This window comes from Cynocephalus volans, chromosome 14 (genome assembly GCF_027409185.1).
Source record: "Cynocephalus volans isolate mCynVol1 chromosome 14, mCynVol1.pri, whole genome shotgun sequence".
NCBI lineage: Eukaryota > Metazoa > Chordata > Mammalia > Dermoptera > Cynocephalidae > Cynocephalus > Cynocephalus volans.
This window is the reverse complement of record NC_084473.1, coordinates 65222128-65363947: the sequence shown is the minus strand read 5'-3', so window position 1 is coordinate 65363947 and position 141820 is coordinate 65222128. Positions and strand designations below refer to the sequence as shown.

At 36.7% G+C, this 141820-nt stretch overlaps 2 protein-coding genes and 1 pseudogene across 4 annotated transcripts; 1 reads left to right on the top strand and 2 right to left on the bottom strand.

Annotated features, from left to right (window-relative positions):
* Positions 1 to 11198: 11198 nt before the first annotated feature.
* LOC134362546 (transmembrane and coiled-coil domains protein 1-like) lies at positions 11199 to 17187 on the bottom strand (annotated as a pseudogene).
* Positions 17188 to 55129: 37942 nt separating this feature from the next.
* On the bottom strand, positions 55130 to 124576 carry APLF (aprataxin and PNKP like factor). 2 transcript variants are annotated; one of them, XM_063078856.1, is made up of 10 exons: positions 124263 to 124576; positions 119713 to 119784; positions 106350 to 106522; positions 102557 to 102704; positions 102112 to 102244; positions 95682 to 95866; positions 90571 to 90923; positions 85627 to 85752; positions 61275 to 61321; positions 55130 to 55657 (listed from the first exon to the last, which is right to left on the bottom strand). In XM_063078856.1, exons 1-10 carry the CDS (start codon positions 124356 to 124358, stop codon positions 55452 to 55454), a joined length of 1539 nt encoding a protein of 512 aa, XP_062934926.1. In that variant the 5' UTR covers positions 124359 to 124576; the 3' UTR covers positions 55130 to 55451. The 2 variants fall into 2 exon arrangements, with proteins under 2 accessions (XP_062934926.1, XP_062934927.1); XM_063078857.1 differs by lacking the exons at positions 95682 to 95866; positions 102112 to 102244.
* A 207-nt stretch (positions 124577 to 124783) lies between these two features.
* FBXO48 (F-box protein 48) lies at positions 124784 to 127772 on the top strand. 2 transcript variants are annotated; one of them, XM_063079021.1, is made up of 4 exons: positions 124784 to 124860; positions 126157 to 126305; positions 126708 to 127049; positions 127535 to 127772. In XM_063079021.1, the coding sequence occupies exons 3-4, from the start codon at positions 126744 to 126746 to the stop codon at positions 127694 to 127696; spliced, it is 468 nt and encodes a 155-aa protein (XP_062935091.1). In that variant the 5' UTR covers positions 124784 to 124860; positions 126157 to 126305; positions 126708 to 126743; the 3' UTR covers positions 127697 to 127772. The 2 variants fall into 2 exon arrangements, with proteins under 2 accessions (XP_062935091.1, XP_062935090.1); XM_063079020.1 differs by having other exon boundaries at positions 124837 to 124860; positions 126153 to 126305.
* The last annotated feature ends 14048 nt before the right edge of the window (positions 127773 to 141820 follow it).

The window sequence follows — 141820 nt, the reverse complement described above, 5'->3', positions numbered from 1 at the left end:
AATGTAGAATTAGCATATGATTTGGCAATTCCACTCCAGGGTGTATCACCCAAAATAATTGAAAGCAGGGACTCAGACACGTGCACACCACTGTTCATCACAGCATGTTCACAATAGCCAAAAGGCAGAAACAACCCAAATGCCCATCAGCTGATGAACGGATAAACAAAATGAATGGATAAACGTGTGGTATATACATGCCATAGTATATATCCAGTCTTAAAGGGAAATGAGGTATAACAAGTGTTGGCAAGGATGTGGAGAAATTAAAATCCTTGTGCACTCTTGGTGGGAATGTAAAATGGTGCAGCCACTGTGGAAATCAGTGTGGGGTTTCCTCAAAAAATTAAAAAATAGAATTACCATATGATCTAGCGTTTCCACTTCTGGGCATATACTTAAAAGAATTGAAAGTAGGATCTCAAAGAGAGGTGTGTATATCCATGTTCACAGCAGCATTGAAGAAACTCAAGTGTTCATTGATGGATGAATGAATAACCTCCCCCACCACACACACACACACACACACACACACACACACACACACACACACACACACACACACACACACACACACACACACACACACACACACACACTGGAATATTATTCAGTCCTAAAAAGGAAGGAAAGCCAGTCACAAAAAGACAAATACTCTATGATCCCACTCATACGAGGTAGCTAGAATAGTCAAATTCGTAGAGACAGAAAGTAGAATGATGGCTGCCAGGGGATGGGGAAGGGAAAATGGGGACTTACTGTTTAATGGGCAGAGTTTCAGTTTTCAAAATGAAAAGAATTCTGGAGATGGGTGATAGTGATGGGTGCAAAACAACATGAATGTACTTAATATCACTGAACCGTACATTTTAAAATGGTTAAGATTGTAAATATTATGTTACATGTATTTTTACCACAATTAAAAAATGGGGGAAAAGGAATGAAGTACTGAAGTATGCTGCAACATAGATGAATCTTGAAAACATCAGGCTAAGTCTGAAATAAGCTGGTCACAAAAAGACAAGTATTGTATGATTCCACAAACATGAGGTACCTAGAAGAGGCAAATTCTTAGAATCAGAAAGTAGAATGGTGGTTACCAGGGGCTAGGATGAGAGGAGATGGGGGGTTATTGTTTAATGGGTTGAGAGTTTCTGTTTGGGATGATGAGAAAGTCCTGGAAATGAATAGTGGTGACAGCTGCAAAAGATTGTGAGTGCACTTAATGCCACTGAATTATACACTTAAAAATGGTTAAAGCATTAAACTCCATGTTATATATATTTTTACCTATTTATCTCTCCTATAAAATAGCTCAGACCTTAGCAAGACCTTCCTCTGAGGCTTATCCAATATTGGCCTCCAATTGACCACGATGGAAAGGGGACTGGACCTTTAGTGCACTTTGCTACTATCAAGCTGTGTGACTTCAGGCAAGTCACATAACCTCTCTGGAGCTCCCTTTCTTCATTTACAAAATGAGTGAGCTGAGCTTGAACTAGGAATTCATTGCCAGGATCCAACACTTCATGCAGTATCTTCCCCTGGCCCATATCCCTCTCCTGTCATTTGCGCAAAACTATTGTTACTTGCAAAAATGTCACAGCACTTTCACATCTCTGAGTCTCATGTCCCCAGGGACGTGGAACAAGATAGTGATGAAGATCATGGAATATGGAGTCAGCTGCCTCCTTTCTACCTAGCTCTGCACACATGAGCTGTGCGACCGTGGGCAGTATGGTAACCAAAGGCTAGCTTTCCTCCATTTGTAAATTAGGGATGACAATAGCTCCCACTTTCATAAAGTTGTTGTGAGGATTAAATAAAGTAAGGCAGGTAAAGTGCTTGACACAATGCCTGGTACTTAGCAGGCACCTGAGAAATGCCAGCTATTGCTATCACACTGATTCTTTTCTCTTGCTCCCATGAGATTCTACCCAATCTTTGAGACCTTGCTTGCACGTCACTTCTTCCAAGAAGCAGTCCTTAACTCCCCCAGTGATTCTCATGTCTTCCTTACCACTTCACACCTCTCTTTAAATGCACCTTTGTGTACCAATTTGCTTTCCATCTTGTACTATACTCTGAGGAAGGGCTATGTCTCACTCATTTTTGCATCCCATTCTGCACTGTTTTTTAAACTTGCTTGATGATAAGAATTATCTGGGGTGCTAGTTGAATATACTGATTCCTGGGCTTCACCCCAAATGAAGGAAAAGGGCCTAGAAATCTGTATATTTAAGCAGCACCCAAGGTGATTCTTACTGTCAAATGAATTTGAGATTCTAGGGACCTAGAACAGAGTCTGGCACAAGATAGACAAATGTTGATTTTTCATTCCACATAGTATATGTCTTCCTGACTCTATTTATCTCTACTCAAAAATCAAAAACAAAACTTGAAGTACATTATTATCTATTGCTGCATAACAAATAACTCCAAAACTCAGCAACTTAAATCAAACATGTATTATCTCATAGAGCTTCTGACAGTCAAGAATCTGGGAGTGGCTGAGCTGGGTGATTCCAGGCTCAAGGTCTGTCATGAGATTGGAGTCAAGCTGTCAGCCTGGGCTGCAGTCTCATCTGAAGAATCATCTGAGGGAGGATGAACCTGTAAGCTCATTCATGTGGTTGTTATCAGGCCTCAACTTTTCACTGGCTGTTACTGGAGATTCAGATCTTCATCCTGTGGGCCTCACTATAAGCTACCTGAATGACCTCACAACTGATTGTCCCCACTTCTGCTATATGCTGTTGGTCACAAAACAAATCTTGGAACAATGTGAAAAAGGAGTCACACGTGTGTAAATACCAAGAAGTGCAGATGGCTGGGTTTAACTTAGATGCCATCTTGGAGGTTGGATACCATGCAGAACATATGATTTTCCTTTTTCCCTTCAAAGACCCAGGAGGAAATGCTAATTGAGGCTAACAATGAGGTTAGCCACAATGAAGGCGTTTTTGACCTACAGAGTAGGGAGGTGGTGAATAACTTCTGGAAATGGAGTCAAGACAGCATAATTGGTGTTATTTGTTGGCCAAGGCCCCCCTTGGGGGAAATGGAGTAGAGGCAGTCTGGCAGGCTCTATCACTGCAGGCCCTGTGGGGACTCCTTTGAAGGGCTTGGGGACCTGCATGTCAGTTTCTGCTCCCCCTCCCATCCCTCCATCTGAGAGGCAGACATTCACCTGAGAGGAGTCCATCCAACTGGAATATAATAGTCCACCTCCCTGAGAGAGTTAAACCAGGCCTACCTTGTCTTAAGGCAAAACCTGGAACTCAAAACTTTAAAAAAAAAATTAAAGAAAGAAAAGGAAAGGAATTTTTTTAAATCTGGAACTCTATTGATTTTTTTTTTTTTTTTCAAACTTACAGTCCCAGGAATGTCAACAGCCTGGAAATATTGCCTGTGATTAGAATCCGCTGCCACAAGGGGCAGAGGTGCCTCACCTCATCCTGCCTGCAAACAGATCTGGAATATCTGACAGAATTTGCCATCCCAGGCAGTCCTTGCCAAACAAAATGGAAAGAACCTATTTGGGAAGCACTTTCTTTGGAAATGTCCACCCACTCTAAATAATATCCTTGGGCTAATGTGGATTTTTGTTCTTTCCTGTTGCACTTGGAGGAATCATTCCAAAGGCACTTTGAATTCTCATTTCTTCATTATTCTATACTATGTCCCTCAGTTTTTAACATCTTAGGGCTTTTCTTCAGCCATGCAACTCCTGTGATATTCTAATTAATGCCTCATAGAAACCCAGCTCAAGGAGGTCATTCAGTGAGCACTCGTGTGGAGAAATGAGCTAACAGATGCTCAAAAAAGAAAGCTACTTGCTTAATGGACCAGCACCAGTCAGTTTCAGAGTTCATATTTGAATTCAAGTCCCCTGACTTTTAGCCCAGGCCTCTATCCAGCTACGCTCACAATGTGAATCTACCTGTTCTCAATTTGCCCCTCTTTCCATGATCTTTGGCGCCAGGGTCCAGCCACAATTTCTTCTGTCTGGCAAATTTGCTAAATCAGCTTATTATCTGCTTTCATCAGATTTGTTCTCTCAGCACACACTCTCATCCAGTACTATGAAAAAAAAAAAAAATCAAGGATTCCTAGAGGATGCCAGAGTTGGCTCAGAACTCATCCTGGCTCCTTTTCCAATTGCCTCTCCAGCGTTCGAGCCAGCGATGCTTGAGTAGCTTTCCAAAGCCCACTCAGCAGGTCGTTTGGACTGCTCTCTGCCTTCCTCTCCTCCTCCACAATCCCGCTGGAGCAGACATGAAGGAAGATTCCCATAGATACGGACACAGAGTCCTGATGGAAGCCCCGAAACTTCCAAATGTTAACTCTTTCATTAATTTCACTGGTTTGATACTGTCCCAAATAAATTCTTACTGCGAATATTTTGGAAGTTGGCAAAACTATTCGTATGTTCATCCAGAAGAATTGTTTGAAAAAGAGGAGCAATAAGAGGAAATCTGTAGTATTAATATCAAAATATTATGAAGGTTCAGGAAGACAATGAGAAGATAATCAGTTTGAGCATAACGTGTGCCCACTGTTGAGATCTGAAGAGGCCTGGTTATGAAGTCTGATAACTCAGTGGCACCACCATTGTGGAATATTTTACATGGGAACAAAGGAGAGAGATGAAAGGCAGGGACAGAGCCCCTGCACAGGATCTGCCTCAGATTCTGGTCTTTCTGACTGAGCCCATGGAGACAGGGCTATTGGCAGTGGGCCTCTGGGAGAAAGGAGAATACAGGTAGCGCTGCCCAGGAGCTCCTGGTGCTGAGAAGTGAAGAAAAGACTTCCCTCCTCATTAGAGAAACAGGGCCTGGGGTTTTTCAGCCAAGGCCACATGAAATGCATAGTGCCCCAGCACCTTGTGGTCATAGCTTCTGAAGCCCTGAGATAGTTCTTTTCCACTGACTTATTGCAATCTTAGGAGAAATAGCCCAGGCAGGCACCCAAAAGTCTTTATAGGAGGATGTATTGAGAGGTTGGACAGGATGGGAATACTGTGAGAGGATTATTCAAAAACCTGAGTATATACACCCCCCTCCCCAGATGCCCCCCTCCCCCAGACTTCCAGAGATAAGGGGCGGGGATTTTCTGCATTATGCAAATGAAGACAGGAATCACTTAAGTCCTTCTGTGGTTCCATTGTACCCACAGGCTAGCGGATCCTGGTGGAACTGGACTTACCTGAGAATGCATTACAAAGGAAGCAGTCTATATCACCTATATCACAGAATACAATACTTAGACATAGCTATTTGTGGATTCATATCCATTGTCTTACTAATAATATTTCCTACTAATATTTTTTGATATGGATAGTCCACATTTACAGTTTCTCCTAAGGAAAAAAAATAAAGAAAAAAAGTCATACACTATGAAGAATAATAAAATGTTAGAAAAACTCCAAATCATTCAAAATTAGGTTAAATATTATATTAGTTTTCTAGGGCTGCCATGACAAAGTAGCACAAACTGGGTGCCTTAACCAAAAAAATTCATTCTGTTATAGTTCTAGAGGTTAAAGTCCAAAATCAAGGTATCAGCAGAGGCATGCTCCATCTGAGACTGTGGGTAGAATCCTTCCCTGTTTTTCTCTTCCTAGCTTCTGCTGGTGGCCACCAATCTGTGACGTTCCTTGCTTTCCAGCTACATCACTCCAGTCTCTGCCTCTGTCATCACATGGTGTTTTCCCTGTGTGTCTCCATCTTCATATGATGTCGGGTCTTAAAAACTAATGCCGCCTTAAGTGACATTACAAGTGGCGCCATTATGGGCCCACAAGGGCATATTAACGTGGCAGCCTAAGGTGGCGCTGGGAGGAAGTAGGGTGGGAGTGTTTGCGGGAACCTTGCCTTAGCCCTTATTGGCCAAATACACGCTTCTGCGCTTGTGAACACTGCGTGATTGCAATAGCTAGTCATTGAGACAGGATGCATGCTCTCGTAACCTTTAAGCTGATTGGAGGATGTAAAAAACCTCCCTTCCCCATTTGCCTTTAAAAGCAAGTGCTTGTGTGATAATAAACAGAACTGCTCGACAGAACCGCTGCTGCATCTGAGTGTCCTTTAATGGGCTGGTTGGGGCCGGCGGCTGTGCTCACCTCTCTTCATGGCTCTCTTCCCCCGTCTCCTTCCAATGGGGAACGGAGGGAAAGAGGAATCCGGGCAATTCGCTCGCCCACCAGAAGGAAGACAAAGGGAGAGACTGATAGTGAGGCAAAGGCTGTTCAGGTCGGCTGGCGGCGGACCCGACAATATGGTGTTTTCCTCTTACAAGGACACCAGTAATATTGGATCAAGATCCACTCTAATGACCTCATCTTCACCTGGTTATATCTGCAAAGAGCCTACTTCCAAATAAAATTACATTCGCAGGTACCAGGGTTTAACATTTCAACATATCTTTTTGATGGGACACAATTTAACCCTTAACAAGTACATTATTATACATATATATGTAATGGGACTCTACTGAGCTAGCAAAAATGGGGCTGTGAACTGAATCTATGCTGTTAGAAGTCATGGTAGAAGAAGAGCAGTTACTCTTGGGGGAGAAGAGTGACTGGAAAGAGCCATTTGGGAGGCTTTTGGGATGCTAGTAACATTCCGTTTCTTCATCTGGTAACTGGTGTCATGGGTGTGTTCAGTTGGTATAAATTCATCCAGCTTATGAAATGTACACTTTTCTGAATGTACAATATATTTCAACAAAAAGTTAATTAGGACAAAGTGCTATAAAAGTATATTGATTGGTGTGGAAAGATAGTCATGATATATTACTGAATGAAAAAATGCCAGGTTACAAAGCCATATTGCAATATAATTCCATTTGGAGGGGAAATATATATATGTGTATACGTCCACAGAAGAAAACGTCTGGAGGTACAAAGCAAACTGCTAACACTCAGTATGGAAAGAAAATGCAAGGGTTTTTCCCATTTCTATTGTGTGCATTTTCTGATTTTTAAAATGAACCTATATTATTTATATAATGCTTTAAATTTTATAAATGAAAATAGGATGAAATAATCAATAACAATGAATAAGAGACTAGATTATTAAGAAAATCATTCACTTAGAGCTGTATCTCACACCGTATTCCAAAAAACAATATGGAAGGATTAAAGAGTTAAATTCAAAAAGTTGAAACACTGAAAGAAAATACTGATAAAAATTTATCTGATTTCAGAGTGGCAAAGGCTTTACTAAGCAAAAAGAAAGAAAAAAAAAAAAGAAAGAAAGAAAGAAATAGATGATGTCCCAAAGGAGAAGACCAATAGATTTTTCTGCATTAAAATTTAAACATTTGAAGGTCAGAAAAACGTCAGAAACAAAACTAAAAGATAAATGTCAAAAAAGAAAAATATTTATGAGCAATATAGCAAACAAAAGGTCAAGATCCTCAATATATGAATATATGAATTACTGTTACATTTTAGCAAGGAAAAGTCTAGTGCCTCAAAAGAATAATGGGCAAAATACGCAAATAGGCAATTGACAAAAAAGAAATGCAAATAACAGTAAAAATGTATTTTAAAATGTACTACTGGCTTGTCCTTGCCAGTAATCAAAGAAATACCATCTAAAAACAATGAAATATCATTTTGCCTATTAAATTAGCCAAGAACATAAACTGTAAAAATGGAAATTGCATTAGTAACTTAAGAATTCAAATAAACACTTTAATTTTGGAAGTATCTTGGGCTTTCACAGATCTTCAGTCTTTACTACGTTCTTTCCAGAGTTGCTTTGTAATAAATATAGATTGATTCAGTTGATTCCACACAACCATTTTCCCCTCTTCTGATTTTAGGTCTGCCTGCCATTTGTTTGAGCTACTGCCAGAACAGCCAGAGGCACAGGGCCAGGAAGATGACATCATTTGAAGTAAAGTCAAGTGTCAGTGTTCTGTGCTGACCGACGGCTCCCTGTGCTTGTAAAGAGAAATGCACAGGAGAAGGTTGAACTCACATTACACCTAGGGAGTTTTAGTTTAAAATGTGTAATTAATCTTTTGGATGGTTTATTGAGCAAGGTACAAAACTGTCTTATATTTGGACCATTTTCAAGTTGCCTGTGTGCATGTGTTGGGGGGGGCAGGGGGCAGGAGTGATATACATGGCAAAGACCTATATACATTGGCCAAATATATACATTTTGGCTAAAGATATACATTGGCCAAAAGCCAGGCTGTAGTGATACAGTTGATCTAATTAAACCATTTTCAATGTTAACTAACCAGTAATTAAAGAGCACTGGGAAAATGAAAGGACTGGGAATACTGAGACAAAAGGACTAAGCCTTTCTATAAAGAAGATAAAGTAAAATGGAAGCCACCACTTAGTAAGAAGGGTTTGAGAAGAGTTAAAGTTGTTAAGACAGAAATGCCACTTTGTACAAGATCATCTTGTCTTTGACTCCTTGGCCTCCTCATATTACCAAATCAAGAGGGGGTCCATTGTCTGCCATACCAAATGACTAAACTGTCTCTCATGACAAAGTCTGCAGTGATAGAGAACAGCATTTATGTGAGTGGCCAGTCAAAGAAGATCAAGGCAGCGAAAGGAACTTAAAGACCTCGAACTCCCAGCTAGCTTAAAACCACAAGCACTTATAGAGCAAAATTGTGAGTGGGGATCCCAGGACTTATGTGAGAATCTGACTGGTTTGGGGCAAAGTCAGCATAATTATCCCTGGCAGCTTGAATGATACCTTTCTGGCTCCTTCAACTCTGGGTGTCCATACTTCAAAGCAGGTTTATAGTTGATGGTGAACTGCAAAACAGCTCAACATTGGAGTCACAGATATTGACTCTCTTATGTTATTGTTAACCAAATATTATTGCTATTCCTAGGAATCCAGCAGTCCTGCTTGGCCAAGCAATTTTTCTTTTGCTGTTTCCCACTTCCCCCAGCAGAGGCCTGTTCTGGCTGGGGTCAGGGGAACAGCTAGGGGAAATCAGGGGTCTGTGTCCTGGTTTCATTCACCACCTTTTTCCCTGTTTATCACATCACCTTATTTATGCTCAGGTGTGTCTACAGCTCCTGCTCACCTGCCCATGCTCTCTCTCCCTCTCTCTCTCTTTCTGTCCCCATGTTACATACAGCATAGTACAGTGTGTCTTAAAATAACCTTATACAGAATTCATTAATATGATATTAGCATACGTCAAAGTATATTTTAACAAATACAGAGGACAGAATATAAAGTCACAAATGTTCAAAATACCCACCTCAGTGCCAGAGCATTAGTTTAACATTCCACTGGTGTGCATGGTTTGTTAGAGCATTCTCTACATATATGTATCAAAGAAACCAGGTAGAAGACAAGCCATGCCTTGGAAGGATTCCAAATTCAGATTATTTTCCCTGGGGAGACTGTCTGCTGGAACCCATGAGGACAAGACAGTGGTTATTCTTTATCTCAGTCATACCTAGACTACAAATGGGTAGGCCTTGGGTATGTAGGAGGAAAGATCTTGGGGTATGCAGCAGGCAGAGGCTGTGTGGAACATCTGGTGGTAGAAGAGAACTACCCTGAACTTAAAGAGGCAAGATGGTTGCATGGCCAGATGTTCCTTCTCTTTCCTGACTGCTGATGGTAGAGGCAGTGAGAGAAGGCGTGGCAGTGTGTTGGAGCTCCACGTTCTAGGCAGCAGCCTCAGCTCCACCTCCAGCCAGGAAAGCAACCAGAACTTGTTCTTTGCATACAATATAAGGGAGAGATGCATTCTGGTATGAGACAAAGACAGAGAAGAGAGGCTTCTGGTGAGTCTCTGTGTTTCATGGCTTAAGCAATGAATGACAGCCACAGAGCTCAGCTATACATCCTGGAGGAACCAAGTCATGCAGCAGATGTAGAGTCTTCCAACTTCAATGGGGTACATCTGAGTTATGACTCCATTAGCTACACAAGAACAAACAGAACAGGGCTTAGGATGCAAAAGTGTCTTGGAGGATCCTGGACTTATTCCAGGAAGGTACTGTAAAAACAAAAGGAAAATTCCCTTAAGGGGCTGACGTGTAGGCTCAGTGGCATTTACTCTAAGTAGTAACAGAAATGTGACCTCATTTTGTACTCCAATGAAGTAACAAATCAGGGAAAGGGGAGATTTTATACATATATATTTACATATAAATTTAATACATATATAGGAGTGTATATATACACATGCATGTATTCATTCACTTATCAATGTGATATCCTTTCTATGCCATTACATATATAATAGATTAACATCATCCTTTTTAGTTGCTGAATTGTGTTCCATTGTATGGATATACATTGTGTATCATGTATATCATTGTATACCATGATTTCTTGATATAGTACCCTACTGATAGATATTATGCTACTTTCAGTTTTTCACTATGATAAACTGTGCCTCCACATCTCACCTTCTCTAATTCTAGCTATTACTAGTTGTTTTACAAGGGATGTTTTCAATTTATTATGGCGATAAAGCTGTGAACCTCAGGACTGACCCTCTGTAGGAAAATTTTACAAACCATGAGTGGGAGAGGTATTTGGGGTGCAAACTGACACTTCCTGGAACCACAGATATTGAAAAATTAGTCAACTTCCTGCTAGTATGAACCACCCTGCACTATCCTTCGGTCTACTCAGGCTTCCCTGAAACTTCTCACCATGCCAGACTGCTGGGAGAGTCTGTGCGAGGCACATGCCACAAGGATCCAGTCAAGAAGGCATCCAGCCAAGAAGGCATGTGGGGACTGAAGCTCAGCTCACATGTCTCATGCCAAGCTGATAGCCTTTCTGTGGCCTGAGTCTACCCAGTGGAAGGGGCACCATTTTCTAGTTTGCCCAAAGCCATGCAAAGCACTAGCAGTGGCCCAGATTCTGTCCACTGGATCAATTCCTGGGCCTTCAAATCTGCTTTACCAATTCAGCATGCTAGTTGATGGTTATTTGCACCCAGTTATACATTCCACCATTCTACCTTCAGTTGGGTGAGGAGGATTCAGCACTAGGCTGGAAGCCTACAGTACTGGGTTCACATTTCTACCCTGCTTTGAAACTTTTTATTTTGTATCCATTTGACCCTTCACCAACTTCATAGATAACTTAATTTATCTGTGTGATGGTGTACAACTTGTTTACCTTCTCTGGAATTCAGTTTTGTCATAACCTCTAATGTGCCTTCCAGTTCTAAAATTACATGATTCTTTGTGACATAAGGTTAGAGATGTCCTCTGCACTGCAAAATTTGTTCCAAATCAGTGAGGTGATTCTGGACTTTGAGACCATAGCTCCCACCACTGAATGAGTGGCCTAGGAGAAGTCAGAAAATCCACCTTTGATGCCATTGCACACATTCCCACTGAAGCCAGTCACCTTTGCTCCCACATCCTTTACACCCTGGTGCATGTCACTGAAGATGTCCTTTGGTTGTCACAGGATCTCATTCTGTTCCACCTCCCCAAACTTCTGGTGGTAGTGTTCCTTAAAAGAAAAACTTAAGGCAATTAAATTTAACACAGTTTAACTGAGCAAAGAAAAGAAAAAGGAAAAACAGTTTACGAATTGGGCAGTCCCTAGAATTAGAACAGATTCAGAGTGACTCCACTGCTGCCGTGTGTTCAGTTAAGATTTATAGACAGAAAAAGGGGTGATGTACAGAAAACAGAAGTGAGGTACAGAAACAGCTGTATTGGTTACAGCTTGTCATTTGCCTTAAACAGTTGGCTGACTGAGTGATTGAAGTATGGCTGCTGTGATTGGCTAAGATTCAGCTACTGTTTCAGAAGCACACTTCTAAGTTAGGTTTTCAATTTGTTTATGTAGTAAGTTAGGTTGCAATTGGTAGTAAGAGCTCTGGTATGAGTATGTGAGTACGAAGGCTTTCTCAGGCCAAATTTTAGTTTGATTTAACATGTTCAAGTTCTTCTGTAGCTGAAAGATGGTTTGGATAAATTTCTGGTTCTTCTTTGAAAAGGCCTGTTTGATGTGGGCAGCCTCCTGCTTGCCTGCACTGGTGGCAAGCTTTGAGTATTTGTCAACATCATCATCTGGGCTGTTTATACAGTCTCAATCTGGTCTGTGTCTTGATCTTCTGCTGCAAGGGAGCAGTAGCTTTGTGCACTGAGCATCTGGTGGTCCACACACAGAGTCCATGTGGATGCTACCATCAGTGTTAGTGGTATGGAAAAGCAAAATATTTCAGCCCCAAAATATATTTCTTCAACATATTTTAAAATAGCTAATTCAGAAAGACTAGAAAAACAGGATTGGCTAGAAGGCTGTTTGTGTGTGTGTGTGTGTGTGTGTGTGTGTGTGTGTGTGTGTGTGTGTGTGTGTGTGTGTGTGTAAAGAAATTTGCATCTGCAAATGTGAATAGCCAGGCTTCTTTTGCTTTGGCTACCATCTTCCTTTTTGAGGGAATCTGTGGGAGTACCTGAAGTATTTGCATCTGCACATAAGGTGTCTCTACTTAACTTTTAACTTCTGACCTCCTTCTTTCACCTGTGACAACACCTCCCCCCAGAGCTTCAGAAAAACCTGGTCTCAGGTCATTGTTCTGGGGCTTGGACCTCCCCCACCTTCTTTCTCATGAACACTGGTATATAAGCTTCTGTAGCCCCACCGTAAATTGGGACATTACTCTCTTGTGATTTCCCCGTGCTTTGCCCCCTTCCTGGCATGTTAGATAATAAAATCTCTTATGTCTTTTCTTCATATTGATCTAAATTTGTCAGTGATTTTTATTAATGAAACTTCAGGGGTGAAGAGGAAGTAGCCACGGCACTAGAGGTCTGAACAAGTGTGCTGAGCTGGTAGGAGCATCACATAGATAAAGACCTAGGCTGGCTTGATTGCATGACAGCTACCTTCTCCTGGCCAGATTTCCTACTGATCTGGAGACTTCCCTTTGGGGCCTCTGGCTTGCTCCACTTACTATAAAAACTTGTCTCTCTTTCTTCATCTTGCGTGGCACTCAGATTTCCTGCAGGGCTCAATTCAGAGCTATGGGGTGGGTGGGGATACCATCTATCTCAGCACATATGTTCTGGCTTTCCAGATCCATTTCAGGTTCTGGATCAGCTTGAGTTTGCTGCACATTGTACAGAGACACCATCGACCTTACTGCACTGTTGCTGGAAGAGATACATCAAGCCTTGGCCAATCACATTAAAGTACTCCAGAGCGTTGTGGGTCATTCCAGACAGTGTATGTTCTGATTCTATCTGCTTTCTGGCTTCTGCATTTGCATTGTCTACTTTGAAAACTTAGCATTCTTGTGACAATATTTTGCCCTTATCTCTCCTCTCCTCATTAATGAAGGGTTGCAACCAAATATTCTTCCCTAACACAGGACACTGTACTGCTAGTCCAGCCCCTCTATCCCACACGCAACACACCCTCTTCTTCTTTACAACATGGTGTGTATTATCTCTCTCTGTTGCTTATAACAGAAATACCTGAAACTGGGTAATTTGTAAAAAAAAAAAAAAAAAAAAAAAAAATTATTACTTACAGTTTAGGAGGCTGGGAAGTCCAAAGTCCAGGGAATACATCTGGTGAGGCCCTTTTTGGTGGTGACTTCAGCAATGCAGGTATCACACTGAGAAAAAGGCAGAAGCAAGAGAGAAACTAACCTCTTCATGTGCTTGGCTTTTAAAGCCCTCAAAACTACATCCATGAACACCATTAAATCATCAACTTATTAATCCATGGGACTCACAATCTAATTACCTCTTCAAAGCCCCACCTTTCAATTACAATAATATTATTTTTCCCACCCTCTTAACACTGTCACAGAGGGGGTTAAGTTTCTAATACATGGGGTTTGGGGGACAGGATTCCAATCCTCAGCATTCTGTCCATGGTACCCAAAGTTTATGTTCTTCTTGCAGGTAAATACATTCATTTCTTCCCCAAAGTTTTAACTCATTTCAGCTCAAAAGTCCAAAATCCATCTGTGAAATCAAAATAAATTAAATGCTTCCAAGGTACAATGGTGGGACAAGCATAGGGTACATATTCCCATTCAAAATGGGAGAAATAGGCAAAAAGAATGGGGTAACAGAAAGTCCAAAACACAGCAGAGCAGGCATTAAATGTTAAAGTTGGTGAATCATGTACCTTGACTCTATGTTCAATGTCTTCTGCATACTGGTGCAGGGGTTGGGCCCTCAAGTCCTGGGAAAGCCCGGCTTCTATAGATTTCCTGGTCTCTGGCCATACTTTAACTCTCCCAGGCTGGTGTTCCACACTGGTATCTCCACAATTCTGGGTTCTCCATGGTGGTCCTGCCCTCACAGCTCCACTAGATGTAGCACTGGTGGGGGTTTTCTTTTGCAACTCTGACCCCACATTTCTGCTCAGCATTGCTCTAGTGAAAGCTGCCTACAGTGACTCCATCCTTGTGACAGATATCTTCCTAGGTTCCCAGGTTTTTCCATACATCTTTTGAAATTGGAGTGGAGGCTCCCTAGCCTCCAACGCTCTGGTATTCTATGAGAGTACAAACTTAACATCACATGGACACTGCCAAGGCTTTCAGCTTGTATCTTACAAAGCTGTGGGTCCAGTCACACCCGGAGCCAACTTAGCCATAGCTGGAACAACCAAACCAGCCAGGGTACTGGTGCAGGGAACATCATCCTGAGGTAGTCCTTGGCAGTGAGCCCATGGAGGGCATTTTGGGCCTGTTCCCTGGAAGCATTCTATCTCTCTAGGCCTCTGGGCCTATGATCGAAAAGACAGATATCTGAAGTGCCTTCAAGGTCTTTTTTCCTTCTCTTGACAATCCCTTTCTTCTGTACTAATCTTAGCAAATGGTAGCTGGTCTACACCATTGGTTTCCTCTCTTTCACTCTGTACCTGGCCAGGCTGAAAGTTTTCCAATTTTTTGCCCTCTTCTTTCTTTTGAATTATAAACTCTGGCTTTACATCATGCCTCTTATGCCATAGCACAGCATAAGCTGTTGCAAGTAGCCATGCAGCTTCCTGAATGCTTTGCTGACTAGAAATTTCTTCTGAAAAATACCCTGGTTCAGCACCTTTAAGTTTCACATTCCATAAAGCTTTTAGGCATGCACAGAATGCAGCCAGATTCCTTACCAGTTCATAACAAGGGTGATCATTGCCCCAGTTTCCCATAAACTTCTCATTTCCATCTGAGATATTCTCAGTATGGCCTTTACTCTGTGTATTTCTATCAGCATTCTGGTCACCATAATTTAAACAGTCTCTAAAACATTCTAAACTCTCCTCACCAGCATCTAGGCTTTTCCTACCCTGTTTCTCCAAATACTTCCAGCCTCTGGCCAGTACCCAATTCCAAAGCCACTTCCACATTTTCAAGTATTTGTTATAAGCAACACCTCACTTCTCTGATACCAATTTTCTGTATTATTTCATTTCTGTTGCTTATAACAAAATACATGAAACTCGATAATGTTTAAATAAATAGAATTAATTTCTTACAGTTTCAGAGGCTGGGAAGTCCAAAGTCCAGGGAACACATCTGGTGAGGGACTTTTCTTGGTGGTAACTCTACAGTGACTCAGGGTAACCCACGGTGAAATGGCAGAAGCAGAGAGAGGCTAACCTCTTCATGTGCTATCTTTTTAAATCCCTCACAAACATGACCATGACCCCCATTAAACCATCAATTTATTTATCCATTTCCTAGGGCATGATCCTCACAATCTAATAACCTTTCAATTACCATAATAGGATTTCCCACCCTTTTAACACTGTCACAGTGGGGGTTAAATTTCTAATACATGGACTTGGGGGGAAACAATTCAATCCTCAGCACTGTGTATCTTTGATGCTCACTGTCACCACGAAACCTGTCATCTTAACTTAGTGAAACAATAAGTACTTTTATGCTAATGTCTTAACTGTGTGATTGTGTGACTAGACTGTACTTGGATTCTGAAACAGGAAACAATAAGCCACACACACTAATTGTAAAATTCTTTGGATCTGTTTTTGATTCTGTGCTACTGATGTGGTAAAGTAGCAGAAAATGAACTGGAAATAGATCAGGCTCTGGTTCTGCCACTAACTATTTATGTGGCATTGAAAATTGTACTTTTCCTTTCTGGGTCTCAATTTACCCTCATTCAAAAAAGTATCATTTGTGTACCTTCCATGTGCCAGGTGCTGGGTTAATCACAGGTAAAGAAGATGTGGTCTAGATCCTGTTAGCAGAAAAGACAAATAAAAAGAGAGAAAAGCAATAAAGAAAAGGACAGAAAGGAAAGAAGGAAGGAAGGGAAGAAAAGAAAGAAAAGATAGATAAGAAATCGAAGGAAGAAAGGATAGAAGAAGCAATTAAATTATATAATCACTAATTTAAGTATAACATGAATGTTTTCACACTTATTCTTTAGCCATTGAACCATTTGTTCAAGGCAAATCTAACATGGCAGTGCTGACCTGAAAAGCTCTGCATGGCCTGACCTGTTAATCTCTATCACTCTCTCCCACGGCACTCTCCCTTAATCATTCCATTTCTGCCACTGTGGTCACCTTTTTCCTTTTGCATCATGCTAACCTCATTCCCAGCTCAGGGTCTTGGTGTGTGCTGCTCCTTCTGCTTGGAACATTTCCCCACATCCTTAGATGGCCCAACTCTCATTTCATTCATATCTTTGTTCAAATGTCACCTCAAAGAGTATATCTCTGCTAATCCTTTCTAAAATAATTCTGTGTCCCCAGTGCCCTTCTACCTTATTCTGCTTTATTTTCTTTCTTATCATGTCTTGCTATGAAAACAAATGAATCACAATTAATGTGATGATATGACAAAGGAGCTGGGGCACACAGAAGACAGAGTAACTGCCTGTAGGACACCTTGAATTTCTCCTCCATAGAAGATATATTTAGATCCATGGGCAGCCACACTGCCTGGCAGAAGGCAAGAGCATGCAAGGGGTCCTAAGCAGGAGCTGTGGGAAGCTCCCATGACATAGCAGAAGGCAGGAGCACTCACAGTGTCCTAGGCAGGAGCCGTGGGCAGTGCCCCCCACCTGGCAGAAGACAGGAGCATGCTGAAAACACCACTTCCATGTGTGGTTGGCGGCCAACCACAGCCACTGCCATAGCCATGGCTTCCACAAATGTGGCTCACCACGACAATAGCAACCATAGCCACTGTGCAGATGATCCGCCAGCCACTTGACTGCATTGACACAAGGAGAGACACCAGTGGAGACTGGAAAAAGAAGTTTCTTTCCTCAAAACTCACTCCAGAGTAATAGAGAAAGCAACTGCTCTAGGAGATGACCAGACATGAACACAGAGATACTGGAAATATATAAAAAAAAGAAAGAAAATATGACACCACCAAAAGAATACAGTAATTCTTAGATAACAGACCCTAGAGAGCAGGAAAACCATTAAAATGACTGAGAAGGAATTCCAAACAATAATCTTAAGGAAACTCAATGAGATATGAGAAGACTCAGACAACATAATGAAATGAGAAAAAAATTCCAGCATATGAAAGAGGAAATTTACAAAGAGATTAATACCTTAAAAAAGAATGTAACAGACTTGTGGAACTAAAAGATTCATTCAGTGAAATATAAAACACAACTTGAGAGCTTAAGCAGCAGGCTAGAACAAATAGAAAAAGAAGAATTTATGATCTCAAAAATGGTCTTTTCAAAATAACACAGGCAGACCAAAAAAAAAAAAAAAAGGGAAAAGAACTTTAAAAGATGAAGAAAATCTAAGAGAGCTAGAAGACACCCTTAAGTAAACATTCAAATCATGGATATTCCAGAAAGGGAGAAGGAAGGAAAAGGCATTGAAAACATGTTCAATGAAATAATAACAGAAAATTTCCCAGGTATAGGGAGAGACATGGACCTTTGGATCCAGGAGGCTTGAAGAACCCCTACTATATACAACCCAAAAAGATCCTCTGCAAGACACATTATAGCCAAACTGGCAAAGCTCAAAGACAAAGAAAGAACCATAAAAGCAGCAAGATAAAAGCAGCAAGTCACCCATAAGCAAGCCCCTATCAGACTAACAGTAGGCTTCTCAACAGAGATTCTACATGCCCAATGAAAATAGGAAGATATATTCAAAATACTAAAAGAAAAAAAAAAATGCTAGCCAAGAATACCATTCCCAGGAAGGTTATCCTTTAGAAATGAGGGAGAAATAGTATATTTTCCAACAAACAAAAACTCCAGGAGTTCACCACCACATGACTAGCTCTGCAAGAAATCCTCAAGGGAGTCCTGCATCTGTAATCCAAAAAACAATAATCACTACCATGAATACACAAGAAAAAAACAAAACCCACTGGAAGAACAAAAATGCAAATGAGAAAGAGAAACTAAATCTTTCCACTCAAAAAGTCAACAAACATCAAAGATAAACAATAAAAGGGGAAGGAAAAACAAAAGGTATTTAAAACATTCAAACAAAAATTGATAAAATGCCAGGAGTAAGACAATACTTTTCAGTAACAAACCTAAATGTAAATAGATTAAACTCCCCACTCAGAAGACACAGATGGATCGGATTAAAAAGCTAGACCCAACTATATGCTGTCATCAAGAGACTCACCTCACCTGTAAAGACATACACAAACTAATAGGGAAGGGAAGGAAAAACATATACCACCCAAATGGAAACCAAAAACAAGTAGGAATAGTTATTCTTATATAGGATAAAATATACTTTAAACCAAAAACCAAAAAAGAGACAAAGTAGGCCACTATGTAATGGTAAAGGAATCTATTCAGCCAGAGGACACAACAATCATACATATATATGCACCCATCACTGCAGCACCCATATATATAAAACAAAAACTATTAGACCTAAAGAAAGAGTTAGACCTCAATACAATAATAGTAGGGGTCTTGAACACCCTTCTGTTGGCACTGGACAGATCATCTAGGCAATAAGTCAACAGAGAAACAAGGATTTAAACCATATTTTAAACAATTGGACCTGTCAGATATGTACAGAACATTTCATCCAACAATTACAGAATATGCATTCTCATCAGCATATGGAACATTGCCCAGGATAGACCAAGTGTTAGGTCACAAATCAAGTCTCAACAGATTTTTAAAAATTGAAATCATTTCAAGTATCTTCTCAGACCACAATGGATTAAAACTAGAAATCAGTAACAAGCAAAACTCAGGAAATTATATGAATACATGGAAATTAAACAATATGCTCCTGAATGACCTGTGGGTCAAAGAAGAAAGTAAACAAGAAACCAAAAAATTTCTTGAAACTAACAAAAATAAAGACACATTAAACCCAAACCTGTGGGATACTGCAAAAGCAGTCCCAGGAGGGAAGTTTATTGTAATAAATGCTTACATCAAAGAATGGGAAGCGACTGCTTAGTATATGTACTGTATGTTTGTGTCCCCCCAAATTCATAGGATCAAATGCTAACCCCTAACGTGACGATATTTGCTAGGGCAGTGGGCGCAGTATTTGAGAGGTAATTAGATGTAGATGAGGGCATGAGGGTGGGTCCTTGTCTCAATATCTAGTACTACTATAATAAATTACCATAGATTGGGTGGCTTAAACAGCAGAAATTTATTTCTCACAATTCCAGAGGTTGGAAAGTCCAAGATAAAGGTACCAGCAGGTTTGGTGACTGGTGAGGACTGTCTCCTGGTTTGCGGACTGCTCTCTTCCTGCAGTATCCTCACATGGTGGAGAGACAGATCATCTCTCTCATTTCTCCTCTTATGCAAGCACTAATATTATTCATGAGGGCTCCACTCTCATGACCTATTTACCTCCTAAAGGCCCCACCTCCAAATACCACTATATTGGCAATTAGCACTTCAACATATGAATTTTAGGGGGACACAAACATTCAGTTCATAATAAGCCCTCATGATGGGATTAGTGTCTGTATAAGAGAAGAGACTGGAGTTTGCACTCTCCTTGGCCTGTGAGGAAATGGCAATGATGGGGTTAAGGACACACCACCTCAAGATATGACTGTAGAAGACCAGAATATACCACTCTTGCCATACGGATTGTTTTGAGCTAGTTATTTTGAGAAACTGCAGATGCAAGGGAAGTTCTAAAAAGTTATCCTTTTGAAAGAGAGATTTACAGCTATAAAGCAAATCTCTATTTGTAAGAGTATCTCCCTCTCTGCATCAGGAAGAGGATGACTAAACCACTTAATCAGTGGAGAAGGCATCAACTTAAATCTCAGAAACAAAACTTACCTTTGTTTTATGGCACTTTCCCTGGACATCTTATCTTAGCCAGGCCTTTCCCCACACCTTTCTTTCTTTGTTTCAGAGAATGATGGTATTTAAGCCTGAAGTCTAAGATAATTCTTTGAGATCTACTCTGGAGATGTATTTATCTACCTGGGTCCTCTCCCAAGTATACAAGAGGTATGCATGTTATTACACTTCTGTTTGTTTTTGTCCTGTTAATTTGTCCTTTTTTCAGAGAGTCCCAGCTAAGAACTCATGAAAGATGAAGGAGGAAATCATTTTCTCTCCCTTACAGAGAGAAGGCAGCCACACTAGAGCCAGGAAGATGGCCTTGAGCAAGCATCCAATTACACTAGCACCCTGATCATGGACTTCCCAACCTCCAGAGCTGTGAGAAATAAGTTTCTGTTGTTTAAGCCACCCAGTCTCTATGGTATTTTGCTATAGCAGTCCAAGATGACTAAGGAACTGGTTAAGGGTATAGTGGATTCTTTTGGGATGATGAAAATGTTTGGGAACTTGGAATAGTTGGTGTTTGCACAACATTGTGAAAGTACTAAATGCCTCTGAATTGCTTACTTTGAAATGGCCAATTTTATATTATATGAATTATATCTCAATACAAAAATTGCAAAATAAAAAACAGATTAAACAGGAGTCATCACAGTTTTATAGAATCTCACATAACTTGAAAAATGGGTTTGTTTAAAATTAAAACTGAGCTTACACATGAGCAAATGAAAGTCTAAGGATACCTTTACTAATCTCTTCCAGTACAGACTATTTATTATGTTTTTGCTGCTATTTTTAGAAACTAATTATTTCCCAACACTATACCCATCATTTTCATGGGTCTTTAATATTTCTGCTTCTTCTATGAAAATGAAGACTTTCCATTTTTAGCTATATTTGAATTCCCATTAACTACTAATTACCTCAGAGAAGATAGGAAATGGTTGTACTAGGGCCCTTTGGCCATGGACCAAATTCCAGTTAATTCAATTCTAAGTGTTTTTTAAGTACCTTTCTCCCCGGCTAAAGAAGAAATTAACAATGTGTTAAACAATTTTTTTTATCCCCTTTGTTGCAGCTTACTTCTATGAAAGTGAACATTTATTTTTTTTATTTTTTATTTTTTTTCGTTTTTTCGTGACCGGCACTCAGCCAGTGAGTGCACTGGTCATCCTTATATAGGATCCGAACCCGCGGCGGGAGCGTCGCCGCGCTCCCAGCGCAGCACTCTACCCAGTGCGCCACGGGCTCGGCCCTGAAAGTGAACATTTAGATTCTACCACATATGCCACACCCTGTCCAGAACCTGGGATAAGGGTTTTGGTTACCAGGACATGGCTAGATTGACCAGCATTTCCATGGGGCACAAAGTCTTGCTCAGTGGAACATTTGTGGAAAGGGGCGAGACCTAGTTCAAAAGTCAGGAATGTGAGTAATCAGCAGACAGAGTTTCAGAAAGAAAAGCTAGTGGATTTGAGAAAAACAATCCCTAACAACATTATTTATTGAGTGCTACACCCCCAGCCCCACAGGCTTTTCAGATCTTAAAATCAGACAATATTGAACAGTTCTCATCAAGCCAGGAGCATTCACAGTCAAAATTTACCTGTGAACTGCGGCTCTGCCTGAGGAGTACAAGTGATTTCTGTTTAGGAAGGGACTTACTCCCAAGGAGCAGAGTCCAGCAGTCTTCTCTTTCTCCATGACCCAGTTACTCTCTGGGTCCAGATACCATTCCCTGCCAAGGAAGGGAGCAAATGTCCATTGATTACCTACTATGTGCCAACACTGTACATTATCCATTTAATCCTCACAACCTTATGAGGTAGGTCCTATCATTAGTTCCATTTTACACAAACACACACAAAAAACTAATGTCCCACTGTCACACAAATAGTAGACGGCAGAGCCAGAATGCAAGCTCATTTCTAGAACTTGGAAGTTATTACCTTTCCATTGTGGAGAGGTAAATGAAGCAGGGATTTGGAGAAGAGGATAGGATTGGTACTGAACATGGCCTCTTGCTTCTCAGGTTTGTTTAGGAGGACTGAGAGGCTCTCTGAGGCTTTATTTTGTTACCCCTATAAATGTGGTTTTAAGTAAGAGTTGTGCATCAAAATCACCTGAGGAACATTTTTGTTATACACATGCCTGGGATTCACCCCCTGAAAGTTCGCGTTAGCAAGAGAATAAAATGTGTTAATTTTTTAAAACTATGTTTTTCTTTAACTTTCTTTTCTTTAATTCCTAGAAAAAACACTAAATAAAAATAGTGAGACGATTAATTAAGACCAAGAGAAATGTATTGAATAAAAGAAGATAAACCTTAATTAATTTAGGGCTTAGTCATTGTCTCCTAAAGATGTTAGGAAATCTCAGTAGAATAGCATTTTGGGTTTTTTGTTTGTTTGTTTGTAATCTCTTGAATCAGGAAAGGTTGTCTGGGTCTCCATCAACAGCTGTATTCAAAGAGCTGCTCTTTTTCGTGTCCTCAATTCAATTCAGTCATTCTTTTGAATGCCTGCCATTTGAAAGGCTGCATTTTTTAAAAAGTCACATCAAGAAGAAAAGGTTAAATTTAACAAAAAATTTAACAAAAACCTATTGATTACTTGATATATGTAAAATCCCATGCTAGGCAGTGCAGGTCTTGAAAGGAGGAAAAGAGAGACAGAGATGGGGAGGACGTTTCAGGAAAAGGGAATAGTTTATATAATGCTACCCCAAAACAAATTAATTGTTCAGAAAACTTCTTCTGGTTTTGATGATTACAAATGTGATCAATCACTTATTCAATGTATATACAAGTATGTGTCTTGTAACGAACACACAAGGTTCTTTCAAGCTTAGGGCCTGTGGGTAGACTGCATTATTTGTCAGTAATTCTTTGTTCAAACATATCTACGGGTGGAGTAATCTTCCCTAACTTCACTAGCCCCATCCCTCCTGAGCAGACTTTGGGTTTGGAAATATGACTTGCTTTGGCCAATGGAAAGTGAGTGAACATACACTAGGTGACCACTTGCATCGTTTGGCTCGAACATCTGAGCTCCTGACTCCACTTGAGAACAACATTTCTCAGGAATGGCTGCTCCTTCAGTCTTGGTCCCAAAACAAGAAGACACAGAGTGCAGACCTGGGTCTTTCCTATACGCTGGAGCCAAATCCAAATAGCCCAGTGGCTTAGGTAGAGTCCCAGCCACAGACCCATGAGTGAAAAATAAAGGTTTGTGGTTTAAGCTACTGAGTTTTGGGGTTGCTAGTAATACACCACTATTGCTGCAAAAACTAATGAATACAGCCTGTAATGGTTTACAAAGATTGGAATCATGAAATCCTGGAGTGTTTAGAGAATCTAGCTCAGTGCTTGTATTAATTTGGCATGGTTGTTGTAATTGTTCCACAAACCGAGTGGCATAAACATCAGAAATTCATTGTCTCATAGTTCTGGAGGCCAGAAGCCCAAGACCAAGGTGCCTTCAGAGATAGCTTCTTCTTATGGCTAGGAGGAAGAATCTGTTCTGTGCTCTCCGCTGGCTTCTGGAGGTTTCCTGACAATTCTTTGGTGTTCTTTGGCTTTTAGGAGCATCACCCTGATCTCTACCTTCATCTTTACATGATGTTCTACCTGTGTGCATCTGTCTCCACATTTATCCATTTTATAAAGTCACCAGTCATTTTGGATTAGGGGACCACCCTACTCCAATATGACCTGATCTTAACTAGTTATATCTGCATTGACGATTTTCAAATAAGGTCACATTCTGAGATACTGGAGATTAGGACTTTAACATGTGCATTCCGGAGTGAGGTGGGGAGATGCAATTCTATCTGTAACAGTGCTTTTTACGCTTTTGCTTCTCAAACCAGGGGAAAACTAGAGACCAAACATCACTATGGCTTACCTTTCCCATCTGGGGCTACTGACTCATATTGCAATATTCCTCACTTAGAGAGGTAAAAAAAGAGAAATTATAATTTTCCTCAACCCTCATAAGTTTGTAGCTGGAAGAGACTCCTGCCATAAAAGATAGATTAACAAGAGAAAAACAAGCAAGTTTATCAACACGTACAGTGCACATCATGCTAAAGAAAAGAAACTCAAGGCAGTGGCTTATATAATGTCTTCAATGAAGAGCAATAAATTTTAGACAAGTGACAGGACAAAGAGGAAAGCAGTCCCAGGCTTCCAAGAGGTGGGAAAATGTGAGACAGAAAATTTATGGGGAAACTGGTAGAGTAAAATCTCCTTAGATGCCTGGGGCACTGTCCCTGAACTGATGAAAGTTGTAAAGGAGAATTTACATCCTGTCTTTAGGTGGGAAAGAGGGGGAGGATAGAAAGACGTTTTGTCTTTGTGGATCTCTGTCCTGATTTGAGGCAAACAGAGAGAGGGTAGAGTGCTCCCCTATGTCTACTTTTTAATTAAATCAAAAAACATTCACATCAAAGAGGTATATTTTGAGGTGACCCATTTTGGTTTCCTTCAGAGGTATGGGTTATTCAAGGCATGGTACTGGTTTGAGCATTAGGTCTACAAAGCCTGTAAGTTCTGGAACCAGGATGGAATCCAAGTATCCCGATTTTAGAGCATTTTTCGTGTTTTATTCTGCCTTTTTAGGGCTCAGTGATTCAGGCAGGCAGTCAGAGAAAGCAGAATAAAGTAATTAACCTGTTAGTGCTAGAGAAATAAAAAACAACTTAAGAATCCTGCACATTGAAACCATCCACAAAGCTTATCCACTAGTAGCAAGGCAAAGTTTCAAAGGCATAAAATCTCTGAAGGAAATGAACAGAGCAGTGGTAGAGGGTAACTTTCGCAGTCAAAAAAGGGATATAAATATGGTTACCAAGAAGATTTCTTTAAATGTGAAAGTCAATGTTATAAACTTGATGAAACAAGTCATTTTATGGAAATTACAAAAATTGACTCAAAAAGAGAGGGAAAAAAATCACAGTTAACACAGAGAAACGAAAAAGCAGTTTAAAGTATCCTCCTATAAAAAATACCAAACCCAGATTCATGCAAAACGTCTGTTGAACCATTGAGGAACAGATGATGGAAATCTTCCCAAATGTTTACCCATCACCCTTATGAACAAAACTTGAAAACTCTTAAATCCACTGTATTGGCAAAATTTAATACAGCAGGAGAATCATCACCAAGATATGCTCCAGGAATATAAGCACAGATCAACGTCAGGAATCTATTCACGTAACTCATAACATTAATAGCTCAGTGGTGAGGAAGCATAATTACTAAATGCTAAAAAAATTAATACATTTAAAACCATTTTTTTGTTTTTAAAATTTTTTATAAGCTATAAATAGAAATAGACCTACTTAACTAGAAACCTATTATAATATAGAAAGCATATTCAGTAATCAATAAAACTTCATGCCACTTATTCTAAATGTTAACATATTAGCAAATAATATTTATCTCCCCTGGACCAACTTTGTGATACTTTTATAGGTCTTTAATATTTTATTCCCTTGGAAAAAATGTTATGGTGCCTTCCAAAATACTTTCCTGGATAAATATCATGTGTGTTAGCAATGTCCTTTTTAAATGATTTTTTTGAGGTTGTCTAAGTAATTACACAAGTGCCACTTTTACCTTTTCTGTTTATTTTTTTTTTTTAACTTGCTGACCATAAGACAATTTCTGAAGGTTGCACTTAGGTTGTGCTATTATTGTTTTAAAACGACCCTATGATTTTGATGTGTAAAGAATTGAATTATAATTTGTTTGCTTTATATGTTCCTCTATACAATTCTTTAGATAAAGGACAAAAGTTTTACTTGTAAAATTTTAAGCCTTTGATTTTTTTTCTATAATGATAGTAAGCCTCGTATTTCATGGTGAAACTTTAGAAGAAATTCCATTAAAGTCAGGAACACGGTAAGGAAACTGGGTGTCACTTCTGCTATTCAACACTGTCCTGGGAGTTCTAGACAATCTAATGCACCAAGAAAAAGAAGTGAAGTGCAAATATTGGAAAGGAATAAACAAATCTGCCATTGTTTGCAGATGATGTCATTGTCTAACTAGAAAGTCTCTCAGAATATATTGAAGAATAGATGAAAACTAGACAGTTTATTAAATTGTCTCAATAAAAGATCAGCATAGGAAAATAAAGTTGTTTTCTTATAAATGGCAATAACCAATTAGAAAATGTATTTCATTCACAAAGGAAAAAATAATAATAAAGTACTGAAAAATAAAAGTAACAAGAAATGTGTAAGACAAATTAAGAAAGCTATAATATTAGAAAACATAAATGAAGAACTGAATAGATGGAGGGGCTATGTTCCTGGATGAGATTGAATTTTGTAAATATATTATCACTTCCCAAATCAGATTAGAAATTTAATGCATTCCCATTAAAAATATAAATACAATTCCTTATTGAATTTGACAAACTGATGCTAAAGTTCATCTGCAAGAATAGGTGTGACAATTTTAGAAAAGAACAAGGATGATGGTGGTAGGCAGCTTCGAAGGTGGCCTTGATGATCTCTGACTCTTAGTATTCATGCCCTTGTGTTGTCCCTTCCTTTTGAGCATAGGCTGGTTCTAGTGCCCCACTTATAATGAATAGGTATGACAAAAGTGATATGTCACTTCTGACATTAAGTTACAAAAAGGACTGTGGCTCCATCTTGGGCATTCTCTCTCACTGTCTTGCTCTCTCATTTGATCTAGAGCCAGTGAGCTGCTCTATGGAAAGGCTCATGTGACAAGGACTGGAAGCCTGCCACCAGCCACAAGAGTTAGCTTGGGAGTGGATTCTCCTCCAGTTGAGCCTTAGATGACCACAGCCCCATATGACACCTCAACTTCAGTCTTGTGAGAGATACTAAGCCAGAGACCATCAGCTAAGCAATGCCCAGATTTCTGACACATAGAAACTGAGAGATAATAAATGTTGCTAGGTTTGGGTAATTTTTATGCAGAAATAATAATTAATTCACCTCTAATCATTCAATTTCTTTAACCAACATCCTCCCCACCAACCTCATTCAGCTTCCATTGCTTCCCAAGAAATTGAAACAGAGAGAACAGATGAGTCATGGGGCTCTGCAATTTCAAGATCTGATGAGAATGGAGCTCCTCGGGGCTCCAGTTTTACTCTCACATAGCCATGTTGAGAAGTTCTGTGTGGAAAAGCAGATGCATTCACTCAAGGCCTGGCCAGAAGCATAACTTACTCTCACAGGCAATTACTAGCTTCCTGTTTTTGCCAATCACGCGGGTATGGCCTTCAACCTTGCAGGCTCAGCAACCTGATTTTTTAGCCAAACAAGGGCTGATCCTGATCCATCTCTTAGGGTTAAACTCATGTTAGTCAAGAAAATGACTTGGAGAATAAATTAACATTTGCATTTACAAATTTAAAAAGAGAGCTCTAACACTCACGGGGTCTTGAACACACAGATCCCTGTGACTCGTGTTCTCTCTGTGCAAGTTTCTGGTGCAGCAATGGGAACTGAATAAGGTTGGGGGGGATTTGAAAGAATGAATGTTTATAGACATATTAAATATTGATTGCTGCATAAAAATTATCCAAACTTAGTAGCTCAAAACAACAACTTTGAAACTTTGAAGAGCTTCAGAACCTAAAATGTTCACTGCAGATCCTGGCAGTTCTCAACCAAATAGGAGCTCTTCCTATCATCCATCATCTGTGTTCTCACCAATGCTTGGGTATAAGAGAGGGCAGCACGGAGTCTTAAAACACGAACCTTAGAATCAGACAAATCAAGGTCCAATGCCTATGCTGCTAATTATTAGCTGTACTTTCAACTTCCACTCCAAGAAGGAGAGCAGCACTTTGCTTCTGTAATAAGTGCTTGAAAAAGTAAGTGGATGCATATTAGAGGTATTTGAAATCACCTAGTGAAATCAAAGGATTAGAAACAAAAATGCACCTTAACAAGGCTTGATGGCAAAAACATTTTAGAATCTAGGGTTACAAACTCAAATGTCTGCATGAAAGGCAGTGTAAATAGGTAAAGCTGTAATAGGCACATAAAACTAGACTCCTTCAGGTCTTCTAGTGAGGATAGAAGTCTTCAGTGTTGAAGTGTATGTTGACGACTTGGTAAACCAATCAGTTGTGTCATGGTCCATGCTGTGGCCTGTGAGATGCTCTAAGCATCTTAGGGAAATTGATGATAACTGTCCACTATGGAGGTCATAGTGATATCACTGATCACATGAAAACAAGAAAGTACAAATCTGCTGGAAAAGCAACAGTGCATTTACTACATGAGCAAGAAGTTGTTTTAAGAAAGCTGTGCCAAATTTGCCATGTCCAACAGTAGAAGGTGCCTTTACTTATTACTCCATGACTATGACATATGACTTTTCATTTAGATCAATTGACCATTCTTCTAAGTGAATTAAACTCTGCTTTAATTCAGCATTTTTTGGTGTGTGCAAACAAATGAAGCAATAGCTATTAATTGTACTGGCTTCATTTATAAAAAAAATTTTTTTTTTATGTAAACATTTTATATTGGTGTTATCAAGTGATTCAAACTGAAAGTCAGCTGAAGTGATTCCAATAAATGTTTGATTTTTTTTTCAACATTCAGTATCACAGTAAAACTTTTGGTAAAAATGACATTCATATTAAATTAAGAAACTTATAATTGGTAAAGGGACATGAAAATCAACTATATTGTATATTGATAAATTTAAATAAATAAATAAATAATAAATTAAGAAACTCACAAGCAGAAACATACCTAGAATTAGTTTGGTTGCAAACAGCTTCATAATTATACTCAAACTTTCAATATTCTAAAAACCAAATAGAATTTGCAGTTGTCAACATTTATAAATATTATATATGTGTATATATATATACACACAAAGAATAACATAAGTACAAAATTTAAAAATTAGTATCATTAAAAACAAAAAATTACCCTTCAGCTTGGCAGCAGATGCTTTATCTCTTTGCTCTCTCTTATCAATGAGATTTTAGAAATTTTTGTGCCTTTGAAGAACTACTTTGTAAAACAATGTGTCTTACAATTGCATTAAAATTTTTAATAGTTCCTCTAAATTTTGGTTGCATTTCTAAGTATAAACATTAAAACCTTCAGTTAAAGTATTCAATGACTATAACACAGAAACAACTTAAATTTTGAAGTTTTTAGAAAATTACAATTTTTGAAAACAAAGCTTGTAACTAAATATTGAAATTTATCCTTATAGAAGCTAGAGGAACTAAAAAGTTAAATGAGGGAGGTTTATCTTTGATAGTGCTTTGGAATATCTCTACTTGTGAGAAGAGTTGCTTTTTCTTATTTAAATTGTAGTTTAAAAAAAAACACGTAACATAAAATTTACCATCTTAACTGTTGTTAGTTGTACAGCTCAGTAATGTTAAGTATAATATTGTTTTGCAACTAACCTCCAGATCTTTTTCCATCTTGCAAAACTGAAACTCCATACCCATTAAATTTCTCCCACTTTCCCCCCTCTCCCCAGCCTCTGGAAACCATCATTCTACTTTCTGTCTCTGTGAATTTGACTACTTTAGCTACCCCAGGTAGAAACATAAAGTATATGTCTTTTTGTAACCAGCTTATTTCACACAACACAATGTCAGAATTTTCTTTTGTTTTAAAGCTGAATGATCCTCCATTGAATATATATACCACATTGTTTATCTATGAATCTGTTGGTGGACATTTGGGTTGCTTCCACTTTTTGGCTATCGTGAATAATGCTGCTATGAACATGGGTGTACATTAACACTTTAATATCCCATTTTCTTTTTATTTATTTATTATTTATTATTTATTTATTTTTATTTTTCTTCTCAATATACATTGTAGTTGATTTTCATAACCTTTTACCCATTCCTCTCCACCCCCTCCCTACCCCCCCAACATCATGTCTGTTCACTTGACTTAAATAGTTCAATCCAAATTCATTCTTCTGCATGTGGATATCCAGTTTTCCCAGTACCATTTGTTGAAAAAAAACTGTCCTTTCCCCATTGAATTGTCTTGATACCATACTTGAAAATTATTTGACCATACATATGAGGATTTATTTCTGGGCTCTCTAGTCTGTTCCATTGGTCTCTATGTCTATTTCTGCTAACCCCACACTGTTTAGATTACTGTAACTTTGTAATAAATTTTGAAATCAAGGAGTGTGAAACCTGCAACTTTGCTCCTTTTTCAAGATTATTTTGGCTATTTGGGATCCCTTTAGATTGTATATGAATTTTAGGGTGGATTTTTCTATTTCTGCAAAAAAATGCCATTGGGACTTTGATAGAGATTGATTTAAATCTGTAGATCTCTTTGGATAGTATAGACATCTTAACATATTAAATCTTAAGATGCATGAACACAAATGTCTTTCCATTTATTTTTGTCCTCTTTAATTTCTTTCAGCATTGTTCATAGTTTTCAGTGCATATGTCTTTTGCTTCCTTGTTAAAGTTAATTCCTAAGTATTTTAAGTATTTTATTTCTTTTGTTGCTTTTATAAATGAAATTATTTTTTTAATTTCCTTTTCAGACTGTTCATTGTTCATGTATAGAAATGCAGTGGAAGTGCTGGCTCCTGGGCTGTGCTCATTGCACGTTGGTAAGCACTGCCTCATGGCCCCAGGATAGGTCTGCCTACTGACAATCCCCAGCAATGTAGAACATACCTGCTCCCCACTCCTTTGCCATGGCTGGATGTTACCAAACTCAAGATGATTTTTGTGTACTGATTTTGTATCCTGCAACTGTACTGAATTCATTCATTCGTTTTAATAGTTTGTGTGTGTGTGGCATCTTTAGAGTTTTCTAAATATAAGACAAAGTTGCCTGCAAACAGAGACAATTTTACATCTCCCTTTCCAATTTTGATGCCTTTTCTTTCTTTCTTTTCTTTTCTTTTTTTTTTTTTTTTGCCTTGTTACTCCAGCTGGGACATACAATACTGTGTTGAATAGAAGTGGTGAGAATAGGCACCCTTGTCCCATTCCTAATCTTTGAGGAAAAGCTTCTGGTCTTTCACAATTGAGTATGATGTTAGCTGTGTGGTTTTTAATATGGCCTTTATTATGCTGAGGTGATTTCCTTCTGTTCCTAGTTTGTTGAGCATTTTGTTCATGAAGGGGTGCTGAATTTTGTCAAATACCTTTTCTTCATTAATCTTTATCAGGGATATTGGGCTGTAGTTTTCTTTTCTTGTAGTGTCTTTGTCTGGCTGTGGTATCAGGATGAGTTTGGAAGTATCCCCTCCTCTTCAATTTATATGAAAAGTTTGAGAAGGATTGATGTTAATTTGTCTTTAAATGTGTGATAAAATTCACCATTGAAGCCTCCTGGTCCTGGGCTTTTCTTAGTGTGTGTGGGGGGGGGGGGGGTGAAGTTGATTACTGACTCAGTCCTTTCCTAATTATAGGTCTGTTCAGAATTTTTATTTCTTCATTATTCAATTTTGGTAGATTTTGTGTTTCTAGAAATTTATCCATTTCATGTAGGTTATCAAATTTGTTGGTGTACAGTTGTTTATAGTATTATCTTATAATCCTAATTTCTGTAAAATTGATTGTAATGTTCCCGATTTCATTTCTCATTTTAGTTGAGTCTTCCCTCTTTTGTTCTCAGTTTAACAAGCTAAAGCTTTCTGAATTTTGTTGATTTATTCAGAGAACCAACTCTTGCTTTGTTGATTCTTCTATTGTTTTTCTATTCTCTATTTTGCTTATCTTGCTCTAATTTTTATTACTTTCTTTCTTTTGCTAGTTTATTTTCTTCCTTTTCTAGTTCCATAGGTGTAAATTTAGGTTGTTGATTTAAGATCTTTCTTCCTTTTTAATGTAAACATTAGTAGCGATAAATTTCCCTCTTGCCACTGTGTCTGCTTCGTGCCATAACTTTTGGTATGTTGTGTTTCGTTTTCATTTGTCTTAACATATTTTCCATTTCCCTTGTGATTTCCTTCACACCATGGTTGTTTAAGATTGTGTTGTTTAATTTCCACATATTTGTGATTTTTTTCATTTTCCTTCCACTATTAATTTCTAGTTCCATTCCATTGTGATTGGAGAAGATATTTTGTATGATTTCAATCATTTAAATTTTGTTAAGACTTGTTTTGTGGCCTAACATATGGTCTGTCATGGAGTATGTATTACATATACCTAAGAAAAGCATACATTTTACACTTGTTGCATGGATATTCTGTATATGTCTTTTAGTTCCAACTGGTCTATAGTGTTGCTCACATCCTCTATTTGCTTATTGATCTTCTATCAGGTTATTCTATCCATTATTGAAAGTGAGATGTTGAAGTCTCTTACTGTTATTGTAGAGCTGTCTATTTCTTTCTTCAATTCTGCCCATGTTAGCTTTATATACTTAGGAGTTCTGAAGTTTGATGCAAATACATTTATATCTATTGTATCTTCTTGGTGAATCAGTCTTTTTGTCATCATATAATGTCCTTTTTCTCTTTAATAGTCTCTGATTTAACATTTATTTTTTCTGATATCAGTATAGCTGTTTCTGCTCTTTTTAGGTTACTATTTGTATGGAATATCTTTTTCTATCCACTCACTTTTAATCTATGCATGTGCTTAGATCTAAAGTGAGTCTCTTGGATATAGTAGGATCCTGCTTTTTTATACATTCAGCCAATCTATGGCTTTTGATTGGGGAGTTTAGCCCACTTACATTTAGTGTAACTATGGATAAGGAAGGACTTACCATTGACATTTTGTTAATTGTTTTATGTATGTTGTATAGCTTTTTGGTCCCTCAGAGAAGAATCTTTTGGTGGAGCTCCTATTTATAATTAGATAACTTTATATCTTGTACTGGAATGGAATAAAGTTGAGTAGGCCTGTGGTTTTTATATCATCTGAGAATCTTGCTAAAAGTCTACAAAGACTCACAGGACAGCATACATTTTTTGAGTCTGTTGTGTAAAAATATTTGTTAAAGAAAGATACTTTGAATCAAGATAAAAAATAGTACTTCTGAAAACATTTGGGTTGATATATTGTTCCATTTCAATTCAGAACAAACCATATTTGGGTATAGCCTCCATTTATCAGAATTTGCTCTAAGCTTACTTTTTATCTTAGCATCTAGAACAAGAATATTTTCTCCATTAAAAATATTATGTTCTCCAAAGAAGAGACAAATAAAGGCATCAACAATTTCAATTTGATTAACCATAATGGGAACTTTGAAGAAGACTTCAGATAATTTGTATGAAAAAAATTAAAAATAAGACCATATTGATAAAATATATTCTTTAGTAAAATACTAGTGTCACAGAATAAAAGACAGATATGGCTGAGAACCTGATTAAAATATAAGAACATGTACCAAGAATAAATATTATATTATTTTTTAATATTTAAAAAATTTATAAAGAAATTTTTAATTTTGATGAATTGTACATACATATGTATTTAAGTTTTCTAAAAGACAATTTTTGAAAAATAGTTTAAAAAACTATTGCAGTTCTGCTAATAAAATAAAACAAATTTATTGGTTAATAAATAAATACTTTAAAAAATTATTTAATTCTGAAAAACATTAGTGTTCTCTTTCATTTTTAGAAGTGTTCTAGTGTGGCACTAAATTATGTGGTCATCCTAGCTATATATAACATATCTGGACATCCTGAACCCACAAACATAGGCTTCTAAAGTAATTAGGCTGTATTTACTTGCCCTTAGACTCAGAAATTTGTAATCCTTTGTTTATAGGTGAGCCGGCCTCTTAAAGCCAGCTGAGTTATTGGGGGTTGCATCCTCCACTGACATGAGAGGACTGGAGAAATTCCAAGGTATCAACCAGGCAAAGAAATAACCACAGCATGTTCTGAAATAACCAAACTGATCCTGATAAGGACGGGAGATTTCCTCCCAAGAAACTGGTTCTCTTTGAAGGATTTGAGAAAAGTATGCTGAGATTTAAAAGAAGATGGCAATCTTCAAAGCACACATAGTAGGAGAAAAAAAGGTCATAAAGAGGACTTTGGATACATGAGAAAATAACAGCAGCAATTACATGTGTACAGTGTCTACCATGGCAAGTGCTTGGCACATTACGTCCACCTTTTTGCCTCATCCTTTTAACACTTCTACAAGGTGGGATGTAGGTATATTAATCTCCCTTTTACAGATGAAACCTACTGCTCACCTAAGTCTGGGAGCTCTTTGCTGCTGCACCACCCTGTCTCTGCCGGTACAGAGTGGTGGAGAGCACGTAAGGAAACAAAGAAGGAAAGAGCATAAAGACGAAGAAAGGCAAGAAAATCATGGCTACAACTTTTAGAAAACTATTTGCGCACATAAGCCAGCATGAACGAAGACCTTAACAGGATATGAAAAATCTAGATGTTCACAATAAATAGGTTTTGGAGGCACTTGAAAACAGTGGTCTGCTAGAGCCCTCATTAATTCTACCAGAGACAAATATGCCCTCTTTTGGGTGACGTATGTGGAGAGCCATTGCTGGGGATTAATTATGATACGGCATCAACTACCAGTCATCCTCTAGAAGCCCACTTTGAAGTGGAATGTAGAAATAACACAGGTAATCAGATCCATGGCTTGCTGGAAATGATACAAACACATTATTCTCCTCCAAATTAAAGCACTCTGTTCATGTCCAGAACTTGAAAATTCATTTCTCAGTAAAGGTCAGGAAAAAGCAAAACTGCTTGAATTTAATTACTAAGCCAGCTGTCAGTCACTGACACAGGCAGGAAGGCATTTCAAGGCAGGAAATCAGCTTCAATTAGCATGACAGGGTCCTTGCATCTTTATCAGGAGCTCCTCTTTCAGAAACACTTTATTTATCACTGAAAGAATGATGCTTAATTGGCATCTATTTTATTCCCTTGTTGTGCCTTGTTCTTTTTCTTTTTTTTTACTTTTCAGTCTTTTTTTAAATTTTTCAATTTTTTAGTTTTATTATTATTATTATTTTTAAAATTTGTATTGAATCAAAATTAATTATGCATATTTTGGGGGTTCAACATTGAGATATGTTGATCAAATCAATATTACTAGTATATATATTGTTACAAATTGTAATTATTCTTTATGCCCCTTGTCCAATCCCAACCCATCCCCTTTTCCCTCCCCCTCCCCCTCTAATTACCCTAGATTTTTTCTCTCCCTCTGAAAGAATAATGGTTACTCTGTTCATCTGCTGCCTAAATGATCTGTCCAATGCTGAGAGGTGTGTTCAGGTCCCCCAATACAATCATAGAGCAGATGCCTCTTCTGTCACTCTGAAATGGGCTCTGTGGGGAGAGACATCCTCTTCCTTTCTTTATCTCTGCTGGTGACTCTCCTTGTGTCAATGCACTCCATTGGCTGGTGGACCATCTGCATGGTGGTTGTGGCATCTAGCCGCCTTTGCGGCAGCCATGAAAAATCGTGGTGGCTGTGGTGGGCCACCCACATGGAGGGGATGATTTTGGCATGCTCCTTGGTGCTGGCAGTATGCCTGGTTGTGGAGAGTGTCCGATCCCCGGCTCCATACCCCAAGTCCCCAGGCGGGCCCCCAGGCACTGGTGTGGTGAGCCTGGTTGTGGGAAGGGGATCTGGTCCCCTTCTCCATACCCCAGGTCCCCGGGTGGGCCACAAGGCACTGGCAAGGTGTGCCTGATTGTGGGAGGGGGGTCTGGTTCCCTCCTCCATACCCCGGGTCCCCAGGTGGGCCCTGAGGCACAGGCACAGTGTGTACCTTGTTCTTTTAAATAGCAAATCTAGCAAACAAGACCTTAGTTCACTATGATGGATTACAGTAGGGCTGATAATTGTATTAATCTGTCATTAATTGTTCGCATTCAAAAGTAGTGCCGTGAAGCAAGATCAAAGTATGAGATAAAATTAGACCTTCTGGCACTTCATTTTGTTTATAAGTTTAAACATGAGAGGGGCTTGTCCAAGCAAGAAAACTACTTCTATCCCTAAACCCACTAGTACCAACTTCAAAAGGTAAAAGGGACTAGTGGGGATCAGTCAAGGTTGGTAGATTGGAAGGGAGTACTTGATCCGTTAATACAGAGTGAACGAGGAAGAGGCCTTCTCAGAACAACCACTGCTACTAGTTTGTCCTCTGTAACTTTGGCAAATTCACTTAACCTCTCTAATCTTTAATTTGTCAAGTGTGAAATGGGAATAGGATACTCAAAAAGGGAGTTACTAGTGATGGTCTGAAAGTGGTGGTGGTTATGGGTGATTTTTATGTTGTTCTTTCTGCCTGTCTGTTTTCTCTGTTTTTTCTGAAATGAAATTTTAAGCATATTATAAAACTTAAATATTTGATGTTTTACATCAAAGTTGCCTTATAGCTGAGTTACACGCTGGCTACTGATGCATGCTCTTCTGTGTGGTTGGACTGTACTTTACACGTGTGGTCATCCACGGGAGGTAATCCATCGCTGGCTCAAACTCTAGCCGATGTTCTTCTACAATCCACGTTGCTTCTCAATAAGTTTTAAAGTTTCTTCCAGCAGTAAAATTAAATGACAATAATACCTTTACTATTTTCATCCAATACATATTCTCCACTCATCACAATGAAACAGAAATACTTTCTGAGGTTAATGTCTGAGGTTAATGAGCTATATAGAAAAGTTCAGGAATATTAACTAATCTGCCATTGATTTGACAAACTACTTTATTTAAAGGGCATGATTAATAATCACATTTTCAATAGCTTTTAATTTTTTTTTTGAGATGATGATGGCCAGAGAGAAGAAATGACTTTTTTGAATTAGATTGAATTAGATAAAAATTATATAACTTTAAAAATGGAAACAGATTCAAATGCATTTCTAACATCAAAGGTCTTATTTTTAAGGTAGTACCTGTCTCATATACATATCAGCATATATAATAACACTTTCATTAATATGCATACAAGTTCTTCATTATTCCCATTTGAAGTGTTTTTAAAACTTTTAATAATTTGAGTGCTATTAATGATCCTGATAGAAATGTTTATAATGTTTCCTGTGTTAGGGATTTACCTTTCTCTCAGCTGATATGGACTTGGATTTTGTTGGCTATAGCATAACTCAGTTTCTCTTCCAGAATATTCATTTTCTCAAAGTTAAAGATATAAATTTAATTCACTGGAACAGACATTTTCAGAGAATCAGCTATTCATACAGCCCTGGACTACGTATAGTGTGAGAAAAACAGAACACAGCCCCTGCCCTCAAGAAAACTAGACCCTCAGTGACACTTTAGTATGACCACTGTTTCCCTGCTGGAACAGGGCCCTCAGCCCCAAAGAGCGTCAAATGCCCCTGGTAATACTGACTCTTCCCCTCCTTCAGGCCACCACAGGCTCAGCTGCCCATGGACCAAGTTGGAGGCTGCAGTTAGAGCTTGAGTGTCCTCTATCAGGATTTATTCCATCATGCCATCACCCCTGTCTGCCTCAGTCACCACCAGAATCCAAGAGACCAGGTCATTCATTCCTCACTGGTATCTTCTTATACCTGTATGTTCCATACATACATAAGTCTGACTCAGTTCCTCACTCCTTCCCAACCCTGAATTCTTGCCCTTTGTAACTCACAGCCTGTCACCTGCAAAACTCCTTAAATTGTCACCTCTTCTCTGAGGATTCTATGGTCTGGCCCTACATGATCTGGGTCCTGCCTACCTCTACTAAAAGGAACCAACTCCTCCTACCCCTGCCTGTCTCCTATCCCCCACTCTCCACCTTAAGCACCCTGGTTTTCCTGTTGTTTCTGGAACTCCGCAAGCTCCTTCCTGCCCATGTCACCTCTGTCTAGTATCCTCTTCCCCTGGATCTTCACACAGCCACCACCTTGCTCCACACAGGCCTCTACTCACATATCACTCCACAGGGAGTTCTTCCCTGTCTGCTGACATAAAATAGCCACCACCACTCACACCCACCATAAGCCCCCACCCTGCCACTCTACGTCTCTTTTCCCTGATTTATTTTTATCGTGCATATTACACTATCATAGTGTCTATTTTGTTGGCTTAGTTCCTGTTATCCCACTAGACTATAAGCTCCATTTGGAAAAGAATTTTGTCTTATTCATCTCTGCATCTTTGATGTCAAGAACAAGGTCTGACAAAGTTCTAGCTACTCAACATGTTGAATGAATGAGTGCGTGAATGTTCCAGAATTTTCAGAATGCCTCAGAAAAAAATCCATGGTTATATAAGTTTCAGAAGCAGTAGAAACTATAAACTCAATTTTAAAGATTCACAGTACAAATTGCTTATGCAAAGCCATGACATGTCTCAAAGTGAGAAACCCATTGATCCAGCATTTTACAATTTTGTTTCATCACTATACCTCTTGTGGATCCTCACCTATGCATATCTTATAGAATCAGGATTCCATTTGGGAAAGGCTGTTGTTGGCTTTGGAAATCTGTTGAGGATATATTAGGAGGGGAATGACATCCTCCGACCTCTGGCAATCCCTTGTCCCTTCCCTTCCCCACCCTGCAATGTCCTAATTTCTTTCCTAGGTCAGGAACGGAACCGTGCTCTCAGTAGTCTGGAAGCATTTGGAATCTGAGACTCACTTAAAAGAAGAGAAAGTCTAACTCCTGGTGGCCACTTGGGAGATTTTGTTACCCAAAGAGCCATGTAAGGCTGGCAACGTGACACCTAAGTTTGTGTCACACACGTGACAGGAACCTCCAGTACAGTAGTATCCAATCTTGCCCCAATTCCAGCCTCCTCGCAACACCAAACTGTCCTCCTCGTTGCAAGATGTGAGGGTCTGGTACATTGTTAGGAGAGGAAGGGTAAATCCACCTGCCTCCTCAGCTTGCTACAACTTTTCACCATTTTCTCTTGTGTCCTGGGAGTTAGGTTTAAAGGCTGAATTAGATTCAGTTAAGCCTTTTAGGCAAGGGTGGAGCCTGCTCCTTCTGGGTGTGAGCCCTTGTCGAGGTTATCTGTGATCTGACCCCACTGGGACCAGGCTGTACTAGGTCCCATTACCCCCATCTAGTCTCAGGTGTGACCTGAGCTCAGAAGCCAAGGCTGGTGGCCTCATCTGTTCATTGCCTCTTACATGTAAATTGAAGTTCACAGCATTTTCTGTCCCCTTGGTGTGCTGTAGGCATGAGATATGGATACTTTTTTATTTTCTCTGTGCCAATGAAAATTGGGCTTTTCCTGAATAAGATACATTGTTATTATAAAATGTGTGGGCCCTGTGAATTTTGCCACTGACTGTTTCCTTCTTGTTTGGGAACACTGAGAGCTGGATTTGTTCCTGTGTAGAAACGTGAACTACCTTATACTGTGGCTCCTTGTAAATTAGCTTCGTCCCTGGCTGCAGATTCCTATTCTGCTTTTGTGTTCTATTCTTTATCTATTTTTCATCTTGTGTATTTCTGTAAGCTGCCTTGAGTTCTCAGTGGAATGAGGCAGGATGTAAATACACAGAAGTCTGTGAAGAGCAGCAGGGTGTGTGCAGGCAAAGGAAGTTGCTGGCAGGTGTTTATATATTGGCCTATCTTGCAAAGTTTAGTCAATAAAGTTGAAGGTTGTGAAGCACTGCACCGTACAGGGTGATGAAATGCCATTTTCAATAGCACTTAAATAGTTAATCGCCTTGCATTTCCCTGTACTGTAGCCATTTGTTGTAGAGCACAGGAATACTTTGGATTTTTGAAATTAGAGTGAAAGGGAGACATTATGTAAACCACATTTTCTGTTAGAGGCTAAGGTTTTGAGCTTGTATTCCGGGCATTAGCCCCGTGCTGCCTCAACCCATCCGATTTCCAGTCCTTAATTCACTCTTCCTGAGAGGAAGGGTAGAGTTCCACGAGAAATGAGATCTTTCTCTAAACTTGTTTAAAGTTGGGGGCAGGGGAAAATAGGAAATAGAAAATGAGTTTCAGACACTTACAATTAGCTATTTAAGGGAAATACATCTAAAGCAAAGAGGAGCTAATGGTGTCTTTTCTAGCCTATACAGATCTGAGCTGCTCCCGAATTCAGATCCAGGTATTATCAGACTGCGGCGTGTGAAGGAAGATGGGATGACAAGACCTGGCACCTGCTCACAGAGACAATGACCTTGTCTCCTCTGTTCATTTATCTCCACTGTGTGAAAACTTCATTTCTCCCTGCCATTGAACTATTTACTCCAAAACAGCCCACCCTTGGTGTTCTGAGTCTGGGCTCCTTGCCCAAGAGGTTAGTTCATGCATTTGTGTATGTGGCATGGTTGAAAAACAGAAATTGCCAGACACCAGAACGACAACTACCCACTTTCCCGTAAACATGAGTTTAGATCTCAGTTTAGAACAATCCAAGGAACGTGATGTTGTGGAGCAAATTCACTCACTAGAAGGGAAGCTCCAGAAGGCCAGGATTTCTGTCACCTCAGTGCCTCAAACACAGATTGGCATTAGTGGGAGCTCAGTAAATCTTTGCTGAATGAATGAATGAATACGAGGAGTTGCATAAGCCATCACAATTTTATGGCCTGAGTATATAATGGTCACAAATCACAAAAGCACAGAGCACTTCCTGTGCAGAAAATGAGTTAGCAAATTTAACAGCCTCAGGCTGAGCTGTCCCCTACTGTCCAGAGCTCCCAGACCCCAGCTCTTTGCTTTCCTTCCTTCACAGCACTGGGAGCCATTCAGTGACTCAGGAGATGATGTCAGAGCAGGAGAGGTCCTGGTCCTTCCAGCTGGTACGAAGATATAAGGCTGTAAGCATTCAGTTTCCACCCTCACCCCCCTGACCAGGACAGATGTTGAATTATCCCCCTCTCTGCTTCCACCTCCTGCCCTGATGTTGTGCTCGTGGTTTCTCTTCTGCAAAGTTACCGCTGTCTTGTCTTCAACTCTCTTCCTCCTGGATGCAGATGGTGTGGGAGGTGAGGGGCAGGAAGAAAGCCCTGTTCCCAGGAAGGTCACTACTCTGGGGTCCCTAGCTTCTCTGCCTCACTTGTCCCACTCATGCCTGCAGGAACTGTCAAGAACAACCTTGAGGAAAGGCTGAGGTGCTCCACACCCTGCCAGGTGGTGTGACCTGGGTGGCCATTGCTCTGCTTCCCAGCTTTGGAGTTAAGTTATTTCTTTACCTACAGTGTGTTTTTAACTTCATTTCCAACTGCTGTAGTTTAAGCTATACTTAAATCTCTAATAATATATGTTGGTGCAGCACTTCGCACAGTGGGGTCTGCAGATCTGAAGAACTCTTTCCCTTGAAGTCCCTATATGTATTTGAGTTCAGGAAGCATTGACGCAGCACTTGTACAACAGAATAATCTCTGAGACTCATTATTGGGCAAAATGCCAGAACTTCACGTTACAACATTATGTCAGAGGTTTTATAAGATAAACATTAACTTTTCAACATTTCTGCCTCAATCTGCTTCCTTAATTACTGACTTTTGAAGAAAGAACAGGAAAAGAAAGATCGTAACAATTAATGACTAAAATTTTCTTAATTAAATGACATCTGTTGTGTTGATTATATAGCTTAATCAAAATTTAAATTTTAGCATAATAATGTTTTTTTCCTTTTTGTTTTATGTACTGACATCAATTCTGGCTAGGTTAGGAAAATTAAAAAAGACCCTGGGGTAGTTCAATCAAAGGAACGGTTGACCAGCCAAGGAACTGAGACAGCTCCGAAGTCTCAGCAGTGGACGTTTGGGGACCTGCTCTCTAGAGTGCGGCAGTGTAAATGCCCCAGCTCTGACTCTTTGTCTCTGTCCTCATCCAGTACAGATTCCCAGGGAAAAGCACCTGATTGGCTTGGCTGGGTCAAAGCTCACCCTGGACCAGTTGCTGAGGCCAGAGAGGGAGGGTTGTACAGCTGGCCGTGGCCCCTGGCGGACCTCTCCTGCGCATCGCACTGCTCTCAAGGAGGGTGAACCATCAAGTGAGGCAGCTCCCAGGGTCTCCACCAAGGAAACTTCAGAGTTCTTCTAGATGAACCGAGCTCAGGTGGCTATCATTGGCATGATGATGTGTGGAGTGAAAATGCATGGAATTTCATTTACCTACATTGTCATTCCGATAGGGTTGATATCTCTAGTTTGTCAAAACAAAATTTCTTAGATGAAGTGCTGACAATTTTTATTGGTTTAGGGTGACTGTAGACAGAGTGCCAGTTTGAAAAAAAAATAGTTTGGGGAGAACAAACACATATCCTTTGTTAGGAAATGTTAACATAAATATCCAGACTGCTAATTCTAGACAGTTGTTTGTCTCATAGATCAGTAAACTTTTAAGTCATAAAAGGGCCATCTCTTTATTGGGTGGCATTGTTAATTAACACCATCTTGAGATGTCAGCCATTAATCAGAAATAACAAGTGCTGTATTGAAGAAGATTACAGACAGATTGATCTGTGGCCCTTCATCAGACCTATGAAGCAACATGATTTTATCTCCTGTCAATTATCACTTTCCAATCAACACTGTCAAAGGAAAGTAAATTTCTCCAGTATGTAAGCAAGGGTGCTGGGCACACAGTTTGCTTAATCTCAGTTTTAGAACAAAAATGTTCTCTTTCAAAACAAAAGGGATGAACTCCCATGATACACTTTCTTAGGCTAGCATTAGCACATTAGGGAATATTCTATAGTTTCCACTTAAGCACTGGGGTGGGGGTAGCGGGTGTTTGGAATCATAATTAGCTCATTTTCTTTAACCGCTTGGCTTTTCACCTTTCTGTGCTATGATATTAAGGGAAATGGAGGAGTTCCGCTGGCTAAGTCCAGGTTCTTGGTGTCTAGAACAAAGAATTGGATGAGACGCCAGACGTGAAGAAACAAAGGACAGTTCTATTTCGCAAAGCGAGTTAGCAAAGCAAGAATACACTCCGGAAAGGATGGAGTGGGCTCGTGCAGGAGAGTGGCCCGAGAGCACCGACAGTTACATTCCTAGGGACTTCAGTCTTCTTCGCTGGATTCCTGTCGTTTGGTCACTGGTTGAGCCCTGAGTGTAGTCTCTGTTGATTGGCGCTCTAGCTGGTGGGAGCTCATTGGTCCGACGAACGGTGCCCGACGTGGGGGCGGAGCTCCCTGTCTGGAATTGTCTTTATCGCCTGTGGCCACTTGTGCGCATATGCACGACTGCCTCCCTCCCGTTTTCCCACTTGCAAATAACCAGGTTACCTCTTCCCGCACTTGTCTTTTTCTAACTTCCTGCTACAGTAATACATAGAAGAGAAACAATCCTGGTGTTCACCTGCTGACCCGCTGATGCTGGCATCGTGGAGTCCACACGTTTCTCAACGTCTAGGAAAACACGGATCATTCAATGTTATGGTGGATGCTGAACGTCACAGAATGTCAGGAGATACCCCAAAAAGGTGAGAACATTCCTTCAGGGATAAAGGATCCTATTTTACCTTATAATAATCCTCCTCCTCCAGCTTCCACAAACTCCCCACACAACATTGTCTTACAGGATTATGCTGGCAAGTGCCTGGAATTTGGAGGATACTGGGGAAGTTCAGCCATCAGATTTGGACTAGGGCTTTCATTGCTTAACACCCATAGCATGGGGGTATGCCTGAATCTGTAAAGATGCCCAAGATTCTACCAGTTAACTGGTTTTTGTTTTAATTTATGTCTTGGCAAAACCCCAGCGGCCATGGGCTTAGGAGAACTAGTCTTGGTCACCAGAATAGTTTTCATGGACAGAAATGTTATTGAATAGTCTCAGAAATAACACAAGGATAGTTTACCAGGTCTCTGAGGGCTTTGTCTTGAGACTGCATGCTGTCTCTTTCACTGTCAGCCTCGGTTGTTATCCCCAGCAATATTTTGGGGGGGATGCAAGTGGTACCTGAATACATTCTTGTTATGAGATCAGGCAATACATTAACATGTAGATTGAATTTGACAGCCCACCTATACTCCCCTCCTGCCCCCTCACACATTCCTATTTTGAAAGGTAAGTACTAAAGCAGTTATCAGTGTACTTTCCTGGTCATTTTTCTATTCGTACGCAAATACATATACACAGATACTTTTTGCATAAATAGAATCATACTGGGCTCATTCCTCGATGATTTCCTTTTTTAAAAACAGCATTTCTTGGAGATCCTTCCATATCAGTACATAAGTCAACCTCATCCTTCTTAATGATGGCATAATATTCCATACTATGGATGCCACATAATTTAATTAACCACTTCTCTATCTATAGATCTTTAGGTTGTTTCCTTTTATGTTGTTTTTCTTTCTTCTCTTATTACAGATAGAGCTGGACTTCCTGGAATATCCATCTTTATACTGGACGCAAATGTTTCTGCAGGACAGTTTCCTAAACTAAAAATAGCTGAGTCAAAGGACATGCACTTCAAATATTGAGAGCTATAGCTAAATGGCCTTCCAGATACACCTGGCCAATTAACATGTCCTTATTATCACTGGAAATTATGAATAATTTAGATTTGAAAACTCGATGGCTAAGAACTATTTCATCACTTTAATTTGTACCTATGGTTACTAGAGAAGCAGAACATGTTTTTACACATACATTGGCAAACTGTTTATCTTCTATGAATTGTTCATCTCTTGCCCATTTTTCTTTTACATTGTAGGAGCTTTGTATATGTATACATTAAAAGTGCTGCAAACATCTTCTCCCAGTCTGTTGCTTTATTAAAACAAAATTTTTAAAATTTGTATGAGCAAATATGTCAATTTTTTTCTTTATAGATTCTGAGGTCTGGGTTTAATTAAAAGAACTTTCCTCAACATTAGGTTAGGGAATATTATACATTTTCTCTCAGTATTTTAATTTTCCCCATGTTTATTTTTTAATCCACCTAAATTTTATTTTTCATAATCTAAGGCAAGATTATAATTTCATTATTTTTCAAATTGTCCCAATTGGTTTAAAATTGCACTTTTAAGAAATTAAATTCATACATACACCTGGATCTGTTTCTGGAGTCTCTATTCTGTTTTATTCATCTATTTGTCTTTTCCTGCACCAATACCACTTAAAAAAAAAAAAAGAAACTTATATAGCTCTATTGTCTTCATATAGACATTTTGACAGAGTAGGCAAGTCTCCCTACTGTTCTTGTTACAAAATTTTTTGACTTGCCTAGTGCATTTTTCTTTAAAATAAACATTAGAATCAGATTGTAACACTCTATAAATAATTCATTTGAAATTTTGAGTGAGATGTCACTAAATTTATAGATTAATTTAGGGAGAATTTGTATCTTTCAACATTGCATTTTTCTGTTTAGGAATACAGTGTGCATCTCCATTTATGTCAGACCCTCGTGTCCTTTAAAGTTGTAGTGTTTTACTTATATAACCCTTAGCACAAGTGTATCAGGTTTACTACTAGGAATTTTGGGTTTTGTGGATCTTCTAAATAAGATCTTCATTTATTACATTTTCTGAATATTTAGAAATGCTGATGTACAGGGAAGCTGTTAATTTTTGGTGGTCTTGTATTTAGCCAATTTTTTTTAAAAACCTTGTTTTAATAATTTTTCAGTTGATATTCTGTCTCCTAAGTAACCAGATATATTGGATATAGTACCAGGTTTTTGTCCTATCCAATACATAAAACTATTTTTTTTTAAATTTCTATTACCCAAGGAAGGACACCCAGAAGAACATGAAATAGAAGAGGTGAGAGTGGACATCCTTGTCTTGTTTCAGACTTCACTGGAAACGCTTCTAATGTTTTTCTATGAATTCAGATGTTTGCTTGGATTTCTAATAAATAATTTCCTCAAGTCAAAGCAGTTTCATTCAACTCTTAGCTTAGTACAAGCTTTCTTTTTATTAGTTTGTTTTTTGAAGGGAACACAGTTGAATTATCAATACCTTTTTTGGCCTCGTGAAATCATGATAAGTTATTCATCTTTAATTTGTTGTGGTGGTGAATTGCCTTAATAGATTTACTGATACTGAACTACTTTTGCACTCTCAGTGGCAATCCTTCTAGGTCAGTATACGTCAATGTATTGCTGAGGCAACTGAGTAATAATTTAGGGCTTTTATATCTGTGTTTATACCGAGATTAGTTTGTAAGTTTTTCAATGCTGTCTTCAGCTGATTTGAAGAATTGGAGGGTTTTCCCCCACTTGATAATAGTTCTTATAACACAGGAATTATTTGTTGAATAAAGGTGTGATAAAATTCCAGTATCTAGTGCTGTACTAGAAGTAGACATTTGAATACTTTCCATTTCTTCTGTTGCTATTGATCTATTCAGATTTTAAAATATCTTTTAAAGTGAATTTTGATAAGTTGTGTTTTTCTAGAAAGTCATACATTTATCTAGATTTACAAATTTATTGACATGAAGTTGTACATACCCCTTTACAAAACTGTAACATATCCATAATTCATAGTTCTAACCCTTTTCATTTCTAATATTTGTCTTTTTTTTTGTTTTGTTTTTGGCTAAGAGTTGTCTATTTTATTGATTCCTTCAAAGACTCTATTTTTTGTCTTATTAATCAAGTCTATGCTTTTTTTAGTCTTTCATCTCGAGATTTTACCTTATTAATTCTGACCTACTTTCCTTGGGCTTATTTTGATGCTTTTGTCTAGCTTTTTTGAGTAAAACACTTAGTTCATTTATTTTTAATATTTTTCCTAATACGTACTTTAAGACTAAATATTCTCCTTCAAGTTCATCTTATTTGCTATGTAACGCAATACTTTCATTGTTGTTTATTTCTGAAGTTTACACTTTCAACCAGATTTCATTTTTTCAGAAGAATGGTTTTAACCTATTAAGATAGATTAAAGGATAAATTAAAAGAAGGATAGATTAAAATTTCACATTAGATTTATTTTTTCTATCCTTTGGTTGTTCATTTCTAATTTCATTACACAATAGGAGGTCTTCATTGTGGGCTCCACAGATACAATGCCACCCATGGCATGAGTTCCCTGACAGAGTAAATGTAGTTAGCACCCATGGAAGCTGCTGAGCCCACACTAATGAAGTTTAAAATCTCAAGAATAATGCATGATGCTAGTGGAAGTACCGTACTTAAATTTTTGGATTTCAAAAAGTATTGGCTAATTCTATTCATGGCTTTCCATCTTTTATGCTTTATGTAAAACGAAAGTCTCACAGATGAATCCCAAACTTTGGTATGATTAGTTTTCTTTTGAGATGCCTCAGAATATGCTTGATTTTTATTGTCGAGGTTGGACTGAACTGCTCATTAGAGATACATGAAAGTGGGCTTACACTACCTGCTTTCCAGAAGCTCTCTTTCAACAGCATCTCATCCTTCATACCAGAAAGTACAGCGTGTATGTTTGTTTGTCTTGATATTAACATGGGTGCCCTATCTAAGAGATTCTGACTCAGTAGGTCTGTGATAAAGCCCAGCATCTATCTTTTAGAGAACTTACACAGGGGATTCTGATGCACAGCTAAGTTGAGAATCACTGTTTTAATAAATTTAGTTAAATTCAGAACTGTTAAGGGAAGTACAAATATCCATTTCTTAACATTCTAAATCTCCTTTTCCACAGATTTCTTCTTTTTGTCTATAAGACATGCTGTGTTCTCACTATAAAAACAATACAAAACACACCTCTAACACTTTCATGTCTAAACTTCTTCAGAGTGATTGCAATCAATATATTAATTTTCTCTCCACTTCTTCCTGAAAACCCTGCAGTCTTGCTTCTGCCCATGCTATCTACTTTTTGTCATGATCACTAGTATCCAGATAGTCATTTATCCATTCAGCAAACATGTATTGAGCACCAGTTATGTTCTAGGCACTGCTCTTGATACTGGGGATTTAGCAGTGAAAGAACTGGGCAAAAATCTCTGTCCTGATGAGGCTTACATTCTAATGAAGTGAGAAAGAAAAATAAACATAAATTACACGGTATATAAAGAAACAAGTGTTATGGAAAAAACAGAGCTAGTTAGGGGATCAGGACTGTGTATGTGGGGACAGGGTGGAGGGAGCTGAAATGTTAAATATGGTGGCCAAGGTGGGTCTGAGACATTAGGACAAACCCTTGAAGGAGATGAGTGTCTGGTCCACGTGAGTATCTGGGGAAAGAGCATTCTATGCAGAATGAATAGCCAGGGCACAGGCCTGAAGACAGGAATATGCATGAGGAACAATAGGAGGCTGATATGGCTGGATCAGAGCAAGTGAAGAGTAGTAGGAGACGAGGAAGGGGAGATAATAGGGGAGCTGTTCATGTAGGTCCTGGAAAGGACATGACAAAGACTCTGGTTTTAGTCTGAGTGATGTCAAAGTCAAGGGTTCAGATCGCCATACTGGCCAGTAGCCAAAAAATAAAAAAATAAAAAGTTACTACAGAATAGTCACAAGTCTAAGTACTGAGATTTGATTTGTGACAATGTTGACTACATCCTCCTTTCTAATACTCACTCTACTTTTAGTTTCTGTAACACAATAAGTGCCTGACATTCCTCTTCTACCTCTAGTTCCTTTAAAGAATCTTATCTCCCTACCCTTTAAATGGTAACACCCAAGATCTTGTCCTCAACTCTCTTTTCCCTGTATGTCACTTGCTCCTTGAGTGATTGTGGTAGATATTACTAGTGTTCACTCTATCTGGTTCTCATCTTTTCTCAGCATCCATAAGGCCATGTGACTAATTCTGGCCAATGGGCTGTGAGCAGGAGTGACAAAAGTGACGTCACTTCAGCCTGAAGCCTCTACTTTCTTCATGCCACTTGCCATCATGATTAAGAAGGTCTCATGTTCCAGGTAGTGCAACTGTAAGAAGGTAGATCCTCTAGAACGCTGAAATGCCAAGTTGCTACATGGAAGACTGTGTCCCGGACAGTCACCCAACACAGAAAATCTTGGCTTGAGAAAAATTTTCTTGTGTTACAGCACTGAGATTTGGGGGTTATCCTAGCATAACTAGCCTAACTGAATGGTACAGTCACCTAATTGAGAGGTTCTCAAAATTTTGTCTTAGGACTCTTTTTGCTCTTGAAAATTACTGAGAACCCCAAAGAGCTTTGTTTATGAGGATCTTATCCAGATATTTACTTTCTTGGAAATTATAATTGAGAAATTTAAAAATTATTTATGCATTAATTCACTAAAAAATAACAATAAACCCATTTCACATTAACACGAATACTTCACTTTGAGAAATAATTATATTTTTAAAAAATTTAGTGAGATGAGTGTCATAGTTTTACATTTTTACAAATCTCTTTAATGTATGGCTTAATAGAAGACAAATGGATGCGTATATATGCTCTCACATGTTTTTTTGCTTGAAGTACATGGAGAAAACCAAGCCTTACACAGATATGTAGTTAGGAAAGAAAAGAGTATTTTAATAGGCTTTTCAGATAACTGTGAATATTCTTGTTGATATGTCACCAAAATTAGACAAATGGCAGTTTCTGAAAGGTTAGTTGCAATATGGTATCTGAATCCATATTAATGAACTTTACAGACTCTGTTCCATTAATATCCATTGGCTATCTCACACTTTGAATGAATCTTTTACCCATGCCTGATTTTGTAACATCATACACTGAACATATGAAAAATACTGGTTCACCGAGGTTTGAAAACTTTCCAAATATTGCCACAGTTTATTATATCATATCACATTTAATATCATAACAGTTTTTAGAGTTTTGGGAAGCTATCAAGTTCAGTGACAGATACAGGTGGTCTGAAGTTGTAATTTTTGCTTGAAAGCTTAAATTGCAGCATCACAACACATGTTGTTGGTTGTTTTCCTTGAAAACACAGGCTCACTTAGTTCCTATGTGAGGAAATGTCTGCCAAATACTCCACTTTGAATAACCATAGTATGTCTGCCAGTCATTCTTCCAAGTAAAAATTTTGTTCCATTAAAAAGTCTGCTAGTTCAGTCTGCAACTCAATCACACAAAGGCTTTTCTCAAGACTGAGACTGTACTTCAATATGCAGCAAGAAGGGGTATTTAAATTACACTCTGGTATTCCCTTCTCTGACTAGTCCCATTCTACCCATTATATTATTTGAGTGCTTGCCTCATTGCCTTTGTAAAATCTTTGACTGTAGACACCATGTCTTTTCCTTCCTTGTATCCTTCGTGGTATTCAGTAGTCACATTACTGAATAAATAAATATCTTATCATCCCAAATAGATTTAAGTGTATTGAAAACAGGGACTCTATGTTATTTTTTTTTTAATTTTAATTTATCAACATACAATGTAGTTGATTTCTGTGTCCCTTTACCAATTCCTCCTTTTCCTTTTTCCCTCTCCCCCCTCCCCTCCCCCATCAACATCATATCTGTTCACTTGTCTTAACAAGTTCAAGGAATTCTCGTGATTGTTGTGTCTTCTTCCCCCCCAACCCCCCATTTATTTGTTTGTATATTTATTTATTTTTATTAGTTCCCACAAGTAAGTGAGAACATGTGGTATTTCTCTTTCTGTGCCTGGCTTATTTCACTTAATATAATTTTCTCTAAGTCCATCCATGTTGCTGCAAATGGTAGTATTTCATTTTTTTTTTTTTCATAGCATAGTAGTATTCCATTGTGTAGACATACCACATTTTCCTTATCCACTCATCTAATGATGGGCATTTAGGCAGGTTTCAACTCTTGGCTATTGTAAATAGTTCTGCAATAAACAGAGGAGTATAGGTATCCCTTTGATATGATGATTTCCATTTGTGTAGGTATATACCCAGCAGTAGAATAGCTAGATGGTAGATCTATTTGTAATTGTTTGAGAAACCTCCATACCATTTTCCATAAAGGATGCATCATTTTGCAGTCCCACCAACAGTGTGGGAGGGTTCCTTTTTCTCCACATCCTCACCAGCATTTATCATTCTCAGTTTTTTGGATATTAGCCATCCTTACTGAGTGAGATGGTATCTCAAAGTGATTTTGATTTGCATTCCCTGAATACTGAGTGATGTTGAGCATTTTTTCATGTGTCTGTTGGCCACTCGTATATCTTTCTTTGAGAAATGCCTATTCAGCTCCTTTGCCCATTTTCTAGTTGGGTTACTTGTTATTTTGCTGTTAAGTTGTTTGAGTTCCTTGTATATTCTGGTTATTAATCCTTTGTCAGATGTATATTTTGCAAATATTTTCTCCCACTCTGTTGGTTGCCTTTTTGCTCTGTTAATTGTTTCTTTTGCTGTGCAGAAGCTTTTTAGTTTGATATAATCTCACTTGTTTATTTTTCCTTTGGTTGCCTGTGCTTTGGAGGTCATATTCGTAAAGTCTGTACCCAATCCTACTTCCTGGAGTGTTTCCTCTGTTTTTTTAAACAGGTTTTATTATTTCAGGAAGTATATTTAATGCTTTAATCCATTTTGAGTTGATTTTGGTATATGGTGAGAGGTACAGGTCCAGTTTCATTCTCTTACATATGAATGTCCAATTTTCTGAGCACCATTTACTGAAGAGGCAGTCTCTTCCCCAGTGTTAGTCTTGGTGCCTTTGTCAAAGATCAGATGGCTGCAGGTGCATGGGTTTATTTCTGGATTCTCTTAAACTGTGTCTCCGTTTGCAGATGATATGATCCTATATACAGAACAGCCTAAAGACTCTACAAAAAAAACTCTCAGAGTTGATAAATGACTTTAGCAAAGTTGCAGGATACAAAATCAACATGCAAAAATCAGTAGCATTTCTATACTCCAACAATGAACTAGCAGAAAAAGAAATCAAGAATCCTAGGCCATTTACAACAGTCACCAAAAAAATAAAATACCTAGGAATAAAGCTAACCAAGGATGTGAAAAATCTTTACAATGAGAACTACAAACCATTTTTGAGAGAAATTAAAGAGGACAGAAGATGGAAAGATATCCCATGCTCTTGGATTGGAAGAATTAATACTGTGAAAATGTCCATACTATCTAAAGTGATCTACAGATTCAACACAATCTCCATCAAAATTCCAATGACATTTTTCTCAGAAATGGAAAAAACAATCCTAACATTCATATGGAATAACAAAAGACCACAAATAGCCAAAGCAATCCTGACCAAAAAAAATAGAGGCGTAACACTACCTGACTTTAAACTGTACTACAAAGCTATAGTAACTAAAACAGCATGGTACTGGCATAAAAACAGACACACGGATGTGTTATTCTTCTTTGAATTGCTAGCACCTGAAACAGGGTCTTGAGAATGACAGAGCTCAAGTGTGATTGTTTATGACAATAAAGTTTATTATTTACATTTTATTAGAATGGCCAATGGTAATCTCAGCAATAATTATTCTTTACCACTTTTCTTTCAATATATATTGTAGAGGTGCAGTGTTGTAGGTTAGGTTTGCAGATTAGCAAAAAGAGACCACACACACACATGCACCCCCATAACCCTATTACAGACTCCTAGCTAACAAAGAGAACTTAATGGGAATGAGGTAGTTTCACAAAGCAGGGCTGGATACAACATGTTGGCAAGTGGTTTCCCCCTCCATGGATGACACTGAACTCAGCACAGATTAGTTGCGTGAAAGTCCATTTATTCTCAGCTTCACATCACCATTCTGGGAGAATGATGCTCACAATCCATTTTCTTTCATTCCAATGAATGTTTACAATTGCTAGGATCTTCTGGTTCTAGAAACAATTTCAGTACCAACAGGTCCATCCTCAGCCTGGAGGAAAAAGCAGAGTCAGTGCCCACGTAGACTGAAAAAATTATGTCTCCAGCTTCCCAGGATCCCAGAAAACCCACCTCTTCTCAAGAGGACAACCAAAAATATTTGATATTAGAATTAAGCACATAGGTGAGAAATGTATATATGATAATTTTTACTACGACAAAGAAAGCTGGGTATAGTTTAAATTCTATGAACACTATGATAGGGAGAATTGGCTCTTATCAACTGTTTAAGACAGCAATTAATTAAAGAATTAAGTTTTTGTTAATATTGCTCTTGAGACCACTGACATCCTAAAGTCATCAGTTTTCCTCCTATTTTGCAAATCGATTTAAACACAGTCCAATTACAAGTGATAATTTCTCATTACACTATAGTCAGTTAAGCTGTATACTTATACATTAGTTATACTTCACGATGATTATCAAAGTCACACCAACTATCCTCAAAAAGCAACTACCATGATCTATCAGATTACTCTTCTATTGAGAATATTTTTTGATATTAAATGCTTTTTTCTAAAAGACTTGTTATCCTTTGCATTTCTTAAATAACAGCTTTGAGATACACAATTCACACATCATAATACTCACCCTTTGAAAGTGTACAATTGGTTTTTAGTATATTTACATAGCTGTGCAACCATCATCATTACCTAATTTTAGAACTTTTTATCACTCCAGAAGAAACCCTCTAGCTATTAGCAGTCACACCCCATCCCCTTTCCCCAAGTCCCTGGCAACCAATAATTTACTTTCTGTCTCTATGGATTTTCCTATTTGAGACATTTCACATAAATAAGTTCATAAAATATATGGCCTTTTGTGTCTGGTTTCTTTTACTTAGCATAATGTTTTCAAGTTTCATCTATGTTACAGCATGTATCAGTACTTCATCCCTTTTTATAGCCAAATAATAATTCTTTGCACAGATATACAACATTTTGTTTATTTGTTCATCAGCTGATGGACATGTGGATGTTTCCACTTTTTGGTATTAAGAATAATGCTTCTATGAACATTGTGTACAGTTTTTATGTGGACATGTTTTCAGTTCCTCTGGGTTTATACCTAGGAGTGGATTAAAGGGTGCTTTAAGGACTAAGTCAGTGTGGGGATGAGAATAAGTTCAAAGATTTTTTTTCACAGGTTTGTCAAGCCCCCAAGATCAAAGGGACATTAGAAGGCGAAAATGAGTTCTCAAATAACGATAGATACAAAATGAGAATACGAGGTAATGTTCTAGAGAAATATTTATCTTGTCCTTGCTTCTGTTTAAGTAAATTTTAATATTGTGCAATTACTTAGAGAAATATTTTAAAACACTAAGAAAACAATATTATAAATGTCATGCTTTTAAGATATAAATTTTTAGATTACCTTAAAACAAAAAATATTAGTGCTTAACAAGGATACTTTTGGTTTAGTGATGTATGGTTTCAATAATATATCTCCTGCTGTGTGTAAACATACCCAACTGTTCTTAAAGATTCTAAACTATATTTTAGAAATTCTAAGTCACCTAAAGTGAAGAGTATTACAAGGCCTAAAGTTGTTTAAAAACAGAAATATGTATACTTCATAAAAATAGAGAATAGGAGTTTCTTCTTGATGCAAGAGGACAGAATCTTGAACACTGGCAAACAACTTGTTACTTTTACCTAAGGTCAAAAGAAATAATGTCATTTGAGAAAATTCTGGTTAAAAACCATTTTTATATTCTTTTGTCTGTGGTGTTCTTTTGAGTGGGGTGGGGACAGCTGGTCAGTTCAGGGATCATTTCTATATTCTTAATGCAAAGACAGTGTGTTAAGAGTTAAATTAATGAGGCAGGACTTTAGTTTGAAAAAAACTGTCAAATTCTTTGAATTTTTCTACCTTTAAACTCAGAAATACAGTAAAATACAGATGTGAGAAACAAAGTAACATTCCCTGTATGGTGAATATTTCTCTTCTACAACCTAGTTGAATCCATTTTCCATATCCATTTGGTACTAATTTCCCCAGGTTTTAAAGGATAACAGTAGTAGGTAAAATTGCAAAGCTCACATCTAGGGTACTAGAAAAATAATAGCCATTATTGGTGGCTGCAATTTTTTAAAGCCTGGTTCTGCTTGAAGAATTACTTCAATAGCAATGAAAGAGGCATGCTTTCCCACCCATCATATTATCTGCCTAATTATACTTGCATGTTACTCTATAAAGACAGACTCTTTGGAAAAACAACAAAAGACCACAGTTTTATGCAACCTATGGGTTTTATCTTTTTATTACCAATTCACAAAGTACATGAAAAATATCAATTATTACTCTTCAACTTCTCTGTCTGCTTCCTATTTGCAGATGCTTTCAATAGGAAAGAAAAGGCAAGACAACAAATTAAATTTCATCTACTACACTGAAGGCTGACATTTCAATATCTCATTTGCAAAGAGTCAATAGTAAAAATCATAACTCTCAAAAGAAGGAAAACAATGATTGCTTAAGGATCTCCTTAGTTCCTGAATCTTTTCCCCATAATGAAAAAGTATATGTGAGTCATACATTATTGTAGAAAAGAGTTACTTTTTTCTTTTCATAAACTTTTTTGCTTCTTTTACAAGCTCTTCCACATCTTCCTTCTCTTGGTCTTCCTTTCCTGGTTCCCAGTCAGAATCTTCATCGGTTGGTTCATATTCTTCTTCCTCATCATCTAGAAAGCTGTCACTCAGGTCATACTCATTGGGTTGCCCAACATTATCATTATCTTCATCTAAAACACTTCTGACTGAAAAACAGAAGATTGGTACATAGCACATCAACTGCCACTCAACTTGGGATTAGAGACATCTAACTGTAAAATGTCCTTCTGCATCAAGAAGAATTAATTTTATTAATACAAAGCTTACCACTACAAGTTTCTAGAAAGGGCACTAAAATGACCATTTCATATTTATTATTCTAACTTTTCCTATCATGAAACTTCTGAGATTAAAATGGCATGACTCCCCTCTAATACAGAAACTTACTATTCTGTCCTCTCACACAGCTATATTTTTCTTTTCAGCAGTTATCACCAAATGACATCATATAATTGTTTACTTGTGCACTGTCCACCTTTGTAAAACTCTACAAGTGCAGGGCTTTGTTTCTATTGTATCTTCAGCTCCTGCAACAGTGCTTAACATGTAGAAGGCACTTTATAAATATGTATGTTGAATATATCAAAGGATGAATAAGTGAACCATTTACAAATAAACTATTGAACATCTTTAGTTTTACAGAAACCCTTCTTATTTTAGCGTACACTTTTCTTTACTAGCCTGTCAGTATAATGAGTGACATAACAAACTTTTACTTAAATTCCATCTTGCTAAATGAAGGGACTTTAAGTCCCAATGAACCCTGGAAATCTTTACCAACTTATTGAGCAGGCTTACTGTGGCAGTAAAGCCATGTTAATCAGGAGAATCTCATTTGTTTCCTCAAAATTTATATCTATCATCATTTACATTTACACATTTATGTTCTTTTAATAGGTAGTCCAGAATCTAACAAAATCATACATAATAGAACTTGATATAGCCGGTAGCCAAATTTTGTCTACTTTATTTCACACTAACAGGTACTTTAACTGTGCTGTACGTGAAAGCACTTGAAGAGCCAAAGTCATGACATGGGCGCAAAGTGAGCTCTAGAACTCAGCTCTATGTCTTTTGTTAGTGGTGTCACATAGACATTTCTTAACAGGGTTTTAAATGCTGACGTGATTATTACTGTGGAACCAATTAATGGATTCTCTTGTAGAAAATTCAATTAACAACTTTAAATATTATTCAACACAAATGCCACCTCGATGGGAGTTTCTTTTATTTTTTTAATTGCTAGTAGACTCTGAAATTTTTAGAGAAATGTCAGTTTCTGCCTTTCAGTGTAACTGGGCCATGGAGGTAATAAAACTTTTCTTACTTGGAAAATGCTCTGAATCAGTGAACTTGTTGATCTAACTCGTTATATGATTTTCCAAATCATGAAAACAATCTCAGGAAGCAGGGCTCTGAGATAAGCATGACTAGTGTCTAACCTAGGAATAAAATGTCTGTCTTTACCATAAAAATTAATATGTTTTCATTCAAAAGGGATATGAAGAACACTGAAAGCAAGGGGGGGAAACCTATGCATATATTCGCTAACTGGGCAAGCTGAAGCATATAGCATGGTATCTGGGTACCTCCATTTAAAGCGATGAAACTGCTAATGCTCCCATACAACTCGCTATAGCACTGTTTGCTATATAAAAATTTCAAAGAAAGCTGATCATACAAGGAAATTTTTTAGTTAGAGAACTGGGCAACTCACTCATTAAGAGTCACATCATAGAAGATTCCAAACCTTGACTCCAGTATTGTACAGAGAATACAACTGTTAATGAGAAGTTTATTGAAGCACAAAAATAATAACAAGGAGACATAGCAGTAGTTGTTTAATTTTTAAAATTAATAGCAAAATATAACTTTTTGTAGTTTTATTTCTTATAGTTGTGATTTCCAAAGAATGTCCATAGAATTAAACAGCATAACTTAATTTTTGAAAAATTAAAAGCCTATTGAATTTTTTTGTACTACAACTAGTTTATTTGAAATATAGTTGTTGAGTGTACCGAAGAAATTAGAAGTGAGCTTTTTTCTTTCAAATCACGGTGAGCTTGGAAGACATAAGTTTTTTTGTTTATCTTCACCTAGAATGTTTTAGGTTTCTTACTGCTAGTTACTGCTGTTCTTATTCGATTGTCCATCTTCTCATCCAGCAAAAAGTCTCTTAAAGACAGCATGGTTTAAGAGAAAGAAGACAAGACCAACAGGTAGAAGTCCAAATATTTGTGTCATAAACAAACCCATGACAATGAAAAAGTCACTTAACCTAATACAACTTATTTTTTATATATGAATCAAAGTGATTAAATCACCTCAAAGATCCTTTTTAACTCCGAAATTCTAATTTTAAGGCCAGAGTAGGAATATTCAAGCTTTTCTCTACAAATCAGTAAAGTAGTATTGAATGTGAAGAGACTGACAGTTTGACTATTTGAAGAAATAATAACTATATAAATAATAAAAAATATTTTTAATATTTTTAACTAGAGAAATAAGCTGTCACTTATTTATAAGAACTAATGGGTAATACTGAACTACCATGATGATAAAAAACAACTTTTAGAAAAAGTAAACTCCTAGACATATTTAAACAACATGTTATTAACAATAAGGTATTACGATGTGGTACTTTCTGATTTTTCTATTTAAGTGGAAGAATTCGTAATATAAGAATGACAATTCCAAAGTTTTTTATCTAATATTTCCTTTACAATTTAAGTTTTCACTATCAGTTCACTACAAAACAGTATGTTGGAAGAAATGCTGATTTTTGCATGAAGAAAAGATCTTTTCAAATTGTTGATTTATCCCAATAGTTTCATGGTATTAGAATCTAAGATGACAGATGCTTCACTGCAGATTAACAGTTTAACACCGATTATTACAGGCTTTATTTTTCTTATTTTCCTGTAAATCTTAGGACTAATTAGGATGTTAAATTTCATTAAGTAAAAAAATTTTGGCCCAATATCCCTAAAGATAAAAATTTACTACATACTATGAAAAAAACCTTTTTTAATAATGCTTCATTTTACTAGTAAAGGCTAATTTTTTTAAATGCACCAATCTACTTGCAGGCAATCATTTAGTTTTGGAAAAGCAGTTTATAGATTTCTGATGTACTCTATTATTCATGAAATTTATTTCTTTTTAAAATACCATTGCACTAGGCTTTTTCATATTCCATACTTTCTCAGCTTTCCCCACACTAATCAGCAGATTATAGAATCCCAAAGTCCTACTAATCCTCCTTAAAAGTTTTCTTTCTAGATCTTTTGGTTTCAACTTCAGGGGGAAAATCATATATAAGCACATGTATATAAAATTGTTGAAATACATATTAAAGTAGCTATCAATAGAACATTCTAAATTTTCAGCCATGAATGGTACTGCCTAGAATAATACATAACACATATTAACAGAGGCCAGAAAGAATGATTCCAATAATGAAATGATAAAACATTGATGATAGTTCCTTTTAGATGCTGTCAGCAACAGGTAAGGTAGCTAAGAAAGTATAAACAACATTTTCCTGGTATTAATTACTCTTAGCATTCAGTATCTTGTGCCAAAACTGCAGCACTCTAAAAAAGTGTGGAAAGTGAGTAAAATTTTAAACCAATTAGACATGTAAGAAGCTTAACAGATGACAGCAAACCCACAAAAAATAAAACGCACTATATAAATTATTCCATGCACAGAAGAACCATACAGATGGAAGTGTTTTAGGGGCGTTACAAATCAGAAATTAAATAGTTTAAGAGTTTAATGTAGTTATTTTAACTTTGGCACTATATGAAATTTTATTGTCTCATTATATAGTTATGATTCCCCTACCTCAAATTCAACATGTTTAAATTAAAACAAAAACGAAAAAACTACCTAGTTCTTCCTCCTAATCTCTATTATGTGTAAATGGCACCTTCAGTCTCCTGATACATCTGTCCTATGATCCTGAGTCATCCCTACTTCCTTATCTCATCCCAGCTTCCATATCACAGCCGATCAGTTGGTAAATCCTCTTGATTCTTCTTTCAACATCCCTCTTGTATTCAGTCCTACCTTTCCACTCTCATGGTGGCCACCCTAGTTCTGGCCCTTTACTCAACTACCTAACTAATCTCCAGAAGGCCTCCTCTGCTTTAATTGAGACCTCAACATTTAATATTTGAAATGCTCCAGACCTTCAATTTACAGATTTTATAGGGCAAAGAGATGTTCTGACTATATCCCCACATAATTCTTGAAAGTACATTAGAAACATAAGGCTAAATTGTTGCTTTCAAATATCTACACATACTGAAAAACAATCCTTCCAATAAAATAAAGTTTTGCTTAAAATAAATTGCCTTAAAAATATGTTCTTCATCCAGAAAATAACTTCAATGATAATTTCAAGAAAGGTTTTATAGAAAATTCAGATATTTTTAACTACACTATAGGATGCATATTGATTGTTTTTAGATAAATAGTGAAATGAAATGCTCTTTCATGGGACAATGCTACAATTTTTCAATAACATATAGTTTAAAAAAAATGTTATTACAGTATTGCTGGAAAAAAAGCTATTTTAACCACCATAAATGCTACATCATTAGACACAGTTCCAGTATAGAAAGTTTAACATAAGACATATAACCTCCATACTGTGTTAGCACAGATAAATGAAGTATTTTTATGTTTGGAGTACTAAAGCACTGAATTATATTTCAATAAGAAATGTAAAATGGAATTCTCTTATAGTGAAATTAAATATTTTCATGACTTGAAACAAGTCGTTTGTATGTATGCACATGCAAATCTAAGTGAGCGTAGCCTTGATAGTATGCATTTTATTCTCTTATTCTGTGGACAGGAATATTGGTTACTGAATTGGTCTCTGCATTATAGAAATGATACAAAGAAGCCAGCATTTGTTAAAGAGGAAACATTAGAGTTTGAAAGCAGAGAAGACAGAGGTAAAACAGACTGATGTAAATAGGACAGATGGACATTTGGAGGTTGCCTTTCTGGTGTCTATCCCTCCTCCTTCTCCCTTCCCCAAGGCTTTAGTTTCTACTGGGGATTCCTGTGGTTCTGAAGAAGGTGACTCTACCCCTGGTTTTGGGGTGGTACAAACTAATTATTGGCTATCGTGATCAGTTCAAGGGTAAGAATGTGATCTGAGCCAGTAAAAGGAGTGAATTTCAAGATTTTTCCTAGTAATCATGAGAGTCAGAGTTGTTCATTCTCTTTCTCTCTCCTTAGATGTAAACATGGGTGCTTACTGTCTCAGCTGAATAAGGATGTATATAGTCCCTCCTTGGGAAAGCAGCCAGGCTTAGAATGATAACGACCCCTCTAAAGACAGAATGATGGGAGGAAATTGGGTCCTTGGGGACATTATTAACATTATCCATGAGCCAAAGCAATAAATCTTACCTAAATCCAGCCCTATCTCTAAACTTTTTAGTTACAGAAGTTAGTAAGTTCTCATTATCATTTAGGCCGGGTACTTGCAAACAAAAAAGTCCTAAGAGATAAAAGGATGAACATATATTGCTGGATAATGATTGGGAAATACATTTGCTATATAAAAGATTCACAGTTTTGTTTTGTTTTTAACCTAAGAAAAATCATTAAAATTAGCAATTCAACAAATTTACAGAAGCAGAGATTTTTAAAATTTCATAATAACTGGAAACTATGTAGGTTTAATATGAGAATCATTCAGAAGTTTTGTTTTGAGTTTCCTGAAGTAAAATTACTTACTTGGAAGCGTGTTATGTCTATATTCTATCTTATGCTGAGGATTCTTCCTAAAAAAGAAAAAAAAGCAAAAATAAGATCTAGTTTTCCACTTACTAAAAATTAATAAGACTATTAAAACTGAATTAGAACACTAACCTAATTAGGTTACAAATAAAATTAGGCCTCAACAGGCCTCTATTAAAAAGCATTTGTAATATTTATTGAATGCCTACTCCACGCCAGCACATTTCTAGATGCAAAGAGAGAGCAGTGAACAAGACTTCTTACCTCAAGAACTTACACTCTAGAAACAGGATGAGACAAAATACAACAAACCATATTTCTAAAATACAATATATTGCATTTCTTAGATGTCATATACATCACATACACAAAAATATAGTGTATAAAATATGACACAAATATCAAGTGTGTATGTGCGTATAGTGTCCAGAAAGATACTTCTAAGACTCTTCTTGAATCCAAACCAAAAAAGCATTTAAGTAATTTCTCTCCAAAGAAGACAAATCATTTGTTATGAAAAACAAGAAAAGTCAATTTCATTGAGAAACTTATAACATTCTGAAGTCAAACAGAAACTACTGTTTAAAGATCTATTTTTGATTACATATACTTATAATGCCTTCTATTATTTTATTAATTAAACAAAATTTTAAGAATCTTACACATCCAAGACATTCTCCAGATAATGCGAAACTGTCCTAGAAACAAAAGTCCAAAGCAACAGGTTGAGGATGATCCACTTGACTGGCACCCCTCACGCAGGGGACTGACAAAGGAGGTCTGGGATACACTGACAACAGTATGTACTGACGTGCACAACTTCCTACGTCTTTGTCAGAAGTAATTATTTTACATGATAAAGGTCCATTTCCTCATTTGTTCAGCAAGTATTGGCTGAATGTTTCACTATACTGTGGCCCTAAGCAGGCAATAGAAAAATATTTAGTAAAACACGCATTCTTGGCCAGGAGGGGAGAGAGGTGGAGGGAGAAGTGTTGTACTAATGGGTACAAAACTATGCTGTCTACCCTAGCTAAGTCACTGTGCAGTATATGCATGTATTGAAACAACACAGTGGACCCCACAAATATGCACAAGTAAATATTAAATTTTTTTTTTAAAGTTAATAGCATATTTTTCAACATAAAAAAAGGTAAACATTCTTGTCCTTAAGGAGACAGAGTCTGGGGGCAGGGGCAAGACAGACATTAAATAAGCATCTTCCTCACTGAAAAATAAGAAAATGGTTCTGTGAAGACAGGTAATACTCCTTGTGATATCTTTTAGGAAACAGGAAATAAGTCAAGCCTTAGACCATCTCTTTCTCAGACTAAAAAACCTTTTTTCCTAATTTTTTTTCTTTTCAATTGAGCAAATAAGGTAATTTTTAAAAAATTATATAATACAGGTTATATATAAACTTAATTTTTCTACAATTTCTCCCATTCAACTTTATAATTCCATGTCTATTCCAAAGTCTCAGGGAGTAATCACTAGCTTCACACCTAGTCTATGAATCACAGAATGTTAAATACTAGGAATGATTTCAGAGTGGCCAGTCCCTCTCCTCCAGGCAGCAGATGAGCAATGAGAGCCTAAGGAGGTGAAGTTCTTGCCCAGGATCTGTGTTTTCCAGACCATATTAAGACAATGGTCCAGGCAAATTTATGGACAAGATTAAAAAAATATTTCTGCAATAACCAGGTGATTAAATGTTCCATTTATAAATTCCTTTATACTACTAGTGTGAAAAATGTATCCAACTATTCTTTCTTATCATTTAAAACAGTGTAAACTTTGTGTTTAAAATATTTCATAATAAAAATTATACTTTAAAAAATACTGTATTTTTCTATCCTGAACCTTTGACCCTATTGTGATATTGGTGAACAAATTAAAATACATAATTTCTAATCATTCAGAACTATTTGCTTTATAAATATTTGTCTTCTTGTTTCCAGAATTGCTTAATATTTTGCTTTTGCTCCAGATATAGTCGTGCACTGCATAACAATGTTTCAGTCAGTGATGGACCACATATATGACAATGGTCCCATAAGATTATAGGTATGTGGTAGGCTTCTATGACATTTACACAATGACAAAATCACCTAATAAGGCATTTCTCAGAAAGTATCCCCATCATTAAACAACACAGGACTGTGTTAATTTTCTTTATCTTCATCATAATTTACTGGGCAATAGGAGTTATTAATACATAACTTTAAATAAGTTCACAAAACCTAGAAAAATAGAGTGTTATTGCTTGAGAGCTGTGGCAATCATGGAATGTATTCTCCAGGATAGGTTTTAGCTAGTGCTACTTGCAAGAGTTTTGACTGAAAAGCCTAGAATCTTTATAATGCTATCCAATAGAACTTTCCGTGATGAGGGAAATTTTTTCTGTCTAATACACTAGATAGAAATACAGTCTAATACAGCAGCCACTATCTGCATGTGGCTACTGAGCACTTCAAATGTGGGTAATAAAGTTGAGGAACCGAATTTTAAATTTTAATTTTAGTTAATTTACATTTAAATGTAAATAGCCACATGTGACTACTGGCTATCATATTGAACACAGTTTTTATTCAAAAACCAAGAAAAGGGAGCTCCTCCCTCCCCAGCCAAGATTAATTTAAAATTAATTTTAAAAACCCCAAACCAAACCAAAACACCCTTTTCCTTGACTGAGCCTCAAAAGAAGTAAAATTTCTATAGGTAAAAATGCTATTATTGAAAGTAAGAGGGCAATGAATGACTAAAATCAGAAAGACCCAACTAGAATTCTGGCTCAGCCACCCCCTTACATGCAGTCTAACCTTCAGTTTCCCCATTTGTAAAAGAGGATGATAACAGAACTTACATTCAAATGATGCTGTTGTGAGGATTCATGAGATTACACACAATAAGTCCTTAGTCTAAGGGCTTGGTAGATGCCAAGTAATTAATGCTAGTTATTGATTCATTCATTATTAATTCAAGAAATAGTCACAGAGTACTTATTTCATGCCAGGCCATGTATCAGGTGACAGTGACATTCCTTATTGCTAATATCTCTTCTTTTTTTGGTAACTTTTCCTACAATGTAAGCATTAAACACAGTGCAAGAGCGCAACTGCACAGTTAATTAAACTCATAACTCGACGGTTTTGAGAAGCGGAAAAAAGATTCTACACAAGATTGTGTGTTTGGGGCAATTAACTCAAATTTAACCTTTTGATGGAAAAGAAACTTCAAACTTAAGAAAAATAAACTGGACACCTAAGATGTGACTAAAAGAGCTGCAAATGAACAAAGCTGTGGTGATGATTTGTGAGAGAATCTTTCCTTACTGAACATGCTGGCACAGGTCACTGGCTTATTAAATTCAGTATTTATTAAAGTACAACTAGTGCATGAGGGAAAAGGCACAGAAAAACAGGGGACATTAATACCAAAGGCATTCTTCATCTTTAATCTAGAAAAAGATTTCTGGTCATTTGAGGCTTTTTTTTTTTTTTTGGTAACATTATTTTGAAAAAATTTCAAACCTACTAAACAGCAGGCAAGAATAGTACACTGAAATCCCACATAACTTCATTGAGATTCTTCAAGAGTTAATGTTCTACACGGATGCCTTATTATCTATCTATTGTCATTTGAGATTTTAAAGCTTTTCCTCCTTCCCTTTAATATATTTTTGGCTCAGGTATCAAGCAGTCCTAGTTTTCCCTCTTTGCCCTTAACAGTTGAGCAAGATTATTGTACAGTCTTAATTGTTTGCTACTGGAGCGTCCCTGAAAAACTCTCAAGTAATTAAACATCGGGATTTAAAGACAAGTACAGAAATGGGACCGAGGGAGTTAACAGAGACTCAAGTACAGTTTATACACCAAACACCAGTTAAATGACTGCTGATATCAGTTGTCAGGCTAGAAAGATTAAAAGGGAAAGTAACTTTTTAAAAAGAGAAAGTGCAGATGTGGGATCAGAAAATGGGGGTGAGGTACTGGTTCAACCTTAAAATTTCAGAAGATGGTTTCCCTATTCTCTATTATGTTGGAATACATCCTCAGTTGCACTCACATACCTCATCTACACACGTCAATGTGCTGAAATTGCTTTGCACTCACACTATAAAGTTAATAATCAAAATACTCATTGAATCTTTTCACATAAACCCAAGACTAAAATACGTTAGAATTTCCTGCCATTAACAATTCATATTACTTCCCCAGGAAACAACAAAAACCTGAAACTCATATTAATCAGACTCCATTACAATCAGGTTCCTGAGATACAGACTGCTTACCACTGTAAGACACTTAACTCTAGTCAATCAATCACTTGGGTCAACTAGAAACACTGAGTCCTTCACAAATGCTTAAGAGATAGATGCCACCATGTCTTGGACCTGTTCTCATCTGGCTTTTCAAACTTTAGCACTATGTTGTAGAAGGGACTCAGGTTTTGGGATCAGAAGAGATGAGACTGAATTCAAACCACACCATTTATTGGTTGTGTGACTTGCAAGTCCTTTCAACCAAGTCTCTTTCCTCATCTGAAATGCAGGGATAACATGGCTACTTCACATAGGGTTGTTCCAAGGGTTAGATGAAGTAATGTAAATAAACACCTGTAAGCTATTAAGCATTTTACAGATATCAGCTATTTTGATAGACATAAACATTAATTTCACTTTCAGATATCCGACAATGGCTAGAAATCCTATATGCCAGTAAAATTAATTACCAATTAATACTAAATGGCTGAATTCTTCCTTCAATAACAAATATAACTCTAGTTTAATGTTTCCCCAGTCACATTTCACACATTTATAAAATATTTTCTAACATTTGGCTATGCATATTTCATTTTCAAAAATCAGTTATTTCATAACAAGGCAAAATGTCTTTTTCATATATCCTTGGGTCAAGGCTAAGTGGCAACTCTGTACAGCTCTTTGGGGGCATATGATCATTTAAAATAGCTGTCAGGGCCACATTCCACCCAGATCCTTTTCCTAACAATGAATGAAATGACTTAATCAGAGTTCATTCATAAAAGATTTACATCAGCCTTTTTCAAAAATGGCATTTTCTGTGACTCAGCAGGTCTCAAAATCCTTTCTGGGTTTTTTTGTTTTTGTTTTTTTTTCATTGTTAATTGTTAACAGTAATCTCTCAGTTCTAAACATAGAGCTATATACCCATAACTACATCAGGTTTTGGACTGTTATATTTTAAAATACACATTTCCAAAAACATTATTCTGATTTTGTATTACAGGTGCAGGAATAATCAAAAAATTAGGTAACAGTACATTTAAATCCTATAAGAAACATAGTGTTTTATACATTTTTCCATTATGACAAACACATAAATCCTTGTAATTACAATGAACCAGTAGAAAATTTGTCCCTTTCTAATATTTCTTGATGATAATTCTACTAACAATGTTTGAATAGAAATGAATAAAACAGATCCTTTTGCCATCCACTTCATTCATACTGTCTTATCAATAAATATTCACTCAATACCTACTATGCAGCAAACACTATTCCAGGTTCACAATCAGTAGTGAACAGACAGTCTCTGCTTTCATGGGGTTTATATGCTGGTGGGTAAAACAGACAAATATATACATTTATTTATAATTTCACAAAGTGATTACTATAAAAGAAAATATAGCAAAGGATATAGAGAGTGACTGAGCACGGAGATGCGGAGTAGGTATTTAGGTAGAGACATCAGAGGAGGCATTTCTGAGGAAGTGAATCACATACGGATCTGAAGGAAGAGCACTCCAGGAAGAGGAAACAGCAAATGTCTTTACAATTGCTAAGGCCCTGAGGTGGAAACAAGCTAGGGTATTTGAGAAGACATACAAAGATTGGTATAGCTCAAGGGGGATGAGTAAGAAGGAAAATAGTAGTAAGGAGGTTTTGAGTAAGGAAACATGACATGACTTATTTTTAAAGAATTACTCTGGTTGCTACGTGGAGAATGAACTATAGTAGGGCAAGAGAGAAAACGGAGATTTCAGGAGGCTACTGTAGTACTCCAAGCAAGAGATAATGGTGGTTATGATTAAGGTGGTAGAGAGAGAGGATTAAGAAGTGGTAAGGGGTTCCTAACGATATTTTTTAAACATTTACTTGTAAATATTTGTGGGGTAAAGTGTATTGTTTCAATACAGGCAGACACTGTACAATGATTCACTTAGGGTAGAAAACAGTTTTATTAAGAAGGGATCAGGTTCCTAATATGTTTTAAAGGTTGAAATGGCAGAAACTGCTGATGGATTGAATGAATGATGTGAAGGAAAGAGAAGAATCAAAGGCATCTCTTGGTTGTGGGTCTGAACACTATGTGAATGACAGTCATTTACAGAGGTGGGGAACATTTGAGAAAGGGTTTTTTTCTTGATAAAAATCAAAAGTTCTATTTCAGATGTGCTAAGATTGAACTACCCATTATACAACCAGTGGAGGCATTTAAACATATGAGTCGGGAGCCACTAAATCGAACTAGCTCACCTAGGAGGTAAGAACAGAAGAGAAAAAGGAAGAGATGCAAGAACTGAGCCCTGTGGCTCTATAATATTTACCAGCAGGGAAGAAGAAGAGGAGACAGCAAAGAAGGCTAAGAGTAGCCAAAATACAACTGAGCTGACTTTATGAATATAAACATATTGCCAGCAGCTCTAGGTTTCTCCACAATCGAGTGGAGATCCCCAGAGCACAAGCAATCCAATTTCTATATTTTCAATGTTTTCATAAGGAACTAAAACCCAGGAAAAACAAATGACTTACAAAAAGTTATGGTACAGAATTGGCATAACCATAACTAGAACCTAAGTCTGCTAACTTTAAAACACATTATCTCTCTATCATAAAGAACTACCTAAAACTTAACTATACAATGACTTCAAGAACAGAACAGCAATTTTTGTTTTTGTTTACTTCCAAAGATTTGGTAACAATACAGATGCTCCTTGATTCAGGATGGATTACATCCCAATAAACCTATCTTAAGGTTGAAAATATCATATATAGAAAATGAATTTAATACACCTAACCTACCAAACATCATGGCTTAACATAGCATGGCTTAACGTAGCCTACCTTATACATGATCAGATCTAATTTAGCCTACACTTGGGTAAAATCATCTAACACAAAGCCTATTTTATAATAAAGTATTGAGTATCTCATGTATTGAATACTGTACTGAAAGTGAAAAACAGAATGGTTGTATGAGTTCTTGAAGTACGGTGTCTACTGAATGAGTAAGCTTTCACACCATGGTAAGGTTGAAAAATCCTAAGTTGAACCAGTCTAAGTCAGGGACCGTCTGTCTCAAGATTTTAAATGAATCTAAAGAACTGTTTTACATCAGCTTCCGATTAGTGACTAGTACATGTTAGATGCTCAATATTCACTCAATGAATAAATGGTCATACTATATTTTTGTTTTATCAAAACAAAATAATTTATTCTGCACTTTTGAAATTCAACACTTAGTTTAAAACCTGAAGCAAAAACACAAATTCCATATTATCAAATATCTAGGGCTCATAATTTAGGGGAAGGAGAGTGTACAAATTTGGTCTTTATTAAATAACAAAAGAGTAAACGAGCATAAAATAATAGAAAGTACTCACTTTGGTAACTGAAAATCTTTACAATTTACGGTGTATGCCAAAAGTACTCTGAAAATTCTTATATATGTGTAATTAACACTAAATATAACAAAGAAAAAATAAATTCATTACTATGAAAATAAATGCACACTCAAATAAATGAAAAGAAAAGCAAGACCATAGAAGACATTCCAGTATACCTTGTCAAGGCTACATGAATATAACTTATGTTATCACTGCAATTTCTAAATGAAGTTTTAAAAAAATTACAGCAAAGCTTTATGTAAAACTGTGAACCAAGTAATTAGTACTTAGTCTAAGATATTTTCTTCCGAGATCCTATTCTTACAAAGAACTGTTGCACGGTAAATGACAATAGGTTATGTCCTCTGTATGCAGAACCTATAAAAATGGATTAAACTTCGATTATTCTTAACCAAAAATAATGTGACTGATAGCCTCACATGACTGATTCTGGAACCCTCAACTACTTAACAACTAGTTGCCTTATGAAGACATTTATTTTTGCCTCAAATAATATGATCTGGATTTACACTATACACAAATGTTCTTATTTTTTATTAAATGGCTTCCAAAAATCATTATCTTATAGTTGGAAGTGTATGTCTGCATATATGATCAATAACTTGGAACAGTTTTCAAAAATAAAGGAAGAAATAGCAAAAATTTTATATCATAGTTATAAACCTATATTAATAAATAACACAAAATAATGAATTTACTATCAAATATATGTTTTGAAAAAATAAATTATGTTTGTGGCAAAACATTGTGTTCTTTCACATTATACAGGCCATGGTGCAGATTTAATATTACACTAGGAGCACTTACCGGTGATAAATTATACACCTCCTTATGTCATCCCTCCAGAAGACATTATAATTAAAAAAAAAAAAAAAAGTAGGGCACTAGCTCTTGAAAAGCATCAAGGCACTAACATTTTCATCTGTAAATACATGCCTGCCTAAGGTTTTATAAATCCAAGGCAATGTACATGAATTTGACTTTAAATTCTTACACTAAGTTGGGTGAAAATGGAGTCCATTCATTTCAGTGTATATATATTCTAAGTTTAGAGCTTAATTTAACGAGTAAAAAAGAGGAATAATGCACACTGCATACAATCCTATTACTTACCAAAGCAAGTAAATGAGTCAGAGGCAGGGACAGCGATCACTGGGTTATGCTAGATATTAAGTATCTAATGTTCTAATACAGACAAGTGCCTTAAACTAATCAAATCCATTAAGTTGAGTGACTCCTCTGACAAACGCAGTGTACGGCACAAAAAGAATAAATTAGCTAAATGGGTAAGATAATTAAAATGACAATACCAATATGTTCTTTCAACTTACAACTTTTTCAAGTTGAATTTAATTTTGTTAGATTAAAAAAGTATAACAAACCAGAGAAAATAACAATGCCTATAGTCTTCAAAAAAAATTAAAATTTAATAATTAGGCATCCTTTTGTAAACACTGACCTTCTATATTAGATGAGCTGTGGAAATCTTTATTTTTACTACAGTATGCAATTACATATGTGATGAATACCTATTTTTCCATGTTTTAAACATGGGGCAGAATTTGTGAAAATGAAATATACCCATATGTGTACAGTTTTGTGTTTACATATTTGTTCTACAGTGATAAAACGTTGATCCTATGAATACTTGGAAATGTAATACAATAACACATCAATTTGCTGACATGCTGACATGCAGTACAAGTTTAGGTAGCTGACATGTAGTACAAGATTAAGATCATTTAAAATGGTATACACATCTGAGATCTCCAAGATATATCAAAAAGAGAAACTGACTTGCACTCATTCAAGAGATTAAAAGATTGGGAAGCAAAAAAAGAAAAAAAAAATCAACCTAGCATTTCACTTGAGAGAATAATTTTTTTTTTCTTCAGAACTATTCTCACTATTTTGCAAAGGCAAATTTTTAAGGATAAAAAAGCAAAACCACATTGTAGCTCAAAAATTTCATCTCCCTTCCATATGTGTCATCTATCACAGCAAACAGGCTTATTATAACTCTACTTTTGGAATATATATATTTCCACTTTTCTAAATATAATTATTGGTTTCTGATCTTGGTGGCTTATTTTATGATCTGTGAAACTTCAATATATTTCTTCTGTGGCTACAGGAAAAATCTAGCATGCATAAACATGAAAACTCGCTTTTAGGCAAATTAAATTATAACATTTTATCGTTTTGATACACTAGGCTTCCTTTCTAGCACTAAACAGTGTATGACTTTTAAAAATAATACATTGTCATGAATAAAGATTATTAAAGTGTAAATTGATCATAACATTGGTTTAGTTTCAACAATGATACAGAATAAATCTATTAAGTATACTTTATAACAATGATAATGTGACAAGAGAGTGCATATAAATATATATCATGCTTACTATTATCTTGTTGACCTGGAAAATTCGTGATTTCTTCAAAGTACCTTAAGGATTTGTCTTTCATCCTTATTTTTTTTGATTGACACATTGTAATTGTACATATTTATGGAGTTCAATTTGATGTTTCAATATATATGTTGTGTAATGAACAAATCAAGGCACTTAACATATCCATCACCTCATCCATTTATCATTTTTGTGGTTGAGAACATTCCAAATCCTCTCTTCTAGCTATTTTGTAATATATAATACCTTACCATCTTCATCCTCTCTTCAACAGAATACCAGAACTTTTTCCTCCTATCTAATTGTAACTTTGTACCTGTTGACCAACCTTCTCCTTTCCCCAGTCTCTGGTAACTACTGTTCTACTCTATGCTTCTATGATAGCATTCGTTTCTCTCTTTCTCCCTTTTTCCTTCCTGCCTTCCTTTCTTCCCTCCTTCCGTCCCTCCCTCCTTCTCACTCTCTCCACCTCTCTCTCTCTACCACATAAGAGTGGGATCACACAGAATTTGTTGGGATTTCTTTTTAATTTTTAATTTTATTTATTTTAATTTTATTTTGTCAATATACAATGTGGGTGATTATTGTTGCCCATTCCCGAAACCCCCCTCCCTCCTCCCTCTCCCCCCTCCCAACCAACAATGTCCTTTCTGTTTGCTTGTCGTTATCAACTTCAAGGAATTGTAGTTGTTATGTCTTCTTCCCCCCTCCCCCTCGGTGTTTGTGTGTGTGTGTGTGTGTGTGAATTTATTTATTTATTTTTAGCTCCCACCAATAAGTGAGAACGTGGTATTTCTCTTTCTGTGCCTGACTTGTTTCACTTAATATAATTCTCTCAAGGTCCATCCATGTCGATGCAAATGGCAGTATTTCATTCATTTTTATAGCTGAGTAGAATTCCATTGTGTAGATATACCACATTTTCTATATCCACTCATCCGATGATGGACATTTGGGCTGGTTCCAACTCTTGGCTATTGTAAAGAGTGCTGCGATGAACATTGGGGAACAGGTATACCTTCGACTTGATGATTTCCATTCCTCTGGGTATATTCCCAGCAGTAGGATAGCTGGGTCATATAGCAGATCTATCTGCAATTGTTTGAGGAACCTCCATACCATTTTCCATAGAGGCTGCACCATTTTGCAGTCCCACCAACAGTGTATGAGAGTTCCTTTTTCTCCGCAACCTCGCCAGCATTTATCGTTCAGAGTCTTTTGGATTTTAGCCATCCTAACTGGGGTGAGATGGTATCTCAGTGTAGTTTTGATTTGCATTTCCCGGATGCTGAGTGATGTTGAGCATTTTTTCATATGTCTGTTGGCCATTTGTATATCTTCCTTAGAGAAATGCCTACTAAGCTCTTTTGCCCATTTTTTAATTGGGTTGCTTGTTTTTTTCTTGTAAAGTTGTTTGAGTTCCTTGTATATTCTGGATATTAATCCTTTGTCAGATGTGTATTTTGCAAATATTTTCTCCCACTCTGTTGGTTGTCTTTTAACTCTGTTAATTGTTTCTTTTGCTGTGCAGAAGCTCTTTGGTTTGATATAATCCCATTTATTTATTTTTCCTTTGGTTGCCCATCCGTGCTTTTGGGGTCATATTCATGAAGTCTGTGTACAGTCCTACTTCCTGAAGTGTCTCTCCTATGTTTTCTATAAGAAGTTTTATTGTTTCAGGGTGTATATTTAATTCTTTAATCCATTTTGAGTTGACGTTAGTATATGGTGAAAGGTATGAGTCTAGTTTCATACTCCTGCATATGGATATCCAGTTATCCCAGCACCATTTGCTGAAGAGGCAATCTCTTTCCCAGTGTACAGACTTGGTGCCTTTGTCAAAGATCAGATGGCTGTAGGTGTGTGGGTTGATTTCGGGATTCTCTATTCTATTCCATTGATCAGTGTATCTGTTTTTATGCCAGTACCATACTGTTTCGGTTATTATAGCTTTGTAGTATAAAGTCAGGTAGTGTTATGCCTCCAGCTTTCTTTTTTTTGCTCAGCGTTGCTTTGGCTATGCGTGGTCTTTTGTTATTCCATATAAATGTCGGGATAGTTCTTTCCATTTCTGAGAAAAATGTCATTGGAATTTTGATGGGGATTGCATTAAATTTGTATAACACTTTGGGTAGTATGGACATTTATGCCAAGTCCAATTGGTCTAGAGTATTGTTTAGATCTTGTGTTTCTCTGCTGATTCTTTGCCTAGATGATCTGTCCAATATTGACAGTGGGGTGTTCAGGTCCCCTGCTCTTATAGTATTAGTGTCTATTTCCTTCTTTAGGTCTAATAGAGTTTGTTTTATAAATCTGGCTGCTCCAACATTGGGTGCATACATATTTATGATTGTTATGTCTTCTTGATGGATCAGTCCTTTTATCATTATGTAGTGTCCCTCATTGTCTCTTTTTATGGTTTTTAGTTTAAAGTCTACTTTGTCAGATATAAGAATAGCTACTCCAGCTCGTTTTTCTTTTCTGTTTGCAAGGTAAATCTTTTTCCATCCTTTCACTCTTAGTCTATGTGAGTCTTTATGTGTGAGGTGGGTCTCTTGTAGGCAGCATATAGTTGGGTCCTCCTTTTTAATCCAGTCAGCCAGTCTGTGTCTTTTGATTGGGGAATTTAAGCCTTTTACATTAAGAGTTGTTATTGAAAAGTGTTGATTTATTCCTAGCATTTTATTTACTGTTGTTTGGTTGTCTTAGGTGTCTTTTGTTCCTTGCTTTCTGATTTACTGTTTGTTTTCTGTGTTTGTTGGTTCCTTAGGTTATAGAGAGCATTTTTGTTTGTTTCGTCTTCATGAATGCCATTTTTATTATACTAGTGGGTTTTGATTTTTCTTGGGTTTTTATGGCAGTGGTAGTTATTTTTCAGGAACCAAACCCAGTACTCCCTTGAGGATTTCTTGTAAGGGTGGTCGTGTGGTAGTGAACTCCCGCAGTTTTTGTTGGTCTGAGAAATATACTATTTGCCCTTCATTTCAGAAGGATAGCCTTGCAGGGTAGAGTATTCTTGGCTGACAATCTCTGTCTTTTAGTATTTTGAATATATCATCCCATTCCTTTCTGGCTTTTAGGGTTTGTGATGAAAAGTCTGATATTAGTCTGATTGGGGCTCCCCTATAGGTGATTTGACGCTTCTCTCTTGCAGCTTTTAAGATTCTCTCTTTGTCTTTGAGTTTTGCCAATTTGACTATAACATGTCTTGGAGAAGACCTATTTTGGTTGAACACATTTGGAGATCGTTGAGCTTCATGGATCTGAAGATCTGTGATTTTTCCTATACCTGGGAAGTTTTCTGCCACTATTTTGTTGAATATATTTTCAATGCAATCTCCGTTTTCCTCCCCTTCTGGAATACCCATGACTCGGATATTTGAGAGCTTAAGGTTGTCTGATATCTCTCTCAGATTTTCTTCAATGTCTTTGATTCTTTTTTCTTTTTTTTTTGTCTGCTTGTGTTATTTCAAACAGCCCATCTTCAAGTCAGAGGTTCTCTCTTCAACTTCCACAGGCCTGCTGGTTAAACTCTCTGTTGTTTTTTATTTCACTGAATAAGTTCTTCCGTTCGGCAAGTTCTGGTACATCTTTTTTTCAGGGCATTGATTTCCTTGTACATTTCCTCTTTCAGGTCCTGTATACTTTTCCTCAGTTCATCATGATGTCTAGCTGAGTTTTCTTTTATCTCATTCAGTTTCCTTAGAATTATCACTTGAAATTCTTTGTCAGTCATTTCAAGGGCTTCTTGTTCTATAAGAACTAGAGCTTGAGGTTTATTATCTTTTGGTGGTGTACTTTCTTGATTTTTCGTATTTCTGGTATCTTTTCTTTGATGTTTATTCATTGTGGCAGGGGGTTTCACAGTCCACAGATGAGATGAAATAAGCAGAGTATCTTCTGTTCCACTGGGCAGTCTGATGAACACAGCAGTCAGACCGGCTCTCTTAGGGCGAGTTGGTGGGAGCAGCTGGCTGGTAAATGTCCTTCAGTCAGGTCAGGTCTCGAGGAGGAGTTGGGTGGGAGGGTGTGCAAATGCAGCCCTTGGGGTCCTGGGGCTTTGGCTTGAGGAAATATTGTTGGGGTGCCTGGGTCTGGAGGGCTCTGATGTTCGGGTGAGGAGGGGCTGCCGCTGCCACTGCCACCGCCACTCCGGTGCCGGGCCCAGTTCCTGCTGCAGCCGCTGATCCCTTCATGGCAATATTCTCATGGGCCGGCGGTGGGGGGTCTTTGTCCCCCTCATCAGGGGAAGTGGCACCCTTCTCGGGAGCGGGGCTCAGGCGATGCCGGCGGATTTTCTTCACTCAACCAGCAGAGTATCCAACATGGCGCTGCAGCCGCCTTCCTTGTTTATATGATAGAGCTTATACTCTGGCCCTGGAAGTTTTAGATAGCCAGTGTCTGTAGTTTTTGTTGGGATTTTTTAACTCCAAAACATTATTTTGTCATCTGACTAAAAAAGACAACCATCATTAATACTATAGAAAGCCATGACTAACAGTGATGGAGTCAGGCAAGACCACGGAGATATTCTGAACTGAAGGACAAGGAAGACATGGTTTTGATCTCACTAGCTTTGGGGTTTTAGTCAACTCACTTAATCTTTTTTAGTTTCAATTTCCTTATTTTTAAAACAGTAGGCACAGCAAGTAATCATATCTAACATTCGCCAAAAATCTCTCTGAACTGTAAGAAAAATTAACAAGGGAAAAATAGTCTTAAGTTTTTATCTGCAACCAGAATCAATCAGGGCACAAAGCAGCTCAATAGTTGAAAACAATGTATATATACTTCTATATACATATACAAGGGTACTTCAAAAAAGTTCATGGAAAAATAGAATTAAAAGATAATATAAATCTTTCCATGAACTTTTTGAAGTACTCTCATATTTAGATATAGATATAGAAGTTTTTATTAGCACGTGTAGGCTACTGGCCTTGGAATAATTTCTCTTTACTCCCTGCTTTGATCTATTTTAAAGAGATTAATGACACAGAGACAGCAATTTTTGACATCATTATTCTTTGCAAGGCTTTGCGTTTGATTTTTATTCTTCTTAAGAACAGGCATATTTGGATGGAGCCAGAAGAAGCTGAACCCAGTCGCAACTAGGCAAGCTGCCATCACTGCCCAGCAGCCCAACTGGGATCCTGAGGTATGGAGCCAGGGGAAGCCAAACCCAGCCATGATTAGGCAAGCTGCTGCCACTACTCCAGGGCCCAGCCAGAATCCTGAGGCATGGAGCCAGGAAAAGCCAAACCCAGCCACAACTAAGCATGCTGCCACTACTGCCCTGGGACCTAGCCAGGTCCTGAGGCATGGAGCCGTAGGAAGTCATACTCAGCCACAACCAGGTAAAGAGCACATCAAAAACACCATTTCCAGGTGGGTAGTCCACCATATCCACTGCAATTGCTATGGTTACCGCAAAAGTGTCTAGTCTCTATAGCAGCAGTCACAGCCACCATGCAGATGGAATGCCAGATTCTCAACTGCATTGGCAGGAGAGGCACCGGAGACCAAAAAAAAAAAAAGAGGTCCTCTCTCTCCGCAAAGCACACTCCAGAGTAACAGAAGAAGCATCTGCTTTATGATAATAGGGAAGGACTTGATCACACCTGTCTTAGTATTGGACAGGTCATCTAGGCAACAAATAAACAGAGGAACAGTTAATCTACCATATGGAGAGAATAAATCTATGGTTATTAGAGGGGGAGGGGGAAGGGGAGAGATTGAATAAGGGGCTTAAAGAATGAGTATGATTTGTAATAGTGAATATGCTAAGAAAAAAGAAAGGAAAAAAAGAAGACTTGATGTTCAGCCTTAGGATATTGAAGATTGTAAAAGAAGCCAGCACTACAGTTTTTTTGTGTGATTTGTTCTTGTGAAGCTATGTGCTGTAGAGGTGAAATCTGGGTCTCTCATAAATAAAAAGGTAACTTAAAAAAAAATCAACAGAGCAATAAAAAAAATGCACTAAGAAATATTTATGTAACACAGTTAAAGGCAGTAAAGTAAGAGGGGAACAAAAAAAGACAGGAGACAAATAAGAAACAGTAACAAGATAGAAGATGTAGAAACAACCATATGGGGGCTGGCCAGTTAGCTCAGCTGGTTAAGAGCACAGTGTTACAACACCAAGGTCAAGGGTACAGATCCCTGTACAGACCAGCTGCCAAAAACAAAAATTAGGAACAACCATATGAATAATTTTATGTGAGTAATTAATATAAATGGAAAAACATTTCAGTCAAAAGGTAGAGATTGTCAGACTGGATAAAAAGGTGAGACCCAACTATATGCTGTCTACAAGAGACACACCTTAGATTCAAAGACACAAATAGGTTGAGAGTAAAAAATTGGAATCCATGCAAACAGTAACTAATAAGAGAGCTGGAGTGGCTATATTGCTATCAGACAAAATTGACTTTAAGACAAGAAATATATAGCAATATAGGGAGACTACAGTTAACAACAAAGTACTCTGTATCTTTGAATAGCTAGTCAAGATGATGGTAAATGTTTCCAACATGAAGAGGTGACAAATGTTTGAGGTGATGGATGTACTAAGCACCCTGATGTGGTCATTCCACACAGTATGACTGTACCCAAATATAATACTTTACTCCATAATATGTTCAATTAACATGGATCAATTAAAAATAAAAAGAAGAAAAAAGAAATAGAGGTTAGTGGTTATCAGAGGCAGGGAAAGGGAGCGGGGAGAGGAGCTGGGGAAAGGTTGGTAGACTGGTGCAGTTACAAAGTTATAGTTAGATAAGAAGAATAAGTTCTAGTGCTCTAGGGTGACAGTAGCTGATAATATTGTACTGTATATTTCAAGATAGCCAGAAAAGAGGATTTTGAATATTATAACCACAAAGAAATGCCAAGTGTTTATGTGATAGATATGTTAGCTATTCCATCTGGATCATTATACAATATACGCATGTATTGTAACAACAAACTACCCCATAAACATGTACAATGAAAAAATAAAACTATTAAAAAAAAATAAAAGCATATTTGAATTTTCCTTCTGGGAAAGATGGAGGATATCATGGTAAACCACTACTCTTGTTTTAACAACTAGAAAAAACCTGATAAATTGTAAAAATTACTTGTATGACAGAAGTGAGAAAGCAACGAGAATTTTAGATTATCTAAAATCCCAGAGATGAAAAAGCCTTTCTTACAAGAACTGACAATTGCTGGCTATTTTCTTCCCTAAAGGCATTTGCCAATTCTTGGTGTGAGTTAAGGGTAAGATTGAACCAAGCAGAGGAACTCTATTTAAAGAAAGAGAAACTAGTAGAGCTTTTCGTGCTCTCACAGGGTTTCAAGACAGTTTAGAAACTAGAGAAGAACCAAACACAAAGATTTTTCCCAAGAAATATTTGCTATGTTCCTGGGAGACGTGAGAGGCTGCATGTCTGGGTCTGAAATTTCAAAAAGGTAGCAAGAAATCTCCCATTCATGTAGTGTTTCAAGACAAAGACCAACTAGAGGAGAAGGATCTGCACAAACTCATAACTAGTCTCCCATCAAGAAATGTGCCATAGCTGCCATTGCCACAATAGCTGCAGCCATCCATACTGCATTGACAGGGAGGGTCACAAGTGGAGCCACCAGAGAGAGGTGAGTGAGTACAGCTCCATGACTCTGTGGCCCAACACAGTGGGAATTACACTGCCACCGCAGTCCTACACCTGGGGTTGGGAACTACTTGCACAGCCCACACAACTGCCTTGACCCAGGGAGGGACATGTGTGGAAGTGTTGGTGAGGGCAGAAACCCAGTATAGCCAAATACAGTATGGATGAAAATTCTCAACCACCACCAACCTATCCTCCAGCCGGGAGAAACAAGGACCCAAAAGGAACCCCTGCCTAGAGGAAAAAGGAAAGAGAAATCCTGCACAGGATCACCCATTCTAACTGAGAAGCTTCAGTATACCCTAGCACACTTTTCAGAGTCATGAGACACTAGTCAGGGAGCCAACAGTCTGCTCAGGGTCACCCACCTCAGCCAAGGTGTGACAGGGCACCTAGGTGCTTCTCCCAAGAACTTGAGATCTCACTGATGTCCTTGAAAACCCAACACAGTGTCACTCACTTCAGCAAAGAACCACTAAGTGCCACAGTGCCTAGGCCAGGGAGGCACTCACATGCAACTGCCACATTGAATACAGGTGAAGTAACCACAAGAAGACCACACTACAGCACCTACCCCAAATCAAAACCAAAACACCCTACCCATGGTTAATATAAAACACACCTATAGGATGGAGTCTCTCCTCAAAAGCCACTCCACAGTAATGGAAGAAGCAACTGCTCTACCAGATGACCAGACATCAACTTAGGCATACTAAAAATACAAACAAAACAAAACAAAAAAACCCCCAAGAAAATATGATATCACCAAAGGAATACAATAATTCTCAAGTACCAGACCCAAAACAGCAGGAAACCCTTGAAATGACTGAAAAGGAATTCTGAGCAATAATCTGAAGGAAACAATGAGATACATGAAAACTCAGAAAACACAGTTAAATGAGACAAACCACCAGGAAATTTACAACGGGACAGATATCTTAAAAAAAAAAAAAAGTACCAGAACTCCTGGAACTGAAGGATGCTTTCAACAAAATAAAAAACACAACTGAAAATTTAACCAGCAAGCTAGAGCAAAAAAAAGAAAGAATTTCTAATCTTGAAGACTGTCTTTTCAAAATAACCCAGGGGGACAAAAAAAAAAAGAGCTAAATCTACGAGAGTTATCAGACAACCTTAAGCACACAAACATCTGAATCATGGGTGTTCTGGAAAGGGAGGAGAAAGGAAAAGGTATTAATAACCTACTCAATGAAATAATAGCAGAAAACTTCCCAGGTATTGGGAGAGAGATGGACTTTCAGATCCAAGAGGCTCAAAGATCCCCAAACAGATTTAATCCAATGGGGTCCTTTCTGAGACATATTATAGTCAAACTGGCAAAACTCAAAGATCAGTAATGTTAAAATCAGTAAAAGAAAAGTATCAAGTCACCTATAATGGAGTCTCCATCAGACTAAAAGCAGATTTCTCAGCAGAAACCATACAGGACAGAAGAGAATACAATGATATAGTCAAATACTAAAAGAAAATAACTGCCAGCCAAGAATATTATACCCAGCAAAGTTATCCTTTAAAAATGAAGGAGAAATAGTATATTTCCCAGACAAAGAAAAACTGTGGGAGGTTACCACCACATGACCAGCCCTACAAGAAATCTTCAAGGGAGTTCTGCATCTGGATATAACCGAGAAAGAGAAAGAAACTGTATCTTACCACCTCAGAAAAACAATGAACGCTGAAGACAAACAATAAAAGAGAAAGAAAGAAACAAAAGATATTTGGAACACCCAAACAAAAACCAATAAAATGTCAGAAGTAAGACAATACCTTTTAATAACAGCCCTAAATTTAAATGGATAGAATTAACCACTCAAAAGACATAGACTGGCTAACTGGATTTTACAAAAGAGACACAACTATATGCTGCCTAAAAGAAACTCACCTCATTTATAAAGACTCACACAGACTAATAGTGAATGGATGGACAGACAAAAGAAAAAAAGGATTAAAAGAACAAATCAGTGCAGAAGGGACATGTGGGGCATGGTCGAAGGTTCAAGATATGTTTAGTTGAAGTACAAGGACAGAAAAGAGAATGCAGCAGAAACAATATCTGATGATATAATAGCCAAGCAATCTCTTCAAACTAATGAAAGACATCAACTTGTAAAAAAGCTCAGTGAACCCCAAATAAGATGAATACAAAGGAAAACATAACTAGGTACATGTCAGTTAAACTGTTGAAAACTTAAAAGATAAAAATCTTAAAAATAGCCTAGGAAAAGGAACATTAATTTCAAAAGAGTAACAGCAGCCTCACTCACAGCCCAAAAAGTGGCTCAACAGCTCCACCCTTGGCAGACCCACTCCAGAACTGCTGAACTGCCAAGGCAAGCACAACTCTAAACCAGCCCCGAGAAATGGCACAATGAACTGGCTGCTGGCCAACCCACAGCCAGCTAGCTGAGCCAAAGTGTGTCCATGCCCCTGACTGAAACAGCCCAGCTGTCATGACCCTAGTAGACCCACCCGAGTGTTTGAGTCATTGCACACATACATGTTCAAGTGAGAAGCAGTTTGGCCAATGTGCCCCTAGCAGACCCACCCCCAGTCAGAGTGACCCTGCCACTGGCAAACTAGTTCCAGAATGCCTGACACACTACACACCCATACACCCAGCCTGAAAACCAATCCAGCAATGCTATCTCCAGTCAGGGAGTTCTTTTTGCTCAGGATTGCTCTGGCTATTCAGTCTTTCATTGTTCCATATAAACTTTTGTTTTTTCTATTATTGTGAAGTATGTCATTGGTAGTTTGACAGAGACTGCATTGAATCTGTAGATCACTTTGGGTAGTATGGTCATTTTGACAATATTGATTCTTCTAACCCATGAACATGGGATGTCTTTCCATTTTCTGTGAGTCTTTAATTTCTTTAATCTGTGTTGTTTTATATTTTTCATTGTAGAGGTCTTTCACCTCGGTTAAATTTCTTCGTAGGTATTTTTTGTTGTTGTTGCTATTGCAAATCTGATTGCTTTCTTTTCTGCTAGTTCATTGTTGGTATATAGACATGCTACTAATTTTTGTATGTTGATTTCATATCCTGGAACTATAATGAATTTATTTATCAGGTCTAGGAGTTTTTTGGTAGTCTTTAGGTTTCTCTGTATATAAAATCATGTCATCTTCAAAAAGGAATAATTTGACTTCCTCCTTTTCAGTTTGGATGCCCTTTATTTCTTTCTCTTGCCTAATTGCTATGGCTAGTGCTTCCAGTACTACTATGCTGAATAAAATTGGTGAGAGTGGGCATCCTTGTTTTGTTCCAGTTCTTAGAGGAAAAGCTAAAGAGAATCACAAAAGCCTGGTTCCATCTTAGGGACTTGGGCACCATGCTAGGCTTCACTGGGGAGACAAAGGTGAATTTCTGCAGATGGACAGCCAATTATTCCAGTAAAATTAGTTGGAAAAATTCACCTTTCTCAATGCCTGCAATGACCCTTCTCATAAGTATGTCACCTGTATATGTAAAGGTATGAACAGATCTGTTTCTGGGCTCTATTACATTCTGGTCTTGCTACTTTATCTTTTAGCCACACTATACTGCTTACATTACTATAAAGTATAACAAGTTCTGCTACCTGTTCTTCATTATTTAAGACTGTCGTGGCTATTTTTGATCCTTCGCAAATGCATATAAATATTTGAATCACATTATTCATTTCTATACAAAAACTACTATAATTTTGAATTAATTTTCATACAAACCAACTTGGGGAAAAATGGCATTTCAACAATGTAGAATCTTTCAATCATGAACATTTTTGTCTTTATGATTTCTTAGGTATATTTTAAGATATTTTCTTATCAAAATTTTATAGTTTTCTACATAGAGATTTTCACACCTTTTATTATATTTATTTCTAGGAATTTGATACTTTTTGATGTTCTTATAAATATCTTTAAAGAAATTATTTTCTAACTGGCTGGTGTTGAATATAGAAATACAATTGATTTTGTATATTGATTTTTGTATCCAACAACCTTGCCAAGTACTTATTAATATTTATGATTCATCAGTAGTCTATTCTGTTATTTCCTACATATACAATAAACCATCTGTGAACACAAAGTTTTATTTCTTCCTGTCCAATCCTTATCTATTTTCCTCTTTTTGTCTTACTACAAATGCCTTGAATCCCCAGTACAATGAACAGAAGTACTAATAACAGTCATTCTTGTCGCATTTCTAATTTCAGAAAGGAAATTTTTAAAGTTTTACTTCTAGATATGATATTTGCTATAAGTTTTTTTGTAGATATCCTTTATGATTTTAAGCAAATTCCCCAGGCTGGCCGGTTAGCTCAGTTGGTTAGATGACGGTGTTATAAATTAAGTTCTCTGCTTGGGGTACAGAGTTATATTTCAATACACATATAAAATGTGTGATGGTCAAATCTGGGTAATTAGCATATTCACCATTGTAAAATTTTATCATTGCTTTGTGATGAAAACATTCGATCTCCTCTCTTCTAGGCATTTGAGAACATACACTAAGTTACTGTTAATTATAGATGTCTAGCACTACTGTATAACACTAAAACTTATTTTTCCTATCTAGCTATAATTTTGTGCCCATTAACCAACCTCTCCCAATCCCCCATCCCTTCCTCCCCTTTTCAGACTCTAGTAATCACCATTCTACTCTCTACTTCTAAAAGTCCAAGTAATTTTATTTTTAGCTCCAACATATGAGTGAGAACATGTGTTACTTATCTTTCTGTGCCTAATTTCACTTAACATAATGTCTTCCAGGCTCACCCGTCATTGCAAATGACAGTATTTCATCCTTTTTCATGGCTGAGTAGAATTTCATTGTGTATATATATCACATTTTCTTTATCTATTCGTGTGTCAATGGACACCTAGGTTGATTCCATATCTTGGCTATTACAAATAGTGCTGCAATAAACATGGTGGTGCAGATATCTCTTCAGTATGCCAGTTGCCTTTCCTTTGGATAAATACCTAGCAGTGGGATTGCTGAATCACATGGTAGTTCTATTTGTCATTTTCATTTACTCCTATTTTGTAATGAATTTTTATTATAAATAAATACTGGTTTTGTCATTTCTTTTTTTCAATCATCTATTGGGATGACTATATGGCCTTTCTACTTACTCTGATGACATGGTAAATTACATTTTCTTTTTTAATATTAAACAAAATGTACATTCCTTAGATACACCCCATTTGGTCAAATAATATTTTCCTTTTTATGTATTGCTTGATTCACTTAGTTCTTTTTTCTTTGGGATACTTACAACTAAGTTCAAAAGTAAGCTTGTCCTGTAATTTTTCATTCTTGTATTATTCTTGCTGGGTTTTGGTATCAAGGTTATGCTGGCTTCATAAAATGTGTTGGGAAATACATCCTCTTTTACTTTCTCTGGAATAGTCTGTGTAAAAATTGAGTGTTTCTTCTTTAAATACTTGTTGGAATTTGCCATTAAAGCCAAAAGGATCTATAATTTCTTCAGTGAAAGGCTTTTAATTATGTATTGTTACAGAATTATTGCATTTTCTATTTTATCTTGTATCTATTTCTTAAAGTTGTACTTTTCTAGGAGTTTGTTCCTTTCTTCTAAATTTTCAAGTTTGATAGTAAAGTTTTCTTATTATTTGCAAGATGTACTGCTGGAATGGAACACTCACTTCTCAAATGATATGGTTTAAGTAAGCCTTTTGATTTTTCTTTCCAGTCTCAGAAGCTATATTGCCTTCTCACTGAAAACCTCAATCAGAAATATAAAAAATTCAAAGAAGCCACTAGGTCAGTAATCTGTTTTCAAAATTATCTAAGAAAGATGGTCATCTGGAATTATAGCTATCTAAGGCAGGAATCACTACTTCTTTCTTTGGTAGTTTTGTTCATTTCAAGTTCATTCATTCATCAAACAAGTTGCAAGATACAAGGAAAAAAGTCATTGTTGTTAAGATACTTGCTTCCTGGAGGGGGAGACTTCCGGTAAACAAACATAACTTCATAAGTTCTACTCTGTGCATGACACAGACGAGGACAAGGTGCTATGGAAGCAGACAGTAGGGGGGGTTTTACTCTTCTTTTAAGACTGAATTTTATGTGTTGGCAAGAATGGTAGAATAGTAAGAGTTTAGGAAGCAGAAGAAGGCAGAGATAAGATCTCAAATAGACTTACAGGTCACACCTAGGAGTCTGAATAGAGTGCATGTTGGGGTAGCACAACAGCATTTAAATGACCTGATTTGCATTTTAAAAAGTTAGAAATGAGAGCTGGACAGTTAGCTCACTTGGTTAGAGCATGGTGCTGATAACACCAAGTTCAAGGGTTCAGATCCCCTTACCCACTGGCTGCCAAAAAAAAAAAAAAATTAGAAATGAGGAAAAATTTCAGGCATTTATAAGATTACTAACTTCAACAAAATCTAGAATTGTCTGAAAAAAATCATAACCTGACCAATTAACCAAATGAAAACCTGTAATCTTCAGAAGTTTAAAAACTAAGAGTTAAAGGCTTGAGATGAGAAGCTGTCGGCATTTTCTCCTGGATAAATAATAGAGATTAGAGAGAAAGGGAGTACAGCCAAACATTTTGTTTTACATACCTGTAACAAGATGCTCCATAGGGACATTCAGGCCGGTCATCAGTCTCATCTTGATCCATGACTTGCACACCTCCATAATCACTATCACCAGGGTGGCTGAAGTGTTGAAAATGGACAGGATTCTTCCTGTGAGGGTGAAAAATATACTCTCAGAAAAAATAATTAACAGAGTATTCTAGTTTTTAGTGAATATAACAGGAAACCAAGCAACACACATCTGATTATTTCAGAAAATGAACCAGCAAGCTATGTTGCTGACATAAAGTTGATGACGTCTAGATAGTACAGGACTTTCATGGTAACATAAATTTCTGGTGTCAGTGTGATAGGTCATGAATACAAATGGACAATTTGTAAACATTTTTTTATATAGGAAACATGTATATAATAAGTATATAATATAAATATCATAAGCGTATATAACTTTTTTTTTTTTTTGGTCCTTTTCTTTTTGTGACCGGTAAGGGGATCGCAACCCTTGGCTAGGCGTCGCCCACACCGCACTCAGCCAGTGAGCCATCAGCCACCCCTATTTAGGATCCGAACCCGCGACAGAAGCACTGCTGCGCTCCCAGCGCCGCACTCTCCCGAGTGAGCCACGGGGTCGGCCCAGCATATATAACTTTTAAAGACACTTCCCACTCTTCTTTTTTAATCTTTCTGGGGATTATTAACACTATCAGTTTTTTCAAAGAAGCAACTTTTGGCTCTCTATTTTTCTATTTTATGCCTTTTTTTATTTTCATAACTTTCTTCTCTACCTTTATTATTTTCTTCTTTCTCTCTTTGGGTTTAATTTGCTGTTCCTTTTCTAATTCCATACATAAGGTGGAAGCTTAGATCACTATCAGTCTTTCTTCTTTTCTCACATATGCATTTAAAGCTATAAATTCTCCTCTAAGCCAGCTTTGGGTGCATTACACAAATTTTGATATGTCACATTTTCAGCATAATTTAGTTAACATATTTTCTAATGTCATTGTGGTTTCTTTTCATTCATGGGTTATTTAGAAGCAAACCGCATCATGTCCAAACATTTGGGGATTTCCTTGGTCTACTTTGACTATTGATTTTCAGCTTAATTACACAGTGCTCAGAAATAGTTTCATTTTTGCATGATTTCAATTCTTTAAAATTATTTGAGATTTCTTTTTAATGGCCTGAGGTAAGGTTTATTTTGAGAAATGTTCCAAAGACACTTTAAAAGAACACTTTTATCAGTTGTTCAGTACAGTGTACTAAATACCAGAATTAAGTCAAATTTATTTGTTTTTTTCCAAATCTTCTCTAGCCTTACTAGTTTTTTACCTAATTGGCCTATGACTTTATAGAAAGGATATATTAAAATCTCCTGTTATAATTGTAGAGTTACTTCTCTTTTTAATTCTTGCTTTGTATGTTTTCAGGCTGCACTGTTAGGTGCATACAAATTTAGAACTTTCATATCAATGACTGTTTTATCATAATGAATTGCCCTTCTTTATCTCTAGTAATGCTTCTTGCCTTAAATTCTACTTTGATAATAACATGAGCACCTAAGATCTTCTTTGGTTACAGTTTTTATTGTTTACTTTTCTCCATCTTTAAAATTTCAACCTTTATATGTCCTTATATTTAAGGTGTTAGTCTTATAAGCAGATTGAGGATTTTTTTTCTTTTCATTGTGACAATATTTATCTATTAACTGGGAGTATTTGATCTCTTTAAATATAATGTAACCATTGATACATCTGGGTTTAACTCTTACTATACTGATTTTTTTCCAATTATCCAACATGTTCTGTTTCTTTTTCTTCCTTCCTTGCCTTTTTTAAAAATCATATTTTAAAAGTTATCCCATTTACATTAGCTTGTTAATTATATAATTACTCTTTTGATGGTTACCCAGGGATTAGAAAATGCTTCTTTAACTTATTAGAATTGGATGCAAAGTAGTACTCTTACAGTTTCCCAGATATTCAAGGCTTTAAACACTTTTACTTGCTTTAATCAGCAATTACTTTTGGGCCATTTTCATATATTTTAATTTCATATATATTTTGTGCACCATAAAAACTATTATTGCTTTATATAGTCAATATTCATTTATATTTATACTCATATCTTCTCTCCTGGACCTCTGTGCTTCCAGACCCTCCTGCTTGGCAAATGCTGAACTCCTTTTTTCTTGTCCAACCAACATGAGACTGCTCAAAATTCTGCTTGACCTCTTAGCCCTCAGCCTGAAACACTAAATATTTGGCAAAAGTTACAAGGGGAAATGAAGCCTAAAAGTATTGCTACATTTGATGTTTTCAAATGTTAGTGTTCAGCTTTCCTAGTTGTTCTCAGTGGGAAGATTGGTCTTCAACAAGATATTTTACCTTTACTAGAGAAAAAAACTCTGTTATATACTATTAATTCTTAAATAATTTATATAACCTTATATAGATAAGAGCTACAAGTTATGACTAAGGTATACATTCATATATGCTAATAAGAGATAATTCAAGTTATGCCTTTTAAGAAATAGTTTACTAATGGAACAGTTGCTATAAATCAGAAAATCTATATGATCCCAAAAGAGAAAAATCTGCAAAAAGACTTTTTTGTGAGTAATAGTTCTCACAAAGTTAAATGCTATTTTTTTGTTATTTTGTTTAACAAAGGATTGAAATGAGATGCAACTGCTTTAGAAATGTTGAATATAAAGTGCCTGTGGATGTTAAGTGGTAAATATCTGGAACTAAAATTGAATTCAAGAGTCAATAGCATGACTCAAGGGATTGAAGAAGACTATCCTTGAGGAATAATATTCTACTAAGACAGAACATATAAATATATAATTAGAAGTCAAATATTAGGTAATAAATATTAAGTCTAATATCAAATACCAGAAACAGTATGAAGTTAAATAAAAAGTTGCATAGAATAGGGGATGAGCAATTTAAAGGAGAATAGGCATCTCAGAATAGGACTCAGAAAGGAGTTGAACGTGACTAAAGTTCTTAAGCAAGGCAGGAACAAGACAAAGAGAACAATAAGTTCAAAGGGCATAAAAGAACATAGCTGACCCACAGAATTACAGGAGTTCAGTGCTTTCTGGACTGTGCTAAGAAACCTGTACTTTAGCCACTGACAGATTCTGTACAGGAGAGTAATGCTGTCAGATTTTTTCTTCTTCTTTTTCATCATTGTTTTATTTTCTTAGCCAGATCACTTGGCAACAACGAGAAATGTAAGTTTCAAGGAAAGTATGGAGATTTAGGAGATTATTCACTTTTCCCAGAGAGAGACAATGGTATGAACTCAAGTAGTAGCACTGAAGCTGGAGAAAAGCTATATTTAAGTGAGTTTTAAGATGTACATATATACCATGAACTCAATATATATTATTTTCTCTTTGTTACAAATATAAACCTTATTTTCAAGGTTTCAGTGTTAAATATTTCTCAGACATTAATTATGTATATCAAAATTAGTGAAAAGTTAAAATAACTATAAGCTAAGACTTACTAAAAGGAACATGTATCATTATCAAATATGAATGAATTCATTATAACCTTGATAAAGTATTCAATCACCTTTTACAAAGACAAATGACAGTGTTGAATACTGTTATGGACTGAATTGTGTACCTTCTCCCACCACTCCCCATAATTCATATGTTGAAGCCCTAATCCCCAATGTGACTGTATTTGGAGAAAGGGCCTTTACAGAAATAATTAAGGTTAAATGAAGTCATAAGGGTAGGACCCTAATCCAAAATGACTGGTGTTCTTATAAGACGAGGAACAGATCCAGGGAGATATGCATACTGAGAAAAGGCCATGTGAGGACACAGCAAGAAAGCAGCCATCTGCAAGCCAAGATGGGAGGTCTCAGGAGAAACCAAACTTGCCCACACCTTTATCTTGGACTTCTAGCCTTCAAAACTGTGAGAAAACAAATTTCTATGGTATAAACCACCCAGTCTGTGGCATTTTGTTATAACAGCCCCAGCAAACTAATACCAATACCAAACAGGATTTTTCAAAATCTAAAGTAATAGAATATTTATATACTTCTGTAAGTATTTACATTATGTTCCATATGTGGAATTAAGGCCATTGCAAATAGACAAAATTGTATATAAATGCATAAATAAGAACTGCTGAAATTGAAAAATATAGTTACTCTACTGCTAAAATGACAATGCACTTTAAAGAGAAATAATACAAATGTGAAAGTAATAGAATACTATTGCATAGAAAACAACAAATTCTACTGGAATGCATTGGTAAGATTTGTTTTGACAAGTTGGAATGGCAAAGAAATACTTCTGACATAGTGCTGTGTAATTATAAACATGCTACTTTAAACATTATAGATGAAACTATAGCCTAAAACTAAAGGATTATAATTTGATTTCACAAAATATAAAATCAGAAAATACAGTACAATATAATTAAATGAAGGAGCAACCAAACTACCCAGGAAATATATATTCTGTTGTTTCAGATGGTACTATGGTGTTTCAAAGCACCATTAGAAAAATATAAAGGAAAATGCACAAGTATAATAAGATGCCTAAACATGACCTAAAATTATCTTAATAGTTATACTGTACACAATGACTATTTATGAAGCCACCTCTCTGATATCTAACAAGACATGAAATAAGCAGGTATTTAGGTCTGCGTGATTCAGCTTTCAAGTCTGGTTTCCCCAGTATTCGAATCTTTGCATTAGTCAGAATATCTACATATAAAACATTTAATTCTCCATTGTATCTTAAAAGCCTCTACCAGGATTTGCTAAAATGCATACCGAGAAAGTGCAAACCAGTGGACACATGATAAAGCTCCTAACCTTTAGGTCCACCAATAGGTTTTATTAGGTTTTTAATACACTAACAGCATACATCTACATAGCTGCATGCCGTTGAGATAATGGAATTTCATGCTACCCGTAATTTCATTTTACCTGTAGCAGTTTGTCCCATACATGCAGGATGACCTCTTGACCTTGTTTTCTTCAGTACCTTGTGGAACTGAATCAAGTGCCTTTGCATGCAGTGTTTCAGGATTAGAGAAATCACAGGTAGACTCAGGATGAGATCCTTGAAACTCACTGCATAATGACTTGCCTTGGGCACTTGAACAACTTTCAGAACAGCTCACTGTCTCATCTTTATTTGGTGTTCCTTTAGTGACAATTTTATGTTCAGAAACCTCACCAAGTTCCTCAACTGGGATTTTATTTTTCAATGTATTAGTCTTCATATTATTCATTTCTATGTTACTTAATTTGATTGCAGAAAATGATTGTGACATTTCCTATAAAATAAATCAGAAAAAGTCAGAAATAAATCAAATTTTTAAAAGAAACATAAATTTAAGCATAAAAATGTGAAACTACAAGATCCATGAAATACATAAATTTTAAAAACTTTGAGTCACATTTTAAAGTTAGTAAAAATACCACTATTTTCTATGTCTCTACTTTAATAACTTTAAAACAATTTGCAGTTATTAGAAAATAAATTTACAGTTGTATCAATCCTTTACAATAATGTCAAACATTCAGTGAAAAATAACCATAAAATTACAAATGAAACATAAGACATTTGCTTTCATCTGAATTGCAGAGCCCTTTTAATTCTTCTCACTAGCACAAAGAGTAAGCCTAGTATCGTCCCATTAAAAATGGCCTCTTAATTATTTACAATTTTTGTGGAGTACAAACATTGATCAGATAAACCCCAGTTCTCCTGGTAACCATTTCTAAGACGTAGTAATAACATACCAGACACACATGAATGTTTACTTCCATTTTATAACTAAGAACTCATGTGTGCTGGCTGCCATCTGGAAAAATCTCATTTTGATATTACTTAATATCCAACAGCTCAAATTTCTTAGGAAGATATTATTAGCATGATTTCTTTTAAACTAATTACTTAAGTGCTTTGATTTTTTTCCCCTTTTTTAAGAAGCACAGCATATAACTTTAAAATGCTATCCTGGGCCGAGCCCGTGGCGCACTTGGTAGAGTGCTGCGCTGGGAGCGCGGCGACGCTCCCACCGCGGGTTCGGATCCTGTATAGGAATGACCAGTGCACTCACTGGCTGAGTGCCGGTCACGAAAAAAAAAAAAAAAAAAACCGACAAAAAAAATAAATAAATAAAATGCTATCCTGACTGATGATCTTGCAAAACAAACCTAAGTCTTATCATGGTTCTAATACAGTAACAGATAACCTCTGGGAAAAGCAATCATTTGGCTAGCTCTTGTAGTTGACCCTCAGCTGGTAGTATTCATTTCACATCCCTCCAAAACATACATTCTTTGCTTCCAAACTGCTCCACTATACCCCAGTCTCATCCCCCTTCACTACAGGGCCAACTGCCACATGCCAGTGAGTGAAACTCCGGTGTGGGAATGGGGCAATCCTGACCCACCTCTGCACTTGGTGGTCTCCCACTGGGTCATCTCTCCCCAGTTTTTTCTTTTTTTCCCCCTGTTCAGGTAGCAATGGGGTAGGTCAGCAAATCTAGTGGCTAAGCAGATGTCCAATAAAATGCCACTCTCTTGTTCCTGTTGGCATTTCCAAACTCCACAAGTAAGAGCACTACTCTTCTCTTGATTTTAAAAAGGGAGGAAATAACTGCTCCCCACAAACATTGCACATCCCTAGACCTTAAAACTTTCTGGCCTCTCAGCTCTCTTTGTATCAGGCCTAGAAATGGGATGGTAAACACTTATCCTACCTTTCAATAAGCCCCACAGGGAAATGGCTCATTCTCAGTGCTGGGGGCTCCTTTCAAACATGGTATACTTATACTTAGCACTAAGTCCCCAGCTTTGGGTCTCAGCAGCAGTTTTGGGACAACAGAGAAAAATACCACTCAACATCCTGTCACATTTACTATAGAAAGGGAACACAATGAGGGAATTGTCTAAATAAATCAGAATACATTCTTACTATGAGACTATGCAGATGTTGAAATAATGACAGACCTATCTTTAACTTAACAAGAATATCTGTACTGTGATGCCTTTTAGCTTTTTAAAAAAATTTTTAAATTCCTTAAATATCTATATAAGTATTTACTTGTGAAAATCAAAATGAAAAGTTTTGGAAGAATACAAACCAAAATATTAGTAAGGCAATGGACTGAAGGATGAGGCAAATCAGGGTTTTCACTCTTTACTCCACAGGCTTCTGAGTAGTATATTTTTTGACATAGGCATGTACTATTTTGTCATTTCAAAAATGAAAAACAAAGAAAATGAAGTATATGAAATGAAATGTGTAGCATCATATTTCAATTCCTTCTACTTCCATAAAATATAAAGGATTTGTTTTATTTAAAAAGTTTTTAAATCCTCACAAGGAGTATGTTTTACATGTTAATTTACTCTGAAAGCGAAAGAAATGTTAAAGTCACAGATATCAATACTATGGATCTCAAATATATTTTAAGAGGCACAAAAGCTAGAATTCATAATGCTCTTTATGGAACTCCATAAAATATTGATATACAGTAGACCCATGGCATTCAAAAATTTAACATTCATGGTTTCAATTATTTATAAATGATCCCCAAAACCCATTACATGCAATAATTTGTAACTTTGCTGAGACATAAATTTGTACTGTACCAATTTCAAAGCTCATGAGCTAGACCAAGTCACCGAACTGGCAAGATGGAAGGTGCTCTGTACTTGGACGAAGTAGGGGAAAAACAGTGAACTCCATATTTCCTAAGCTTCCCACATTGCTTATTTCTTAGATGAGATGAAAATGTCAAGGATTGGGTGTGGAAGGCTAGAGATTCATGATAGAGAGGCCAGATCCCCTACAATGTAAAAATACACATCAGAGACCTTAGGAAAAGTGAAACAGAGCTGGTAGAAAGTACCCTTGGTGCTTGAACGTGGCTCTCTTACAGCAGCATTAATTCATTCATGAGGGTGCCCTCAGAACCTAGACACCTCCTATGAGGACTCATCTCCCAATATTGTTGTACTTGGAATTCAGTTTCAAGGTGAACTTTTGGAGTAAAATTTTGTTAATGGCTTAATATGACAATGATTTATTGTTTCTTATTATTGGAGAGGACAAAAACATTCAAACCATGGAACCATCCTTTTCATTGAAGTTAATCAATTCAAGCACCCTCATTTTCACTCCCAAATTAGACAATTATAAAACTGGCAAGGAGTGTAGAAAAACACAGAAGAACTGATGAAGAATGTGGACTACTTCAGAGTTACAAAACTCTTATACACAGTCTAATATTTATGATAGAAAAATCCACTGTACCCAAAATGAAAAGACCTATGTTTGACGCCCTGGGCCTCAGTGTCTTCTGAGGTGTTGAATGATGGTACCTCAGTAGCACTCTACTTCAAGGGCACATTAAAATTGAGAGAGCTTATTTAAGATACTATTGATGCACAGACCAAATGAATCAGAATCTCAGGCAATCTCTTGCCACTAGATTACACAGGTGGGCCAAGCCTCCTGTTTTCTCTCACATTTAGCTTTCTCTTTCACCTGCTCTGCTTTGCAGCCATCTCTGCAGGACTAGCTGCTCGCCAGTGTTAATGCTGAAACCAGGCAGGGATATAGGGTGGGGTCTGGAAAGGCCCTGCTTGGGTCTTCAGTCTAAATCATGTTCTCTGGCACAGTTTAACCAAACAGCTCTGCATAAAGACTTATGAAACCTGAAGCCTTGTTTTTCCTGTGCTAGGAGTGGTAAATCTTCAGAAGCCCTAAGAGAAGCAAGGGCAATTGACCAAATAGAGCTCAGGCATTCCTGGGACTTGGCTGTAGTACTCCCTTGATATCATGAAACCCTCACAAATACTCTGAATATCTTGGATCTGTTTGCCATTTCTTTCTACAATCTTACAGTTTTTCTTGTGATTATCAAAGTTTATGGGTTGGGATAAACAGAGTAAAACATGTATACTACAGATTTCCTTTTGAAACAAATAATTTCTCTTCTTGAAAAAAAGGGAAAATCAATAGATATGTTCAGGGTTTACAGAGTAGAGCACATAAAAGCCGAAAGTTTATATAAAACAAGTTTTATTTTAATAAGTTTTTATGGCCAATATATGTGAGCAAAAAAACATTTTGTTTTCATTTATTGAACTCGACTCTGTAAGTAAATAAAGGAGTTGAGTCTATAGTGACTTGACCCACTTCTCTAGCTGGAAGAGAGGCTCCAGTGAGAAGCTGATTCCTCTCTCTGGGAGAGGAGGGAAGCATGAGGGGAGTACATAAAAGGACTGACCTCTGGGATAGCTGCTGGCATTTCACTCATTCCAGTGCAAGCTCTTCTAAGACCAATCCTATTTCTTTAGCTTTCCCTGAGACTAAAAAGACAGGGACCCAGAGAGTTCAGCCACTGGTCTTACAAGGATCATGAGAACTGTCATCTTAAGCCACCTCTCTCCAGAAAGGAAGAATGTCTGAACTTTCTACCCTGGGGCCATTTCTTTCTCTCTCTTTTTAAATGCATACAATAAATAGGCCTCATTTTCTTCTTTAAGTACCGAGTATTAAAGAACACATAATTCCAGCAAACCATATAGCGAACTACAAAAACTGAAAGAAGAAAGAGCAGGTCTATAAATGCTGTAAGTTAGCCCAGAAGTGATCCTGCAACAGACTATTAAAAACTACCCCATCATTTGTTTTTTTCTTCATACTTAGCAAGAAAAAGGTGATTACATGCAGTCTGTGAATGACCAATGGCATAGAAGAAGCCAGGTGTTCAGAAGGAAGGTGCCGAAGTATGACCAGTAAAGTGGTCTCCACTTTTTTTTTCCAGTCTGACAACTTCTATATTTAATGACTTTGTTTCCTACAATGCAAATACTGTATTAAAGATTAGTTTCAAAAAAATAAAGATTAATTTCAGTAAGCCAAAAAAAAAGGGCTAGTTTTTATCTTTACAACCTCAATAATGAAAAGCAGTTTTTCTTTCTCTTTGTTGTATACAGCATATAATTAATTCCTATATAGGATACTGGACAAAGAAAAGAAACAATCGAATAATGAATTTTTAAAAAATCACCTTGGATGAAATGACAGGCTCTTTCTGATCAGTGTTTTTGCACTTTTTTTCTGTATCTTGTTCTGCTGATATAGTTTCTGAACTTCCTGATAAAATTAATCGCTTTCTTCCTTGCTGTGTTATGTTTGCATGGGTTTTATGTTTGCAGATTCCTTCTGTTCCACTGCCCCGGATTACATTATTATCTTAAACACACAGAAACGCACACACATAAAGAAAAAGAAGAAAATTATCGTCTATATCTTCAAATGTCAATAATCCATACCAAACAAAGAAAAGGAAAAAAGGGCAAGTAAAATTAAAGTTCCATTTATAGTAATGTCAACTTGAAAAACACTTATTTGCAAATCTCAAAAACTACTAAGCAGCACAATGGCCAAGAGCTCCAGCCTTGGAGTATGCCAGGCCAACATGCCAATGTGGGCTCCATCCCTTAAGTGTTTCACCTCACCTCTGTGAACTTTGGAAAATGGGAATTATAATAACTCATGGAGTTATTAGGAGAAGTAATGAGGTAAGATATGTAAACTATCTAGCAGAATACCTGATACAGAAGATAAATAAGAAGATGATAGAAAATACAAAGGTTCAAAAACTATTAGAATTAATTAGATGATTTACCAAGGTTGCTAGAAACAAAGTGAATAGAATAACTAGCGCTTTTTGTACTACAGTCCAATTAAAACAATGTCAACTCAATATTTATAATGTGCATCAAGATGTTGTAATGCAAATATTCACAGTACAAAATTAAGCGCAAATCAGATGGTGTGGGACTACTTCAATCTTCATCAGCATGTACCACTTCTTATGACTCCAAGTTGGAAGGCTAGAAGATGGGGGAAGAAGATTTCTACAGAGTAGTATGATACCCATGAAGATATAATCTATGAAGAGTGTTTGCTGTAAGATTTATGACTAGTCCTGAGGCCTGGAAGGCTGAGGGAACAAAGATAACTCCAGATCAAGAGAGAGGAGGCTCTGAAAGCCTTTGTCTAAATATATTCATTTCCCAATCACTAAGGGACATGGAAAATACTTTAGCCCAAACCTGAAAAACTCATGATAACATCCAAGGGCTAGTACCTGGAGCATAGAAAATAAAATAAACTAGAACTATATTGTCTAGAAAACAGAAGGGATGGTCTGATCACTACAAAAATTCACATACATATAAGGATTATACCAAGAGTTAAAACGAGAAAAGATCCAGAAGAGAATGGAAGAGCATATAAAAAAAAAATGAACAAACGAAAACAAGACATATAGGAAGTAAATGTAGGTGGCTGTGCAGTAATATGGGCTTTGAAGTCAGACAGAGCTACATCCCAATTACAGTTCTGGCATTTATTACATGATCTTAGGTAAGTCATTTAATGTCAGTTAACACTATCTGGCCTGTTCCTAATAATTAAAATAGAGGTTCCAAAATATTAAGTTGGTTTCAAATAACGTAAGTGAATATCAATTACCACAGTATAGTTTTTTTTTTTTTTTTTTGACCGGTAAGGGGATCGCAACCCTTGACTTGGTGTTGCCTGCACCACGCTCAGCCAGTGAGTGCACCGGCCATCCCTATATAGGATCCGAACCCGCGGCCTCCACGCTACCAGTGCTGCACTCTCCCGAGTGAGCCACGGGACCGGCCCCCACAGTACAGTTCTAAAGCTGCAAAAGACATAGGAAAGTTACTCATATCTAAATGAGCCTAAAATGCATCCTGGAAATTGATTTTTAAAAATCTCTAGCATTGGTTTATTGACCTCAGTCATTTATTACTTAAAACAAACAAAACAATTTTTAAAAATACTACACAGAAGAAAATGTCTAATTATCTTAACTTTTAATTAGCAGGATTCAAGTACTAAACTGTCCTATACTTGTAAATGTTTCTGTCTTTGAAGGAATTAAGAAACCTAACCTTGCTCTTATAAGTACTTCCAAAGTCTAAGTTTATAAGATGAAGATATGCCTGAATCCAAAGACTTTTCTGTCTTATTTTCAAGTTTTAGCATTTTCAGTACATTGTGTACTATGTAATATTCCTGTCCAGACCAATGTCAAATAATTCTCATTTGCATTTTCAAGGAACAGTGCCTAAAAATGTGCTTCATATTTTATGTGGAACATTTACTGAGTGAAAGTTAATAGTTGGTTATAATTTGAAGCAAAATATATTTTGGACTATCACAAGCAATCTAACTGTGGTAGCACAGAAGCAATTACAGTACAAAACAACTCTGAAAAAAAAAAACTTATTTGTGGTAAGGCAGTTCACATTAGTCCAACTTTTGGTCAAGTAAATTTATTCTTTCTATTATCAGAGAAATTGTTCTACTGAGGGAAAGTGCTTGCCACTAAGCATTACCATCCCCCATTTCCGTCTGTATTGAGGATTACCATACTTAATGAGAAATGTACTGAAATGACTGCACGGGTGGGGGATGGCATTGAAAACCACTGTACTAGAACAAAACCCTTACCAGGAAACTCTAAGGCTTAGATTTGAAAATACTCCAGATTAAACCACATCCCCCTCAACGCAAAATATATAACCTACTTTTCCCACGAGAAGACTAATCCTACCATAATTCAAACTAGCATTAAACAAGGTATATTCCGTAAATAACGTAATTGATCAAAAACTTTAGTAGACTTCTATGGCCCCTATATAGAATATGATAAGCAATAAGAATAGTAACATTCTAACTAGAATATGTATTCACTTGTGCTGTTAATTTATAAAAGATAACATTCAAGGTAAAATGGCAGAATAGCCTAACTGAACACTAATTATCCCAAATAAAACCATTATAAATTCAGGATAAAATATTAAAAAAATAACTATTTGAAGGCACTGGAGAGTGCCAAAAAGGCAGAGCTGAGGAAGGGTCTAATCTTGAAAAATTAATTACAACCTATGAGGTATGTGAATTTGTGGCTTTTTTCCTGAGGGCATTCTCCAATTCACAGGAGGCAGAACGCTGCACGCTTACTGGTCAAAATAGGCAAAAGACAGAGCTTGAGGCTAGGAGAACAGACAGAAAGTTAGGGATAAAATCCTTGAAGGAAGGGAGCCTTAGAAGGAGCAAGAACCAAAACCTACATATAAAATCAACCAAATCCTTGAGTGACTGCTAAGCTACACGTGCATGGGGGAAACCCCAGGAACCCAGAAAAAAAGCAGCAGGTGAAAACCGAAAGAACTAAGTAGAGACTAAGCTGCTGTCTGCAACAGAGGAAACCATACTAACTGCTGCCTATTAGGAAAAACAGTATTTCTTCAGAGGAATATAACAAAATCAAGAGTCTCTTCAATATATCATTCATAACATCCCATATCCAATAGAAAGTCACTGGACACGGAATACACAGGAAAATGTGACCCATGTTAAAAAGAAACAACAAGCAGTCAATAGAATCTAAGCCAGAGATGACTGAAAAGTTACATACAAACACAGACTTTAATGAAGCTTTTATAAACATAATCAAGAATTTAAAGAAAAAAATATATATAATGATTGAATAAATGGGGAATACCATTAAAGGAACAGAATCTATAAAAAAAAAAGAGGAATCCTAGAACTGTAAAGTACAATAACTGAAATAAAGAATTTGCTGTATAGACTTAACAGCATTCACATATCCTCAGAATCCATATATCAAAGCCCTAATCCCCAATGTGATGAGGGTATTTGGAGGTGGGGCCTTTGGGAGGTAATTAGGTCATAAGGGTGGAGCATTCTTGAATGAGATCAGTGGCCTTAAGAGCAGATGATGGAACCAGAGCTCGCTCTTTCTCTGCTATGTGAGACACAGAAAGAATGCTGCTGTCTACAAATCAGGAAAAGGCCCCTTACCAGAATACAACCATGCTGGCACCCTGATCTTGGACTTTTAGCCTCAAGAACTGTGAGAAAATAAATGTCTGTTATTTAAGCCACCTAGGCTATGGTATTCTGTTATAGCATCCTGAACTAAGACAAATTTTCAGAAAATATATGAAAGAGTAATACTTCCCATTTTAACAGACCAGCATAACCCTTATATCAAAACCTGACAAAGACACTACAAGAAAAGCATAGATCAACAACACCCAGAACACAGATGAAAAATCATTAACAGATAAAAAAAGAGAGAGAGAGAGAGATAATACATCATAGTCAAATGAGTTTATTCAGGAAGGCAAGGTTGATTTAATATTTAAAAATTAATAGACATAACTCATCATATGAACCAAATAAAGATGAAAAACCATATAATGATCTTATTAGATGTATAAAAAGCATTTAAGAACATTCAACAACTATCAAGATAAAAACTCAGAGAAAATCAGAAATAGAAGGGAACTTTTTCAGTCTGGAAAAGGGAATTTATGAAAAACCAACAAGTAATTTCAAACTTAATGGAGAAAGGCTACTTTTCCCTGAATATCAGAACTAAGGCAAGAATGTCCACTCTCACCAATCCTTTTCAACATTTTACTGGATTCCCTAGACAAGGCAATTAAAAGGGGGAAAAATAAATAAATAAATAAATAAATAAAAGGCATATGCATTGGAAAGAAAAAAGTAAAACTGTCTCTATTCAGACAATATTGTCTACACAGAAAATTCCAAAGTATTTACAAAAAAGCTACCAAAACTAATACGTGAGTTTAACAGTCATAAAATACATCAATATCCAGAAATGAATAGTATTTCTATATACTAGAAATGAGCAATCAGATATTGAAATTTTAAAAATACCACTTACAATTAGCATCAAAATATGAAATACTTCAAGTAAATTTAGCAAAAAATGTGTACAACTTGTAACTGAAAACTACAGCATCAATGAGAAAAATTGAAGACCTAAATAAATGCAAGAGTTGTACACTTTAAAAGGGTATGTAAAACATATATCAATAATTCAGACTTTGAAAAAATACACAGTAAGGTACCACTGCACACCATGGGAACAGCTAAAATCAAGAAAGACTGCAACACCACATGTTGGTGAAAATGTGGATATACCTCATATATTTCTAGGGCCTACATAAATGGTACAACCACTTTGGAAAAAGATTTGGAAGTATCTTAGAAAGTTAACAAACACCTACTCATTGATCCCTCATTCACAAGAAATGAAAGCATATGACTACAAATGCACTTGTGTAAGAATAGTCATTGCAGCTTTTTTCACAATAGGCAAAAACTGGAAACAACCCAAGTGACCATCAACAAGGGAATGAATAAAAAACCTGATATATTCCAACAACAGAATACTATTCAGCAACAAAAAGAAATAAACTACTGATATGTACAAAAACACAAATGAATCTCAGACATTCTGTGAGAAAAAGAAGCCAGAAAGAGCATTTACTGTAATAAGTAATAAATAAATAAGGACGGCAGGATATTGTTAATTGTTAGAGCTGTTTAATGGGTACACGGGAGTTCATTATATGTACTGTTCCTTTTAGTTTATTTTTGAAATTTTTCACAAATAAAATAAAAAAGAGAATGTTTAAACTTGGGAAGGTTTCTTATTTCCTTATTTAGTCAGTTTTTATAGTATTGTGTAGAAAAACCTTTAAAAAGCACTTTGATACCACAGTTCTATTTGTTCCACTTGTATCTAACACTACCTCTAGACCTATTACTAATACTTTTTAAACTACTATACAGCAGAACTGAAAAGATTTTAAAACTATTTACATGGTATTTGACCAACTTTTACAAATGCATATGTATGTTAGAGATGCCCATCATTTCCTTCCTAACCAGACCCTCTTAGTAAACATGGACCTAGGGGGACCTAACTCAAAGTGGGCCAAATAGATTCTCTTATCTGGAATTTGGAATTGAGAGACACAGTAGCTAAGTAACTGTTAGACAGCAAAGGCTGAAAGAGAGGAGAATTTGGGCCAAATTTTAGGCTAGCCAAACCCACATGCAAAATCACAGGTGGACAGAAACTACCAGCCTTTGCAGCAAAAAGAGAGAAACAAAGAAGAGAGGTCATGTGTCCAGAGAAAGGAAGAGAAGTACTGCCTAATCATCCATCTCCCAGGAGACCTGATTATATTTCTTATAATTGTATGTGTATAACCTCACAAGTTAATTAAACTAGCCTGAGTAAGTTACTATGACTTCCCCCCCGCAAAAAAATGCTGCCTAAATAAGACAATTAGTAAACATTTTAAAAATCTTAAAATAATGGGAACACTCAGCAGAAGACATAAATCACTGTGATATGTACCATGAGAGTGAGCTGCACCAGGACAGAGGTCCCATCTCCACTGAGTCCCCCAGCACATAACATTGTGCATCTGGTACTTTTTTATTTAATTGAGTTAATTTTAAATGTTCTTATTGTTCTGGTCTTTTATCCTTACACATGACAGGAACGAGTTTTTTGAAAATCTATATCAAGAACAAAAACCTACCTCCACTGATTACTGATGCTGAAAGGTTTTGATCACTTAAATTTTCTGCTAACATCCAAGCTGGAAGGATTCTTTTCCTCTGGGCAAGGTTTGCCTGCTGTGTACTAAAGTCTCTACCTTCACCTAGGAAAGACTAAAAAGGCATCTACATATTAATTACTAAAACTAATCACGCATCCTTAATGAACTTGTGAAGTTATTCACTTTGCAGAAAACCACCATTAAAATACCCATCTGCAATTGTGGACCGAGTCAAATTTCTTAAACAAAGAAATTCATTCTCTATTAGTTGAACTGTTGGACTAGTTTGATATCCTCTAGACCTTAACAGCAAAAGCACATCAATGCTAGCAATATTGTCATAATATGCCTACTTGTTGTCTTTTCTCCCCTCAAAATAATTTGAAGGACATGTTATAAATGGATGAAATCTCAAATTTCTCACCACACTATTTGTGGTAGTAGTCTGGATCTTGGTTATTTCTGTGCTTCTTTCCAGCTGTGAGGCACCAGTTGTCTCATCAGGTAAATTAATCACAGGGGATTTTGGTGTTTCATTCAATATATTATCTTCATCAAACATTTGACTGTTTCTATGAAATAAAACAGAAATTTGGTTTTTAATAATTTAAATTTAAAACACTTCTGCTGCCAACCATGTCACTGCAAACATGATTCTTCTGGGTATGTCTGACTGGTGTGTTCTGCTCCTTTTCTTAGACGTAGTAAAAACAATAAAAGCAGATTACAGTGTACTAGAATAAAATACATAGACTAGAATATGTTCTTCATCTTCTGCCTACTGTACTGCTAGTTAGGCTCTCAGATAAAAAAAAATAAATAAAGTCCTGAGTTCAAGTTTACACACAGCTACTACCAGAGATCTGGCCAGTAGAACCACTATGAAATCTCCCCAAACTTGTAGTATGATTAGAAGCTAAATGTTCTGGCATGGGAGCATTCATGGACACATGTGCAACACACTGACAGAAGCAACTACCTTATGCTCTCAGCAAAGTGCAGTAAGATCATCCAAAGTTGTTGGGTCATTATTAATTATGTATGCATAGAAATGATCCAACAAATTTATTCTTTTAATTTAAAAATGTGCACAAAATACTACTTAGAAATAAAAAGGAACAAATTGCTGGTATGTGCAACGAAGATCAATCTCTCAGGCATTCTGCTACGTGAAAGAAGCCAGACACAAAAGTTACATTGCACAATTCCATCTATATGACATCCTAAAAACGTAAAGCTACAGGGACATAAATTAGATCAGTGGTTACCAAGGATTGCAGGTGGAATGAAGGAACTGACAACAAAGATGCATGAGGGAACTTTTGGGGGAAATGGAAATGTTCCATGTCTCGTTGTGGTGGCTTGTGGTGGCACTTAACACGACTATACACATTTGTCAAAGTACACTAAATTGTACATTTAAAACAGGTGAATTCTACTGTTTGTAAATTGTTCCTCATTAAACATGTATTTTAAAAAACTACAGATCTAAGATATTTTTTTCTAGTTCATTTCTTTTTCTTTTTTAAAAATTTTTATTGAATCAAAATTGATTATATATATTTTGGGGGTTCAACACTGAGATATGTTGATCAAATCAATATTACTAGCATATATATTGTCACAAATCGTAATTATTCTTTATGCCCCTTGTCCAATCTCTCCCCATCCCCCCTCCTTCTCCCTCCCCCCCTCTAATTACCCTAGATTTCTTCTCTCCTTCTGAAAGAATAATGGTTACTCTGTTGATTTGTTGCCTAGACGATATGTCCAATGCTGAAAGGTGTGATCAGGTGATGGAGTTTGGATGCGTTGTCCCCTCCAAAACTCATGTGGAAATTTGATCCAATGTGGCAGTGTTGGAAACTGATTGAGTCATGGGGGCGGACCCCTCATGAATGGATTACTGCTCTCCCTGGGGGAGGGGAGACTAATAGTGAGTTCTCGCTCTATGAGTTCCCACAAGAGCTCGTTGCTTAAAACCTGGCACCTTCTCGCTCTCTTGCTTCCTCTCTCTTGCTTCCTTTTGCCATGGTTTCTGCTTGTACCTGCTGCTGCCTGCCACTTTCCACCATGAGTAGAAGCAGCCTGAGGCCTGTGCCAGATGCAGCTGTCCCAGAATCGTAAGCCAAATAAACCTCTCTTCTTTATAAATTGCCCAGTCTCGGGTAATCCTGTTATAGCAACACAAAACGGACTAAAACATCAGGTCCCCCAATATTGTCATGGAGAAGATGCTTCTTCTGTCACTCTGAAATGGGCTTTGTGGAGAGAGACCTCCTCTTCTTTTCTTTATCTCTACTGGTGACTCTCCTTGTGTAAATGCACTCCAGTGGCTGGCGGACCATCTGCATGGAGGTTGTGGTGTGTGCTTTCGCAGCAGCCATGGTTATTGTGGTGGCTGTGGTGGTCCACCCACATGGAGGTGATGTTTTTGGCATGCTTCTTGGTGCTGATTGTGTGCCTGATTGTGGGGAGTGTCTGGTTCCCGGCTCCATACCTGGGGTCCCCAGGTGGGCCCCAAGGTGCTGGTGATGTGAGTGGTAGTAGGCTGGGGACCATTCCCCGGCTCCATACCTCATGTCCCCTGGCAAGCCCCAAGGCACTGGTGGTGTGCCTGGGCTGGAACTAATTTTTTGTCCTTTGCTTACTTCTAAAACAGAGGAACTTCCTGTGGGAACCAGTACTTGAGCTCTGTGGTTGAGCTAAATTGCTGCCTTGCTGCTGTTTTCCTAGGGAAGGCTTTTTGTGCAGCTCAGTGTTTAATGGTTGACCTTACAGGTACTTCCAGCTCTCCAGAGACCTGGTGTACCTGGATTGTGTAGAAACTCTGATCTGGGCCTGAGTTTGTAAGCAAACTGCACCCCATGCAACTCTGCATTCCCGACCAGTCTCCTCTGAGTGGTCCTGCGCTGATTGGGGGGCGGACTGGCTGTCCTTACTGTGTTCAAGTGTTCTCCTGGTGGGCCTGTCTCCCCCATTGTCCATGCTCCAAACACTTCCCATGGGGCACACCCTGTGCTAGTCCCTTACAATGACTCACCGGCCTCTAAATGGCTCCCCTTTTTCAGTTATTCTGGCTCCTCACTCCTGTGTGGGACCACGGGAACCCTATTAGTGGTCTTGATGTCCTGGGGGCCACCAAAGTCCTCTTCTCCCCTGCCACCTCCAAGTAATTCCATCTGAAGGGCACAGCTGTAGCTTCTGCTGGCTCCTGCCAGCTCCTGCTCCATGCACTCAGCAGTTGCAGCCTTAAAGCAGCCACAGCTGAAATGCAGTTTTTTCTCTCATCGTGGTTCTTCCTGCCTTCATAAACTCCGTAGGTCTCTCCTCCTCTTCCCCTGAGCTCCAGTGGCCCCAGCTTGGCTGATGCTACATTTTTATAGTTGTAAATTGGTTGATTTGTGGGAGAGAGTGACGCTGGGGACCGTCTACTCCGCCATCTTGACCAGAATTCCCAGATTATAAGATTTTAGAAATGTGTCTAGCTGAGAAGAGTCCAAGTAATGTCTTGGGGGTTTTTTTGTAGTATTTCTTACATAAAGAATAATCTCCTACAAAGGTAGAATTGAATTTTAATGGCAGGAATGAATCAAAAGAGAAAAGTTACTTAGATAAAATTACTATGCAGCACCACTGTTCATTCAATAAGTATTTTTAAAACACCTATGTGTCAGGCACTGTGACCGGCACTGGGGATACAGACTTGAAAACGTATGATTGTTTTATCTGTGAAATCTCACTCCACTACAATAACCAGGTCCATCTTACAGGATACAGGGGTATTTCCAAATTATCATTACCTATTCTATATTTTCTGGGTTTTTTTTTTTATAAGAAAGAGGTGTTATACAAGTGTAATCTAAATAAGAGGTTAATACCTTAATAAAATTTAAAAAGCTAAAAAACAATGAGGAAAATGTAGTCAATTTCAAAGTACTATCTTGGTTACTGTTAAATGGAAACTACATCCTAAATATAATGGTAAAAGACACCACATATGGGAGCAATCACTATTGAGGCATAATAAGTTTCCCAAGTCAAATGTTTTCTAGAAACACACACACACGCACATACGTGCACACACACACATCATGTAGCTACTATATCTCCAATACAACCTAATCCTAGAATGTTTTCTACGAAAACATTTGTGATCGCTGAGAAATTGGATTACAAGTATCATTACTTACGCTCATTTCAACAGGCAATCTTACCTTAATGTACATTCCATTTCCGTTTCAGAATGTGTAGAGAAAACATGAAAAATGTATTTGTCAGCTAACAAAGAAAAACTATCTCCAGGATTCAACCAATGCCATAGATTTGTCTTCAATGGTAAGAGCTGGCCCTCCTTGGAAGACTGATAAAAACATGGATTTGTGTGTACCTAACAAATAAAAATAGAATACAGTGGTGTTGTAACTCAAAGTTATGACAAAAATATAACTAAATATGAACTAATCCAGAATTTTGGTATCAAAACAATATAAGTATAAAACTTAGACTTAAAAAACAATATAAGTGTACACTTAGACTTAAAACTTAAGACTTAATAAACCTGGCACTCACAAGCATCATAATTGTTATTTATACAGAAAAGAGAAAATAAAAACCTATAATATACCTCCCATTCTGCAGGAATCAAAGAAAAAAGCAAAGTTATCAATTAACTGGTTAAAAGATTCTCCTGTTCTGCTTAATAAAGAGACAACTGAACACTGGAAAGAGAAACACAAAAAATAAATTCTCACTATGGAAAAACTGAGTCCCTCAACTTTTATACCCAAAATGCTTTAATCCCCTGGAAATGGCCAGCTTCTTTGCCACTTATTTTCTCTAATAATTTCTTACAATAATTAAAAAATGAAAAACTATAGGAAGGGAGATTCTGATAAAATCTCTGAAGCAAGCAATACAGCTTTCTTCCTAGCTCCTCAAAGAGGAATCTGATTTTGTGATCTTCCACTATGAAGATCATAATCCATGTTAGGAAAGATAATGAGAGTTGCCTCCAAATAAAAAGAGCTATCAAAAGGCACCTTAAAAATTCCAACTGAATCAAGCTGAAATTGACCATTTCCATAGTTCAGATAGCCTTTTTGTCAGATCATTGGGTTTTTAAAATAAATAAGCTTTAATGTATGACAAAGCAATCTACATCAGTGCAAATTTTTGATTTTTTAATAATATTTTATATAAAGCAACTCCCCCTACCACTCTTCCCTCTATCTATGTACTTCACCAGTTTAAATGAGACTTTTTCTGGAGGCACAAACAATGTCTCCAATACAGCAAGGTGATTACCACCCTGGGATCAGAGATATGCTGAACAACAACAACAAAAAGACATCTTTGAAGTTAGAATAAGTAGTCCTATCAACTTAATTTCATAAAGATCTGGCCATAAGTCATTCCTATGTACAAGGGTACTTCAAAAATTTAATGGAATGATTCTTATTATCTTTCAACTCTCTCTTTCCACGAACTTTTTAAAGTACTCATATATCTATTAGAAACATTTGTATACTTTAAATCTGTGTGATAATAAAGCAGTAAAATAAAACTTGGAGATAAAGGAAAGAGGTAGAAATTAAAAAGAGACATGACTCAAATTTGGTATACCATTACCTTATTGATCAGAGTCATTTTTTGAACTATATACAAGACTGCATAAGAATGGAGATGCAGTGTAATTTATGCAACACCCATATTCCTAAACAGAGTCATGAATGTTTGATTTTTAAAAACTAAGTGATAATTTAAACTTAATGTTTAGAGCCCTTTCACTATGCTAACAATCAATTTATCTCTCTCAAAGCAGTCCTCTGACTCATGGCAGGTTGAGCTTTTGGGTGCAACAAGTACATGACAAGTCAGCAGATTCTCAACTTGTGCACACTGCTAGACTTGAGAATCATTCCTTGTTACTCCTCATCCTATTAAGTGAAGGCTCCCTTTCCTTGAGTATGGCCTGGTCATCAGAGTCAGGAATGTTGGGTTAATGGAAGAGGACAAGAGTCAAAACAGGAATATACAAGAGTACCACGAAAAATTCGTGAAAAAATAGAATTAAAAGATAATACAAACTTTTTCACAAACTTTTTGAAGTACCCTTGTACACAGCTTCTGCCTGAACTATGAATAATCCTTAAAAGAAGTTTGTTTCTTATTATAGGCTAAAATAAGACAATGTTCTTATTCACGAGTATTTTAAAAATGCAAGTGAGTCTCTAAACATTAAATACTGACATACACTTAAGCTTACAAAGGCTAGGATGTTAAACACAAAAGCCTAAAACTGAGAGTAAGAAAGATAAAACAGTTAAGAAAACTACATTTCTTTACAAAAACATCACAAACCCCAAAACAAAGAAGCATTTGTTTTGAGTATTTTTTCCTCAGCTGAAAGCACTTAATATTTAAATTATAGGTGGTTAAATATTAGATAGGCAGCAAACCCAGCCACAAAGAAAAGGAACCAGTGTGGGTGGTCCATGATCATCTTTTCTTTTTCTTAAAACTGCTCATCCTGGAAATCCCAGAACTAACAGCAAAAATGGCTTTCCAAGAAGGTCTAATGTTTGATTTTTTAACTTAAGCTTAAATACATATTACTCACTGAATAAGTTAAAAAACACTATGTCAAACTATATACACTCCAACTAGAATGCCACACATAAAGTCCAAAAGGTACTTTTTAAAAAATTATAGACAAAAATCTAACAAAACTAATAAGCAAAAAGGGAGATGACATACACACAAAAAAGTATGGAATGAAAACAATGACATAAAATAATAGAATACTGTAAATACTTTATACCAATACATTTGTAAACATGGCCAAAATTGAAAATTACCTTAAAGAATACCTGACTGGAAAAAAAGTATGCTTGTATGTATGTGTGGCTTATTTTAAAGTATTTAATGATAAAAGGAAAAGGAGATTACTTTGGGCCTATAATATTTTTAAAATATCATCAATAATTAAAAATCTTTCTAACTCCTCTCAAAACCAGACCCAAGTGGACTTAAAATTTTATCTGAATATTCAAACCCTTCTTGAGACCAGAAAAAAACAGAAGGATCCCCAATTCCTTCAATGAGACAAGTTTACCTTTGATTCTAAGAGGAGACAAGGGCAGACAAAATATTGGCAAACCCAAACCCATAGCAAGTAAAAGATATAAGCTACCTGTATAAGAGATATATTCTTGGTGTGTTACTTTTAACATGTCCATGGGATTATAAATGCAAACACAAATAGATTATGCTGTAACTTTAGAAGTGGACAAAGGATGCATTACCCCTGAAGAAATGGAACTAAAATACAAATCAATTTTCTATAGCTTTGTCTTGAGAGTTATCATCAAATATTAAAGAAAGATTGATATATACCCAAAAAGGGGGAAAGTTTATTATAGTACTTTACAGATATTTTACAAATACACTCATAATTTCATGGGAAGAAAAACAATCACAACTCAGGAATTTTGTAAAATAGAAAAAAACACAGACACCCAAACATGTATATTTTGGGGATCGATACCAAAAGGTTAAAAAAAAAAAAGCAATTTACATGTAGTTATAGAACTACTGTCTCAATCATCCAAGAACCAAAATAAGTAAGATTATATTAAAATGAAATAAAAACACTGACAGATATGAATTCACCCAGAGGACACAACCAACCACTGGTGATACAGTCACTTACAAAGAACATCACCAGTTTGCCTTTCTAATGAATGTTCTCCCTGCTAATCCTAGACTATAGATTAAATTTAAATGACACATAAAAAAACTATCATCATTTCCTAATGACCTAACACCATCTCATGCACTATTTCCAAGAATTGCTGGAGAGCTAAAAATTAGAAGAAAAAAAGGCAGAAATGCATCCAATTTAAAAGTACGAATTAGTAATTGCCCTAATTGCTTTCAATTGTCATTGTCCAAGCTATTTTATTTGGTAATAGGTTTATATTTCCAAGTTGAAGGAAAGCAGAAAAACATTTAATCACTTAAACATATTTTAGGGTATACAGCATACAGAAGGGATTATTGTAATAAAACAGTTGCTATATTCACTTATATAATTTTACAAAGTTTTTAAATTAAAATTTCCCTCTCAACATTTTATTACAGTTGTATATATAAGTTGCTTTAGCAGATCAAGGAAATTGTGACTGATTAGGGAACAGAGAATAAATGATATATAACACACATTAAGATAAAATGAATGAGCTAGAAGTCACTTGTCAAACTCATTCTCATTATTCTCAAGACTGTAAAACTCTCACTAATTATTAAAGTGAGTTTTAGACTTTCTCTAAGTTTCTCTTAATTGCACCCTGTAGGGGGAGCTACAATAAGTAGCTGAATAAATAAATCAATCTATTTTGAGGGTTAAGGCATTTTCTTGAAACTGTATTAATATAAACAAGAAATCAACCATTACATAGAGCAAAAGACCTATACATACATTGCCAAGTCCAAGATGCAGCTTTCCTTCAAAGAGCATAATGTAAATATAAAATTCAATTAAATATTTTTCTAAAGTAGCAATCAAATTCTAGTACTAGGGTCATACATTTCCTTTAAAATATATACACTTTTTCATGTCTTCCAATGTTTGGTAATCTGGCATTACAGAAGTAACTGGAGTATACCATACTAACCTTTATATCTTCTTCATGTTGTAAATGTTCCATAACAATTTTTTAAAGACATAATACATGTAAGGTATTATGTGTGGGCCCACCACCCCATTTTAAGAAACAGAATGTTACCATTACCTTTGAGGTCCCCTGTGAGTCTTTCCCTATCCTATTCTCTTCTCAGTTCCCCAGAGATAATTATTATCTTGATTTTTGTATATCACTTCCTTGCTTTTCTCTAGCATTTAATCACCTATGTTTATGACCCTGAATAAATTGCTTATTTAGTACGATTTTTCATTTTATATAAATGGAGTCTTACTGTATACATCCTAATACTTGCTTTTATCATTCAATATTTTGTTCCTGATTTTAATCCATGTTTTCTCATGTTTTCACTACAATTTATCTTCACTGCAGTAGCATATTTTATTGTATAAATATATTACGATATATTTATTGATTCTACTGTTGATGGAAATTTATGTTGCTTCTAGTATTTTTGCTATGTGATATTATTGCTCTGCAGGTTCTTGTACGTAACTCTTGGAGCATGTGTGTGCGAAGTCTGGTTGGTAGGAAACACATCTTCATCTCTAAAAAAATTATGTCGAAATATTTTCCAAGCTCCCACCTGCAGTTTATAACTATTCCAGTTGTTCTACACCTTCACCAATATTTGAATTTGTTAAACTTTTTCATTCTTGTCAAACTGTTGGGTACGAAATGGTATGCACTGTGATTTCACTTGCATTTCTCCATTTAATAAGGAGGTTGACCTTTCATGTTTATCAGCCCCTCAGATCTCTATTTCTGTTAAATGTAACTCAAGTATTCAGCCAATTTTTCTGTTGGATTACTTATCTTTTTTCTCATTGATTAAAGACATTTCTTATATATTTTGGATATCACTCCTTTGTCAATTACATGTATTTTAAATATCTTCTCCCTGTTGTATTTTTCATTTTCATTATAGTGTCTTTTGAGAAACAAAGCTTCTTAATTTTAATGTAATTGGATTTTTCAACACTTCTTTTACAGTTTCTGCTTTTTATATCTTGTTTAAAAATCTTTCTCTACTCTAAAGTCATAAAGGTTTTTCTCTATATTATCTTCTGACAGTTTTATAGTTTTGACTCTCACATTTATTCCACCTGGAATTGATTTTGGGGTACAGCTTGTAGTAGGGGTCTAATTTTTTTTTAATACAAGTAACTAAATGTCCCAGTACCATTCATTGGTAAGAAGTCCTCTTCCTCACTGACATGCAGTGCCAGCTCTGGCCCAAATCAAGTTTCCACATACATAAGTCTGAATCTAAGATTGCTTTCAGTTTTAAAAGTTTACTCAACTGAAAGCACTAAAACTTCTTGTTAGGATAAATCATCAATTAGTTTTAACTTTGAGAAAGTTTTTTAAAAGAAGAGAATACCCAAAGTCAAGAGAATTCTGACTTGGGAAACATAACAAAAAAAAAAATTTGCTGCATAGTGTTCAAAGAACCTGGGTTCTAATTCCCTTTCTACAACATGCTATGTAGAATCACACTTTCTCCAGAATGCCTTGACATTTTAAGTTGTCGAAAACAGTGTACAAAAAAAGGTTAAAAAATGTTACCTTTCTCCCATATCTAAAGGTCACTTTTACAAGTCATAAAATCATACTAAATAATATTCAAAAATGAAATATAAACAAAGGTATAATTTTTTTCATTTATTTATATTATTTAACTTTATTATTGTACAATGTAAACTTTTTTGGGGGGGGGACCTTTACCAGTTTCTCTCTAACCCCCCTCCCTCTCTCCCTCCCTCTCTCCCTCTTTCCCACTTCTGGTGGTCTCAGTTCCATTCACCCCTTTTGAAAGTTCAAGGAATTATTGTGATTGTTGTATCCTTCTTTCTTTTTTATTTTTTTCAGCTCCCACTTACGAGTGAGGACATGCAGTTTCTCTTTCTGTGCCCGGCTTATTTCACTGAACATAATTTTATCTAAGTTCATCCATGTTGCTGTGAATGGCAGAATTTCATTCTTTTTTATGGCAGAGCAGTATTGCACTGTGTATATATACCACATTTATCTTATCCTGTCATCCATCAGTGGATATTTAGGTTGGTCCCAAATCTTAGCTATTGGAAATAGAGCTGTGATAAACATGGGAGTGCAGGTATCTCTTCGACATGATGATTTCCATTCCTTTTTGTATATATCCAGCAGCAGGATTGCTGGATCATATGGCAGTTCTATCTGTAATTGTTTGAGGAACCTCCATACTGTTTTCCATAATGGCTGCAGTAATTTACAGTCCCACCAACAGTGTAGGAGGGTTCACCTTTCTCCACATCCTCACCCGCATGTTATTGTCTGTCTTTTTGATAACAGCCAGTTTAACTGGTGTGAGATAATATCTTAATGTGGTTTTGATTTGCATTTTCCTAATGCTTAGTGATGTTGAGCATTTTAACCTGTGTCTGTTGGCCATCTGTATATATTCCTTTGAGAAATGCCTGTTCAGCTCCTTTGCTCATTTTTAAATTGGTTTACTTGGTTTTTTGTTTTTTGTTTTTTTCTGTTAAGTTGTTTGAATTCCTTGTATACTCTGGATATTAATTCTTTGTTGTATGCATAGTTTGTGAGTACTTTCTCCCATTCTGTAGGTTGTCTTTTCACTCTGTTAACTGTTTCTTTTGCTGTGCAGAAGCTTTTTAGTTTGATATAATCCCATGTTTATTTTTCCTTTTGTTGCCTGTTCTTTTGGGGTCTTATTCATAAAGTCTTTGTCCTGTCCTACTTCCTGAAGTGTTTCCCTTATATTTTCTTTTTATAGTTTTATAGCCAGGTCTTATGTATAAGTCTCTTAATCCATTTTGAGTTGATTTTGGTATATAGTGAAAGGTACAGGTTTAGTTTCATTCTTCCACATATGGATGTCCAGTTTTCCCAGCACCACTTATTGAAGCTGTCCTTTCCCAAATGTGTGTTCCTGTTGCCCTTGTCAAATATCAGTTGGCTGTAAGTATGTGGGCTGATTTCTGGGTTCTCTATTTTGTTCCATTGGTCAGAGTGTTTTTATGCCAGTATCATGCTGTTTGGGTTACTATACCTTTCTAGTATGATTTGAGGTCAGACAGTGTAATGCCTCTGGCTTTATCTTTTTTTGCTCAGGATTGCTTTGGCTATTCAGGGTCTTTTATTGTTCCACATGAATGTTAGGATTGTTTTTTCTATTTCTGTGAAGAATGTCATTGTTATTTTGATGAGGATTGCATTGAATCTGTACATTGCTTTGGGTAGTATGCACATTTTCACAATGTTAATTCTTACAATCCAAGAGCACAGAATGTCTTTCCATCTAATTTGTGTCCTCTTTAATTTCTTTCAACAATGATTCGTAGTTCTCATAGTAGAGATCTTTCATCTCCTTGGTTAAACTGATTACCAGTATTTTATATTTTGGGTGGCTATTGCAAATAGGCTTGCTTTCTTGCTTTTTCTACTAGTTTGTTGGTGGAGTATAAAAAAGTTAACTAATTTTTGTGTGTTGATTTTGTATCCTGCAACTTTACTGAAATTGTTTATCAGCTCTAAGAGTTTTTGGAGAGAGTCTTTAGGTTTTTCTCTATATAGGATCATGTCATCTGCAAACAGGGACAGTTTGACTTTGACTTTTCCACTCTGGGTGCCCTTTCTTTCTTCCTCTTGCCTGTCTGCTCTGGCTAGCACTTCTAATACTATGTTAAATAGAAGTGGTGAGAGTACCCGTCTTTATCTTGTTCTCATTATTGGTGGTGGGTTTGTCATATATGGCTTTTATTGTGTTGAGATACTTTACTTCCATACCTAATTTGCTAAGAGTCTTTATCATGAAGGGATGTTGATTTTGTCAAATGGTTTTTCTGCATTTATTGAGATGATCATATGATTTTTTACCTTGATTTTGCTGATATGGTGTATCACATTTATTTTTTTATAACTTATCCCTTTAACTGAAATTTTATTGTATTTATACCAAATACAAAATATTTTACAGTATTTATGCCAACAACATTAGAAGTCTTAAAATTTTTAAAGGGTGCAAGGGCCCCAAAATGGCAATTCTTTTTATTTTTTTATTTTATTTTATTTTGTCAATATACAATGTGGTTGATTATAGTGGCCAATTACCGAAACCTCCCTCCCTCTTCCCTCTCCCTCCTCCCTCCCAATAATGTCCTTTCTCTTTGCCTGTCATATCAATTTCAAGGAATTGTAATTGTTATGTCTACTTCCCTCCCCCCCCAGTTTTTTTGTGTATTTATTTATTTTAAATAGTGAGAACATGTGATATTTCTCTTTCAGTGCCTGACTTGTTTCACTTAATATAATTCTCTCTAGATCCATCCATGTCGTTGCAAATGGCAGTATTTCATTCTTTTTTATAGCTGAGTAATATTCCACTGTGTAGATATACCACATTTTCCGTATCCACTCATCTGATGATGGACATTTGGGATGGTTCCAACTCTTAGCTATTGTAAAGAGTGCTGCGATGAACATTGGGGAACAGGTATACCTTCGACTTGATGATTTCCATTCCTCTGGGTATATTCCCAACAGTGGTATAGCTGGGTCATATGTCAGATCTATCTGCAATTGTTTGAGGAACCTCCATACCATTATCCATAGAGGCTACACCATTTTGCAGTCCCACCAACAATGTATGAGAGTTCCTTTTTCTCCGCAACCTTGCCAGCATTTATCGTTCAGAGTCTTTTGGATTTTAGCCATCCTAACTGGGGTGAGATGGTATCTCAGTGTAGTTTTGATTTGCATTTCCCAGATGCTGAGTGATGTTGAGCATTTTTTCATATGTCTGTTGGCCATTTGTATATCTTAGAGAAATGCCTACTAAGCTCTTTTGCCCATTTTTTAATTGGGTTGCTTGTTTTTTTCTTGTAAAGTTGTTTGAGTTCCTTGTATATTCTGGATATTAATCCTTTGTCAGATGTGTATATTTTCTCCCACTCTGTTGGTTGTCTTTTAACTCTGTTAATTGTTTCTTTTGCTGTGCAGCTCTTTAGTTTGATATAATCCCATTTGTTTATTTTTCCTTTGGTTGCCCGTGCTTTTGGGGTCATATTCATGAAGTCTGTGTACAGTCCTACTTCCTGAGGTGTTTCTCCTATGTTTTCTTTAAGAAGTTTTATTGTTTCAGGGTGTATATTAAATTCTTTAATCCATTTTGAGTTGACGTTAGTATATGGTGAAAGGTATGAGTCTAGTTTCATTCTCCTGCATATGGATATCCAGTTATCCCAGCACCATTTGCTGAAGCGGCAATCTCTTTCCCAGTGTATAGGCTTGGTGCCTTTGTCAAAGATCAGATGGCTGTAGGTGTGTGGGTTGATTTCTGGATTCTCTATTCTATTCCATTCATCAGTGTGTCTGTTTTTATGCCAGTACCATGCTGTTTTCGTTATTATAGCTTTGTAGTATAGTTTAAAGTCAGGTAGTGTTATGCCTCCAGCTTTATTTTTTTTTGCTCAGCATTGCTTTGGCTATGCATGGTCTTTTGTTATACTATATAAATGTCTGGATAGTTCTTTCCATTTCTGAGAAAAATGTCTTTGGAATTTTGATGGAGATTGCATTGAATTTGTATATCACTTGGGTAGTATGGACATTTTCACAATGTTGATTCTTCCAATCCAAGAGCATGGGATATCTTTCCATCTTCCTGTATCCTCTCTAATTTCTCTCAGCAGTGGTTTGTAGTTCTTATGATAGAGATTTTTCACATCCTTGGTTAACTCAATTCCTAAGTATTTTATTGTTTTGGTGACTGTTATAAATGGGCAAGCTTTCTTGATTTCTCTTTCTGCATGTTCACTATTGGGGAATAGAAATGCTACTAATTTTTGTGTGTTGATTTTGTATCCTGCTACTGTGCTGAAATCATTTATCACCTCCAAGAGTTTTTCTGTAGAGGCTTTAGGCTGTTCGATATATAGGATCATGTCATCTGCAAACAGGGACAGTTTGACTTCATCTTTTCCAATCTGGATGCCCTTTATTTCCTTCTCTTCTCTGATTGCTCTGGTTAGTACTTCCAACACTATGTTGAATAGGAGTGGTGAAAGTGGGCATCCTTGTCTAGTACCTGCTCTTAAAGGAAAAGCTTTCAGCCTTTCCCCATTTAGGATGATATTGGCAGTGGGTTTATCATATCTGGCTTTAATTATGTTGAGATACTTTCCATCTATACCTAATTTATATAGGGTCTTTGCCATGAATAAATGTTGGATTTTATCAAATGCTTTTTCAGCATCTATAGAGATGACCACATGGTCCTTGTATTTGATTTTATTAATATGGTGTATCACATTTATTGATTTGCATATGTTGAACCAACCTTGCATCCCTGGGGTGAATCCCACTTGATCATGGTGAATACTTTTATGTATGTGTTGCTGTATTCTGTTAGCTAGTATTTTATTGAGGATTTTTGCATGTATATTCATCAAGGATATCAGCCTGTAGTTTTCTTTTTTACTTGTTTTGGTATCAGGATGATGTCTGCTTCATAGAATGAGTTTGGGAGATTTGCCTCTGTTTCAATCTTTTGGAATAGTTTGTAAAGAACTGGTGTCAATTCCCCTTTAATGTTTGGTAAAATTCTGCTGTGAATCCATCTGGTCCTGGGCTTTTCTTTGTTGGGAGCCTTCTGATAACAGCTTCAATCTCCTTTATTGTTATTGGTCTGTTCAGATTTTCTACATCTTCTTGGCTCAGTTTTGGGAGCTTGGGTGTGTCCAGAAATTTATTCATTTCCTCCAGATTTTCAAATTTGTTGGCATATAGTTGTTTATAGTAGTCTCGAATGATTCCTTGTATTTCAGATGTATCAGCTGTAATATCACCTTTTTCATTTCTAATTTGTGTTATTTGGATCTTCTCTCTTCTTTTTTTAGTTAGTCGTGCTAATGGTTTGTCAATTTTACTTATCTTTTTAAAAAAACAACTATTTGATTCACTGATCTTTGTATTGTTTTTTGGGTTTCAATTTCATTCAGTTCTTCTCTGATCTTAATGATTTCTTTCCGTCTGCTAACTTTGGGTTTGGATTGTTCTTGTTTTTCTAGTTCTTTAAGGTGAAATGTTAAGTTGTTCACTTGCCATCTTTCCATTCTTCTGAAGTAAGCATTTAAGGTGATAAATTTCCCCCATAGTACTGCTTTTGCAGTATCCCACAGGTTTTGGTATGATGTATCATTATTTTCATTTGTTTCAATTAATTTTTATATTTCCTGTTGGATTTCTTCTTGGACCCATATGTCATTAAGTAGAATGCTGTTTAATTTCCACGTGTTTGTATAGTTTCCAGAATTTCGTTTGTTGTTGATTCTAATTTTAATCCATTGTGGTCTGAAAAAATACATGCAATAATTCCAATTATCGTGAATTTGTTGAGACTTGATTTGTGACCTAATACGTGATCTATCCTGGAGAATGATCCATGTGCTGAAGAGAAGAATGAATATTCTGAGGTTGTTGGATGGAATGTTCTGTAGATAGCTGCCAAGTCCAATTGGATTAGTATGTTGTTTAGATCTTGCATTTCTCTGTTGATTCTTTGCCTAGATTATCTGTCCAATATTGATAGTGGGGTGTTCAGGTCCCCTGCTCTTATGGTATTAGTGTCTATTTCCTTCTTTAGGTCTAATAGAGTTTGTTTTATAAATCTGGCTGCTTCGACATTGGGTGTGTATATATTTATGATTGCTATGTTTTCTTGATGGATCAATCCTTTTATCATTATCTCTTTTTATGGTTTTTAGTTTAAAGTCTATTTTATCAGATATAAGAATAGCTACTCCAGCTCATTTCTCATTGCATGGTAAATCTTTTTCCATCCTTTCACTCTTATTCTATGTGAATCTTTATGGGTGAGGTGGGTCTCTTGAAGACAGCATATAGTTGGGTCCTCCTTTTTAATCCAGTCAGGCAGTCTGTGTCTTTTGATTGAGAAATTTAAGCCTTCTACATTAAGAGTTGTTATTGAAAAGTGTTGATTTAATCCTAGCATTTTATTCATTATTGTTTGGATGTCTTAGGTATCTTTTGTTCCTTTCTTTCTGATTTCCTGTTTTCTGTATTTGTTGGTTTCCTGGGTTGGAGATAGCCTTTATGTTTGTTTGTTTTCTCTTCATGAATGCCATTTTTATTATACTAGTGGGTTTTTATTTTTCTTGGGTTTTTATGGCAGTGGTAGTTATTTTTCAGGTACCAAACCCAGAACTCCCTTGAGAATGTCTTGTAAGGGTGGTCGTGTGGTAGTGAACTCCTGCAGTTTTTGTTTGCGTGAGAAATATACTATTTGCTATTTGCCCTTCATTTAGGAAGGATAGCCTTGAGGGGTAGAGTATTCTTGGCTGGCAACCTTTGTCTTTTAGTATTTTGAATATATCATCCCATTCCTTTCTGGTTTTTAGGGTTTGTGATGAAAAGTCTGATGTTAGTCTGATTGGGGCTCCCTTATAGGTAATTTGACGTTTCTCTCTTACAGCTTTAGATTCTCTCAACCTTATAACACTTCAGTAACTTTGGTTACTACCCCACCCCCTAAAAGCAACCGTTACATAGTTATAGGGTTTTTTTATAGGATCTTGTTTGAAATATCCCGTTATGAACAAAATCATAATGTATACATGAACTGGCAGTCATCTTTCATTAAAATCTAACACTGTAAATGTAGCACTGTCCTATGAGAAAACACAGAGTTTAACAGTTTAGATCTTTACCTCCCAGTTATCTTCTGGTATTGAGAGGAAATATTCTGACATTAATTCCCTATTTCCACAACCTTACAAAACAGGCACTTCTAATCAGGAACTGAAAGGGTGAGAGACAAAAAGTTAAAATAAATTATTGATAACATATTTACCGGTTTGATTCGAAGCTGACCACCCACCACCTCAAGAATAGCATGTCTTCTGGATACTCTCTTGTCTGTTATCTAGAGGAGAAAAAAGCTAAAATTTAAAATACAGCCACCACTTAAAAATAACAAAACAAGCAAACAAAACCCTTAGCAATGTTTCTGAAATCAATAGGTGAAGTATAAAATACATCATTCATTCAACAACTGTATACTGAAATGACTATACTCATTTACCAGATAATGAAACAACTGAGAGATTAAGAGACCTGCCCAAAGACATGGAAGAGTAAATGACAAAGCCAAGACTCAAGATTAGAATCTAACAGATCCCAAAACCTTCCATGATAGTTTCTATTCATGACAGACATCTAGTAGGGGTTCTTACAAATAAAATTCATAAAATGAGAAAAAAACCCCACAGAATACGTACTTATTAGGAAACATTTCAAATACAAGAAATATATAGCATGTTATGATAACAAAAGTTTTAAAAAGAGGCAATATGATAAATGTAAAGGGTCTGACTACAGACTTGGGGATCAGGCAGAACTGCATTTAAGCTCTCAGGCAATCAGTAGTGGTTAAGAGAACAGGAAGGCAGGGGAGGAAATAGTGAAAAACTAATACTACAGTGAAAAAGAGATTAGCATCTACTTTTTTATATAATTTGCGTCCTGTTTTGAGCCAACAGTGTTCTACTTAGTCTCACAATCATTTCTGCGTACCAAAGTTCAAAAATTGTTTGCATTTTTAATGCAGAAAAAGCCAATTAAGTCTTCCTTACTTGGATGTAAACACAACAGTTAAGATTATCATTTTTATTTGTGGCTGATATGTAATGAAAACATTTTAAGCACAGCTTCATCACTTTATACCATAATTATCTAACCCATCTCTTGGTTACCTTAGTATCTAGCACTTAAACTCTGGCATTATCCACATCAGGACCAAAATTATCAGTAAAAGCAGACTACAGCAATGCATAAATTCAATGAAACCCATTAGGTCTGCAAAAATTTGCAAAAATGTGAAACTGCCAGGAATCACTATTCATTTTTTTAAAGAGAGAGCAATTCCACATTTAAGGCTGTGACTATACACAAATAGTAACATCGAGCATCACAGCAGAATGAGTACCACATAAATGAATTTTCCTCCAAAAATAAAGTTAATTTTTGGAACATTTTCTAAAATAAAATATCTTAAAGCCCATTCAAAATATATTATTAGCCACAATGGCAATTTCAGAGAAGTAAATATAAGCTAATACTCTTAAGGACAGAAATTTAGAGATTCTTTTATTTTTCCCAGGCTGTACCTTAGTGCGCCAAAAACAACAGCAGTTATCTGATAACTCACTTTATCATTTGCTTAGAACTTTCACTTAAATGTTGAGATTCACCACAACACTGTCACAGCTATTATCCACATTTTACATATTTAGAAGTTGAAAGCTCAGAAAATTTAAATAACTTGGATAGGTCACTCTTCAGGTAGGCAGTACTCCAAATTCACACTCTTATTTAATTAAAAACATATGTAAGAAAAACATTCATACATGATTACATTCAAAAATAATTTCAAGAAAATAATCATTCAAAAGTATAATTTCAAGAAATGCAAATTATTTTGTGGCTGGGACTAAGAAGTTTCTATTTCTCACTTGGGTACCGAGATCTCATTCTTACTTCAATAATACAAATCGACTTTCTAACCAACAGAATAACAAACTGTCAAATAGAAAACCATGACATATAATGACGGTTTCTGTAATAGTCCATCTTAGGTTTCTTTCTTTCCTTTTTAAACTCTATTTTTGTAGGAAGCAATAATGGGCTTTTCCTATCTCAGTCTTTCTTTGAAGTAGGTTTCACGGACACTAGGAAGACAAAGATATTATATAAAATTCAAAAGTATAATGTGACCTCTAGTGGACACATCATTCCACAAGTGTAATTTCATTACAAGCTGTACATCCCTATACCAAAAAAGAGCTTTAAAGAGTCTTGAAATTAACGTCATTCACACATTTAGTCATAATGTCCCTTTTAAACCAAACCTCTAACTAATGAGTAAGCTACAAAATAACCATTAATGCTTTCTCAATGGGAAGCTTAAAGGTTTAATCGATTATCATTAAAACATTTTAATTTCAGGATGTGGGTGCGGAGGGGAGGTGGGGAGCAGGTGACATCATCCTAAAGATGACGACCTGCTTTATTTAACAGCCTATTAACTGCTCCTTGTGTGGTGAATATTCAATACTTTCTTATTAATTAATATATCAACTGTAACAGTTTTTCAAGACCAAGGCACTGTTCTATACTTATCATGTGTTATCTTTCTAGTCCTCACAAAACCTGCGGAGAAGATACTATTGTCTTCATTTTATAGGTGAGAAAATGGAAGAGAGGTTAAGCAACTATTCACAGTAATACAACCAATAAGCAGTAGGGCCAGAGTTTGAATCCAAGGAATCTGATTCCAGAGCCACCTTGCTCTTAACATTGTACTGTCTCCTTCAAAATCACTACATAAAACCTAAAGTAAAGTCCTCATTTTTTAAGATTATTTACCCAGTTTAACTGTCTAAACTACAGCATGGAAAGAACTGGAAATAAGGCAAAAATGTCTATTTAATAATCAAATAGACATTCTAAGAGGATTTAGGCCCTAAATAAAGCTCCAAATGGCCTTTGGGCTACATTAGGTCCATTTATTCTAATGTCAAACCCAAGTATAACAAAATATGTTATCCAAATTCCCAGTTCTCTACTCATGGCAGATAATAAAGTAGATAGGGTTTAATAGGCATTACAATGACAACGGGGAGAAAAAGACTGATGTCAGTCCGCACGCGAAAAAAGAAACGATATTAAAAAGCAAAGAAACTCAAGGGCTAAAAAGAATACACTGGCTATTGCAGGGTTGGGACGAATGGCATAACATATTTTAAAATATACTTAAGGTTTACCCAAATTTACTTACTGATTAGCAAGAATCACCATTTAAATTAAAATTTCAACTGAAAGACATTTCACATCTTAGAAAGTCAAAAAATAGTTAAAATTGAGAAATTCCAGCTCTTATAGAGTAACTGTAGCCACCTAAATTCTAATAATACCACACATCCTCCAAAAAATCAAAGAAATCAACAAGTAGAGCAAAAAAAAAAAACTATTCATATCCCACATCTAAAGCATAATGAGAGACAGAGATTACTAAGAACTTTAATTTACATGTAAGAGGAGGAAGAAACACCATATCCAGAAGATCAAGCTCCAGAACTTATGCTGGAGCAGAAGTCAGGTGGCAACTAGGAGGAAAAGAAAGGAGAAGGAGCGGGGATCTAAGAGTGTTAGAGCACAGCTATTCTCACTAAAGATACATATAAATGTGTATACATGTATATACACACACACACACCCCATTAGGACCAACTTCTTCAAGACAACCTTAAACTACCATCATTTTGCTGCTTGAGAAGGGCCTTAAAACTAATACCAGTGGTTCCATATAGACACTGGAAGTTAACCAGTATAACAGTCCATGCTCCTTACTCACTGGTAGCTGACATTATAATACAGGTCTGTCTCTCCTATCCAAGAGAAAACTCCTAGAGGGCAGGGACCCATGTCTCATTCACCTTTGTATGGCCCACAGCGCTAGGATCTGCAAATTGTTCTGCACAAGGAGGGCACTAAACAAGAAATGTTGAATGTTAAGGGAAAAAAGATGTATTTAGAAGAGATCTATAGAATTACAGAATGCAATGTGCAAATTTTCTAACTTCTAAATCTCCCAAGGAGGGCAGAGAATATAAAAGCTTATATATTTCGGCACTATGCGTCGAAAAACTTATGCATGACCTCTAATTGATCTATGGCTCAATTTTCTCATCTGAACAATGAGGATAAGACACCTGATTCGTAGGGTTCTGAAAGGATTACACAAGTTATTATAGTCAAGTTTCCTTAGATCAATGACTCGAGCACTGTACACACTACTGAAAAGTTAGCTACTCATATTACTGAAAAAGACTATTATAAGAAAAGGCCACGCAGCCCTGCAAAAAGCGCTTAAAAGAAATTAGCCTAGGAGAGATAAGATCCGGGGTTAGCAAACTTTTTCTGTAAAGGGCCAGATACTACCGTAAACATTTAAGGCTTTGCAGGCCAAGACGCAATATTCTCAACCCTCGGAGCAATTATTTTCCTGAAAAGCTAAAAGGTTTTTTGCTTGTTCACATTTTACATTTTAAAATTTCTTAGTTCGAGGACTCACATAAAAACAGGCTAGATTTGTCCCCTAGGCTCTCGTTAGCCAACCCCTCGCTAAGATGATAACACAGTCAGTGCTTTTTAAAGGCAACATAAAGAAATGTCTGTGAGTTAACCAAAGTTCACTGAAAAACGTGCTGCCCCAAACTTCTAAAATTAAGACAGGGAGAGCCTGTGGTGGAGAGTCGGGACAGGAACTGGAGTAGGGCCTCAGGAGCCAGCAAGGACCTCGCAAGGCTCTCCGGGCCCTACCAAGCCTCCTCCCCCACTTACTCCCAGCAGCGGCCCGCGGCCGATCACCGTCTCCCCGGGCGTCAGGGCCACCGGAGGGCCGCCGTCCTGCGGCTGCAACTCGAAGCCCCCGGACATGGCAGGCGAGGACTAGGCCCCTTCGCAAAGAGACGGCCCCTGCAGCCGTTTCCGCCTTCCACAGACACGCGCGGGGCATGGCCAGGCCCCAGGAAAAACATGGGGGTGGGGAGTAAAGAGTCCACTCAGGCGTACGCAGGCCTCGGGGGCAGGGGCCCCAGCGCCCCTTCGGGAGCCCCGCCCCACCACCCGGATCAGTGACGCACTCGGGGATTCCCCTAACGCACCGCCTCAAAATTACTGTTTAAAAGCCCCTGCTCATCCTCCCCCGACCTCGTCTGACCGCCCACCCGTCTCGGAGGTCGCCGGATCTTGTAGTCCCTAGCGACTTCCTTCCCGTCCTTTCCCGAGCTGAGGCGCCTTGGAAAAACTACCAATCCCGAACGGCAGTGCGCACTCCTCTCTGCGCCTGTGCGAGTCGGCGGGACGTGGAGGATTATGGGGAAGGATTCGAATGCCGGATGGTTTAAATCGTGGGAGGCGCAGCTACCGCTGCCAGTAGGTAGGAGGGTCTTCCCTTCCCTATAGCGTCGGCGTTGGCACGCTGGGGCGCAAGCACATCCTTCCCTCAGCGGCCTACAGCGACGGTGACAGTCAGTGCTGACGGTGGTTGTTCACCTGTCAGTGCTCCATGTTCTTGGGACTCGAGCAGCTGCAGCCTGCGCGGGGCACACAAGGAGGGTGGCTCAGATGGTACGTGGGGTTGTTACCCCCAGCCTGCGGGGTCCCCAAGAGCTAGTCTGAACCGGGCAGTGCACGACCCTCCGACTGAGCTGCCTCCCGATCCTTCCCTCCGAGTGACAGTTGAAAGGGGGATGAGCTCTTTCCTAACTGGAAAGGTAATTCGGGAAAGCTTGGTTCACAAAGTAGAAGGGGCAGAAGAGGGGTAGTTTTCCAGGCATCCAGGCGAAACTAGGCGTAGAAGAAAGATTCCTAGTGGGACTTTAGGAACCTCGCCAAGGCACCCCTACTATTCAACTCAAGTCTTCATTTGCCTCCTGTGTAATGTCTCGGGAAAAATAGTAGCATTTAAATACACTGTAGCGTTCTCCTAATATGAGATTCTTTTCAAGAACGTGGTGGTTTAGCTTTGGTTTGTATTGATGGTGGAAGAGGCCAAGGTGCGTGGCAAAAACTTGCACTTGAGTCATGCTCTTGTTTACATCAGTTTGCTTTCTTACTTCCCCAAACCCTCAGGAGGAAGTCCTCCGTTGAACACAGACATTGCAATTCTAACCACCACCGCTAATTTGGATCATAAACAACGTAATTAGTGGGAGCCACCGCGGTCTTGGCAAGTCCAGAAATATATAGCTGAGTAACAAAACTAGAAAAGAGAATTGTTATTAGCTAAGTTTTAAAAAAAAAGTATTTATCTGTATCTCCAACCCCTCCTGCACAACCACCCCCCATTATAAAAGGAAGTGCAAAATGGAATAAACTGATTTTAAGTAAATACAAGTTGTCTTTTATGCAAAAGTAGCTCAATGGTGTAATGTACCCAGCCGCATTTTCAACTGGTTTCAGAAGCCTACACCGTTCACCTTAGGAAAATTAGCTGAAACTGGGCTTTAAATCTTTAGTCACATGCTATACTTGGCTGAGTTATAAACATGGTTTATACTTGTTACTCACTGTTGGTTGATGGCCTCGGTGACTATTACTCTAAACTCATAATTAACTATGCATGCAAGGACCATTCAAGGGGCCATTTATAAAACACCAATCTATAACTAAATTGAGTATTCGAGACTTTGTATCATAACCGGGATCTCATCCTCTTCTCCGTTTCAGATAGTATTCGCAAGCACCTACGCATTAGCTACGGCAGATTTATGATTGTCACAAAGTGGAAATGAAGAACTTAATGACAAGGCTTCAGTTACCACAGAACAAGCAACCAAGAGTTTAATAGGATTGACTCAGCACATCTCAAAAGTACTTTCAGTAAGTACTTGAATGTTCTCACAGTAGTCATTGCTACTGCTAAACTCAATAAATATGGTCTGATGTGAATAATCATTTCTTTTTTTACATAATGTTCTTGGGAACAAAAACAAAGTTTAGAAACAAAACCATTTACTAAAAATGTTTTTAAAAAAGGAAACTAATCTGTGTTGAGTGCCACCCATGTGTAGAATTACACATGATGTGAGGCTAGATGTTTTGCACATTATCCCTGTTAAATCTTGCAAGAACACACAGGAGAGGAGCAGTGTTGGCCCATTTTATTGAGATTGAGAAGCTGAAGTCAAGAAAGTTCTTTAAATCATATCCAAAAATATCTGACTCAGTTGGATTTAGAGACTGATCCAAAGAGGCTGAGTATGTTTAAATTTTGCCTTTTAGGTTACATATGAGGATAATTTATTAAAACATCAAGCTATGCAGAAAAACTCCAAGAGGAACAATAATTCAAGAGTTTCTGACATAGAATTGAACTCTGTGGATGCTGAGAAGGGAAAAAACGAGAGTCAAAACAACTTTGTTGAACTGCTGCCTCCAGAAGTAGCTCTTAAAATTTTCACTCATCTAGACATTCGGAGTTTGTGCAGGGCTTCAGCAACATGCTGGAGCTGGAATTACACAATAAGAAACAGTGACTTTTTATGGAAACCTCACTGCTTGACTGTAAGAGCTGTGTGCCGAAGAGAAATTGATGATGATCTAGAAAGTGGCTATTCCTGGAGGGTAAGTTCAATCTTTGCAGTTTGCAGTTTTTTTGACAGTGCTGTGGTAACAAGTTTGAATCAACTCTAACTTTCACTTGGAGGTAGGATTTCATATTCAGAATAACATACAGACTGTGTTGACTTTTGGAAATTAGTTAAAGTTGAGTTATTCTTTTCCTGCCAACCACACTATCTCCCATCCATCCTTTTATATTTTTTAAATCCTATACTCAGAAATTTTTCTCTGTTAACCAGAAGGAAAGTGACTACCTCCTTTCCTTCCACCTTATCCAAAACCTCCAGTAAACTCTGCGGCTCACAATGTATATATACACATATACATATACATACACACAAACACATAAATTTATTAATATATGTGTATATCAATGTAAATTCTTAACCTTATTAGCCTAGTCTCTCAGCTTCCCTAGTTTCAAACGAACTCACTAACCAACTCCTTACTACATTTTTTTTTTAGTGATGATGGTTTACCTCTTTCAGGTAATACTACTGAGGAATTACCAGAAGAGTAAAGTGAAACATGAATGGCTAAGTGGCAGATACAGCAACATATGTTCTCCCATTAGCCTACCAGAAAAAATCATGTACCCAATGGATGTGGACACATGGGGGGAAATTCTAGAAGCAGAACTGGAAAGATAAGTGGAAAAAGCAAATAGATCTCATGACTTTGAGAGTTTAAAATTAAAATGACTCCTAAGTTGCAGAAGGTGTATCTTTATCTGTCCATTGTTTTTTTATTCACCTTTTACATATTTAACATGTAAAAAGTGAAGTAGAAAATATTATGAAAGTAAAGCTTTATTTTAATTTGCACTTTAGTAAAAAATATTTTTCTGGTTTAATGTAATGTGGGAAAATCATGAAATGTTATTTTTATAGGAATATAATGATAGAGTGATTTCAAAATGTATTGTTTCATGTATTAGCGTTTGTATATCACAGAACTTTAAATGATAGAGTTTGATTGGTATTTTCTGCCTAATGATAATTCAGACATTCTGAAAGCTACTTGAAGAACCTGACTGAAAGATTCATTAAGTAGTAGACGTAACTAAGCTCATGGGAAGACTACCTAAGTGAAATTAATAGCAGTATGTTTAAATGAATGATAAATTTGCATTTCAAAAACTTTAAAATTTCCACTTCAGTGGAATCAAATTGAATTGTCAAATAGTGGAACTATTTGAAATGTGTTAAACCTGTGGTTTAGTTTAAAATTAATCTGATTTTAGGGATAAAATTTGTTAGATTAAGATTTCAATTACTTTCCTGTAGACCTGAATTGCTCTCAGGGGCTGAAGATATGTGAAGGTTCCAGAACACTTAACTACCCTCAGAACTGCCACACTATTTATCTTGTTAAAACTTACTTTCTGACAGCCTTACAGCACCATCTAGTGTACTATTCATAGATACGAAGGACTTTCAGCTCCTTTTTGTTTTATCTATATTTAAAAGAAAGAAAAATATTATTCTAGAGAACCCTTAACATTTGACTTTGTTAAAGTTCATAACTTTTCAGGAACCTTTATTTTAGTTTTTTTTTTTTTCTCTTTTTCGTAAAAGCAGATGATATCGTACTCACTATACCAGATTGTTGGTTCTGAATCAGTGGTGAGCACCATAGTGAAAAGTGTCTACAAAACATTTTAGTTAGTATGAGGTTTTCTTCTTAAAGTGTGCTCTATAACATGAACAATAAGAATACAGGAAAACAGTATTTAACAAATAGGCAAATATCAAAAAGATGCCCCACTGTATACAAATTCCCTTTGTTGGATTAAGCAGTTGATAATTGATTATCTCCTATTACTATCTTCTTAGATTTGGAAGAGGCCTTGAAAATCAGGCTCTCCAGTCTCCATGGCTATTCAGTAATTTCCTATGTAGGAACAATGACAGTCAGCCAGCCCAAGCTCAAATACTTCTAGTCATAAGATCTTCATTAGGTCCTATTGTGTTCAAGGATTGCTCTGATCATTAGAAATTCTTCCTCATTGAACTGAAGTCCACCTATCTGTAACATTTGCCTCCTAGTACTGGTTCTGCCTTCTAGAATTAGACTGATTCAGTTCTTCTCTGTGATTGCCATTCAAATGCTTGAACACTGCTAGCCTGTCTCTTCCTGTATTTTGCCACCAATTCCTTCTCCTAATCATAGATTATAATTTCTAGACCCAACAGCAGTCTCTTCTGCCTGTACCCTCTTAACAAAAGTGTACTTGGAAAGTGTCCTACTACTTTTATTTAATAAGAAATGATAAGAAAGCACCTTGAAATTTTGAAAGAATAGGAAAAATTAAAGCTAGAAGGCATTTTACTGAATAGCACCTGTGTATAGTAGCATATGTATATATATATTTTTATCTGTTTTTTTGTGACGGACATGGATTGTCTTTGTCCAACTCCCTTTCTATCACCTTCATCTGTTAATAGAAGTCACCCTAATTAGAAAGAATCCCGCCCTTCTCACTTCATCCCCATGCTGGTTTTTTACAGTGTGCCTCTGTGTTTAGTCCAGGGATAGGAACATGATCCACACCACACTTTTTGATAAGCTATAAGGGAGAAGTTCTTTCCTCTTTGGTGATGAAACTGTTCCCTGCCACACAGAGAAAATGGATCCTCAGTAAGAGGATAAAGAGCCAACAGGAGAAACAGTTGCAGAATGAGGCCTGATTGTGTTCAAGGCTCTGATTCCAGCCATTCCCCATCTGCTCACCAAAACTAATTCAAACTGAGTTTCAGCCTTTGAACTAGGAGAAAAGAAACCACCTGATTTGGTTTCTTTGCCTATTTTTCAGGTATGTGTTATTTGTGGTTTACATTAGTATATTAGTTTTTAAGATACTGTATTTTGCTTTGTCTTATGTGCTACTAATTTATGTTCTCCTAAAAGAGTTTCTTTCTTCTGACTTCCTCATCAGTCATTCATTTCTCAGTTTGCTAAAATCAGGCCATCACTCCACATAATTGAAACTGTTATCCAAATTACAAGTGACTTAATTGCTAAATCCATTGGATGCATTTTAGTTATTAATATATTTGACACATAAACACTCAATTCCTCTTGAAACTCTCTCCTACTAGGTTTGGGGCTGTAGTCTTTTAGGTTTTTCTTCTCCTACTCTGACCAGTCTTCTCAGTTTTCTTCAAAGACTCGCTTTCCTTCATATTATTCGTAACATACTGTTGTTCCACAAGGTTCAGACTGTCGTCCTCTTGTCTCTTTATATTGTAAGTATCCTAGGTGATCCCATCTACTCCCCAGTGTCAGCTAACACTTTTGGTAGTGATGATGTCCGGGTCCATGTCTCAAGATCAGATCCCCATTACTCTCCAGAAACACATATGCCACTATCTGTTGGACTCTTAGCTAAATCACAAGTACCAGTTCTTTCACAAAACAAGTTCTTCCTCCAGTACCTAAGTGAATGACCAGTGCTGCTACTTTTCTTCATCATTCTCCATATCCAGTCAAGAGTCAATTCTTGTCACTTTTATCATCCAAATATCTGAGTAATTCAACCCTTCTCCATCTTTGTCTCTGCTTCATTACTTCATACTGGTCCTTACTTGGAATTGGGATTACCACAATAACCTCTTAACTGGTGTTCCTGCCTCTAGTTCCTTCTTCTTATCGTTATCAGTATAATCTTTCTAAAACTCAAAAATTATCATGTCACTCCTAACTTAAACACCTCACTACATTCAGCTAGAGATCAAAATTCCCTAGCAAAGCCTGTAAGGCCTTTAATAATCTGGTCTGGCCTGTCTCTTTAACCTCTTCTCTCATACTGTTCCATCCTATAACTTTCAGTGCAGTCATACCAAACTATTTGTAGTTCCTTGAACATGAAAACTCTCTAACTTCTCTGCCTTTGCATAGGTTGTTTGATATACCTGGAATGTTCAAGAAAAGAACTTTTCTTGGCAAAAATCTTTTGTAAAACTCATCATCTTGGCCTGGAAACCATCCTTTACTGCCGTTCTGGATTAAGTGACCCTCTTAAATTTCCTGTAGTTCTTTGTACATACCTCTCTCAAATCGGTCATACTACATTAAACTGTCTTTTTTATTTTCCTGTCTGCCCCTTTAGACTGTGAACTTCTTAGTGGCGGGGACCATTTCTTATTTATTTTTGTGTTCCCAAAACCTGGCACATAGTAGATCTTCATGAATATTTGTTTAATTATTTCTGTAGCTATTTATTTTAATCCTACACAGAATGTATAGTAAAAATAATTTACTATATTGTTAGTGAATAAGGTTTTATTGAAATGCAATGTACAATCCTTAAGATGTATGGGATGCTTGACATTAATACTATGTATGAATAATTGTTCTAGTCTTCTCCAAAGTTTTAAAGGGAAAATAGGAAAGTAGAAACATTTTGTTTTATCTTTTTGAATAAACACTTGAAAATAAACTTAACCTGAAAAATATCACTTATTTTAAATTATTGGATCACTGTACTGAGTTTTAAGTATTACCTTTGCAAGTTATATGAGTAAATTTTAGGTTGATTTTTTAGTACTATTGCATTAAAATAATTCTTTGTATAATAAGTTATAAGCTATAATCAGTCAATACTAAAAGGAAAGCTTTGGAACTTTATGATTAATTGTATGGTATAGGCTTAGAATGAACTTTGCATTAATCAGACCAAGTCATTAACATCTGAGAACATGAGTGGGTGAAGCAAAGGAGAAGGAAGGAGCGCTCTAACTCACAGATAAAGTAACGTGTTAAATATGTGCAGTGTGTAAAAGAAGCAAGATTATTGGGAAAGAGTATTAAGGAACTTCCAGTGTTTTAAAATTTTTGATCAGTTTAAGATCTAGTGTTTTTTAAAGAATAAATTTAGAAACCATTTTTTACTTGCTTCTAGTTTATAACCCAATCTTAGACCAGAACATTGTCACTAATAAATTGAAATGAATATAAACTTTAGAACTTAGGATACTTGCATATATACAAGCATAATTTGAAAAATATAACATACCCCAACCACTTTAATTTCGTCTTTGCTTTGACTTTATATAATTTCTTCTCTCTAAGACTTCAAATGCCCTACTAATATCAACAAAAATAAAGTGAGTGGTAACATCAGGAAATGGATTGGGGAGAAGAATACATAAGATGGAAGATCACACATTTTTAGTTAAAGTAGAGTTGAAAAAGCAAAACATCAAATGGATGAAATTAGATCAACAATGGACAAAGTCGGTTTATTATAATAGCCAACCTTCACTGAGTGCCTGCTCTGCACCAAGCTTTGTGCTTATGTGGTGAGTGCTCTTACTCTATCTTCATTTATGGGTAAGGAAACTGAAAGAGAGTGATCTTGTCAATCTAGTTCAGCACCACTTCCCAACACCTATAGTAAATGTATGCTCAGTAAATGTTTATTGAATGAGTTAAAAAACTTAAAATGAATAACTCAGAGGGAAGAGCCAAGAGTGTTCCTTCAAGTTTTTATTTTGAAAAATTTCAAACTCACAGAAAAGTAAAAATACATGACCAACAACTCTTACGTACACCATCCACCTAGATATACCACTTGTTAACATGTTTCTACATTTGCTTTATTTATTTATTTTTTATTTTTGCTGAATCACTTGAAAATAAGTTGTAGACATGATGGTACTTCATTCCTAAATAGCATGCATTTCCTAAAAGTACACTCTCTTGTATGCAAAATCATTATCATATCTAAAATATTTTATGTTAATTCAATATCTAATTTATAATACATATTTAAATTCACCAATAGCTCACAAAATATCTTTCATAGATTTTTTTTTTTTACTTCAGGATCCAAACAGGGGTTACATATGCTTCTTATTTTTTATTTGTCTTTTAACCAGAAGCGTCCCCCTGCCATGTTTTGTTTTTCAAGACACTGACATTTTTTAAGGACTGCATCTCGTTATCTCATAGAATATTCTGTAACTGATTTGTCTGACTCTCTCTTTATGATTTGATTCAGGTAAAACATTTAGCAATTATACTACATAGGTGATATACTTATTGTATCACATAAGAAGCACATAATCTCTGATCTACTATGCGAGATGGTAAGTCTGATTGTTTGATTGAGGTGGTAAGCACCAAATCTGTCCACATAAAGGGAGATTTTTCCAAAGAACCAAGATTTCTTTTTCCAACTAGTTTCTAGAGTGCTCTCCTATAGCTAACTCAGTGCTAAGTGCTTTATAAACATTATCTGAAACATAGCTTGTTTTCTCTCTTGTTTTTTGCCAAATCCTGCATCTAGGCAGGAGGGGAGGCTCAGAAGCTAAGTAGAGGGCCTCTGAGAAGCAAAGTGGAGATTTCGCAGTCTCATGGTACTCAGGACACAATTATTAGAGCTGAGGAACCAGTAGAGGGAAGGGACTTGGTAAACAACCCAGGTTCTCAGTTGAAATCCCTGACAGGATCCATACAAAGAACTCCAGCCTTAATTCAGCCGAATCCCTGATTTAATTAAGGTAAGCAAACCCCACTGTCTAGCAGAGGACAGGATGAATCGTCTCTAGAGGAAGATGACATCACCCAGAGCCTCTATACTTTTTCATACATAATGTCTGCATTCAATAAAAAAATCGTAAAGGCATGCTAAAAGGCAGAACTAAATGATTGAAAGTCACGAGAAAAAACAGACAATAGAACCAAAGTCACAGAGATTTAGTTAGTGGAGTTTGCAGGTAAGGATTTTAAAATAACTTTGATTAATAAGTTCCAGTAAATGGAGGAAAAGATGAAGAAAATAGATTAAAATGGGTAATTTTACCAGAAAATAGGAGAACGAAGTGGAAGTTCTAGAACTGAAAAATGCAAAGCAAATTAAACAATGTATAGGTTTAACAGCAAATTAGAACACTACAAAAAAGAGCATTTGAGAACTGGTAGATGGAATAATAGAACAATGAGTAAGATGAAGCACATAGAGAAAAAAAAATTTTTTTAAAAAAAGGGATTTAGAGATTACAAGACAAAAATAAAAAGGTTTAATATATTCATATTGGACTTCCAGAAGGGGTGGAAAGAGATAGGAAGCACCCAAGTTTCCCTCAGCTTAGTGTGACACTGGGGAGATCTGAAAAAGTTCCCATGCCCCATGAAAGGCTGTAGAAGTATCTGAGAAATAAAATGAAGAGACTACAAAGCAAAGCCATGGAATCAACAGCCTAACCCAGGAGCCAAACAGGATGCTGTAGAGTTTTTAGAGCAACAGTAGTAACGGTGAGATTTGAGGTAGGCCAGTTAGCACTGGGAAGACCCCCATGCCCTAAGTCCTGATTGTGTTAAGAAAACAGACTGCAAATTACAGTGACAAATGGTGCAGAGAGAGGAGAGGCTACTGCCGAAAGGAAAGAGTCCTCTCAAGAAAGGCTGTTAGGAATGGAAGACAGCATGCAGGCCAGAGGCCTTGCCCCAATGCCATGCTGGTACTTAAGCTTCCTGCTCTATCTGAATGCTAGGAAAAGGGAAGAAGGGAAAAAAAAGGAGGAACTCCAAATAGGGTTGCCAGACTTAGCAAATAAAATACAGAGCTTCAGACAAACCACAAATCATTTTTTAGTATGAGTATATACCAAATGTTGCCAAGGGACATACTTATACTAAAAAAAAAATGTATTTTTTCACCTAAAATTCAAATTTAACTGAGTGTTCTGTATTTCCCCTGGCAACCCTAACCCTGATACACTGAGTAATGTGCTGAGCCTGAGTTAATGTGGAAATGACTGGAGTAGTTTTAATTAAATCTTGCAGGATGTCCCATTCCCCTCCCAACTCCACACTCATAGAACAGAAAATAAGATTTGACCAAGTGGCAACATTATACAGTAACTCAGTCTCTTTGCAGGCCCACTCTGCCTAAACGCCTTGCAGCATTACCCCTTTTTAAACTGCTGTAGTTGACACATGCTGTTATAGGACTTCCTTCTCCCAGGTTACAGATGGAGAGTAGACCAGAAGTCTGTTTGATGGAGTTTGGATGTATTGTCCTCCCAGAACTCATAGAAATCTGATTTCCAATGAGGCAGTTTGAGTCACGGGTTCAGATCCCTCATGAATGGATTAGTGCTCTCCCTAGGTGGGGGGAGTAATGAGTGAATTCTTGTTCTATTAGTTCCCGCAAGAGCTGATTGTTTAAAAGACCCTGGCACCTCCCCTCTCTCTTGCTTCCTCTCCCATGTGATCTGCTTGTATCCACCAGCTGACTGCCGCTTTCCACCATGAGTAGGAGCAGCCTGAGGCCCACACCAGATGCAGCTGTTCTGGAATTGTAAGCCAAATAAACCTCTGTTCTTTCTAAACTACCCAGTCTCAGGTATTCTGTTATAGTAACACAAAACAGACTAATACACTGTTCTACCATGAAATCCTCAAACACGTCTGGGGTGAGGGGTTTCAACACTAGAGAAGGGAAGAGGCAGGACCCTCTCAGAGACACCTCACGTAACGCTCCTCTTCTTTGGTTCTCTTCTTTCCACGAACTGGCAAACATCTTAATCTCTTTTGTAGTGGGAATGCTGTACTTCAGTCATATCCTATTTTTTTCCTCCTTCCTATTTTTTGGTAGTTCACTTAATAGACACTATTCTAGATTATTTAAAGTGAATTATTTGGAATTTAGAAGACGCTTTTCTTTCTCAAGTGCCTGGATCTTTGCACTGAAAGCCTGGATGTGAAGACTTCTACTGCTTCTATGCTTTAAAAAAAAATCTTTTGAAATTCAAAGCTGAGCTCTGACTCCATTCTTAGCTGTACTCACCCTCCCTACAAAGCTCTGGATGCCTGCCTTCATAGATGGAGAGCTGCCAAGAAATAAGAATTACCAGGGATAAAAAATACCGTTGAAAGTATCAACCCACTCTAGTATTACTCTGCACAATAAAATAATGCTGGAAAAGGAAGAAAGAGTAAGAATTACAAAGAATAGCAAAGGCTAAATAAACTAAAGAAGGTAATAAAGCAAGGCATGAAAGTCAGGTTTCTGATAAAAGCACAGCATCCTTATTATTCGGTCCTACCATAAATAAAGCCCACTTCTTAAATAAATCTGTTTTGCATTTTTCAAGACCTCCCAGTCCTTGCCCAGGATGGATAATAGAATAAGATAAAACTGGTGTTTTACAAACCACACCACTTATACTGTTACCATAAACATTAACTTGTCAAGGAAATTTTTCTAATAACTATTTTCTGAGGTCTATTTTTCAGCTATGAGTCTTCTGAGCCCCATAGGAAGAAACTGGCTACTGGCTTTCCAGTTTGCTTATTTTGATTTAGTTTTAGTATGACAAAATTATACCATCTGATCATCACACAATGAAAGCCTGATAAGAAATACATAAAATCATTTTTAAAGTTTTCTAAAACATTGGAAAAGCTGTCAATGCTTTGGCTGTGTTTTTTGTTGTCTAATAGAAGACTAGACAGAATTTTCTGTCTTTACTCTCATTGGTTAATTTAAAAAAAAAAGGACTTTTTACCATTGTTTTTCCATATATGGCCTATTGTTTTATCAGTTCAGCTTCTTTTTTTTCTCTCTTAGACTCCTTTTATTATGTATATATCTTTAATTTGCTTTCCCTAAATCTTTTATTTTGAAAAATTTTGAACTTACAGAAAAGTTGAAAGTATAGTATAGTGTATAGTATAGTGTATAGTATAATCACCTAGATTAACCAATTGTTAATGTTAGCCACATTTACTTTATCTCTATCTATAGCAGGTTTCTAAATCTTAACATTATTGACATTTTGGGGTAGATAACTCTTTGTTGTGGGGCTGTCCTGTAAATTGTAGAATGTTTAGCAGCGTCCCTGGCTTCTATCCATTAGATGCCAGTAGCACCTGCTGCCAAGTTGTAGCAACGAAAACTGTCTCCAGACATTGCCAAATGTCCCCTGAGAGGAAATTGCTCTTGTTAGGAACCACTGGGGTCTACACTACATTTAAAAAACCACATACACACTTTTGCTGAGCTGAAGTATTTGAAAGTAAGCTTGTAGACCTCATGTCATTTCACCCCTAAATGTCATAGCATGTATTTCTTAAGGACATGTACACACACCTACATAACCACAACACCATAATCATACCCCAGAAATTTAACTTGCAAACAATAATGATATCGTTTAATACCCAGCTTAAATTCAAATTTCTCTCAACTGATCACAGAATAAGTGTGTTTTCAAGCTTCTGAATGTGTGCCAATTTGGTAGTGAGAAATATCTTAAACTGTCTTCTTCCAATGTTTTGAGATGCCAATAAATTTATTCATACAATTCTTTTCACCTGGTTCTAATTCTAAAGTTTCAATTACGTTCCAGATCTGTCTGTCTTTTCATGCCACACTGTTTCAATTACAGAAAATTTGTTGTGTGTTACTATTTAATAAAGTTATATCTCCTCTTTGATACTATTTCTTTTTAGGTTTTCCTGTGTGTTTATTTTTCCATGTGAACTTTGGAATCAATTTGTCTAGTTCCAGGAAAAATACTTGTTGAAATTTTATTGGGGTAGTGTTAAATTAGGGATAATAATATGTCTTTATAATGTTAAGTTATCTTATCCAAGACCAAGAAATATTTCCATTTGGTTTTCAGTAGTGTTTAAAATTTTTTCTCGTATGGGTTTTGCACATTTCTTGTTAAGTTTATTTCCAAGTATTTTATCTTTTTTGTTGTTATTGTAAGTGAGGTTTTCTCAACCTCTGTCTTCTAATTGGTTATTATTTACATACACACGCATTTACACACACACACTTGATTTTCATACATTAATTTTGTTGTCTGCTAACTAACTGAATTTTTTTGTTCATGGTAGACTTATCATTGATTCTATTGTGTTTTCCAGATATATTATCATATCACCTGCAAATGGAGAAAGTTTAACTTCTTTTCCAATTTCTTCCTTATAATATTCCCCCCTCCTGTCTCTCATATGTATAGATAAAGATATATAGATAAGATAATCTTAAGGGAATATACATTAATTTCTATTTTATCTAATACTTTTACTAGGAATGGGTATTAAATTTTATAAGGAGACTTTTTGGTATCTCTGATTAAAGTTATACATCTTTCGCCTGAGCATTTTTAAGAACTTTATAAATATTACGTTTTTACGCTCCATAACAATAGGTTCTTAGATTGATACAATACATGTATCTCTTCTCAGATTCAGATAACCAACAATGTAGAATATCATATTTTACAACCTTGAAAAATTTGATGAACAGACTGGCTTTCTTCCCCAAAACTGTCTTATAATAAAAATATCTTCCATTGATTAAATATCTTTTATGTGGCCATTTACTCATTAAACGATCTTGAGAGGGTAGTTTTTACATTAATATTTTAAAGATGCAGAAATGGAGGCTTACAGAAGTAAAGTAACTTGAGCAAGGTCAAACAGCCTGTACAAATACACGGAGGAGAGAGACCCTGACCCCAGGAATGGCTCCAAAGAGCTTTCTGCCACATCATTCTTGAGATCTGGTAAATGCTAATCAGCAGCCACCAGAGGGAGCAATATTTCTATCGAAACCCAGACAAAGCGCTTGCGTGGAAGTGGAGTTCCTCATTCCAGCCATGTTTGCTGGATGGAAAAATCTCAGAAGTCAGAATTTGTCTGAACCCTTTTAGTTGCAAATGACATAACTGAAACTAGTCCTGCTCATCGAAGGTGGGAGGGTTGAACTGAAAGTAGGGTGGGGTCTTTCCCCGAAGAGAACATAGGACATAACCCCAAAATGACAAACCTCTACTGACAGAAATTTAAGAAGTCAGGGAACATAATACTCCAATGAAGAGATTTCTCATCCCTCTCTGCCCTTCAGTCCTGGCCTGGTGGCCCAATAGGTTTCTACCTTAATCTTCAAAGGCACAATTAAGAACATTTAAATTCAGCTTTTGCATTTTTTGCCCACAAAAGAATGTCCAAGTCATTACTATGTGCAGATGTTTTTCCATAGGGGTATCATTTCATATTCCACAGGTTTGTTCTCCAAATCTTCAGCCCGGTATCTCCACTGGTTCTGTAATTCTGCGAAATGGGGCCGTGTGAGTATATTCTTTCTATTGGTGTAACAGATGTAAGCACTGAGGTTGCTGGTTTCAAGAGCTTAGAATCAAACATTTGTGGTTTGACAGTCTCTAGCTATAAAGAAATTTCTCACCCTTTTACTAACATTGTGAATAAATTCTAGTCTCTTATATGAAAAGATTATAAAAAGAGTTCACCCTGGGGTAAAAACACTTCTAAAATTTTGTTTTTATTCTTTCTCTCTGGAACTCACATAGGTAGAAAGAATGAGCCTTGGGGAGTTGAACAAGGTAATCAAAATTCACATGCAAGATTTCATTTCGTTTAAAAACAAATCTGTCACATGTAAATTTTGAAATTCATCTCCTGTATTACAGTATTACATGCTTTCGTATTCTCTGTCTCTCTCTCTGTCTCTGTCTCTCTCTCTCTCTCTCTCTCACACACACACACACACACACACACACACACACACACACACACACACACACACACACACACACACACATCCACTTCTCAAAATGGGAAGCAAAATGTGCTGTAGTATGATTCATAATTTTATCTCAATGTGACTTAGTTTTGGATTCTACTTTCCTGACCCTGCCTAAAGCGCAGTATATTTGTGATTCACAAGTCGTCACTCAAGATTAATGCCCATAGATGATAATAACAGTGACTCTAAATTGAGTGCTTACTGTGTAGAAGTATCTTCCCAGCAACCATTGGAGGAATTCTGTTCCTGCAACTGCCTCTTATTAAGTGTGTGGGCAAGTTATCTGTGCCTCAGATTTTCATTTGTGAAATGAAGATCACAAAAGTATCTACCTCCTGGAACTGCCATGAGGATTAGCATTCACATCCCGTCATCACATCCCCCACCCCACTGCCATCTCAGCCACTACTAATCTACTTCCTGTCTATAGATTTGCCTATTCTGGACATTTCATTTGGGTGAATTTTTGTATTTGGTGTGAGATAGGAAATCTCAGTCTTTTGCATGTGGCTCTCAGTTGTCCCAGCACCATTTCCTGGAAAAACTATTCTTTCCTCATTGAAAGGTCATCATACTCTTGTCAAAAATCAATTGACCCATAGGTGTATGTGTTCATTTTTAGACTCTCAATTCTATTCCATTGATCTGTATGTCTTTCCTTATGCCAGTACCCCACTGTCTTGATTAAGTGTTGAAATAGGGAAGTATGTGTCTTCCAACTTTGTTCATCTTTAAGATTATTTTGGCTGATACCCAGGAGGATAGTTTTTAAATTTTACATTAGCTAGGGGAGTGTTTCATAAGGAGAAGAGAGAAAACTGTCCCAGAAGAAGACTTTTGAGTGCCTGGGCTTTATTCCTTGCCAATCTCAGCCTGGAGTATATCTCTTTTTTGTTAAAGTTGCATAAGGCATTAACAATATATTAATACTCAAAGAATATTTTCCCTTTGTTATTTTCTGTATTGCACAGTTTTGTGCAGTAACAAATAGGAACAGAGATTAGGGCAAAAGAAATATTGTTGACTCTTGTTAGTAGTGACTCTGCAGGGTGATTACTTGCTGTTGACCAACAGACCTGCTACTGACATTAAAGAGGCACTTGAGAGATCACAGACCCTGGCGATTCAGGCCCCCTCTGCCGTGGAGCTCAACTGCAGATCCCTATCCACTCATGAAAGTTACTTCAACCCTCAGGTTGCTCTTAGTAACTCATGTGGCTTACTACCTTTGTTTCTTTTTTAAATAATGGGAGCTTATTTTTCCAGACCTTCATTCCATAACTGCTTGGGGATTTAGAGTTAAATTTTAGCAAGTTTTAAGATTTAAATTTTATGCACTTCCTCCTTTAGTCTTTGGTCACCTCTCTATTTTTGTTATCTGTGTTTATCCTTGAGCTTATTTTAGCTATGTCATGATTTTACCTTTCTAAATTTGAAAGGTAGAGTTTTTACTTTTCGCCCTTTCTATTCTTGACTTAACAATGTGTACTTTATCCTTTTTATCTTCTTTTTATTTAGCTCTATTTTTAAACCTTAATCTGTGTTTTTTTAACTTTTTATTTATGTCCCTTTTAATCTTTCCTTTTTATTTTTTTATTTTTACTCAAATCTATTACTGTAGTTTCTAAATTATGCTTGGCTTGGTTCTTTTATTTGCAGTTCCTTTTTTATTCTCTTAACTTAAATTTCAGTTTACATGTTTTTCATTTTAAATGTATTCTCTTTTGTCCATAGACCTTTTTAAAATCTTTTATTTTTTATTTTTTAAAATTTAATTCCCAAGCTATAATGATGGGCAGAATTTATGGGTCTACAAGTAACCCAGCTATGGCGAGATCCATACCACAAACAGGGAACATTAAATACTTATTTCCTTCTGGCCATCTCTGCACTTACCTTTCTGGCTCTGCTTAGCAGATCATCTGTCTCCTTCAGTGTTTTTCTCCAAAAGTAAATGCTAACTGGGGTATGCCAGAGTTTCAGGAATGACAATTCCTTCCCAAGGCTCCAAGCTTCTTATTTATGCAGGCAGCATATTTAAATGCTGGAATGAGTTTCTTTGTAAGAAGTTACATGTTTTAAAACCTGTAGGCTCTGACACAAATAATTAGTTTATGTAGAGGGTGGAGATTTATATAGAAAGTGCCTCTTCTTCCTCCAATTTTCACCATTGCAGTAAACCATGTATCCCACTGCTCAAACC

Coding starts and splice junctions, on each gene's coding strand:
- APLF (XM_063078856.1), bottom strand. CDS start 124,358: ATGTCCGGGGGCTTCGAGTTGCAGCCGCAGGACGGCGGCCCTCCGGTG. Junction 61,322..85,626: donor TATGGAGCATCTTGTTACAG/GTATGTAAAACA, acceptor TTTCTTTTTTAG/GAAGAATCCTCAGCATAAGA. Junction 55,658..61,274: donor TAGACATAACACGCTTCCAA/GTAAGTAATTTT, acceptor TCTGTTTTTCAG/TCAGAAGTGTTTTAGATGAA.
- FBXO48 (XM_063079021.1), top strand. CDS start 126,744: ATGCAGAAAAACTCCAAGAGGAACAATAATTCAAGAGTTTCTGACATA. Junction 127,050..127,534: donor AAAGTGGCTATTCCTGGAGG/GTAAGTTCAATC, acceptor TACCTCTTTCAG/GTAATACTACTGAGGAATTA.